A 142,864-nucleotide genomic window follows, 5' to 3' on the forward strand; every position below is an offset into this window, starting at 1 on the left:
GTAAATCAACCACACCCTGACAGGTAATCAAACACACCCCGACAGGTAAATCAACCACACCCTGACAGGTAATCAAACACACCCTGACAGGTAAATCCAGAACTGTCAGCTGTTCGTGGAGTTACCGGGTTCTCCGTGTTCCTCAGGTTTTGGCGTTTGCAGAAAAACACTCCAGAATCCAGATGAGTTTGTCGTTCCCCGACAGCCAGCTGGATGCCATCGGCTGCCTTCCCATGATCCTCCCCTTCATCCTGCTGTCGGCCTCGGCCAATGAGGAGCGAGCTGTGAGTGTTTTCTTTTTTTTTTTTTTTTTGGAGGCACATTTAACGTATGTCAGAGAGGACGCTGTGTTAACGCCTTTGACCCATCCGTCCTCAGGTCTCAGCAGCGGTGGAGTTTGTGAAGCTCACACACCCCCACCCCAAGGTGCCCGAGTACGTGTCCATCTACAGCCAAGCGCTGCACGCTGTGCTGGGCGGAGCCAGTGTCCAGCAGCAGGCTGAGCACGCTCTGAGGAAGCTGGGTGCCTGGGAAGCCTGTCAGAGCTACAGCCGCCGTGCTGCCAGGTAACAAACACTTCCTGTTTGTGGTCAGCAGGAAATCTATCCGCTCTGTACACCACCATCAGGACACTGTCTCTGCCTCTCAGGTTCCCTGTGTCCTCTGAAGAACGTCTGCGGGTCCATCAGAACGCCGTGAAGCACCTGGGTCTGGCCTGCTACACCAAAGGTTCACAGATCTGCGTCACAGGTCACATGATCACTAACGACCACGATCACATAACTGAATGTCTTCCTGTGTGTTTGTGTCGCATCAACAGGGGCTCTAAGCAGCATGTTTTACCTGGCCCACCAGTTTCATGATGACCCGTCAGGAGGAATCCAGACCAACACCAACTGTGGAGGTTCGTACATTAAACCCCTGGACCTGAAGTCAGATTTAAGTTTAAACAACAACTGTGGAGGTTCGTACGTTAAACCCCAGCTAAGCTGGAGTCAGATTTAAGTTTAAACACCAACTGTGGAGGTTCGTACATTAAACCCCAGCTGAGCTGAAGTCAGATTTAAGTTTAAACACCCTCACAGCTGATAAGGAAAAACTCCCCCAAAAAAACCCTTTAACGGGGGAAAAAAACGGTAGAAACCTCAGGAAGAGCAACTGAGGAGGGATCCCTCTTCCAGGACGGACAGACGTGCAATAGATGTCGTACAGAACAGATCAGCATGATAAATTAACAGTAATCCACATGACACAATGAGACAGAGAGAGAGAGAGAGAGAGAGAGAGAGAGAGAGATGCAGGTAATGACAGTAGCTTACAACAACATTATTGAAAGTAATAGTATTATAGTTATAGTTCTGGCTACTGTGGTTAATATCTGGCAGTATACATGTGTGACAATAGTCATATGTGTATAATAACAGTAGAAGTATGACTAATGACTAATGATGGCAGCAGCAGCAGCAGGAGGCATCTGGCAGGACCACGGCAGCAGCACAACCACACACGTCACGCTGTCCAGGCACCGCTGTGATATGAGTTAATCTGAGAGACAGTGGAGCACAAAGGCTCCGGAGAAGAAGCCGAGTTAGTGACATCCAGAATGGCCGAGTTAGCAAGATGCAGTAATAGAATACGAGAGAGAGAGAGAGAGAGAGAGAGAGAGAGAGAGAAGGGGCCCGGTGTATTATAGGGGGGTCCTCCGGCAGACTAGGCCTAAGTCAGCCTAACTAGGGGCTGGTACAGGGCAAGCCTGAGCCAGCCCTAACTATAAGCTTTATCAAAGAGGAAAGTCTTAAGTCTAGTCTTAAATGTGGAGACGGTGTCTGCCTCCCGGACCGTAACAGGAAGATGATTCCACAGGAGAGGAGCCTGATAGCTGAAGGCTCTGGCTCCTGATCTACTTTTGGAGACTTTAGGGACCACGAGTAACCCTGCGTTCTCAGAGCGCAGTGTTCTGGTGGGATAATATGGCACTATGAGCTCTCTAAGATATGACGGAGCTTGACCATTTAGAGCTTTATAAGTTAACAGTAGGATTTTAAATTCAATTCTGGATTTTACAGGGAGCCAGTGCAGAGAAGCTAAAACAGGAGAAATATGATCTCGTTTCTTAGTTCCTGTTAGTACACGTGCTGCTGCATTCTGAATTAGCTGGAGAGTTTTTAAGGACTTACTAGAGCTACCTGATAATAGAGAGTTACAGTAATCCAGCCTTGAGGTAACAAAAGCGTGGACCAATTTTTCTGCATCTTTTCGGGTCAGGATAGGCCTAATTTTCGCAATATTACACAGATGAAAAAATGCAGTCCGTGAGGTTTGTTTTAAATGAGAATTAAAAGACAAATCTTGATCAAATATTACTCCGAGGTTTCTTACGGTAGTGCTAGAGGCCAGAGCAATGCCATCTAGAGAAACTATTAAACCCCAGCTGAGCTGAAGTCAGATTTAACTTTAAACTCCACCTGTGGAGGTTCGTACGTTAAACCCCATCTGAGCTGGAGTCAGATTTAACTTTAAACACCAACTGTGGAGGTTCACACATTAAACCCCAGCTGAGCTGAAGTCAGATTTAACTTTAAACACCAACTGTGGAGGTTAAATCGTTAAACCCCTGCTGAGCTGAAGTCAGATTTAACTTTAAACACCAGCTGTGGAGGTTAAATGCGTTAAACCCCTGCTGAGCTGAAGTCAGATTTAACTTTAAACACCAGCTGTGGAGGTTAAATGCGTTAAACCCCTGCTGAGCTGAAGTCAGATTTAACTTTAAACACCAACTGTGGAGGTTACGTCGTTAAACCCCTGCTGAGCTGAAGTCAGATTTAACTTTAAACACCAACTGTGGAGGTTAAATGCGTTAAACCCCAGCTGAGCTGAAGTCAGATTTAACTTTAAGAAAGGTGGTATGAGTTTTGTCGTTAAACCCCATCTGCGCTTGAGTCATATTTAACTTTACACTCGTTCTGTGGAGGTTTGTAAGTTAAACCCCTGCTGAGCTGAAGTCAGATTTATCTTTAAACACCAACTGTGGAGGTTCGTACGTTAAACCCCAGCTGAGCTGAAGTCAGATTTAACTTTAAGAAAAGGTCGTGGAGTTTTGTGCGTTAAACCCCAGCTGAGCTGGAGTCAGATTTAACTAAACACCAACTGTGGAGGTTCGTAAGTTAAACCCTGCTGAGCTGAAGTCAGATTTAACTTTAAACACCAGCTGTGGAGGTTCGTAAGTTAAACCACAGCTGATCTGAAGTCAGATTTAACTTTAAACACCAACTGTGGAGGTTCGTCCGTTAAACCCCTGCTGATCTGAAGTCAGATTTAACTTTAAACACCAACTGTGGAGGTTCGTCCGTTAAACCCCTGCTGAGCTGAAGTCAGATTTAACTTTAAACACCAACTGTGGAGGTTCGTACGTTAAACCCCAGCTAAGCTGGAGTCAGATTTAAGTTTAAACACCAACTGTGGAGGTTCGTACATTAAACCCCAGCTGAGCTGAAGTCAGATTTAAGTTTAAACACCCTCACAGCTGATAAGGAAAAACTCCCCAAAAACCCTGGGGAAAAACGGTAGAAACCTCAGGAAGAGCAACTGAGGAGGGATCCCTCTTCCAGGACGGACAGACGTGCAATAGATGTCGTACAGAACAGATCAGCATGATAAATTAACAGTAATCCACATGACACAATGAGACAGAGAGAGAGAGACAGAGAGAGAGAGAGAGAGAGAGAGAGAGAGATGCAGGTAATGACAGTAGCTTACAACAACATTATTGAAAGTAATAGTATTATAGTTATAGTTCTGGCTACTGTGGTTAATATCTGGCAGTATACATGTGTGACAATAGTCATATGTGTATAATAACAGTAAAAGTATGACTAATGACTCATGATGGCAGCAGCAGCAGCAGGAGGCATCTGGCAGGACCACGGCAGCAGCACAACCACACCCGTCACGCTGTCCAGGCACCGCTGTGATATGAGTTAATCTGAGAGACAGTGGAGCACAAAGGCTCCGGAGAAGAAGCCGAGTTAGTGACATCCAGAATGGCCGAGTTAGCAAGATGCAGTAACAGGATACGAGAGAGAGAGAGAGAGAGAGAGAGAGAGAGAAGGGGCCCGGTGTATTATAGGGGGGTCCTCCGGCAGACTAGGCCTAAGTCAGCCTAACTAGGGGCTGGTACAGGGCAAGCCTGAGCCAGCCCTAACTATAAGCTTTATCAAAGAGGAAAGTCTTAAGTCTAGTCTTAAATGTGGAGACGGTGTCTGCCTCCCGGACCGTAACAGGAAGATGATTCCACAGGAGAGGAGCCTGATAGCTGAAGGCTCTGGCTCCTGATCTACTGGAGACTTTAGGGACCACGAGTAACCCTGCGTTCTCAGGCGCAGTGTTCTGAGTGGGATAATATGGCACTATGAGCTCTCTAAGATATGAGAGCTTGACCATTTAGAGCTTTATAAGTTAACAGTAGGATTTTAAATTCAATTCTGGATTTTACAGGAGCCAGTGCAGAGAAGCTAAAACAGGAGAAATATGATCTCGTTTCTTAGTTCCTGTTAGTACACGTGCTGCTGCATTCTGAATTAGCTGGAGAGTTTTTAAGGACTTACTAGAGCTACCTGATAATAGAGAGTTACAGTAATCCAGCCTTGAGGTAACAAAAGCGTGGACCAATTTTTCTGCATCTTTTGGGTCAGGATAGGCCTAATTTCAATATTACACAGATGAAAAATGCAGTCCGTGAGGTTTGTTTTAAATGAGAATTAAAGACAAATCTTGATCAAATATTACTCCGAGGTTTCTTACGGGTAGTGCTAGAGGCCAGAGCAATGCCATCTAGAGAAACTATTAAACCCCAGCTGAGCTGAAGTCAGATTTAACTTTAAACTCCACCTGTGGAGGTTCGTACGTTAAACCCCATCTGAGCTGGAGTCAGATTTAACTTTAAACACCAACTGTGGAGGTTCACACATTAAACCCCAGCTGAGCTGAAGTCAGATTTAACTTTAAACACCAACTGTGGAGGTTCGTACGTTAAACCCCTGCTGAGCTGAAGTCAGATTTAACTTTAAACACCAGCTGTGGAGGTTCGTACGTTAAACCCCTGCTGAGCTGAAGTCAGATTTAACTTTAAACACCAGCTGTGGAGGTTCGTACGTTAAACCCCTGCTGAGCTGAAGTCAGATTTAACTTTAAACACCAACTGTGGAGGTTCGTACGTTAAACCCTGCTGAGCTGAAGTCAGATTTAACTTTAAACACCAACTGTGGAGGTTCGTTAAACCCCAGCTGAGCTGAAGTCAGATTTAACTTTAAGAAAAGGTCGTGGAGTTTTGTGCGTTAAACCCCTGCTGAGCTGAAGTCAGATTTAACTTTAAACACCAACTGTGGAGGTTCGTAAGTTAAACCCCTGCTGAGCTGAAGTCAGATTTATCTTTAAACACCAACTGTGGAGGTTCGTACGTTAAACCCCAGCTGAGCTGAAGTCAGATTTAACTTTAAGAAAAGGTCGTGGAGTTTTGTACGTTAAACCCCAGCTGAGCTGGAGTCAGATTTAACTTTAAACACCAACTGTGGAGGTTCGTAAGTTAAACCCCTGCTGAGCTGAAGTCAGATTTAACTTTAAACACCAGCTGTGGAGGTTCGTAAGTTAAACCACAGCTGATCTGAAGTCAGATTTAACTTTAAACACCAACTGTGGAGGTTCGTCCGTTAAACCCCTGCTGATCTGAAGTCAGATTTAACTTTAAACACCAACTGTGGAGGTTCGTCCGTTAAACCCCTGCTGAGCTGAAGTCAGATTTAACTTTAAACACCAACTGTGGAGGTTCGTACGTTAAACCCCAGCTAAGCTGGAGTCAGATTTAAGTTTAAACACCAACTGTGGAGGTTCGTACATTAAACCCCAGCTGAGCTGAAGTCAGATTTAAGTTTAAACACCCTCACAGCTGATAAGGAAAAACTCCCCCAAAAAAACCCTTTAACGGGGGAAAAAAACGGTAGAAACCTCAGGAAGAGCAACTGAGGAGGGATCCCTCTTCTAGGACGGACAGACGTGCAATAGATGTCGTACAGAACAGATCAGCATGATAAATTAACAGTAATCCACATGACACAATGAGACAGAGAGAGAGAGAGAGAGAGAGAGAGAGAGAGAGAGAGAGAGATGCAGGTAATGACAGTAGCTTACAACAACATTATTGAAAGTAATAGTATTATAGTTATAGTTCTGGCTACTGTGGTTAATATCTGGCAGTATACATGTGTGACAATAGTCATATGTGTATAATAACAGTAGAAGTATGACTAATGACTAATGATGGCAGCAGCAGCAGCAGGAGGCATCTGGCAGGACCACGGCAGCAGCACAACCACACACGTCACGCTGTCCAGGCACCGCTGTGATATGAGTTAATCTGAGAGACAGTGGAGCACAAAGGCTCCGGAGAAGAAGCCGAGTTAGTGACATCCAGAATGGCCGAGTTAGCAAGATGCAGTAATAGAATACGAGAGAGAGAGAGAGAGAGAGAGAGAAGGAGAGAAGGGGCCCGGTGTATTATAGGGGGGTCCTCCGGCAGACTAGGCCTAAGTCAGCCTAACTAGGGGCTGGTACAGGGCAAGCCTGAGCCAGCCCTAACTATAAGCTTTATCAAAGAGGAAAGTCTTAAGTCTAGTCTTAAATGTGGAGAGTGTCTGCCTCCCGGACCGTAACAGGAAGATGATTCCACAGGAGAGGAGCCTGATAGCTGAAGGCTCTGGCTCCTGATCTACTTTGGAGACTTTAGGGACCAGAGTAACCCTGCGTTCTCAGAGCGCAGTGTTCTGGTGGGATAATATGGCACTATGAGCTCTCTAAGATATGACGGAGCTTGACCATTTAGAGCTTTATAAGTTAACAGTAGGATTTTAAATTCAATTCTGGATTTTACAGGGAGCCAGTGCAGAGAAGCTAAAACAGGAGAAATATGATCTTGTTTCTTAGTTCCTGTTAGTACACGTGCTGCTGCATTCTGAATTAGCTGGAGAGTTTTTAAGGACTTACTAGAGCTACCTGATAATAGAGAGTTACAGTAATCCAGCCTTGAGGTAACAAAAGCGTGGACCAATTTTTCTGCATCTTTTCGGGTCAGGATAGGCCTAATTTTCGCAATATTACACAGATGAAAAAATGCAGTCCGTGAGGTTTGTTTTAAATGAGAATTAAAAGACAAATCTTGATCAAATATTACTCCGAGGTTTCTTACGGTAGTGCTAGAGGCCAGAGCAATGCCATCTAGAGAAACTATTAAACCCCAGCTGAGCTGAAGTCAGATTTAACTTTAAACTCCACCTGTGGAGGTTCGTACGTTAAACCCCATCTGAGCTGGAGTCAGATTTAACTTTAAACACCAACTGTGGAGGTTCACACATTAAACCCCAGCTGAGCTGAAGTCAGATTTAACTTTAAACACCAACTGTGGAGGTTCGTACGTTAAACCCCTGCTGAGCTGAAGTCAGATTTAACTTTAAACACCAGCTGTGGAGGTTCGTACGTTAAACCCCTGCTGAGCTGAAGTCAGATTTAACTTTAAACACCAGCTGTGGAGGTTCGTACGTTAAACCCCTGCTGAGCTGAAGTCAGATTTAACTTTAAACACCAACTGTGGAGGTTCGTACGTTAAACCCCTGCTGAGCTGAAGTCAGATTTAACTTTAAACACCAACTGTGGAGGTTCGTACGTTAAACCCCAGCTGAGCTGAAGTCAGATTTAACTTTAAGAAAAGGTCGTGGAGTTTTGTACGTTAAACCCCAGCTGAGCTGGAGTCAGATTTAACTTTAAACACCAACTGTGGAGGTTCGTAAGTTAAACCCCTGCTGAGCTGAAGTCAGATTTATCTTTAAACACCAACTGTGGAGGTTCGTACGTTAAACCCCAGCTGAGCTGAAGTCAGATTTAACTTTAAGAAAAGGTCGTGGAGTTTTGTACGTTAAACCCCAGCTGAGCTGGAGTCAGATTTAACTTTAAACACCAACTGTGGAGGTTCGTAAGTTAAACCCCTGCTGAGCTGAAGTCAGATTTAACTTTAAACACCAGCTGTGGAGGTTCGTAAGTTAAACCACAGCTGATCTGAAGTCAGATTTAACTTTAAACACCAACTGTGGAGGTTCGTCCGTTAAACCCCTGCTGATCTGAAGTCAGATTTAACTTTAAACACCAACTGTGGAGGTTCGTCCGTTAAACCCCTGCTGAGCTGAAGTCAGATTTAACTTTAAACACCAACTGTGGAGGTTCGTACGTTAAACCCCTGCTGAGCTGAAGTCAGATTTAACTTTAAACACCAACTGTGGAGGTTCGTCCGTTAAACCCCTGCTGAGCTGAAGTCAGATTTAGCTGAAGTCAGATTTAACTTTAAACACCAACTGTGGAGGTTCGTACGTTAAACCCCTGCTGAGCTGGAGTCAGATTTAACTTTAAACAACAACTGTGGAGGTTCGTCCGTTAAACCCCACCTGAGCTGAAGTCAGATTTAACTTTAAGAAAAGGTCATGGAGTTTTGTACTTTAAACTCCAGCTGAGCTGGAGTCAGATTTAACTTTAAACACAGACTGTGGAGGTTCGTACGTTAAACCCCAGCTGACCTGGAGTCAGATTTAACTTTAAACACAGACTGTGGAGGTTCATACGTTAAACCCCTGCTGAGCTGAAGTCAGATTTAACTTTAAACACCAACTGTGGAGGTTCGTACGTTAAACCCCAGCTGAGCTGAAGTCAGATTTAACTTTAAGAAAAGGTCGTGGAGTTTTGTACGTTAAACCCCAGCTGAGCTGGAGTCAGATTTAACTTTAAACACCAACTGTGGAGGTTCGTAAGTTAAACCCCTGCTGAGCTGAAGTCAGATTTATCTTTAAACACCAACTGTGGAGGTTCGTACGTTAAACCCCAGCTGAGCTGAAGTCAGATTTAACTTTAAGAAAAGGTCGGAGTTTTACGTTAAACCCCAGCTGAGCTGGAGTCAGATTTAACTTTAAACACCAACTGTGGAGGTTCGTAAGTTAAACCCCTGCTGAGCTGAAGTCAGATTTAACTTTAAACACCAGCTGTGGAGGTTCGTAAGTTAAACCACAGCTGATCTGAAGTCAGATTTAACTTTAAACACCAACTGTGGAGGTTCGTCCGTTAAACCCCTGCTGATCTGAAGTCAGATTTAACTTTAAACACCAACTGTGGAGGTTCGTCCATTAAACCCCTGCTGAGCTGAAGTCAGATTTAGCTGGAGTCAGATTTAACTTTAAACAACAACTGTGGAGGTTCGTCCGTTAAACCCCAGCTGAGCTGAAGTCAGATTTAACTTTAAGAAAAGGTCGTGGAGTTTTGTACGTTAAACCCCAGCCGAGCTGAAGTCAGATTTAACTTTAAACACCAGCTGTGGAGGTTCGTAAGTTAAACCACAGCTGATCTGAAGTCAGATTTAACTTTAAACACCAACTGTGGAGGTTCGTCCGTTAAACCCCTGCTGATCTGAAGTCAGATTTAACTTTAAACACCAACTGTGGAGGTTCGTCCGTTAAACCCCTGCTGAGCTGAAGTCAGATTTAACTTTAAACACCAACTGTGGAGGTTCGTACGTTAAACCCCTGCAGAGCTGAGGTCAGATTTAACTTTAAACACCAACTGTGGAGGTTCGTCCGTTAAACCCCTGCTGATCTGAAGTCAGATTTAACTTTAAACACCAACTGTGGAGGTTCGTCCGTTAAACCCCAGCTGAGCTGAAGTCAGATTTAACTTTAAGAAAAGGTCGTGGAGTTTTGTACTTTAAACTCCAGCTGAGCTGGAGTCAGATTTAACTTTAAACACAGACTGTGGAGGTTCGTACGTTAAACCCCAGCTGACCTGGAGTCAGATTTAACTTTAAACACAGACTGTGGAGGTTCATACGTTAAACCCCAGCTGACCTGGAGTCAGATTTTAACTGTTGTGTCTGAATGATGTCCCAGGTGAGAACTGTAACCGCGGTGCCGCACTGGGGGCCCTGCTGGGGGCCGGAGGCTCCTACAGTGAAGCCACCATCCCTCAGGAGTGGAAAGACAAGCTGAGAGACGCTCAGGAGTTTATCCCCGACATCCTGAAGCATCTGCAGTGAGAACAGCACAACCCCCTGAATGAGTGGAGGGGAACTGTTTCTGTGTTTACTACACCTTCTATTTTTTATTTATTATTTGGTAATAAAAACCTGTTCCTTCATATCGTCTGTTTGTCGTCTGTTTGGAACTGTTTATGTGGAATATTAAAAACTACTGACATGTAAACTTTAAGTATGGGTTGGGGTTACACACACACACACACACACACACACAGAGTACACTATAAGCTTGGGAGAATAGAAAAGTTTTTTTTGAGTTTGGTTTTGAATGTGGACACAGTTGTGATGGACCTCAGGTCATCAGGCAGGTTGTTCCAGAGAACAGGTGATGGAGTACACTGTGGTATTTGTACTTTTACTTCAGTAACATTTTGACTTCAGGACCTGTACTTGTGATGGAGTATTTATACACTGTGGTATTTGTACTTTAACTGAAGTAAAGGATCTCAGGCAGTACATAGTACATTCTGTGTTTTTACAGTATTTTGTCATTTCAGTGTGTTTTCAGTACTGGACCACAATAAGAGGTGAGTTTAACCCCAATACCCAGAATACCCCCTAAGGCACCGATCACACAGGAAGTGTTTCAGCAGCTTGAGGTGCCATTTTGTTTATAATGAGAATGAAGCTTTTTGCCCGCTGTTTTTGCGTTGTTACACGCCTCGTGTGTCTGTGCGTTAGGCGCCTTGCGTTTTTGTCGGAGTGCTCTGAACTCCTCAAGTTGAAAAAACTTCAAATCAGAGCAGAAAAGTGCCTCATGTCATCTCTCCTTTATTCCCCATTGTCCAATTGGATGATTTGAGAGGCGGGCCTTCTGTGGTGGTCATGACAACAAGTTTACAGTTGGTAAACAATGGAGGAGAAACTGGTGGTAGTGGTTGCTGGATACCCAGAGCTATACAGCACGACGATAGACAGCAGGTTGCCAAACTGCCCCTGAGTCATCCTAAAATATGCCTGTAAACGTCCATGATGGAGGAGAAGCTCCTGGACCAACTGGTGGTACTCCCCATGATCCAGCCTCTTTTTTAGGGTGTCATGTACCCACACAGATCTCTGTTTATACCCTGTATACCTCTACCCAGAATACCCTGTAAACCCTGTATACCTCCACCTAGTATACCCTGTAAACCCTGTATACCTCACATACCCGGTATACCCTGTATACCCTGTATCTCATATACTCTGTATACCCTGTATACCTCACATACCCGGTATACCCTGTATACCCTTTTTACCTCATATACCCTGTAAACCCTGTTTACGTCATATACCCTGTATACCCTGTATCTCATATACTCTGTAAACTCTGTATACCCTGTATACCCTGTAAACCCCGTATCTCATATACTCTGTATCTCATATACTCTGTAAACCCTGTATACCCTGTTTACCTCATATACCCCGTATACCCTGTAAACTCTGTATCTCATATACTCTGTAAACCCTGTAAACCCTGTATACTCTGTATACTCTGTAAACCCTGGATACTCTGTAAACCCTGGATACCCTGTAAACTCTGTATCTCATATACTCTGTAAACCCTGTATACCCTGTAAACTCTGTATCTCATATACTCTGTAAACCCTGTATACCCTGTATACTCTGTAAACCCTGTATACCCTGTAAACTCTGTATCTCATATACTCTGTAAACCCTGTATACCCTGTATACTCTGTAAACCCTGGATACCCTGTATACCCTGTAAACTCTGTATCTCATATACTCTGTAAACCCTGTATACCCTGTATACTCTGTAAACCCTGGATACCCTGTATACCCTGTAAACTCTGTATCTCATATACTCTGTAAACCCTGTATACCCTGTATACCCTGTATACTCTGTAAACCCTGGATACCCTGTATACTCTGTAAACCCTGTAAACCCTGTATACCCTGTATACTCTGTAAACCCTGTAAACTCTGTATCTCATATACTCTGTAAACCCTGTATACCCTGTAAACCCTGTATACCCTGGATACCCTGTAAACCCTGTAAACCCTGTATACCCTGTATACCCTGTATACTCTGTAAACCCTGTATACCCTGTAAACTCTGTATACCCTGTATACCCTGTATACCCAGTATACCCTGTAAACCCTGTAAACCCTGTATACCCTGTATACCCTGTAAACCCTGTATACCCTGCAAACCGTGTAAACCCTGTATACCCTGTAAACCCTATAAACCCTGTATACCCTGTATACCCTGTAAACCCTGTAAACCGTGTATACCCTGTAAACTCTGTATCTCACATACTCTGTAAACCCTGGATACCCTGTAAACCCTGTATACCCTGTAAACTCTGTATCTCATATACCCTGTAAACCCTGTATACCCAGTATACCCTGTAAACCCTGTAAACCCTGTATACCCTGTATACCCTGTAAACCCTGTATACCCTGTAAACCGTGTAAACCCTGTATACCCTGTATACCCTATAAACCCTGTATACCCTGTAAACCGTGTATACCCTGTAAACTCTGTATCTCATATACTCTGTAAACCCTGTATACCCTGGATACCCTGTAAACCCTGTATACCCTGTAAACTCTGTATCTCATATACTCTGTAAACCCTGTAAACCGTGTATACCCTGTAAACTCTGTATCTCATATACTCTGTAAACCCTGTATACCCTGGATACCCTGTAAACCCTGTATACCCTGTAAACTCTGTATCTCATATACTCTGTAAACCCTGTATACCCTGTAAACTCTGTATCTCATATACTCTGTAAACCCTGTATACCCTGGATACCCTGTAAACCCTGTAAACCCCGTATACTTGGTTAACCCTGTATAGTCTGTAAACCCTCCACTACCCGACTGTTTGAATGTATCAGATGTCAAAAACATGAGAAATAACTCAAACATTGTGTTTGTGTCCACATGAAAGTTAGAAGAACACGAGAACATGATCAGAACATGAGAACATGATTAAAATTATAGGAACAGTGCTGTGGTCACTGTGGTCAGTGTGTTGATGTGTGTTCAAACAGAGGTGTGTGTGTGTGTGTGTGTGTGTGTGTGTGTGTTTCTGACCTTTGATCAGTTCAGAACAAACATGGCGTCTGTCAGCAGAGAAACGAGGCGACTCTTCTTCGTACGACTCCTCATCGCTTCTATCCCAGCATGCACTGGGCTTCCTGGAGGTCAGTCCTCTCCTTCGTCGTCTTCTTCATCATCTTCATCTTCTTCTTCAGGTTTCATCCATGTAGTAAAATCAGACATACGGTTGTTCTCTCCTCTGAGGGGGTCTCTGATCAGCCAGCCAAACGTTAGCATGCTAGAGTTACGTTAGCATGTTAGCTCTCATAAATTATTATGTATTTTGTGTTTCCTTTAAAAAAAAAAGGTCATATAAAACATACATTGTCATTGTTTTTGTTTAGCTTAAATGTCCTAGTATTAGCACTATTGTTAGCTCAGCATAAGTAAAGCTGAAACTCACTCGAAACTTATGAATCGCCGTCTACGTCTCACATTAACGTTAAATAATGAGAGAGAGCTTGCAGAAAATAGCTAGTTACCTAGCTACAGCTATTCAACAACAAAAAACTAACGATAATTTTCTCAATGAATCATTTGATTAATTAAATGTGAGAAACAATTTTAGATTTAAAACAGTCTAGTGTTGGAAAAACAGTTGAAGAATCAGAGCTCTGTTAGACGAAGCTAACTAGCTACGTAGCTACATCTGTATAAACATCTGAAAAAAAATAACAACTCACCTAACCAAAAGACTAATAATGGGCTTTCTCAGAAAATCATTTGGTTGATCAAACTTAAGAAACACTTTTAGATTAGCAGACATTAGCTCACTGCATCTATAAAGATCAGCAACAAAAACATGTAGCAGAAGTAAAAACAGGAACATCACCAGGCATAGCTAGTTTGCAATTGTGAAAAAGTGATTACTTTCACAATAATTCTTTGAATCATTTGATATACAAAATACAGTTGATCTGGTGTTGGAAATACACTCAAATAATTAGAGCTTTGTTACCAGAAGTAAAAATAGTAACATCTTAGCTAGCTATGTACATCTGTGAAAAAAGGTGATTATTTTCTCCATTAATCTGTTAATCATTGGGGTCGAGTAAACTTAAGACACAGCTCTAGATTTAATTCAGTTTAGTGTTGGAAAAAAAACTCATTAGTTAGCTAGCTATTAGCCCTTTTTTAACTTGTTCTGTAAGGGGACCTTGAGTGCCTTGAAAGGCGCCTTTAAATAAAATGTATTATTACTATTATTATTATTATTATTATTATTGTTATGAAAAGTAGCAACAACAACTAATGATCAAACTTCAGAAACATTTTTAGACTTCAATCAGTCTGGTGTCTGAAGAACTGTTAAATAATCAGAGCTCAATAAATTATTTCATTGATTAAACTTTTAAAACAATTTTAGATTAGCAGATGCTAGCTAAAATGAATGATTTTCTTAAATGTTAATTTGTTCTACAAAATATCAGAAACAGTTGTAGATTAAAATCAGTCTGTTGTTAGCAGAAGCTAGTTAACTAGCTACATCTATGAAAAAATGTCAAACAAAATCTAAAGATTTTCTCAATCATTTGGTCTACAAAATATCAGAAGTAAAAATGGGAACATTATTAGGCATACCTAGCCGACTAGCTAACAACATTGGTGAAAACAAAAAAAACTACCAATGATTTTCTAGATCGATAGTTTCATTATAAAACATCAGATTCCCCGTCGTAACATCCCAGAGGACAAAGTGACATCATCAGAGGTCGCGTGGAACATGAGTTCCCATGTTCAGAACCACCAAATGAAAAACGACTCACTGATGATTAAAATAATTCTTACAATAAACTAATCGTAAATAGATGGAGCTGACCTTGATTCAGATGCACAGTCTCTCTGGTGGCCACAACAGGTATCACAACCCACAGATCACATCACGCAGGTCAACGTACAAACTTTCTGAACCATCTGTGTTTGTGTATGAAGGAGACCTGTTTATGAGCAGACCTGAGGCCAGCAGCGTCCTGCATCGCACCCGTCGGGCCAACTTCCTGTTTGAGGAACTGAGGACAGGCGACCTGGAACGGGAGTGTCTGGAGGAGAAATGTTCTTACGAGGAGGCGAAGGAGATCTTCGCCATGCCTCAGCAGCTGGTCAGTGGAGACGCCGCCTGCTGCTTCTCACGCTGTCCTCACACTGTCCTCATGTTGTCCTCATATTGTCTTCAAGGTTGTCCTCACGCAGTCCTCATGTTGTCTTCAAGGTTGTCCTCATGCTGTTCTCATGCTATTCTCACGTTTTTCTCACGTTGTCTTCACGTTGTCCTCATGTTGTCTCTGTTGGTGTCTTTATATTGTCCTCACATTGTTCTCATGCTGTCCTGACGTTCAGTTCAGTTCAGTTTTATTTATAAAGCCCAATATCACAAATCACAGTTTGCCTCACAGGGCTTTATAGCATACGACATCCCTCTGTCCTTATGACCCTCACAGCTGATCAGGAAAAACTCCCAAAAAAACCCTTTCATGTTCACGTTGTCTTCATTACGTCCTCATGTTGACCTCACACAGTCTCTGTTGGTGTTGTCGATGTTAACTTGTGTTCTTGTTCTGTTGTCAGGAGGCGTTCTGGAAGATCTACACAGGTACTGCGCCTCCTATACCTGAAATCAAAGTCGTGACAGATTAGTGTCGGACTAAAACAAAAACAACATTAAACTATGACCTTAAAGTAACAGTTCACCCGAAAACAACATGATTTTCTAACCTCCTGAGGCCAAATCACCTCTGGTTCTTGAATTGGTTCTGTTCAGGATTCTTAGGATCTTGGAGCTATCTAGAAAAACAGCCGACACCTCCACTACTTTTGATCAGAACCATTACAATCAAGGACTTGTCATCAACGGAGTGTGTTGCACGATGCTCAACGGATGTCACGGACATAACGGTTCTGATCCAAACTACTTTTGTTCAAAATGTTCTGAACAGTTCAAACTCAGGTTTCATAACTGGAACACCAACACATGTTGGTGGAGAAGGGGTGCCATTTCTATCGAATGTCGTGTTCACACCAAGCGCGAATAAAATCATTTCTACGAGTGAATCACACGTCAAGTTAATATAAAGAAACGATTTGATGTGAATTCCTGCTAGGCTGCACGATGGACACGATATGAAAGACTGAAAATATGTCAATTAAGTGGCGTGAATGAAGCATGTAGTGCAATTTTATATCATATGCATATTGTTTATTGCCTGTCTGTTATTTATTGTGACGTGGGCTGCTGACCTCTTGGCCAAGTCCCCCTTGTAAAAGAGATCTCGATCTCAATGGGTCTTTTACCTGGTTAAATAAAGGTTAAATAAAATAAAATAAAAAATTCTTAAGAGTTGAAATATCTGAACTTCAGCAACCAATTCGTGCTGCGATAGCCAATCAGCACTGAGATCCTTCGGGGGCGTATGATGCTGAGGACGTGGCAGCAGAAGTTCATTTATTGATTCCGCGATTACATGCGTGTATAAACTGAGTCAATTCAAAATATTCTAGCATTCAAACAATCGCAAGTAATGCATTGCGAATATTCGTGGGGTTTTTGTGTGCAGTAAAGACATTTCTTTGGGAGAGGCTCGGTAATTTCTGTCTTTTCTACTTGTCGTCATCCTAAACAATATCAAATTAAATGTTAATTTCTTTGTGGCTGACGGCGCAGAACTCACCGCAACTTCATGAAACACAAGAAACTGAGCATAAGAAGAAATGCTTTCACTGGTTTAAAATAAATCTTGACTGAAATAAACATGCTAACCACAAATGTCTTTCCGAGAGATGCTGAAAACTGCTAACATGATAATATTTAGATGCAAAAATTCGTATCGTGTTTGGTATGAACACAACGTAGCAGTGTTAAGAACAGTGGAGCGCCTGGAAAATAAAGTTGAACTTATCAATGTGTCAACAAACGATTTTTGTTTAAAATTTTTGTTTCAAATTCCTTCATGGAAGAATAATCAGGAAATGTTTTGTGTTCAGATTTCCAAACTTTTTAATGCTTCCTCGAAGGTGACAGTTGTGGCCAGAGAGTTTGTGTGTTCTGGTTGTCCGTCCTGTTCGTGAGGTAATTTCCTCAAATTTGGCACAAATGTCCAAAAACGATTAAATTTTGGTAGCCAGAGGTAAAAGGTCACTGTGACTTCACAACATATGTTTTTGGCCTTAACTAAAAAATTCATACGCTCATTATGAACGTCTGACAGGATCAAATATGCGCCCCGCTCTCCATCACGCCACTCGATAGAAATCTTTCTCTGGTATCACTGAGAGCCTCGGGACATGAGCACTGTGGTCATTTTGTTTTTGGGTGAACTGTTCCTTTAAGGACACATCTAAAAGTCAAGGTTAACCATGACCCAACGTACCATTCATGCTGTTATTGGGTGAACTGTTCCTTTCTGGGACTTCCTGTTTGCAGCACCGGATCACTGCCAGTCGTCTCCCTGTAAGAACGGAGCCACCTGTACTCGCCTCATCGACACCTACGTCTGCAAATGTGCACCTGGTTTCCATGGATACAACTGTGACAAAGGTACACGTTTGTACAAATATTTGTGACTGTCGTCAAAGGAGTCCTGGCGAATAAAGTTTTTCTTCTCTACGCAGCCCGTTCCACCAACCATGGCTGTCGCTACAGAAATGGAGGATGTGAACATTTCTGCAGACAGTTTCCAAATCGTTCTCACGTGTGTTTCTGCGCTCGAGGATATCGTCTGGATCTGGACGCCAGCAGCTGCATGCCTCAAAGTTAGAGCACGTTAACACTTTTAACGATTGACTAGTTTGACACAGCTACACGTTAGCTAACAGCTACACATTAGCTTATAGCGATATGTTAGCTCCACTCTGAACAGACAGGAAACAAGTCTTCTTCAGTGATGTTGTAGTCTGAAACGTACAGTGTAGTCTGTGAATGTTTGTGGTCTCTCAGGTCCAGACGAGGTGGTCTGTGGACGACCTTTGATGTTTTTCACCCCCCGAGTCATTAACGGGAAGACGTGTCCCAAAGGACACTGTCCATGGCAGGTATGTCCTCACATTGTCTCTGGCAGAGTTAATACAGATTTATCAGTCTCTCTGGACAAGTAAATGGTTTAATGTAGGTTTGACATGTCCTCCTAAGAGACAAACGTCAACACACACAGACTGTAAGTTTATTACTCTACGTTATATTCAAGAACTCTAAACTGTGTGACGAAGTGTTTGAGATGTAGTACGAATGTTACTGAAAAACAAAATGGACTCCAGACTAATCTTTGATTACTTTGTTCCTAAAATACTCTTACGTTGTCTTTTCAGGCTCTTCTGACTGAACGTAACGTTTTCACATGCGGCGCCATCGTCCTGTCAGATCGATGGGTTTTAACTGCCGCCCACTGCGTTTGGGGAAAAGCTGCCACCGACTTCAACGTCACCGTCGGTAAGAATGCTGCTGCCATACAGCTCCGCCTCTTTTCATCTTTACATTCTCATCGATCAGTTTTAACAACTCTGCTTTCAACTCTTTAAAATCTGTCGTCAAGAGGGTTTGTTTTTTGTGCAATGATGATTTTTTGTTTTATGGCTCAATAATTTACGTCTTTTTTACTTGCTGTTTTTGACTTTTTCAAATTAAAGGTTAATTTTGTTTGTTGCTGAGAGCGCAGAACGCACTGCAACTCAATGAAACACAAGAAACTAAAAATAAAAAGGAACACGTTCACTCATTTAAAATAAAAAACGTGACAAAAAGAAACGTGCTCACCACAAATGTTTTTCTAACAGATTCTGAAAACTGCTAACATGATAGTATACAACATTTAAATTACGTATTGTTCACTAACTTTCGAATATGGTTGCAATTTTTTTTACCCATAAGTGCCATCGCAGTTGTTTATATAATAATTTATTTTGACATGCAGTGATGACATTAGCATTAAATGTGTTGGTCCTGGGTGACATCATGCTAACATGCTAATGATGATAACCACTGTGACATCAAACTAAAGTTAGGTTGTGATTAAGGGAATAAAATCAATAAATGACTTAGTGAGACATCTCTCTGCTAATAAAGATGAACGAATTAACATTCTGTCTCCATGAAGGCGAACACGACCTGAACGAGGAGGAGAAGTCCGAGCAGAAGCGTCGTGTGGTTAAAGTGCTGATTCACCAAGGTTACAATAAGTCGAGCTCTGACAGCGACCTGGCCATGTTGAAGCTTCACCGTCCCGTCAAACTGGGACGCTACGTGGTTCCCATCTGCCTCCCTGCCCGCAACAGCACCTTCACCCGAACAATGGCGACCATCCGCCACTCTACCGTGTCCGGCTGGGGCCGCCTGTCGCGGTTCGGTCCGGCCGCCGGAGTCCTTCAGCGGCTGGAGCTGCCGAGGGTTCCTCTGCAGGAGTGCCGCCTCCACACCAAGCTCAACATCACCAGGAACATGCTCTGCGCCGGGCTCAAGTCTGGCGGCCAGGATGCCTGTGAAGGCGACAGTGGCGGCCCGCTGGTGACGCGCTACAAGAAGACCTGGTTCCTGACAGGCGTTGTGAGCTGGGGGAAGGGCTGCGCCAACGAGAACATGTACGGAGTCTACACCAGAGTCAGCAACTTCCTGGACTGGATCGAAGACATCCTGTCCACCATCTGAGACCAAGTCCAAACCGAGACGGCGGACTCAGAGATCATCATATAAAGTCATCGTACAAGAACAAACATCAACAAGAGTGTTTTTAATGTGTACAAATAAATTTATTTTTTGTCTGCACAGATTCACAGTGAGAGTTACGACAGATTATTTTAATAATGTTGATGCTTCGTTTGTCGCTTTGCTCTTGTAAAACAAATAAAGACAAAGTCAAATTTTACGATAATGTGGTCATGTTTTCATTTGTTGGTTACCTAACCTACCTAACCTACGTAACTTCAGTTTCCTAAATCTAACCTACATAACTTTCAGGTTTGGAAAAGAAATGTTAAGTAGGTTCAGTTTAGGAGAGCAACGTAGGTAAGGTTTGGGAACGTGAAGTTGCGTAGGTTTATTTTTAGAAAGTAAAGTTACACAGGATAATTTATGAACGTAAAGTTACGTAAATTCAGTTTAGGAATGTAAAGTTATGTAGGATAATTTTTGGAAAGTGAAGTCATGTAGGTGAACTGTATGAATGTAAAGTTACGTAATTTAGGTGTCAGAAAAACACACCTGGATCAAGAAAGCAGGTAAAAAAAAACATTTTTAACGTTAAGGAGAAAAGGTTCTTTGTTTTGTTCCGAAGAGAGTTCTACAGAGAACGTCACACCAGGAACAGTTCTTGGTTTGATTCATTTCAGAGAAACAGATTCACCTTCAGTCAGACGGGTATTTCCACTGGGACCATGTGATTCAGGGTGGAGGGTGGAGGTGGGGACGGATCGGGGGAGGGTCGAGGGTGGATGGGGGAACTCCAGGTCCAAAGTCCGGTCCGACCAGCAGCAGCAGCAGAGCAGTGACTGTCTGCTGAACTCCAACGATGTGGCTAAGAGTCTTCTTCACCTTTGTCTTCATTTTCTCCAGCTGCCAGCCAGCGTCAGGTAAGTACGCAGAGTACTACAGTACTCCAGTATTTTTACTCTGACTGAAGAATTGAAGTACTCTGTGCTGACCCAGTCCGTCCTCTGGTTGGTAGTCTTCCTGGATCCACGTCGAGCACATGACATCCTGGTCCGGACTCGACGGTACAACTCAGGCTGGCTGGAGGAGCTGCAGATGGGAGACCTGAAGAGGGAGTGTCTGGAGGAGAAGTGCACGTACGAGGAGGCGCGAGAGGTGTTTGAACATACCGAGACCACGGTCAGACTCTGTCACCCCGCCACCCTGCGACCATCACCGAATGAATGTGTGATGTCTAATGTCTAATATCTAATGTCTGATGTCTGATGTTTCTGTCTCCTCAGGACGAGTTCTGGAAAACCTACAACCGTAAGAGTCCAATCATTTTATTCTGTATCTGACAGAATGCTAAGCTAACTATTAATGAAAGATAACTAATTTAATTTTATTTTAATTTAATTTAATTTTATAAACTTGAAAAAAATTGAAATTGAATTTCCCCTCAGGGGGATTAATAAAGCATATAAAATTAACGATGGTTCCACTGTTTATATCTGACAGAAGTATGATGATCAGACAGAATGCTAAGCTAACTGCTAATCAGGGCTAATTAAGGTTCCAGTGTTTATTTCTGACACCAGTATAATGATCGACAGAATGCTAAGCTAACTGCTAACCAGGGCTAACAATGGTTGTACTGTTTATGTCTGAGACTAGTATGATGATCTAACATAATGCTAAGCTAACTGCTAATCAGGGCTAACAATGGTTGTACTGTTTATATCTGTCATCAGAATAATGATCTGACAGAATGCTAAGCTAATTGCTAATCAGGGCTAATGATAGTTCCACTGTTTATATCTGTCATCAGAATAATGATCTGACAGAATGCTAAGCTAACTGCTAATCAGGGCTAATGATGGATCCACTGTTTATATCTGTCATCAGAATAATGATCTGACAGAATGCTAAACTAACTGCTAATCAGGGCTAATGATGGTTCCACTGTTTATATCTGACACAAGTATGATGATCAGACAGAATGCTAAGCTAACTGCTAATCAGGGCTAATGATGGTTCCACTGTTTATATCTGACACAAGTATGATGATCAGACAGAATGCTAAGCTAACTGCTAATCAGGGCTATCGAAGGTTCCATTGTTTATATAAGATGCCAGTATGATGATCTGACATAATGCTAAGCTAACTGCTGATGAAAGCTAACAATGGTTCCACTATTTAGATCCAACACAAGTATGATGATCCAACAGAATGCTGAGCTAACTGCTAATCAGGGCTAACAGTGGTTCCACTGTTTATATCTGACACCAGTATGATGATCGACATGCTAAGCTAACTGCTAATCAGGGCTAACAATGCCTCATCATGTATGTACAAAATGCTATGAGGCTGCTTTACCCATTCTGAAGACACGATGATGGCGCATTACACGGCCAGCTTCAGGAAGTTCACCAGTATCGTTGGCTTGTTAACAAATGCACGTGCAGAAAGATTTTTGCAACAGTTGCAACAGACAATACTGTTTTTGTCTGTTGGGGGAGCATGTGAGGTAAAAAGAGCAATCCTACTTTGTGTTGCTTTCAGGGAATTTTCTCAAATTTGGCACAAACATCCACTTTCAGTCAAGGATGAACTGACTGGAATCTGATGGTCGTTTGGTGGTCAAAATCAAGGTCACTGTGACCTGGTTCGCCTCATTCTTGTGAATGGGATAGCTCAAAAACACCTCAAGGGAGTTTCCTCAAACAAAATGAATTGATTAGATTCTGGTGGTCAAAGGTCAAAGGTCATGGCAATCTTGTGTCTGTCCCTCAGTCCCCAACGGTTGTGAGTCTGACCCCTGTGTGAATGGAGGCAGCTGCTCCACCCAGGGGTCGTCCTACACCTGCTTCTGTCTGCCGCAGTTCAGTGGACTCAACTGTGAGCTTGGTGAGCAACATTTACACGTTCACCCATCACCTGACTGTGATGTCAAAATTCACACATTCATCCATCATCTGACTGTGATGTCAAAATTCACACGTTCATCCATCATCTGACTGTGATGTCAAAATTCACACATTCATCCATCATCTGACTGTGATGAAAATATATTACTAATGTTTGGTATTATTAGTTCTATTATAATGTATTAGTATAATTATAATGTTATTAATATATTATGATATTATGCATATATAATTGGTGTGTGTGTGTGTGTGTGTGTGTGTGTGTGTACATGTATGTGTATTATTGTTGTTGTTATTGTTGTAAGTGTAGTTATGCTAGGAATGTATGACTGTATGTATTGATGTCTTGGATGTTATCATTTATGTTATATTTTATGTACTTTATGGACCCCATCCAATAAACAATAAAACCTGACTGTGATGTCAACATTCACACGTTCATCCATCATCTGACTGTGATGTCAAAATTCACACATTCATCCATCATCTGACTGTGATGTCAACATTCACACTTTCATCCATCATCTGACTGTGATGTCAAAATTCACACGTTCACCCATCACCTGACCGTGATGTCAAAATTCACACATTCATCCATCATCTGACTGTGATGTCAACATTCACACTTTCATCCATCACCTGACCATGAACGTGTGTGCCAAATTGATTGATTTATTTGTTTGTTTATTTTAAGCGTGTTGTTTTCAGAGTTCACAGTGGCGGCTGACACCTGCCTGCTGGAGAACGGAGGCTGCAGCCATTACTGTGATGAAGACGAGGGAGGACGAAGACTGAACTGCTCGTGTGCAGAAGGTTACTTCCTGGATGTTGACGGTCAGAGCTGTGTGGCAGACAGTGAGTCAGCTGATTTCACTCTGACTCTGATTAACCCTTTAAACTCATCCTGGACCCATAGTGGTGTTCCTGTGTATTGTGATGTCACTTCCTGGAGTTTCTTCAAACACTTCCTGTCTCTAAAGTCTGTGTGACCTGAGCTCAAAGATGGTGGAAGTCAATGAACCAGAATAAGTATTGAAATTAAGGCATGTAAAACGTTACCACACGACTATAGACAACAATGAAAATACTTTACAGAAAAACATTTACAAAACATTGAGAACAAAACTTTACGGAAAAACTTTTAAATACACACACACACACACACACACACACACATATATATGTGTGTGTGTGTGTATATATGGAACAACTTTTTAAAAATACTGAAAAAAAAACTTTATGGAAAAACTTCATCAGATTTCGTTAAGTAAAAAGACAAAACATATTAATGCAAAATAAAAAGATCAAAAGATTTTTAAATGAAGAAACATAAACAAAATATTTCTGAACATTGTAATTTATTTGAACTCTGTTTGTTATTTAGTTTTTTAATATGATCATTTTTATGAGCAGCGTGAAAAGATGTTTTTATTGATTCTTCCTTTATTCCTGTGGCAACACCGCATTTTTGTGTGTTTTTGCACCCCACTTAACGTAGCGTGGTGACGTCATTACGACCGTACAACATGATGACGTGGAAAACAGAAGTCTGAGCGTTCTGCTGCAGGAAGAATAAATGTTGAAGCTGTTTCTAGTTTTACAGTCATTTAAACAGGATCATGGAAAAACAAATTCATCTAATAAAACAAAACGTCTGGTCTGATGTCTGTCTGTCAGAAAGAGCTGACGGTGAATCCCCCTCTGTTTGTTGAACTGACCTTTAGACTGACCACAGATCTGTTTACTGTCAGTAAACTAAACCGACCTCACACTGACCTCAGCCATCGACTCACTGCGTCCAGAGACACACAATGGACAGATGGACGGACGGATAGCTCATTAGAAAATTAACATTAAAGACATCTCTCTTTGTTGTTTCAGAGACAATAGCGTGCGGCATGGTCCCCGTCCTGGACACAGGAAACAAAGCTGGTCAGCTCGACGCTCGAGCTCGAATCGTTGGAGGGACAGAGTGCCCCAAAGGTGAATGCCCCTGGCAGGTACGCTAACGTTAAAGGGACAGTTCACCCGTTTACTGTACAGCCTGTCAGCGCTTCTCAAAGTCAAGGACACTTCCTTGATAGGACGGGTCCTTCCAAAATGAGGTCCTACAGAGACTAGGCAAGACTCCTTCCTAATGTTCAGTGAGCACACATTGGAACAGGCCAGCAAGTGCCCAGGTGTTTGTCACTGAAGAAGCCACGCCTTCAATTCAGGCAAATTATTCACAGAGAATTGTGAGTACTCTGAAAGACAGACTCGGTCCTCTGTAGAATTGGAAGGATCCTTGATGTTGGAACAGTCTTTTGGGGGTTAACCCTCCCCAGAGTCAAGAAAAGATCCTTAAACATCTGAATTTCAAGGAGGCTACGTCATCCAATCCCCTCGAAGGACTGTTCCAATGTCAAAGATCCTACCGAGGACAGAGGCCTTCCTTCAGAGGTTTCCAAGGATGCATGTGTGTATCCTCAGCATGCATAATGTACCTACAATTCTTAACACACAATTTGCCTGAATTGAAGGCGGGGCCTCTTCAATGACCTGGGCACTCGCTAGCCTGTTCTAAGGAAGGAGTCTTTCCTTGCCTCTATAGGACCTGACTTGGAAGGACCTGTCCTACCAAGGAAGGATTCTTCCTCAACTTTGAGAAGCACCTTTTGTGTCTTTATGTTTTCCTCTGGTGGGTTGAGGTGATCATTGGTCATCAGGACGAATCATTGAGGCAAGTTCTGAAACTACATCTCTGGACTTCTGCCTGAACCAGATTCTGATAGAAAGGCTGACATTTCCAAGAGAAATAAGTCAGTTGTTTCTGTTTTAGATGAATTTGACATCAGAGTTTAGAGTGATGGAAACATGACTGGGTTAATAAAGCATGTCTGTATGTTTGGCGGCGCTGTCTTCATGGCTAAAATCTAACACGCGTTGCATGTTGTGTTTCAGGTGCTGCTGGTGTACAAAGGTAAAGGTTTCTGTGGAGGAGTCATCTATCAACCAACATGGATCATCACAGCTTCTCACTGCCTGGAGGACACTGACGCTCAGTTCCTGAAGGTGGTCGCAGGTACCAGCCTATAGAGACAGAGCGCAATGTGTCATAATCTGAAAGCCACGCCCCCAAAGGGCAAACAAGGCCCGTTTTCCCCTCCGCTTCATCGCTCATTTGCTGTCATTCTGCCTCCGCAGCCGCGCCTTCAAGTCTCCATTACTGAATTGCTAGCTAGCTAGCTAAAATTATTAACTATAGCTAGCTAAAAATTAGCTAATAATAAGATGGCAAAGGATTATTTTAGCACGCGATGCCTACCAGAGAGGTAACGGTATATTGATAAGCTTAATGTTGTCGGTCTACCTCAGTGTCCTTTCTCCTTACCTTGCTCTTCTTGGAAAAAAACATAATGTGGAGATTGTTTTTTTCAGAAGATGAACATTTGGGCATGCTCAGCCGTTAGCCTGCTCCTACTACCGGCACACGTTGTTTTGAGACATGCCTCTACATGCTGGTAGATTGATACATGGACTAGAGCGGACCACTGGAATGGACTGCTTGAATCGCAGAGTGCGGGGCACAGTTATAACAGAAGTTGCATTCATACTGTCAGTGCTTTAGCTTACATAACTGCAGTTAACTGTTATTCTAACAAATACATTTGGAGGGTTTGACAAAGCGTTTGCTGCTCACATAGACATACCGAGAGTCAGGATCCCACAATTTCTTCCCTGTTGAAGCCTCACATTTTATTGCCTGTATCCACTTTTGTCTTCTATAAGGTTCTGTTTTTCTGCCCGGGAGCTGATAAAAGCTAAGCTCTGGGTTTTAATTGGCTGTGCAGCCCACCACAGAGCAACTTTTCGGCATTTGGACTTAGGGAAAACTCAACAGGCTGGAATCGCAGGTGGAAAGTGTGAGGGGAAAGCAGGCCTCGTTTCCCCAAAGGGGATGGCTTTCAGATTATGACACGTTGCGCTCTGTCTCTATAGTGGTTAGACACTCCTCCTGTCTTTTAAAAAGTCATCTGACTCAACTTCCTGTTTGTCCGGCAGGGGAGCACAACACAGAGGTGAATGAAGGCACGGAGCAGCACCTCCAGGTTGCTGAGATCATCATGCATGAGAACTATGTCAAGAGGACCGCAGACAACGACATCGCCCTCCTCCGCCTGGTGTCACCCATCGTCTACACGACATATGCCGTCCCGGCCTGCCTGCCAACACGCCCGCTGGCTGAGCGTGAACTCTGGGCCATCAGCACACACACAGTGAGCGGCTGGGGAAGGCGGGGTGAGAACGGGCCCACCTCGCACATTCTGCGGAGGCTCCAGGTCCCACGGATCCGGACGCAGCAGTGCTTGGAGGAGAGTGGCGTGGTGCTTACCGAGAATATGTTCTGTGCCGGATACATTGAGGGCCGAGAGGACTCATGTAAAGGCGACAGCGGTGGCCCCCTGGTGACGAAGTACAAGAAGACGGCATTCCTGCTGGGGATTGTCAGCTGGGGGAAGGGCTGTGCCCGACCGGGCAACTACGGCATCTACACCCGGGTGTCCAACTACCTGGAATGGATCCACAACCAAACAGCAATGCCGCGACACCTGCCGACTCATGTGCCACTGCACCTGCCGCCGAACGCCACCGAGGCTTTGATACACAACCTGACGACCTGAGATTCATTCTGTGGTTTTAATATGCAGATCTTTTACTATAGTAGAAATACTTCACAGTACAAATAATAATCTGAAATAAAAGTACAACTACCACACCGTACAAATACTCTGCTACTGCAGTAAATAATATAATATTATATAAATAATATTGTTGATTATATTTTGTATCAATGATCTAAATCTGTAAAATAAACATGTTGCAGTAAAAAAGGATACAATAGTTGTAAATACTAGAGTATAAGTAACATGAAACCTGTACTCATGTACAGTACTTGAGTAAATGTAGTTGATAAGTATTGATCATTTATATTTTAATACCTGTGCATATCTGTGGATCAGTGACGGAGTATCAGCCTGTAAATGTAGAACTACAGTGGTCCCAGTGTTGATCCCTGTGGGACGCCATGAGGAAACTGTGACATCATGCACATCTTTACTCTGAATGTGACACTGTGGCTGCTGTGAGGCGTTCAGTGACCTTCATCTGAGCATCTTACAGTTACTGTGATTGTCTCCTAACATGAGCGTAATGGAACAATTTATTGACGTCATGTTCAGGTGTTTGCGAACATCAAACTCTCCAAACTATTGTTGAAATTATATTTTAATTATATGACGACATTACAAACGTTGTTTTCAGACCCTGAAATGTAAAAACTGTCCTGATTCTGTTTGATGACAATAAACTGAACGTTTATGTGTCTGAAATTCTGTTTCTGGTCAGCGGTGATGCGTTCACTGACCTGGGTAAAGGTCAGTAGTGGAGATGTGTTTACTGACCTGGTGGTTGAAGGGTGGGAGGCCTGGTGGGTGTGGCCTAACTCAGTTTAAAGCAGTGTTAGTGTTAGTTGAGTGGAGTCAGTGTGAAGTGGTGACATGTTGCTGAGGAGCGTCTGGATTCTGCTGTCAGGCTTCACTGCTGCTGCTGCTGCTGCTGCTGCAGGTCAGTTCACATCCAACACTGCGTCAGCTCCACCTTCTTCTTCTGTGGTAACAAAGAGACGTCCCCACAGTGTCTCAGGACAGGACAGATAAACATTGAGTCAGACCTTTAAACCTTCTGTTGAAGATAAATGATATCATTTGATGGTTTGTGTTGACAGTGTTTGTCCAGAAGCACGAGGCGAATGGCGTGCTGCAGAGATGGCGGCGAGCCAACAGTGGCTTCCTGGAGGAGCTGAAACAAGGAAACCTGGAGAGGGAATGTATCGAGGAGATATGTGACTATGAGGAGGCGCGAGAAGTTTTTGAAGATGACACCCAGACGGTCAGCCAGTCGCCATCTCAGTTACCGAAATTTAAATAGACGAAATGTCAACTTTTTAAAAACATCTTTAAACTTCAGATTTACAGATGCCTTTGTGTTGTCTCATCGCTAATTATCCTAATTTTATTTTACTACTACATTTAAAACAGTTTTAAGTCACTTCTATTGTTAGTCCTTATAAAGTAGACTAGATTCATGAAGTGGTTCCCTAAAATTGTAAAGTTGTTTTATAAGGATAGCTCTAAAAGCTGTTGTTGGTAAAGTTGTTCCCTAAAGTAGTGAAGTTAAAAAGTTGTTTCCTAAATTTGTTAAGTTTTGTAGTAAAGTCAGTCTTCAAAGTGGGTCCTTAGAATTGTTTTATAAAAAAGATCCCTAAAGTTGTAACGTTGTTCCCAAAAGTTTTAAAGTTCTTCCCTAAAGTTGTAAAGTTGTTAGTTAAAGTTCTTCCCTAAAGTTGTAAAGTTGTTCCCAAAAGTTTTAAAGTTCTTCCCTAAAGTTGTTAGCTAAAGTTGTTCCCTAAAGTTGTAAAGTTGTTAGGTGAAGTTGTTCCCTAAAGCTGTAAAGTTTTTAAGTAAAGTTGTTCCCTAAAGTTGTAACGTTGTTCCCTAAGGTTGTTAAGTTGTTCCCTAAAGTTGTAAACTTGTTAGGTTAAGTTGTTCCCTTAGGTTTTTTAGTTGTTTCTTGAAGTTGTAACATTGTTCCCTAAAATTGTAAAGCTGTTCCCATTGCTGTTTCAAAGATGCTCTAAAAGCATCTTTGGTTGTTTTAGTGTTAAGGTTTGCATTTGTGTTAGCTTTAGCTTTGTTTTTGGAATACATTGATGTTTACATGTTTTCAAAGACTTATTATTTTTTTCTTCGCAGAGGCAGTTCTGGCTGACGTACGACCGTGAGTAAAATCTTGGGCTGTTATTTATTATCTGTGGTGACTCTTGTTGCTGGTTTTTACTGTCTAACATCAGGATTGATAAAACGCTTCATGACAGTGAGGAACAAATGTGTTGGACATTAATGAACTTTACTTTTCTCCACATCACAACACAACTAAATCATGACTCCATTCTATATTTAAGATTTCACTTCACCAAGAATTCAAATGTTAACTTGTATCAATAATAATAAGATCATCTATATCAAATATGAATTCATAATAATAACATGTCTCTCTGTCTTTAGAAAAACTGTTCTTATGATTGATTCATTTATCAGGTCGCGACCCCTGCCTGATTAACCCGTGTCGTAACAACGGCTCATGTGTCCACATGGGGACGTCCTATGAATGTCACTGTCCCGAAGGGTTTGAAGGACAACACTGTCAAACGGGTAAAAACAAATCACTTCAATTTGTTCCCTTAAGTCGTTCAACACATGGGTTCCACATATGCAGCTGTTTGGTTAAGATTTTTTATAACGTTGTTCCCTTAAGTGGTAAAGTTGTTCTGATGTTTTATAACATTGTTCTGAAAAGTTGTTTTGTAAAGTTGTTCCCTAAAGTTCTTAAGCAAAGTTGTTCTTTAGTAAAGTTGTTTTATAAAGATGTTCCCTAAATTTGATCACATTGTCCCTTTAGGTTGTTTGTAAAGTTGTTCCCTCAAGTTGCTCACATGGTCCCTTAAAGTTGTTTTATATAGCTGTTCCCTGACGTTGTAAAGTTGTTTTAAGTGGTTCCTCAAATTTGTTTCATGAAGTTGTTCCCTAAAGTTTTTTTTGATAAAGTTGCTCCCTTTAGTTTGCTAGTGAAGTTGTTCCCTTTAGTTAAGTTGTAATTATTGCTTCAAATTGTAAAGTTGTTTTATAAAGTTGCTCCCTTTAGTTGTTTAGTAAAGCTGTTCCCTTAAGTTGTAAAGTTGTAGTTGTTGCTTCAAATTGTAAAGCTGTTTAATAAAGTTGCTCCCTAAATTGGTTTAGAAAATGGTTCCCTAAAGTGTCCGACACAACAGCAGACACTAATTTCTTTTTAAAATACACACACACACACACACACACACACACACACATATATATATATATATATATATATATATATATACAGTACAGGCCAAAAGTTTGGACACACCTTCTCATTCAATGCGTTTTCTTTATTTTCATGACTATTTACATTGTAGATTCTCACTGAAGGCATCAAAACTATGAATGAACACATATGGAGTTATGTACTTAACAAAAAAAGGTGAAATAACTGAAAACATGTTTTATATTCTAGTTTCTTCAAAATAGCCACCCTTTGCTCTGATTACTGCTTTGCACACTCTTGGCATTCTCTCCATGAGCTTCAAGAGGTAGTCACCTGAAATGGTTTCCACTTCACAGGTGTGCCTTATCAGGGTTAATTAGTGGAATTTCTTGCTTTATCAATGGGGTTGGGACCATCAGTTGAGTTGTGCAGAAGTCAGGTTAATACACAGCCGACAGCCCTATTGGACAACTGTTAAAATTCATATTATGGCAAGAACCAATCAGCTAACTAAAGAAAAACGAGTGGCCATCATTACTTTAAGAAACGAAGGTCAGTCAGTCCGGAAAATTGCAAAAACTTTAAATGTGTCCCCAAGTGGAGTCGCAAAAACCATCAAGCGCTACAACGAAACTGGCACACATGAGGACCGACCCAGGAAAGGAAGACCAAGAGTCACCTCTGCTTCTGAGGATAAGTTCATCCGAGTCACCAGCCTCAGAAATCGCAAGTTAACAGCAGCTCAGATCAGAGACCAGATGAATGCCACACAGAGTTCTAGCAGCAGACCCATCTCTAGAACAACTGTTAAGAGGAGACTATCAGGCCTTCATGGTCAAATAGCTGCTAGGAAACCACTGCTAAGGAGAGGCAACAAGCAGAAGAGATTTGTTTGGGCCAAGAAACACAAGGAATGGACATTAGACCAGTGGAAATCTGTGCTTTGGTCTGATGAGTCCAAATTTGAGATCTTTGGTTCCAACCGCCGTGTCTTTGTGAGACAGAAAAGGTGAACGGATGGATTCCACATGCCTGGTTCCCACTGTGAAGCATGGAGGAGGAGGTGTGATGGTGTGGGGGTGTTTTGCTGGTGACACTGTTGGGGATTTATTCAAAATTGAAGGCACACTGAACCAGCATGGCTGCCACAGCATCCTGCAGCGATATGCCATCCCATCCGGTTTGCGTTTAGTTGGACGATCATTTATTTTTCAACAGGACAATGACCCCAAACACACCTCCAGGCTGTGTAAGGGCTATTTGACCAAGAAGGAGAGTGATGGAGTGCTGCGGCAGACGACCTGGCCTCCACAGTCACCGGACCTGAACCCAATCGAGATGGTTTGGGGTGGGCTGGACCGCAGAGTGAAGGCAAAGGGGCCAACAAGTGCTAAACACCTCTGGGAACTCCTTCAAGACTGTTGGAAAACCATTTCAGGTGACTACCTCTTGAAGCTCATGGAGAGAATGCCAAGAGTGTGCAAAGCAGTAATCAGAGCAAAGGATGGCTATTTTGAAGAAACTAGAATATAAAACATCAGTTATTTCACCTTTTTTTGTTAAGTACATAACTCCACATGTGTTCATTCATAGTTTTGATGCCTTCAGTGAGAATCTACAATGTAAATAGTCATGAAAATAAAGAAAACGCATTGAATGAGAAGGTGTGTCCAAACTTTTGGCCTGTACTGTATATATATATATATATATATATATATACACACATACATATGAATCAAGTAAAAACAATAACAAGTACAAGACAGATGTACTACACACAGCTGTAAAACTTTAACTAAAGGTCCCACCTCTTTTACTGACCTCCACATTTTGACCAGTAAAAGGGATTTAAGCTAATAATAGTGTGGGCTGCTTACTGGAGTTTTACATACTGAAGTGTGTTTGTTATCTAACATTATATATATATAAATCCAAGTGTGTTAACCCATATCTTCCTGTAGTGATAGAAGACATCCTGAAGTGTCTCTACCAGAACGGACACTGTCAACATTTCTGTGACAGCTCAGGACAAAGACGGAAATGTTTCTGCGCTGACGGATACAAACTGGGAGAAGACGGGCGGCAGTGTGTTGCTCAGGGTACAAATACCACCTGAATACTACTTCCTCTTTGTGCTTAGAAACTGACTTTAATGATTTATGGATTATTAATGTACTGTCAAACAGCTGATTCTGATCTTAACATTGATCCAAACAAACTGAGATTTGTTAAAGAAAATATTTAGGTGTCGGCTCTGATCTGCCCCCTGGTGGACACATTTTTAATCCTCTGGTTACACATGAATAATAATCTGTTACTTTATCCTCCATTACATCTCAGAGAGAAGTACTTTAGGTACTTTTTTACTGAAATACTCGCTGGTACTCTGCAGTGAGTACTGTGATGGTTGTATGTGTGTGTTGCAGTGGAGTATCCGTGTGGTCAGCTGCCTCCACAAGAAACAGGCCTGAACCAGACTGTGGTGGATCAGACCAGACTGGTGGGGTCCAACCACTGTCCCAAAGGAGACTGTCCATGGCAGGTAACCTGAGTCCTGAAGGGGACGCTACAGGAAACATCACAGGGTCATCAGTGTTGGGACCTGACTTCATCTCCAGTTGAAGGATCAAAATGGCTACCAGGAATAATAGATATTTTGATAATAATTAATAATTATTAATAATAATTAATAATTTTGTTAAATACTTAGACTTAATTTACAAGAAGCAGGAACTTTGAGTCTCCTCTTTGGGTGTAGCTATTCTGAAAGCCAATTTGAGTCTATGTGTATGTGATATATGTTGCAAAAGGTGCCTGGGTTAGTACAAAGGATGTTTAGTTGCATGCTAACATCACTTAGCTTTGGTGAAGCCAACTAACCAATAACCTAACTGCAACAATCAATAAAAACAAACAAATCACAATAATAACTCTGTGAAAACATCACATCAACACATGTCACGCAGACACTCATAAAGGCTAACTGTTCTGCTCAGCTCATACTGCTGCACTAGCTTGTTATGTCCAGTTGTTACGTTACCAGTCCATGAATGGATGGAGGGGAAAAAAGATGCTGAGGAGTGTTGCTTTTGTTAGCAGGCAGTTGAAGGCTGGAAAGAGTTGTGGGTCCAGATTCAGTCTTTGCTGTGTCCTCGTTCCAAAGGAGCAGATCTGAGGAAGCTGGTCGATCAGGCTCCTTGCAGAGTTAGACGTTGGGATGCTAACTCAACTTAGTTCTCCTTGTTGCTGGAGAGTTAGTTGCAAACGTTGTGTTCGGCGCACTTTATCAGCGTCTGTGTTACATATGAGTTATTGTGATTGCTGCAGTTAGGTCATTGGTTAGTTGGCATCACCAAAGCTAAGTGATGTTAGTTTGCTAATGCTGTTCACAGACAGTGCAGAGTCTTGCATGCTACTAAACATCCTCTGGCCTAACCCAGACCCTTTGCAACACATATCACATTCACATAGACTCACTCACATATTGGCTTCAACAGAGCTGCACCCAAAGAAGAGACTCGCTTCATCTCCTTTGACTTTATCCTGACTGACCACACAGTCAGGAAAAACCACCCCTGGTCTGAATCTGATCTGTGATTTGGCCATCTTGTAGTTTCTGGTTGTCAGCCATTTTGTTTTTAGCCCAGACAGCCTTGGTTTCACACCCACACCCTTTGTATCTCTCTCACACACTGCTATTTAATGTAAATTAAGTCATTATTTTACATAATTAATATTTATTATTACTAATTATTAATTATTTCTGATTTTTCTCCATTTTGATAACTTGAACCACAAGTTCCTGATAACCGGAGATCTGTATCGAGGTCAGAACAGCAGTATGTCCTAGATTTTAATTTCTTAAGTTATGTTGTGGTGTATTTGGCTCTGGAGTGCTGGTTTGATATGCCCTTTTAAAGTCAGGTGAAATGTGGCCTGAAAGTGGTGCCACAAAGAAATACAAAGAAATGCAGGAACACATCGATTTTCTGCTCTGAACTGAACTGAACCTGAAGGGTAAATGTCATCCATCTGTCCATCTGTCTGTCAGGTTCTGGTTCGGTTAAAAGGAAACAGTCACTGTGGAGGAGCTCTGATCAGTCCAAACTGGGTCGTCAGTGCCGCCCACTGTATCCATGGCAACAACCCTCAAAGCCTCACTGTGGTGGCAGGTAACTCCTCTTCCTGTTCAGTTCACCTGCACGTCTATAAATCACTGTCACATTAGCACGCTAATGTTGTTCAATTAACTTTATTTAAAAGTTGTTCTGTAAAGTTGTTTCTTGACATTTTGGAAAAGTTATTTCATTATTTCAATGATTTGTAAAAATGTTTCTGTAAAGTTTTTTTTAAAAAATATTTTGTTAAAGATTTTCCCTAAAAAAGTATAGTTGTTTAATCTGTAAAGGTGTTTTAAAAAGTTATTCAGTAAAGTTGTTGTAAAAAAGTTGTTTATTAATTCGTTAAAGTTAAATTGTTTTTTTTTCTCATAAATGTCACATTTGTAATGTCTTATTTAACGGTGTCTTTTTCAGTTTCTGTGGCACATTGATGACACAACTTTGAAAATCGTTCCGTAAAGTTGTTTTCTGAAGTTGCTCAGTAAAGTTGACATTTGTACTTTGTCGCATTTGATGTTTTTTTCCCCTTGTTTCCAGGGGAACACAATTTGGACGTGGAAGAAGGCACCGAGCAGATCATACCTGTTTCCATGGCGATCTCCCATGACGGCTATGTACCGGCAACGGGTGACAGTGATGTCGCCTTGTTGCAGCTGAGTCGTCCCATCACTCTGAACCGCCACGCCATCCCTGTCTGCCTGCCCACCAGAGACTTCGCTCAGCAGGAGCTCCTCCCAGTCCGCTACCACACCGTGTCAGGCTGGGGCAAGAGGACCAGCGGGGGCAACGCTGACATCTCCGGGGCGACTCCCACTGTCCCGGTCTCCCCTGTCCTCCGTAGGATGTCCGTCCCCATCGTCCAGAACTCCCAGTGCTCCCAGAGAGCCCAGTTCAACTTCACTGACAACATGCTGTGTGCCGGATACCTGGAAGGTCGTCAGGAGAGCTGCCGCGGCGATGACGGGAGCCCGCTGGTCACACCCTACGGCTCCACACACTTCCTGATGGGCGTGGTCGGTTGGGGCCGGGGTTGTTCACACCCGGGGTATTATGGGGTGTATACCAACATGGCCAACTTTGTGGACTGGGTGGAGGGCATCATGAAAGACCCGCCCACGATGATGACGATGGAGAAAGCTTTGGAGATGCTGGAACAGAAACTGGTTTAAAAATTTGATTTAATTCTTCAAATCATCAAAAGTTTTATTTCCCCTAAAATCATTAATCCGTGATGTCGACATGCTGAATTCAACTTCACACAGAATAAACTCTGTTCATACATTACATTTTTTACAGCGTGTTCTTTGGAGTCAACATCTACATTTTTAACATTCAAAGAAAAAAATTTAAGTTGCACAACAACATTAATAAAAAAAATAAACCCACATTACTCACAAGGTATATTTTACCAAAGGTGCTAATATACAAAATAATACATTGTTTTGCACAATAATACAAAACACAATGTTTTTGTTTTGTTAAACAGTTCCATCATCTACTTAAAATACTAAAAAATATTAAAACTGTCTCAAGAGGAACACATGAAAAACATACGTTATCATGACAAGGCAAAGTAATTTATGGGACATGTGGTTTATAGGGACATGTAATTTATGGGACATGTAATAATAATAATAATAATACATTTTATTTGAAAGCGCCTTTCAGGACACCCAAGGTCACTGTACAGAAAATATAAAAACCAAGATAAAAATACAAGATAAAAAGACAACAAACAATAAAAGGGAGGGGGGACCGTGTGAAGCAGTTTAGAGAGAGTAAGCAAGTCTGAACAGATGAGTTTTGAGTTTAGATTTGAAGATGGGCAGGGTGGCAGAGTTACGAAGGTCAGGTGGCAGTGAGTTCCAGAGTTGGGGAGCAGAGCGGCTGAAAGCTCTGCTCCCCATAGAGCTAAGGCGGGCAGCGGGTACAGTGAGATGGAGGGAGGTGTGGGTGGTTTACAGGGACATGTAATTTATGGGGCATGTGGTTTACAAGGACATGTGGTTCATGAGGACATGTGGCTTACAGGGACACATGGTTTATGGGGGCATGTAGTTTATGGGGACATGCGGTTTACTGGGACATGTGGTTCATGAGGACATGCAGCTTACAGAGACACATGGTTTATGGGGGCATGTAGTTTATGGGGACATGCGGTTTACTGGGACATGTGGTTCATGAGGACATGCAGCTTACAGAGACACATGGTTTATGGGGACATGTAGTTTACTGGGACATGTGGTTTATGGGGACATGTGGACTTTTCAAAGACTGATTTTAGATATTCACACACTAGTTTACGGAGTCATGTGGTTTGCATGGACATGTGGTTAGGCTCTGTGGTATTTGTAGTTTTACTTAAGTATCTTCAGTCTGTCTGTTGCAGCGATGCACTCTGGGAGTTGTAGTTGTCTTTCTATCAGTGAAGCAGAATATGTTTAAGCTCTCCCTTCTCCTGCCCTGCCTCCTGCCCCTCCCCCTTCTCCTCTTCCTCCTGCCCCTCCTCCTTGCTCAGGTCACTGTCCTCCCTGTGGCCCCTCGCCCTCCGTCCCTCCTCCTCCCTCAGGTCACTGTCCTCCTTGTGGCCCCTCCCCCTCCGTCCCTCCGTCCCTCTGTCCCTCTGTCCACATTCAGACTGTGTTCCTTCATCTCATCACAGAATAATTCAAGCTCGCCGTCCACCCCAGGCCATGTTTTGGTTTCACCGCCTGTCCCTCGGCCTCCTGCTGCTGCACCTGGCCGCCACCGCCGCTCACGTAGGTATGTTGTCTACGATCTAAACTTAAATGTACAGGGAGCAAAGGATCAACAGAGTCATGACGTTGGGGGAGAGTCTCATCATGTTGACTGTGTGTTGTGATGGTGGCTGTGTTTAGGGGGTTGTTGATTGGCGGCTGACAGGTGACATTTGACCCCGCCAGTTTGTGTGTTGACCTTGTTCAGATTTCAGATTTTTTTTTAGATGACTAACAGCAACATGAAGCGTACTGACATCTGATTAGACAGAAAGAACACTCACTGAGATCTGATTGGTCCAAAGTGACGTCATGAAACTTAAACTTAAAAACAATACATTTTCAGAGGTTTCGGGAGCTACGACCAGATTTAGGAGATTATCTGGACACGTTCAAACACAACCTGATCAAAGTCAGTAAGGTTCATCCTCTGAGGATTATGAACCAGAGTTCATCATAATCTGTCCGACAACAGCTGTCAAAACATTTAACGTTATACTTTACATGTTAACGTAACGATGGTACTAAAGGAGAAAATCATTAGGGTACATCTTTAGGGAACCATGAACCAAATCATTCAAACAGTTATATACTATATATATATTTTCTCTGGGGAACATGAATATCTGAACCAAATTTCACCACATTCACCCGATAAATAAATTCAGCTTCACTTGATGAATTGGCAAAAATCATTCATGTTCCCAGAGGAAATATATCCTTACTTCTAGACTGATTTGGTTCATGGTTCCCTGAAGATGTATCCTGATGATTTTCTCCTTTGGCTCCTGGTTCAGACATTCACGTTCCCCAGAGGATGAATCCTAAAGAATTCAACTTTCATCTGGCGTCAAATATTCTAACTGTCAAAACATTTCAGTCAAAACTTTAAATGTTATCCTCATGAGAGCACTTGAGGTCATTACAATACATTTTCAGGGAACCAAAAATCTGAACCCAATCATTCAAGCAGTTATGGTATTATTCCTCTGGGGAACATAAATTTCCGTACAATTTTTGCCAATGGTGGTGTTAGAGGAAACAGTCTAAGGATCATTAATGTCTTTATGATCCATCCTCTGGGGAACATGAACTTCAGAACCTTTTTCGGCCAATTCATTGAGTAAATGTTGAGATATTTCAGGTAAAAACTTTGACACTCGATGACAAGGTGTGATAACCATTTATTTTTTAACTGATTCATCCTCTGAAGAACATGAATGTCTGAACTACACGTCATGACAATCTACCCAAAAGTTAAAGGAGAAAATCATCAGGATACATCTTCAGGGAACCATGTATATTTCCTCTGGGGAACATGAATTTCTTTATGATTTTTGCCAATTCATCAAGTGAATCTTGATTTATTCATTGGGGGAATGTTATGAAATTTGGTTCAGATGTTCATGTTCCCCAGAAGATGGATCCTAAAGAAATTTGTTATCCTCCAACTTTTCATTTAGCGCCACCAGTTCTCAAAGTTTTTACTTCAAATATCTCAAGATTTACTTTGTGAATACTGGCACAAAAGGTGTATGAATTCATGTTCCCCAGAGGGTGAATCCTAAAGAACCCAAAGTTAAAGCAGAAAATCATCAGGATACATCTTCAGGCAACCATCAACCTGAACCAAAACCATGTTTTTCCGAGAATTTATCCTCTGGTGAATATGAATGTCTGATCATCACAATCCATCCAATAGTTCCTGAAATGTTTCACTTAAAGTATTTTCGACGTCATGGTGGCACCAGAGGACAGTCAGTAGGATTCATCGTCTGAGGAACATGAATTCCTACATCTTTTTCGCCAATTCATCAGGTAACTCTTGAGAAATCTGAAGTAAAAAAAATCAACAACAGATAAAAATCAGAGGATGATCAGTTCTATTAGGATTCATCCTCTGAGGATCATCAATGAGTCGTGGTGGTGGCGAACATCAAACATCTGATCAGACCTTAATGACGACTTAACACTTTGTCTTTCAGTCTTTTTGGACAACGAGGCGGCCAATCAGGTTCTGACCCGCAGAAGACGAGCCAATAGCTTCTTGGAGGAGCTGAAACAAGGCAACATGGAGCGGGAGTGCGTGGAGGAGCGCTGTGACTGGGAGGAGGCGCAAGAGATCTTCGAGGACAAAGACAAAACTGTACTAACCATCGACTAAAACACCACCGTCGCACCACACACCGCCACAAGTCCTAAACCAACACCCAGACTTTAGGGAATTGTTTGTTAGCTTAGCTTAGCTTAAGCCATCTTAACACACAGCCAAATTGTAATCAGCTCATCCATGTATCAAAGATGACATTTGTGCCAAATCTGAGGACATTCCTTCAAACTGTTTTTAGTTCCACATTCACAGAAATGAGATGGACCAGGTCACAATGACCTTTGACCACCAAATTCTAGTCAACATCGAGTTCAAGATGACATTTGTGCCAAATTTGAGGGAATTCCTTCAAGGTGATATTACATTCACATCAATGAGACAGATGCAAGGTCACAATGACCACAAAATTCTAATCAGTTCAGTCATGAGTCCAAGTGGATGTTTGTGCCAAATTTGCAAAAACTCCCTCAAGGCCTTCTTTAGATATCACTGTCACATGAATGAGAGACACAAGGTCACAGTGACCTCGACCTTTGACAGCCAAATTGTAATCAATTCATCCACGAGTCAAAGATGACATTTGTGCCAAATTTGAGGACGTTCCCCTAAACTATTCTTACTTCCACATTCACAAAAATTAGAAAGATGGACCAGGTCACAGTGACCTTTGACCATCAAAATTTAATCAGTTCATCATTAATTCCAAGCCGATGTTTGGGCCAAATTTTAGTAAATTCCTTCAAGGAGTTCTTAAGATATCACATTTACATGAATCAGACAGACGTAAAGTCACACTGACCTTTGACAGCCAAATTTTAATCAATTTAGTCTTCAGTCCAAGTGGACATCTGTGCCAAATTTGAAAAAGTTTCCTTAAGGTGTTCTTGAGATATCACAAGAATGAATGTCCATCAGGGGCGGCACGGTGGTGTGGTGGTTAGCACTCTCACAGCAAGAGGGTTGCCGGTTCGAACCCGGGCATGGGAGCCCTTCTGTGGGGAGTTTGCATGCTCTCCCCGTGTCAGTGTGGGCTCTCTCCGGGCACTCCGGCTTCCTCCCACAGTCCAAAGACATGCAGATTGGGGACTAGGTTAATTGGTAACTCTAAATTGTCCGTAGGTGTGAATGTGAGTGTGAATGGTTGTCTGTCTCTATGTGTCAGTCCTGTGATAGTCTGGCGACCTGTCCAGGGTGAACCCTGCCTCTCACCCAGTGTCAGCTGGGATAGGCTCCAGCCCCCCGCGACCCTCAAGAGGGTCACATCACATCCACATAAATGAGATAGACACAAGTTCACAGGGACCTTGACCTATGACCACCAAAGTCTAATCAGTTCATTCTTCAGTCCAAGGGGACGTTTGTGCCAAGTTTGAAGAGTTCCCTTTAAGGCCTTCTTGAGATATATTGTTCACATGAATGAGACAGAAAGATATCCCGAAAACATGATGCCACCAACAACTAATGATACTGGCACAGAATGAGATGGAAGCAAGATCACAGTGACCTTTACCTTTGACCACCAAATTCTAATAAGTTTATCGTTGAGTCCAACTAGACATTTGTGCCAAATCTGAGGGAATTCCTTCAAGGCCAAGAGGGATGAGATAGACGATGTAAGAATAACCTTGACCTTTGACTACCACAGCCTTGTCGGTTCATCGTTTACTCAATGATGTTTGTGCCAAATTTATGTCTGGGCCGTGGCTGTCACAGTCGCTGAGGCTTAAACCCACATGAACTTTTCTGTTCTGAGACCAGCTTATGTGATTTTACATTCTTCTGAATTGACTGTGATTTTTTTTTTCTTCTGTTGCAGAATGAATTTTGGGCCAAATACGTTGGTAAGATGTTCATTCAGTTTCGTCAGTTACTGAACCAAAGGGCTAATTTAGAAACCCTGACAGTTCGTACAGTGAGGATGTGCTACATGGTGATTCAGGTGTCAGGGGTGATATCAGGTGCTGGAACCAAAGCAGGAAATGTACCTACAAGAAATTAAATTACAGGAAGTAACTGAACCCTGAACTGAGCTTCATAAAGTCCAAATATTACCAATGAAAGCGGGAACTGAAACGCTGCCTCCTATTGACTGGTCTACGGCTCTGACGTTCAAATCTATGTGTCAGACTTTGTCAACAATTGAGAGTTCTTGTCATCTGACCTCGGTCTGCTCTGTTTGTCCCTGCAGATGGCGACGCATGCGATTCCATGCCCTGCGCTCATCAAGGACTCTGCAAAGATGGGATCGGCAGCTACACCTGTTACTGCCAGCCCGGGTACCAGGGCTTCAACTGCGAAATTGGTACAGAACCACAGTCCCTCTGGAGGGTGGGGCTCAACCTTGACCCCACGTCTTTAAACCAGATCCTTACCCATCACAGAAACATGGAATCCTCCTGGATCACGTCTCCATTTCCTGTTTCTCTTGAATGAACCCTTTGTTCCTGTCAGGTTGTTGTGTTAATGTCAACACATCATCATGAACCTGTTCAGCTGGGTCGTCTAACAGCAGGGTATAGGTGGTACCTGGTGTGTGGTCCGAACTCCGGCCCTGGATGTGACTGTGTTTCCTTTGTCTTTGCAGTTATTCCTGAGCTCTGTGAGAATAAAAATGGAGGCTGCCAACACTTCTGCAACGTGGTGCGAGGAAACGTTGAGTGCTCCTGCGCCAACGGATACTTCCTGGGACCAGATTACAAATCCTGTGACTCCAATGGTGAAGCAGACTCCACGTGGTCTTGTTATATCAGTTAATCTCAATGTTTCTGGTTGGAGAGATAAAGAGTGCTGAGGCCTCGTTACGTGGTGACGAGTCCTAAAGGTTTCTCAAACATGCTGTTGCACTGCCGTCAGGACAGATAGAATTATCAGGCTCTACGTTCTACTTCCTGTCTGATCTCAACTTCACGTCATCTCTTACAGAACCCTTCAAATGTGGTGCCATCATCAGCGGAAAGACACGGACTGTTTTCAGGTATGACCGCCAGAACACCACAAAGGAGGACGCCACCGGGTCCAACCTGACGGACCTCAGCACCAACTCCACCCAGCACCAGTCCATGTCCAACACGTCCTCACTTCCTGGGAACACAAGCAACAATAGGGTCCTTCCAGAGTTTGCGATCTTTGAAGAGGAGATCTTGTCTGAGAACATGGGTACGACCCGCATTGTCAACGGAGAGGACTGTCCACCGGGACAATGTCCATGGCAGGTAGAAACACCTTCTCTTTTAGAATCAAAAGAAAAACTACTGATGTTGATGATGATGATAATGTCCTTAAATAAGAGAATAAGGAACAACATAGAGGAAAAGACGCCCATAGCAGAGGACACACCAGGGAGTGTGGACACCTGGCAGTCCATTATTGTCCAGGTGTCCATTAATGTCTCTACACGGACATCTGAATGTCCATATCAGCCCATTAATGTCTCCAGATGGACCCTTAGGAGTCCATATTTGACATGGGTCCATACCTGCAGATGTTGTGTATTGTTAACCCTTCTATTTCCCCCCGGTTCTCACAGGCTCTCCTCCTGAACGAGGAGGACCGAGGGTTCTGCGGAGGAACCATCCTCAACGAGTATATTATTCTGACCGCCGCCCACTGCATGAACCAGTCACGCTACATCTATGTCAAGCTGGGTAGGTCTGACGAACCAATGCGTTCAGGTGTTGACGTACAGAGCTTGAGTGTCTGAAACACTGTGTGTGTCCTCAGGTGAGTTTGACGTGGCGGTGGAGCATGGGAATGAAGCCACGCACCAGGTGGAGACCATCATCACCCACAACAAGTACAGACCAGACACCTACCACAACGATATCGCCCTCATCAAACTGGTCACACCCATCACCTTCACCAGATACATCCTGCCCGCCTGCATCCCAGAGGCCGACTTCGCTGAGAAGGTGAACCTTTGGTTGCTCTGTTCACAATAAACAACTTGCTGTTTTACTCAGTGATCACGTACCTGACTATTTCTTGTTGCCAGGCAACCAGTGTAGCTGTCAGGAAGTTACTGGTCCGTGCCGAGAGGTAGTCCGACACGTAATTCCTGAACGCTGAAACAGCTAACTGTTGTTTAGACATTTGATTTCTGTACAAATTAAACAACCAGATAACGAGTTCATTTTGGCTAGCTTTTTCCAGTCTTTATGCTAAGCTAAACTAGCTGTTTCTACCTGTTTACAGTCTTAATGCTAAGCTCAGATAGCTATTACCCTGTTTCAAGTCTTTAAGCTAAGCTAAACTAGCTGTTTACAGTCTATATGCAAATCTAAGCTAGCTGCTCCCGTTTCCAGTCTTTATGCTAAGCTAAACTAGCTGTTTCTACCTGTTTCCAGTCTGTATGCTAAGGTCAGATAGCTACTACCCTATTTCAAGTCTTTAAGCTAAGCTAAACTAGCTGTTTCCTCCAGTCTTTATGCAAATCTAAGCTAGCTGCTCCCGTTTCCAGTCTTTATACTAAGCTAAACTAGCTGTTTCCCTCTGTTTCTAGTTTTTATGCTAAGCTAAACTAGCTGTTTCCACCTGTTTCCTGTCTTTATGCTTAGCTAAGATAGCTGTTTCCTGTTTTAACACTAAGCTAAGCTAGCTGTTTTAATGCTAAGCTAACCAGCAGCTCACACATCCTGTACCAACATGAGAGTAACTCTGATAGTATTCTAACGCGCATCTCCTTCTTCCTGCGCAGGTGCTGATGCGGCAGTCGGTGGGCATCGTAAGCGGTTTCGGCCGTGTCGGCGAGGGGCGGCAGCCATCCCAGATCCTGCAGCGCCTTGCCCTACCCTATGTGGATCGACACACCTGCATCGAATCCACCCAGCTGCGAATCTCCTCCCGCATGTTCTGCGCAGGCTACGACACAATAGCCAAGGATGCCTGCCAAGGTGACAGCGGTGGGCCGCATGTCACAAGCTACGGCAACACCTACTTCATCACCGGCATTGTGAGCTGGGGTGAAGGCTGCGCACGCAAAGGCAAATATGGCATCTACACTCAGGTGTCCAAGTACATCCGCTGGATCAACGAAGGCATTGAAAAACTGGTGCCCAAAGAGCAGGGCGGCGGCACGGCAAGGAGGCGCCGTGGAGCCATCCAAAGGCTGGTTCTGTAAGACGCTGCCCGCTGGTTTTCATTGGTTGAGACCATCAAGCAGAGATCAGCCACACTTTGTGTGTCTCGTAATCATTGATGTTTCCACGTCACAAACTCTGAACAACTTTTATCATCTGACAACATTTAAAAAACCAACAGTCTTAAAACTGCAGTCATTACTATGTTTGGCCACTGGGGGGCAGCACAACATCCTGGCAATAACAATGCTCAACCTATGATTAGCTTCTAGTGGCTAACACGTTAACAAACAGCAGAGAACCATGATCACTGACAGGGTCCTTTATAACTGTAGGGGTTCCTCAGGGTTCTGTTCTCGGTCCCTTGATATTTGAGTTAACAAGGCTTTAATGAGGCAGCAGATCTGTAATCAGCTTGTAAAGCAGTCATTGCTAACACGTTAGCATACGTTAGCGTTCAGTCTTGTTAAAACATTTCAAATGTGTGTGTTTCCTGTGTTGTTTATCAGCCGCTGTCAGGAATGAACTTTTAAAAATAAAGAAATATAATAACATGACAACAGTCTGAAGTTTTGTGTCATTGAAATTAAAATATTCGAAATTTTATATTTAATTGTTCTCAGTTTCTTCATTGAAACTTAAAGCATTTTATCAGTCGTAAAAATGCAGAGATTTATATTGAAAACATAAATGCTTCCTTTCACCTTAAATCTGTTCAGTTATTTATAGTTTTTACATTTTATATTTTTATTCATACTTTCAAATTTGAGCCTAAACATCAGAGTTTATTGGAAATAAAATAACAATAATAATAACAATAATAATAATAATAATAATAATAATGATAATGATAATGATAAAAATAATAAACAAGGTCACAAAGTGCACGAAAGTAAAACAATAAAAATACATTCATTCATTAATTTTTCTCACACATAGAGACAGACATTCAAACTCACATTCACACCTACGGACAATTTAGAGTCACCAATTAACCTGCATGTCTTTGGACTGTGGGAGGAAGCTGGAGCACCTGGAGGAAACCCACGCTGACACGGGGAGAACATGTCAGAGCACCTGGAGGAAACCCACGCTGACACGGGGAGAACATGTCAGAGCACCTGGAGGAAACCCACGCTGACACGGGGAGAACATGTCAGAGCACCTGGAGGAAACCCACGCTGACACGGGGAGAACATGTCAGAGCACCTGGAGGAAACCCACGCTGACAGGGTGAAGATGTCTGAGCACCTGGAGGAAACCCACGCTGACACAGGGAGAACATGTCAGAGCACCTGGAGGAAACCCACGCTGACACGGGGAGAACATGTCAGAGCACCTGGAGGAAACCCACGCTGACACGGGGAGAACATGTCAGAGCACCTGGAGGAAACCCACGCTGACACGGGGAGAACATGTCAGAGCACCTGGAGGAAACCCACGCTGACACGGGGAGAACATGTCAGAGCACCTGGAGGAAACCCACGCTGACACGGGGAGAACATGTCAGAGCACCTGGAGGAAACCCACGCTGACACCGGGAGAACATGTCAGAGCACCTGGAGGAAACCCACGCTGACACGGGAAGAACATGTCAGAGCACCTGGAGGAAACCCACGCTGACACAGGGAGAACATGTCAGAGCACCTGGAGGAAACCCACGCTGACACGGGGAGAACATGTCAGAGCACCTGGAGGAAACCCACGCTGACACAGGGAGAACATGTCAGAGCACCTGGAGGAAACCCACGCTGACACAGGGAGAACATGTCAGAGCACCTGGAGGAAACCCACGCTGACACGGGGAGAACATGTCAGAGCACCTGGAGGAAACCCACGCTGACACAGGGAGAACATGTCAGAGCACCTGGAGGAAACCCACGCTGACACGGGAAGAACATGTCGGAGCACCTGGAGGAAACCCATGCTGACACGGGTTTCGACAAAAAAAAAATATAGTTAAGTAATTAAAACAATATCAAAGTTATTGATGAGTCAGACAATGACTCAGCAGCTGCTCTGATAATGAATCAATCAGACTGATCAGTAGAAGCTGTTTGAAGACGTCACTTTTGGAAGTGGAGACAGAAAATAAAGATTTAAATGTGTCGGTCTGGAGATATTTTTAAAAATACAGTGACCACCTCCACCTGTCCATCTCCGTGTTATGTCCTGGATCATGTGAAATGATTAATCTCTTGTTTGTCTCAAATAAACAAACCTCGGCTGTGCTGCTTGTTTTGTGAGGTTTCTCTGAGGAGAGGTCAGAGTCCACAGTGGGGACACGGCGTTTACTCTGTTAACTCTTTAGAGAAACTGATCCGACAGTAACTCACAACTTTCATCACATTCATTTACAGATAAACATAGAGAGGAGTCGTCTGTGAACGCAGTGACGTTTGGTCAGATTTATAATAAGTGACGTCTGGATATTTTTATTTTCAGTGTTTCTGACTCTTGAACGACAGATTCAGGATTTCAGGTCACAGATGTTTCATGAAGCAGCCGTGACTCATCGCTGTGTGTGTGTGTGTGTGTGTGTGTGTGTGTGTGTGTGCGTGCGTAGCGGAGTCAGTGTCATGGCGGCCAGCATCATGTCGGCTCATTGTCCAGCGTCTCTTCTGTGTCTCTACGTCTTCGCTTGTTTCCTTCAGGTTCTCATCCAAGGACAAGGTAAGACCTCTGACCTCTGATCTCTGGGGCCCTTTCCTCAGATTGCAGTTTGTCCGTTAAATAAAGATTTAAAGTCTTCAGTTTGACGTTAAACCAAACGAATCACATTAAAGTTCCAGCTCAAACTGGAAATGTACGGAGTCCATACGTACTCCAAAAACACGGCAGAGGTTTTTTGGTTTCTGTGTCGTAACGTGTAGTTAGCATGTTTTAACTTATATCAAAAAAGACAGTTGTGATGAGCACTGACTCAGTCTGATTTTATTTTAACTATCAGTATACTGTGAATTACAATAAGATTATTGATCGATATTAAATGTATAAATAAATATGTAAAAAGTGGATTGTTATATAAACTTTTATATAAAAAGTACAAACAAATGTAACTTTCTTTCTTATACTTAAAATGATGATGTCATGAGTATTTCTGTTCAACTGCATCATAATGATGGTATATTAATTATACTGTGAATTAAAATCTGTTCAAAGTGTTTCAGCTGCCTCGGAGGCAGGATGTGTTCCTGCGGTCCAGACGGGCCAACCTGTTTCTAGTGGAGGAGATCCTGCAGGGGAACCTGGAGCGCGAGTGTTACGAGGAGATGTGCAGCTGGGAAGAAGCACGTGAGTACTTCGAGGACACCAAGAAGACGGTACGACTCTCAGCTGACAAAAACACGTGTCACACACAGCAAGTGTCTGTAAACTGGTTCTAACTGGTTTGTTTCTCTGTAGATGGAATTCTGGACCGTTTACGTCGGTGAGTTTTTACGATACCTGGACACTGACGATACTATTTGTTATTGACTATTTATCGATATCTGTGGACTCTAACAACTATAGCCAGCCCGAAAACTGAAATGCTACAATAAAGTCATGATATTAAACTTTATGAGACTGACTTCATAGGAATCTATGAGACAGAAGAGTTGGAATATTATGATATTAAACTCATAAATTCGTGAGACATAAAAATCGGAATTTACAAAATTTTTTTTAAATTAAACGTATAAAATGTATCACAAGTTTAATCTCATGAATTTACAACTTTTCCTCGTAAATGTTACGACTTTATTTCCTCTAAATTAATTACTCTCGGAATATTGTGACGTCATTCTTAAAATCAACGCTAATATTTTTAATGTGGCCAAAATCCTCCGTCATTAAAACACAATGAAAACTTTATCAATGATTTTTAACTGTGTCTGACGCTGAGTTAAATCTGATCGGTGCGATTGATCTGTGATCAGATGGCGATCAGTGCGATTGATCTGTGATCAGATGGCGATCGGTGTGATTGATCTGTGATCAGATGGCGATCAGTGCGATTGATCTGTGATCAGATGGCGATCGGTGTGATTGATCTGTGATCAGATGCGGTCAGTGTGATTGATCTGTGATCAGATGGCGATCAGTGTGATTGATCTGTGATCAGATGGTGATCAGTGTGATTGATCTGTGATAAGATGGGATCAGCGTGATTGATCTGTGATCAGATGGTGATCAGTATGATTGATCTGTGACCAGATGGCGATCGGTATGATTGATCTGTGACCAGATGGCGATCGGTGTGATTGATCTGTGATCAAATGGCGATCAGTGTGACTGATCTTTGATCAGATGGCGATCAGTGTGATTGATCTGTGATCAGATGGTGATCAGTGTGATTGATCTGTGATAAGATGGGATCAGCGTGATTGATCTGTGATCAGATGGTGATCAGTATGATTGATCTGTGACCAGATGGCGATCGGTATGATTGATCTGTGACCAGATGGCGATCGGTGTGATTGATCTGTGATCAAATGGCGATCAGTGTGACTGATCTGTGATCAGATGGCGATCAGTGTGATTGATCTGTGATCAGATGGTGATCAGTGTGATTGATCTGTGATCAGATGGCGATCAGTGCGATCCCGACCCCTGCCTCCATGGAGGAAACTGCACCGACAGAGTGGGCGGGTTCAACTGCTCCTGCCCCGCCTCCCACTACGGCCCCGTCTGTGAACTGGAAGTTCTGGGAGACGGAGGACAGCCGCCCGTAGCGCCACAGTTCAGAGGTTTGGACCACGCCCACAATGACAGTTAGCTCCGCCTCCTTCAATATACATGTCTCATTGCCGTGTGTCTCAGAGTTCGCAGAGTGTCCGACCGACGGCCCAACGGCGTGTCACCAGCTGTGCACGGCATCCTACTACTCCTTCACCTGCTCCTGCATGCCGGGATTCAAACTGCAGATGGATGGGCGGAGCTGCCTTCCTGAGGGTCTGACACCACCGCCGCCATAAGCCTCAAACATTTCCTGAGCAGCTGTAACGGGTGAACTAACCTCGTCTTTGTGTCCGCAGTCACATTTCCCTGTGGGCAACTTCCTGACCAGGTCAACACGTCTGCGTCGGCGTGGCCCTGGCAGGTACAACCGTCTCAGCCAGTCACAGCCAGCTGTCAGTTCATTGGTTACTCTTCATCATGTGGTTGTTTTGCTCCTCCAGGTGTCCCTGCTGGACAGCAGAGGAGCGGAGCTTTGTGACGGTGTGGTGCTTGGTCGACGCTCTGTCCTGACCGCCGCCCGCTGCCTCGTCCAGGACTCGGCGTCCAACCTCCAACCCTCCAACTTCGCCGTGGTCGCCGGTACCGAGCACTGTTTCACTGCTGTAATACCAGGCCAAAATTATGTGGACAGGTGAGAGTTAAGGGATTCTTAGTCGGGGTTTAAGAGGTGTAGATTTCAGACACATAAAGTGTAACGTCCCTTAACTTAAGGGAAATAACTTTACCATTCACTTAAACATTTTCAGACTGCAAAACTTTGAGGGGCATTGTTCAGATTTAATGGATTATCTGCAGGTTAAGGGGTTCCTAAAGGGTTAAACCAATTCACACTTAAAGAGGACATGAAACAACGGAACAGACACCAGCATAGGAGATGTGTGCATTATTAAGACATACTGACGAAAGAAAAAGTCGGAAAGGTCAGCCTATTTTAGAGAAAATCCACTTTTTAAATGCATTTACGATAGGCTGACCAAACGTCCTCTTTTGCCCGGACATGTCCACTTTTCACGTCCCGTCCGGGGCGTCTGGGGCGTCCGGGGGGTCTTTTATAAACTGATGATAATGTCCGGTTTTCCGTGTGTTTGTGTGTGTGTGTGTTAGAGTGCGGCATGGGCTGCATATTTCTGTCCGAACCCGAACCGAGCCCGACATTATTTAATGACCAAAGCACTGAGTTTGTGTCACACAGTGGTTACAGGCTATTTAACAGGCCGGGCGTGCTCAGCGGAGAGGGAGACCTTCGTGTTTGAGACGGGAGCAGGAGGCGGGAGGTCCGACGCTTCCAGCGAGAGGAGAGGGAGAAATAAAACAAAATAAGATAAAATAGGAAAAACCTGTCTCCCTCTTTTATTTTATTTTCAGCGTTTAATCAAGGCGGAGGCGGGCGGCTGGAGGTCCGAGACTTCCAGCGAGGAGAGAGGTAGAAACAAACAGCCAGTGTGTGTCTGTGTGTGTTATGTTCAGGTGTTGTCACGTAAATAACAGTGCCCACACAATAAACAGGACAGACAATAGGATTTTATTTATTTTTACACTACATTTTCACTGAAAGCTGACCGAATCCGACCCGAGCCTGAATACAATTTATAGCTACATTTTTGACCAAACCCGGATACCTCGGGTACCATCGGGCTCGGATCACCACACTCTAGTGTGTGTATGTGTCCCGTATAAGGGCCTATCTGAATTTCTGTCTTTGAGAGATATTATTTTGTAATATAACTGAATTTTCTATCCATACATATAAATTTTAAATATATTCAAATTATAAGGCATCTTTGAGTAAAGTGCGAGTATCATTTAAGTAGGCTATGTCGTGGCCGGTCGAGTGTCCTCTTTTTTGGAAATCAAAATATGGTCACCCTAATTTACGATACGTTTTGGCATACACATATATACATAGACGCTGCATCGACTGCCTGAGCGCGTCCTCACCGGCCGCCATCTTGGATGGGTCTCGCTTCGCCTCCACAGTGCATTCACTTCTATTGAGGAAGGAGCTGTATGCACAAGTAAAATAGAATAACTCACTGAATTTTCAACTGATTTTCACGCAGTTTGGTTTGTTACAAACGGCACACATGTAGTTATGATACAGGATGCTTTCGTACATTAAAAATGCGGGATTTCATGCTTTAATACTTCCTACAGATAGCAACAGCATGTTATTTAGGTCACAACACAGTTATTTTATTCACCTCAACCCCAGAGTGGGATGGATATATATATATATATATATGTATAGCCTATATAGATAAATATAGATATATACACACACATATATATACACTGTATAAACACAATATACACAATACAAAACATAGTATAGCATATTAATAAATTTATTAATATATTTTAATAAAGAAAAAGCTCTATTGTTGATTGAGTTTAACAGCCATCAGACTTAATAATTCTTTGTTAAATAGATGATCTTACAGACTTCTTTGAAATTTTCTTTTCGGGATTAGTAAAGTTATTCTTATTACACTGACTGCTGTGATCCTCAAAAGTAGTAAAACATTTTCAGCATTTACATAAACACTGAAATTGATTTGGTATTATAACTATGAAAATGGGACTGTGGTCAAGATAATTTGAAAAAAGATACAGAAGGATGAGCAGCAGGGGATATTTGCAGCACAGCTGGTGGAAAAGTGAATATGTGCACAAAGGTGCGCTAGGCAAGGCAAGTTTATTTGTATAGCACAATTCAACACAAGGTAATTCAAAGTGCTTTACAGAGACATTAAAAGCAACAAGACACAATTTAAAATTATAACTATGAAAATGGGACTGTGGTCAAGATAATTTAAAAAAGATACAGAAGGATGAGCAGCAGGGGATATTTGCAGCACAGCTGGTGGAAAAGTGAATATGTGCACAAAGGTGCGCAGGCAAGGTAAGTTTATTTGTATAGCACAATTCAACACAAGGTAATTCAAAGTGCTTTACAGAGACATCTAAAAGCATACAAGACACAATTTAAAACAATAAAACAGTCTATTGATATATATATATATATATATATATATATATATGATATATATATATATATATATATACAGTAACATAAAAACAGGCTCAATACATTGAACAGTCAGGATAAGAAAAGAAGTAGAATAATAAAAGGCATAAATCAGCAGTGTGTAGTTAAAAAGTACGGGCAGTAGAATACAGCAGGTAAGTATTTAATCTAAGAGTAAGCTTCAGTGTTTTTAGCCCTAATTTAAAGGAGCTGACAGTTTGAGCAAACCTCAGATCTACATATTATGCTATACATAATATGCTGTACTGTGTTTTGTATTGTGTATATGGTGTTTATACAGTATGTTTATACAGTATATAAATACTATATATATATATATATATATATATATATATCCATCCCACTCTGGGGTTGAGGTGAATAAAATAACTGTGTTGTGACCTAAATAACATGCTGTTGCTATCTGCAGAAAGTATTAAAGCATGAAATCCCGCATTGTATATATGTCTATGGTCAAAGCATCCTGTATCATAACTACATGTGTGCCATTTGTAACAAACCAAACCGCGTGAAAATCAGTTGAAAATTCAGTGAGTTATTCTATTTTACTTGTGCATACAGATCCTTCCTCAATGCAGTGAATGCACTGTGGATGGTCAAAGCGAGACCCATCCAAGATATATGTCCGGTGAGGACGCTGGCTCCAATAGGCATGTCTATGGTCAATGTCAATGCGCATGTATATATGTCTATGGTCAATGCAGCGTCTATGTATATATGTCTATGGTCAATGCGGCGTCTATGTATATATGTGTATGGTCAATGCAGCGTCTATGTATATATGTCTATGGTCAATGCAGCGTCTATGTATATATGTCTATGGTCAATGCGGCGTCTATGTATATATGTCTATGGTCAATGCGGCGTCTATGTATATATGTCTATGGTCAATGCAGCGTCTATGTATATATGTCTATGGTCAATGCAGCGTCTATGTATATATGTCTATGGTCAATGCGGCGTCTATGTATATATGTCTATGGTCAATGCGGCGTCTATGTATATATGTGTATGGTCAATGCGGCGTCTATGTATATATGTGTATGGTCAATGCAGCGTCTATGTATATATGTGTATGGTCAATGCAGCGTCTATGTATATATGTCTATGGTCAATGCAGCGTCTATGTATATATGTCTATGGTCAATGCAGCGTCTATGTATATATGTGTATGGTCAATGCAGCGTCTATGTATATATGTGTATGGTCAATGCAGCGTCTATGTATATATGTCTATGGTCAATGCGGCGTCTATGTATATATGTGTATGGTCAATGCAGCGTCTATGTATATATGTCTATGGTCAATGCGGCGTCTATGTATATATGTCTATGGTCAATGCGACGTCTATGTATATATGTGTATGGTCAATGCAGCGTCTATGTATATATGTCTATGGTCAATGCTTCTATGTATATATGTCTATGGTCAATGCGTCTATGTATATATGTCTATGGTCAATGCGGCGTCTATGTATATATGTCTATGGTCAATGCGGCGTCTATGTATATATGTCTATGGTCAATGCAGCGTCTATGTATATATGTCTATGGTCAATGCAGCGTCTATGTATATATGTCTATGGTCAATGCGGCGTCTATGTATATATGTCTATGGTCAATGCGGCGTCGATGTATATATGTCTATGGTCAATGCAGCGTCTATGTATATATGTGTATGGTCAATGCAGCGTCTATGTATATATGTCTATGGTCAATGCGGCGTCTATGTATATATGTCTATGGTCAATGCGGCGTCTATGTATATATGTGTATGGTCAATGCAGCGTCTATGTATATATGTGTATGGTCAATGCAGCGTCTATGTATATATGTCTATGGTCAATGCAGCGTCTATGTATATATGTCTATGGTCAATGCAGCGTCTATGTATATATGTGTATGGTCAATGCAGCGTCTATGTATATATGTCTATGGTCAATGCGGCGTCTATGTATATATGTCTATGGTCAATGCGGCGTCTATGTATATATGTGTATGGTCAATGCAGCGTCTATGTATATATGTGTATGGTCAATGCAGCGTCTATGTATATATGTCTATGGTCAATGCAGCGTCTATGTATATATGTCTATGGTCAATGCGGCGTCTATGTATATATGTCTATGGTCAATGCGGCGTCTATGTATATATGTCTATGGTCACGCGCGTCTATGTATATATGTCTATGGTCAATGCGGCGTCTATGTATATATGTCTATGGTCAATGCAGCGTCTATGTATATATGTCTATGGTCAATGCGGCGTCGATGTATATATGTCTATGGTCAATGCGGCGTCGATGTATATATGTCTATGGTCAATGCGGCGTCTATGTATATATGTCTATGGTCAATGCGGCGTCTATGTATATATGTCTATGGTCAATGCGGCGTCTATGTATATATGTCTATGGTCAATGCAGCGTCTATGTATATATGTCTATGGTCAATGCAGCGTCTATGTATATATGTCTATGGTCAATGCGGCATCGATGTATATATGTCTATGTATATATGTCTGTGCGTTTTGGGCCGTGCTCAGCGCCATCTTTATTTTACGTCACTGCTACGTCATCGGAGTGGTTGGTTGGTTTCACGACACTGTGTCTGTAGACGGAGGAAGACGAGGCAGTAGTTCAGGAAATTTACCGAGTGAAAAGATGTCAGAGGACGAAGCTGAAAGATACATTGATCTATCATCAAACCCAGTGGCCTATGCTTTTGAGCCAGTGAAGAGGAGGAGGGAGGAAAGTCACCATTTTACGGAGGAGGAGGAGGAGGAGGCAGCTGCTCCGGACGAGGATGGCAGCCAGGAGAGGGTCGGCAGCACCGCATGGTGCATGTGCCAAAGTTACTGTCCGAAACTAGAAATGAACCACAACCCATATAAACATGCGGGCCTGAGAGTTTTCACCTAAAACTCATGTTATCCCACACCATGCAGTCAGCGGTCATCACAGCTGATGCACACCGCTAAACAGTGGCGGTTCTAGGCCAGTTTCAATGGGGGGGCCAAGCTAGGGCCAGTCCTTTTGATACAGGGGCACATACAAGTACGGTCAAATATCTAAGTCTGAACAATAAGATATATATATGTGTAAGGGGGTCTGGGGGCATGCTCCCCCGGGAGAAAATTTTGTATTTGATTTAAAGGCATCAATCTGGTGAATTCTGAGAGCCAAGTTATGATGGCAGAATATGCCTAGATTTCAACATCTTTGTGCTTTTTATGTGTGAAAAATGTTCCATTTTCACTGATAAAAACACTAGTGGTATGTTATGGTGAAGGGTCACACTTAAAATACGGCGAAGTATTAGTGGTTAAACATTTCAGTAATCAAAAGAAAAATGACTGACGTACTGATCTGCCTCTGGAGGGCTATTTTAATATTTAAAATCATGTGCAGACAAAATATTCTTTTAAAATTCTCACACTCACAAGTACAGTTCCAGATACGCAAAACAATACAAAATACGCAAAACGAAAGGAAAACAAAAGGTGAGATTCAAATAAATTACACACAAACAGGCACAAATTACTGCTTTCCTCCCTCCCTCTCGATTTGCAAGTACAGCACCCTGAATCAGAGCATTTCAAAAGCCCTCAGGTAGTTGAATGCCTCTGGGACAGGCCCATTTATAGCAACCCACTGGATCCGTGGCGTGCGCGATCCGGCCGAGGCGCGGGTGCCGGAGCTAATAGCAGCCATTCAAGAAGCTGCTCCACCAGCCGCGGCCTAGAAGCGGCTCGGCGCTCCGCTCCGCTAAAATTACGCGCCGGGTCTATTTCTGACGGCGCGTCAATTTGCACAGACCAAATGAGTCAAACAGGAAGTCAGGCGCAGAAAAGACGAGAGTATCCAGTTGATTTTCAAAATAAAAGACCCATGAAAACTCCGGATCGTATTTCACATCACTACATAAACATGATGTGACAGGCATGAGTCAAATGAAAAGGAAAAAGTTTTCAGAGCTTACCTCAATGGTGCTGTGTGTTGCTGTGCAGGCTCAGAGTTGTCTTAAATACAGCCACACAATTCTCTACTGATGTGTTCTGGGTGTTTTCAAGAATGCTCACGAAGTGGATGTCAGTATTCCTCAATATTCCGCTTAGAAATGCGGTCTGCTCTATCAACTCAGGCTCACATTAGCGCTAGGGGAGCGACGTCTGTGGTGAGGCCGGGGAGGGGGAGGGGGAGGGAGGGGGTAGCCGAAGAATTCCCAGTAGGAGCTCCAGCCGGTGCGCTACAGAGTGACGTTCATTTACCGGAGGCATTTTATATCTGGCCAGTTTTTGGAGACTGTGGCAGGGCAAATTAGTCAATGTATGGGAAACACTAAACACTAGAAAACTCAGGCCCTTTTCCTTCTTGTGTGGTGTATTCTGCATGATTCACTGGGTGCGCCTCTTTAAGTGCTCCGACCGGCAACCTGTTGAGACGATTTAGTTCCGCGTTCCCCCTCCGACTCCTCGGCGGGGGGCCACAGGGGGGGCCGGACTCGGAGTTACGGGGGCACTGGCCCCTGCTGGCCCCCGCCTAAAACCGCCATTGGCCACTAAAGAAACACTTACCGTGACTCCACGCTTTCCAAAGCAGTCAGTCAGGAATCCAAACGTAATAAAATCCCCATACATCAACTCCAGTCCCGTTATCTTCCTCACCGTCATCCTGGTTATTCCTCTTGCCATCTCTTGCCGTGCACTAAAGTTTTTTCTAGCTAGCTTTTGCTGCACATGGCTCGGCTGCCGGAAAGCCGTCACACGCGTCTGGTGGCAAATTAAAAAATAAATATACATGTGCATATATGTCGGAGCCATCACGACACATCGTAAGGCACAATAATTTACTTCTTCAACCTAAAGTGTTGACCCTCCGTCCAGCAACCCGCTTGAGGCCTCACTTGATGTTGTGTTTACCACCGGGCCGGAATTGGCTCACAACAAAATTAGCATTTTTGATGGGTCGATGTTAGCGCTAACCGCTCGCTACTGCTCATGTTTAGTCATGACCAACATTACCATAACAAGTCAACAAGAACAGTAGCGGTGGCAGGCCTAATAATATATTGATGCATTTGGCAGTTATTCAGCATTTCATTCTGGTCTAGCTTTTACCTTTTACTGAACATACATTGTAGATATTTATGCAAATAGCACTGGAACTTTGTATTGGTCCTGAACTGCAGTAACACACAACAGACACTTCATGACAGATACTGTCCGTCTCTAAAAACTAGTACTAGTAACTATTACCTACTACAGCACCTAGTAAAAACACATTGTACATTAGTGCAAATCAGGAGGACATTGCTAATGTAGTGAGGTGCATGATTCTCCATGGACATTAGAAATAACTGTACACTGATACTTTTGATAGTCACAAAAGAATAATAACTAGTAGAACTGTAGAAAATAAGATAAGTCAGTGAGGAAAAGAACTGGTGACATTATGACATATGATTCTGGCTGCTACACTCTGTACCCAGGCTCCTACAAGAAATGTGATATTAACATTATAATTTTGTTAATTTTGTTTAATGTCCTTCAGAAGCACAGCAAACATCCCCAGTGTTTACACACATTAATCTTATGATAATAAAACACCAAATAATTATATTGATTGACAAGCCTCTACAGCCAGAACTGGTATGGACATTTAACCAAAACCAATTACACCCAACCATCACTGAAACAAATCAGAGGATACATTGGATAGTTTTCTATGCATGGTTATCAAAAGAATAACAACACAACAAAAAGTGTTTAGGTATATGATTATTTAATAAATCAGTAGTCAGGATGTAAGTACAAAGTCTTTCATGTTAAGGCTGATAACATCATTTGCGTACCTAAAAAGTGTACATTTGTGTTAACAGGTTAGGCAGGCATGCATGCAACTGGTGTCCAGCAGCAAATTCCCAGAGGCTGACATCAGTGAGGAGATAGAGCAGGTGACAGGCAGTGTCGGCACCCAGACCAATCCATTTCAACAGGACACAGAAGAGGGAGACAATAAGCAGTACATTTGCACAGGCACTTTGACAGATGACATACTTACCAACCAGGTCATAAACAATGACCACTCATACTGTACATCTGTGGAAGGCCAGGCCACACAGACTGGAATCGGGACCCAGTTCTTCCTTCCCAAATGGCCCCTGGCCCAGAGGGTAAACTGTCTGTAGGCAGTCAACCTAAAGAGACTGATGGAAAAGAAATGTATTGGCTAGATTTGTCTCAATTTTTTAAGATCATAAACAAGTTGTTTGTTGTCAGGAAAGATATAACAGGGCATCTTTTTTCTTTTACATGTGTCCACTTGTTAGAGTGTGAGAGTGGAAATCCATTTGGTAATTTATGTTAACTTGAGCCTTGCTTCATATCCACTTCTATGTATTATTCTATATCACCTACAAAGTACAAAATATTGAATCATTCCTTTCAGATTCCAGAATATACGTCAACTGTGTATTGCTCATCCCACTCAAACGTTATTGAGGATGAACCCGTCTGAATGTCGGACATCAAACTGTCTGCGTCGCGGTGTTTTGACAGCGGTTTCCCAAACGTTGGTTTCATAACGTGCTGCACAACACGATGTAGACAAACTACGTATAGAAAGCATTCATGTGGCATTATATTGTTACGTCAGGCCTCTCAGACATGTTCCGCATCTACCTTAACCGCGGTTACAGCTAGCTTGACTTACCTGCTGGTGACGGGCGCTGCAGCGTCTCAGCTCTGACATCCCTCAGCAAAAGCATCGCGGGCATCAGCGTACAATAGCCACACTGACACCACGTAATGTTGCTGACACGCCTTCAATCACCGGCTCAATCACTTCTTCCTCCCGTACCACTGCTCGATTCCCACGCCTTATAGGCTCATAATCGTAGGCAATGGGGCTTGTCACAGACTCAACAGGCCTCTCCAGTTCGTCTTCCTCCATTGTCAAAAAGTGTGGCGCTCAACCCGGTTCAGAAATGTTCCACTGTCTTCACTTCACTGCGATCGCTAGCTTGACAACCACTCCGGTGACGTCACGTCCGGCGACACAACAGACATGGCAACTCCCTTTGTTTTAACAGCTGAACTTAAATGACAGGATTTTGAGATTCCTTTCATTTTCGGTGTTTAAACTAAAATTATCTTTTCAGGGTGAGAGACCCTCTTTAAATTATGATAACTATGTTTAGCGTTTCATGTTCTCTTTAAAGGAAAAATTAAGGTGTTTTATTTGGTCCTTAAATCATGAGGATAATCCTTAAAAGACTGATGACATCACTGTCTCAAACAGCTGTCCACTTACTTTTGGCCAACATATCCTTCAAAATAAAAGCCTGCTGGATGATATTAACGTCTCGTCTCCTAGGTGACGACAACAAGATGGTGGTCATCCCCGTGCAGGCGCTGTACATCCATGAACGTTTCCGTGCAGGTCACCACGACAACGACCTCGCCCTCCTTGAGCTGACCCGCCCCTTGCCCTTTAGTTCCACCCTCATCCACCTCTGCCTGCCCACCAAGGACTTCTGTGAAAACATCCTGATGCATTCTGGGACGAGGGGCGTGGCTGGGGGGCGGGGCGTCGGTCGGACTCAGGAGCTGGTCTACATGACGCTGGACGAGTGCCGCCGTCAGCTCAATGTGTCGCATCCGCTCAGCAACAAAATGTTCTGCATGAGGAGGCACGATGGAGCCGAGCCAGCCCAGGGGAGCCCGAATGGAGCTGCAGGGAAACAAAATGGCACCCGGGGGACGCCAGATGGAGCTGAAAACTACGACAGCAACAGGACAAAGGTTCAGAAGTCCTCAGAAGACCAGCTGAGGTCAGAGGTCAGCCGCTGTGGCGGCCTGTTGCCGGGGACTCCGGTTGCCACAGTCCAGCATGGGACGGCGTTTCTGACGGGGTTGCTGATGTCATGGTCCTCGGGCTGTGAGGACGGTGGTGGCAGCGGTCTGGTGTTTACCAAAGTGTCCCGTTACCTGGGCTGGATCAAACCAAGGCTAGAGGAGGCTGAGGATCACATGACCCCACAAGTCAACCAGTACCCTGAGATCCGCTGACCGCCGCCGCCGTTGTCATGGCCGCCATCTTTCAAACTGTTTCAAAGTCACTCAAAACCTGCTGGTGTCTGTGTCCATCTGTCCTTCTGTCACGTGGCTCTTCCTGTCTTATTTTAGTAAACATTTTTTTCTTCAATAAAATGAAAATGATCAGAAAGTTCAGCGTCCGTCCTCATCTGATGACATCACAGCCTCATGAGTCAGTCCTGCCGTCCTCGTTTGACGACACTTTCATGTAGTTTTTGTGTTTGCACATCAACATGAACAGATTTGTACTGAATGACACACCCATCATTTTTCAGACATTTAATTTATATTTGTTGGACTTTCTATAAATATTTTTCCCGACTATTTATCAATACTTGTTGGACACGTTATTAAAATTTTATAAATATTTCAGACATTTTATTTATATTTTTTGGTCAATTTATTAATATTAGTCGGTGTTACGGCCTCCGCACCAACAGTGACATAACCTGGCTCAGTGGGGCAGGAGGCTGCACCATATGAGAGAGGACGCCACACCGAAGGTAACAGTTGACCCTCCAGCTTTATTGTGTCATGCCAAGTCTTACACATTATCACCCTGTGTCCTCCCCACTGCCCAGCCTGAGGCACGCTGGCAGACACACATGGGTTGTTCGTATGTAGGAAATCTGACCAATATCGAGGCAGAATCAATTCACAGTGCTCTTGGGTACGATGGTTTTTAAAGGACTCAAACTTCAAACAAGTCATCAGCCATCTGTATGTGCTTAAAACAGCTGCTGAAATTAGCAAGGATGGCGGAGGCCATTTTGTCTTAAACTGACAGGACAGTTAAGCGTGAAAGAGGACAGAGACAGAGGGAGGGACATGCAGCCACAGGCCGGAGTCAAACCTGGGCCGCTGTGGCAAAAACCATATGGGACGCCTGCTCTATCCACTGATCCACCAGCATCCCCTCAAAGATGATTCTGCTTGATAATTTCCCATGATGCCTCTCTCTCTCCTCTCCAGCTTTAGTGCTGTTACTGTGGTTATGAACAAAAAACACAGAGGGGACACAGAGGGACACGGGGACACAGAGGGACATGGGGACACAGAGGGACACAGAGGGGACACAGAGGGACACAGAGGGGACACAGAGGGACACAGGGGGACACAGGGGATACAGAGGGACACAGGGGGATACAGGGGGACACAGAGGGGACACAGAGAGATACAGAGGGACACAGAGGGACACGGGGACACAGAGGGACACGGGGACACAGAGGGACATGGGGACACAGAGGGACACAGAGGGGACACAGAGGGACACAGAGGGGACACAGAGGGACACAGGGGGACACAGGATACAGAGGGACACAGGGGATACAGGGGACACAGAGGGACAGAGAGATACAGAGGACACAGAGGACACGGGGACACAGTGGGACACCGGGGGACACTGGGGATACAGAGGGACACGGGGACACAGGGGGACACAGGGGATACAGAGGGACACAGAGGGATACAGGGGGACACAGAGGGACACGGGGACACAGGGGGACACAGGGGATACAGGGGGACACAGAGGGATACAGGGGGACACAGGGGGACACAGAGGGATACAGGGGGACACAGAGGGACACAGAAGGATACAGAGGGACACAGAGGGATACAGGAGGACACAGAGGGATACAGGGGGACACAGAGGGATACAGGGGGACACAGAGGGACACAGAGGGACACAGAGGGACACAGAGGGATACAGGGGGACACAGAGGGACACAGAAGGATACAGGGGGACACAGAGGGACACAGAGGGACACAGAAGGATACAGGGGGACACAGAGGGACACAGAAGGATACAGGGGGACACAGAGGGATACAGGGGGACACAGAGGGACACAGAGGGATACAGGGGGACACAGAGGGATACAGGGGGACACAGAGGGACAAAGGGGGACAAAGAAGAAGAGACGTTGGACACGCTGTACGAACCAGTAGCTGTTTTATTGGACTTTTTGTTACACAACAAAATAAAAAACGACGTTGTGAAGAGTTTCCAGGAGCAGCAGCCATAGAGGATTGTGGGTAACGTAGAGCGCAGCAGCCAGAGGGGATTGTGAGTAACGTAGTCTAAGAGACTGAAGACAGAGGAGGGAACGGGTTCTGTTTACTGACCACGAGCTTCTGGTGCTGATGGGAGATGTAACCTTTGATGTGACCCTGACAGGAAGAAGACAAGAACAAGAGTTACTTCCTGTTTTCTGTCCCAGCTGTTTCCTGTGTAGTGTGTGTGTGTGTGTGTGTGTGTGTGTGTGCGTGCGCGCATCTGCGCACTGACCACGTAGATGAGGTTGGCGAGGATACACTGCACCTCGTCAATGTCCACGTCCTCCTGCTGCATCATCTTCAGAGACACCAGGAAGGCGTCCAGAGGAAGCTGGTGCGTCCTCAGCAGGAGGTACCTGAGGACGGACAGGGGGACAGAGGGACAGACAGAGGGACAGATGGACAGACAGACAGACAGAGGGGCAGAGACAGACAGAGGGACAGGCAGAGGGACAGACAGACAGAGGGACAGATGGACAGACAGACAGACAGAGGGGCAGAGACAGACAGAGAGACAGACAGAGGGACAGATAGACAGAGAGACAGACAGAGGGGCAGAGACAGACAGACAGACAGACAGAGGGGCAGAGACAGACAGAGAGACAGACAGAGGGACAGATAGACAGAGAGACAGACAGAGGGGCAGAGACAGACAGACAGACACAGGGACAGAGAGACGGACAGACGGACAGAGAGCAGCTTTATCGTGACATCATACATCATAATAACAACGACATGGAGCCAAAATCATCTGGTCAAAAATACGATCAGACAGACCAGGTCAGAGTGACCTTGACCTTCAACTACCGAAATCTAACCCCTGATCACTGAGTCCAATCTGACGTCTGTGCCAAATTTGAAGAAACTCCCTCAAGGTGATCTTGAGATATTGCATTGACAAGGGTGAGACAGACACAAGGTCACAGTGACCTTTGACCACCAAATTTTAAGCACGTCATTGTTGAGTCCATACGGACGTTTGTGCCACATTTGAGAAAATTCCTTCAAGGTGTTCTTAAAATGTTATGTTAATGCGAATGAGACTGACGTAACATCACAGTAACCTTGACATTTGACTACCAAATTCTAGGCATTTCATTATTGAGTCTAAGTGGATGTTTGTGCCAAATCTGAAGAAAATCCCTCATGGTGTTCTAAAGATATCACTTTCACAAGAATGAGATGGTTGCAAGGTCACAGTAACTTTGATATTTGACCACCAAATTCAAATTTGGTAATTCTTAAGACGAAGTAGACGTTTGTGCCAAATTTGAGTAAATTCCCTCAAACTGTTCTTAGTTCCATGATCACAAAAATGAGACAGACCAGGTCACAGTGACCTTTGACTTTTGACGACCAAAATCTAATCATTTCATTCTTGAGTCCAAGTGAACGTTGGTGCCAAACGTAAACACCACATTTATTCACTTTACATGGAGCTAAAACTGCATTATGTCAACAGTTTGCTGTATGTATTAGCCTCTGTCTGAGTGGTGGGAAAACTTATATCATCTTCAGCAGTAGATGTTCACTGAAAGCTAGCTCAGGCTTTATTGTATTGAACAATATGCTAACATAGCGACGTAAGCTAATTACTACCATGTTTGCTTTAAAAGGAAATCAACTGATGCTTTGAGACAACGGTCAGAAATGACAGGTGTGATCACATGATATGGTCTAAGGTGGATCTCAGACCATAGTGTGTTCAACATATTTTATTTCACAATCCGTCTAGAAAAGACGATTAGCATCCTGCTACCGTACTGTTCCGTTCCATTACAATGAAATAACACTGGTCCTGGTACTCTATCTGTGAATGCAGTACCTGGGGATCCACCAGAGGGAGCTGCAGTACCTGAGGATCCACCAGGGGGAGCTGCAGTACCTGAGGATCCACCAGGGGGAGCTGCAGTACCTGAGGATCCACCAGGGGGAGCTGCAGTACCTGAGGATCCACCAGGGGGAGCTGCAGTACCTGAGGATCCACTAGGGGGAGCTACAGTACCTGAGGATTTACGAGGGGGAGCTGCAGTACCTGACGGATCCACTAGGGGACGCGGCAGTACCTGAAGGATCCTCTAAGGGAGCTGCAGTACCTGAGGATCCACTAGTGGAGCTGCAGTACCTGAGGATCCACTAGGGGAGCTGCAGTACCTGAAGGATCCTCTAGGGGAGCTGCAGTACCTGAGGATCCACTAGGGGGAGCTGCAGTACCTGAGGATCCACTAGGGGAGCTACAGTACCTGAGGATTTACGAGGGGGAGCTGCAGTACCTGAGGATCCACTAGGGGGAGCTGCAGTACCTGAGGATCCTCTAGGGGAGCTGCAGTACCTGAGGATCCACTAGGGGGAGCTGCAGTACCTGAGGATCCACTAGGGGACATGGCAGTACCTGAGGATCCTCTAGGGGAGCTGCAGTACCTGAGGATCCACCAGGGGAGCTGAAGTACCTGAAGGATCCTCTAAGGGAGCTGCAGTACCTGAGGATCCACTAGGGGAAGCTGCAGTACTTGAGGATCTCCTAGTGGAGCTGCAGTACCTGAAGGATCCACTAGGGGGAGGTGCAGTACCTGAGGATCCTCTAGGGGAACTGCAGTACCTGAGGATCCACCAGGAGGGGCTGCAGTACTTGAGAATCCTCTAGGGGAGCTGCAGTACCTGAAGGATCCACTAGGGGGAGCTGCAGTACCTCAGGATCCTCTAGGGGAGCTGCAGTACCTGAGGATCCACCAGGAGGGGCTGCAGTACCTGAGGATCCACCAGGAGGGGCTGCAGTACCTGAGGATCCACCAGGAGGGGCTGCAGTACTTGAGAATCCTCTAGGGGAGCTGCAGTACCTGAGGATCCACCAGGAGGGGCTGCAGTACCTGAGGATCCTCTAGGGGTGCTGTAGTACCTGAGAATTCACCGGGAAGAGCTGCAGTACCTGAAGGATCCTCTAGGGGAGCTGCAGTATCTGAGGATCCACCAGGGGAGCTGCAGTACCTGAAGGATCCTCTAGGGGAGCTGCAGTACCTAAGGATCCACTAGTGGAGTTACAGTACCTGAAGGATCCACTAGGGGGAGCTGCAGTACCTGAGGATCCTCTAGGGGAGCTGCAGTACCTGAGGATCCACCAGAAGGAGCTGCAGTACTTGAGAATCCTCTAGGGGAGCTGCAGTACCTGAGGATCCACCAGGAGGTGCTGCAGTACCTGAGGATCCACCAGAAGGAGCTGCAGTACCTGAGGATCCTCTAGGGGCGCTCTAGTACCTGAGGATCCACCGGGAGGAGCTGCAGTACCTGAGGATCCACCAGGAGGGGCTGCAGTACCTGAGGATCCACCAGGAGGGGCTGCAGTACCTGAGGATCCACCAGAAGGAGCTGCAGTACCTGAGGATCCACCAGGGGGTGCTGCAGTAACTGAGGATCTACCAGAGGGGAGCTGCAGTACCTGAGGATTCACCAGGGGGCGCTGCAGTACCTGAGGATCCACCAGGGGGTGCTGCAGTACCTGAAGATCCACCAGGGGGAGCTGCAGTACCTCAGGATCCTCTAGGGGCGCTCTAGTACCTGAGGATCCACCAGGAGGAGCTGCAGTACCTGAGGATCCACCAGGAGGGGCTGCAGTACCTGAGGATCCACCAGGGGGTGCTGCAGTAACTGAGGATCCACCAGAGGGGAGCTGCAGTACCTGAGGATTCACCAGGGGACGCTGCACTACCTGAGGATCCACCAGGAGGAGCTGCAGTACCTGAAGATCCACCAGGAAGGGCTGCAGTACCTGAGGATCCACCAGGGGGAGCTGCAGTAACTGAGGATCCACCAGAGGGGAGGTGCAGCACCTGAGGATCCACCAGGGGGAGCTGCAGTACCTGAGGATCCACCAGGGGGAGCTGCAGCACCTGAGGATCCACCAGGGGGAGCTGCAGCACCTGAGGATCCACCAGGGGGAGCGGTAGTACTCACACTTTCTTGAAGAGGTTCCTGTAGGTGATGATGCGGAGCTTTTCAAGGATGAGGAAGATCCCACAGCGGATGAAGAAAGTCTCGTGTTTGGACAAAGCCTCGTTCAGCAGCAGCAGGTTCCCCTCACTGAAACACACACACACACACTCACCTGTCAGCTCACTTGACACCCTGATGATGTCACTGATGATGTCACCACTCCTCTGCTTACCTCACTGCTCTGGTGACATCAGCAAACTGTATGAGGTCGTACTTCTTCAGGAGCTGATGAGTTGGCATGTGACCCTGAAACCATATGCTGAGGTCAAACTTGGACCTGAACCAGGGTCTGTGCTGAGATTTGAATGTGCACCTGATCTGGGATCTGAACTGGGACCTGATCTGGGATCTGAACTGGGACCTGCACTGGGATCTGATCTGGGACGTGAACTGGGATCTGAACTGAGACCTGATCTGGGATCTGAACTGGGACCTGATCTGGGATCTGAACTGGGACCTGCACTGGGATCTGATCTGGGACGTGAACTGGGATCTGAACTGAGACCTGATCTGGGATCCAATATGGGACCTGACCTGAGATCTGAACTGGAACCTGTTCTAGGATATGAACTGGGATCTGATCTGATATCTGATCTGGGACCTGAACTGGGATCTGATCTGATATCTGATGTAGGATCTGAACTGGGACCTGAACTGGGACCTGATCTGGGATCTGAACTGGGACCTGACCTAGAATTTGAACTGGGACCTGGTCTGGGATCTGATCTCGGATCTGAATTGGGACCTGAATTTGGGATCCGGACTGGGATTTGAACTGGGACCTGGTCTCCTCACCAGCAGCATCTTGACAGGCAGCAGGTAGATGAGGATCATCCTCTTGTTCTTCTGACTGGATCGATGACAGTGATGGAAGGCGTAGGACAGGAACTCCTCCGCTGTGGATCGATCAGGTTACTGGTGATCAGTCAGGTTACAGGGGCCGTTTGCACCAACTGGTCTTTACTATACCTGGTCATAACTCCTAAGACGGTCTTTGTTAAGACCAGTCTTAGGAGTGTACTTAAGATGTTTGCACTGACAGGGCTTACGCCTGGTCTTAGCTACGCTGGTTTTAGCTGTGCGCGTCCATGTGAATGCCCCCGGAATGCCGCACCCGGCCTGCCTAGAGGAGCGTGGTGACGTCAAATGACGGGCCGCTGATTCACCCCGCGAGCTTGTTGACAGTTGACAGCCCATTTAATCTGTGTTGACAGTTCATTTAATTTGAATAAAACATAGACAGGCAGTAGATTTGTGGACACTGATCATGTCCCCGACGGTATTTTGGAAAGCTCCGTTTCCATAGAAACGGAGTGCAATCAGCAACTGTAAGGCCAGTGGCAGTGCTGCGTTACGGCCCGACACAAACCGTAAATCCGGTGACAGCTCTTCAATGAGTTCAAACAGATCTCTCCTACCGAATCAAAACCTCTCAATCAGCTCCTCGTCATTATAAATGTCCAATGGATTGCTTCTGCTCCTACCCTCTCCCGTCTAAATGCCCGCTCGTTGTACAGACGGTGGATGAGACGTGCCATTGTCAAGTTGTGCTCTAGAGCGCACGAGCGCTGCTTGATAATGACCTTACACCTGCTCTTGACTAGGCGTAAGATTTACACCCGGTCTTAGTGAGAAGAAGGCTTAAGCTTAGATGGTGCAACCGGCGTAACTATTAGGTCAGACCTAGAACACCAAGTTAAGACCGATTTAGCTTAAGACCAGGCGTAAGCCCTGTTGGTGCAACCGGCCCCTGGTGATTAATCAGGCTGCTGGTGATCATTCAGGTTACTGGTGATCGATCAGGTTACTAGTGATCAATCAGGTTACTGGTGAGGTTACTGGTGATCAATACCAGTACAGTTCCAGTGTTACCTGGCTTGAAGTCGCTGTCGAACATGGCCTTGCGGCCCACGTAGTATTTGTAGGTGACCTTCTGGGCGGGGCTGTAGTCGTTCTTCAGGTTGGAGCTGTCAATGGCCCTGATCAGAGGTTTACACAGGTGCAGCTTATTGATCTGAAATCAACCAATCATACGATCAGTAACCAGTCAGCTGGAACAGACGTGTTCATGTCAACATGTTTTGAACACAGAGTGATGTCACACCTTAAAGTAGATCTTAAACAGCTGGTTACTCAGAAACATCATCCCCCACTTCTTTGAGTCCTCAATCCCTGCTCGACTGGCACACACACACACACACACACACACACACACAGACACACACTTGAGTTACATACTGTCTTTAAACTCTGTGTGTGTGTGTGTGTGTGTGTGTGTCACTGACTTGTCGCTGGCACACACTCTGAAGCAGCTCATCAGCTGTTCCGCAGCCTTCTCCAACATCTCCCCCGGCTGACCTTTACCCTTCTTCTGCAGCTGCTGCTCCGCCTGCAGGGGGCACAGGTCAGAGATCAGAGGTCAGCACTGCAGCAGTAACAGCTGACCTCACATCAGTGTCTGTGTGTGAGCTTCTTACATTGTTGGCAAATATCCTGAGATCCAGAGTGACAGCGAACATCACCGGCAGAGCCCTGAGACCAAAGACACAACACTGAGGCTGCGTTCAGAGGCTGCGTGTTCATATCAGCTCCCAAACACAACAAAGCAGCAAGCTAGGCTAACAGTTTCCCTCTGCTTCCAGTCTTTATGCTAAGCTAGGCTAACAGTTTCTCCTGCTTCCAGTCTTTATGCTAAGCTAGGCTAACAGTTTCTCCTGCTTCCAGTCTTTATGCTAAGCTAGGCTAACAGTTTCCCTCTGCTTCCAGTCTTTGTGCTAAGCTAGGCTAACAGTTTCCCTCTGCTTCCAGTCTTTATGCTAAGCTAGGCTAACAGTTTCCCTCTGCTTCCAGTCTTTGTGCTAAGCTAGGCTAACAGTTTCCCTCTGTTTCCAGTCTTTATGCTAAGCTAGGCTAACACTTACCAGTTCTCTTCTTTGTGAGACTGGAAGGCTCTCAGGAAGGACGTCACGAGTCAAGGACTGATCAATTATTGGTCCATCTTGTGTGTGTGTGTGTGTGTGTGTGTGTGTGTGTGATGTCATCATGAAGGATATTGAACAACGAGAGTCTGGAACTTGTAGGCTTCAACAAAGTCGTGATTGGACACTGCATAGGTACACCTAGAACACACACACACACAGAGTGCTGTTGCTATGGTCACCTGCACTCTGACACACCTTCAGCTGTGACATAAAACAGAGAAGGCCTCTTATTGGCTGTCATACCTGAGGTGAGCGGCGACCATCTCATCGTATGGCGGCTCCAGGAGCTGCTGACACTTCTCCTCTGGACTAGCCAGCTGTCTCACACACACACACACACACACACACACACACACACACACACACAGGTGAGGTCGTATCCTAGCAGCAGAGGCTGTGTGTACCTGAGGGGGCGGGGCCTGACCTGGAGGCGTGGGTTGGCGACATGTGGGTGTTTGAAGGAGAGCAGCTCGGCACAGAATGAGCCCTCTCGGTTATCGATGGCCTCGTAAACCTGCAGGAAGTAAACACCAACGAAGAAGAACACATCTGTGTGGTCACATGGTACGACAGGTGACGACGATGATGATGATGAAGGTCAGAGGTCAGAGGTTACCTGTTGCAGGTACTGGTTGATGGTGATGTGAGCCATGACGGCCGCAGAGCTTCAACCTGAACACACAGACAGTTACTGACCTCACACTCTGTTTCCATGACAACATGATGATGTCAGCTCACTGACTCAAAGTTTAACAGAGAAATAAACACAGTCTGACATCTTTAGATTAAACCCACTGGGAGCACTGGGAGCACTGGGGGCACAAACTACTCTGCACACATTATTCATGTATCTATCACTCTGTGACATGATGAGGTCAAAGTTTACCTGGCTGACTAAACCTGAGACTTTGCTACCGACTAACCGACCCCGCAGTGCTCAGACATGTCTCTGACTAACATCCAGTCGATCGATTAATCGTCCCAGCTCACAGTTTGACTTTACAGACGAAATGTGTCCATTAAACTCCGGAGGAACAGCTAACGTTAGCTAGCATGCTAACCCGCTATTTTACGCACGTCACGGTTACAAAAAGTCGTGAAATAAATTCTCTCAGACTTCAGACTGTAAACAAACAGCGACGTCAACACAGCAAACAAAAACAAACAATGACGTACCTGTTAGAGCGAAGGTTTAAAGCAGAGAACAGCCCGCTGTGTCTCACTTCATTCAATGCTTACCGCGGCTCCAAACAACTTCCGGGTCAGCAAGGTCGGCTTCCGGTAGTATTTCACAATAAGAGGACACACCGGATACACGTATTACAAAAGATAGATTTTTTTTTTAGTTTTTATCTGCTGAAAAGTTTTATTTTACAGTTTAATATGGAATATAAACCTGTATGACGTCATTTGACAAGCAACATATTAAAATTTAAGTCTTTGCAGTGCCGGGTGCAGAGGGGGTCAACATGGATGTTTTCAAAAACAAATAAAATGTGACAACTATTATCTAATTACATCATCGGTTAAATTTTGTTCATGAAGCTGAGATGGATGGAACATAAACTATTTTATTGATAATTCTATTAATGTATTATTTCATGATTATTTATTATTCTATTTTGTTTTTATTTGTTGCCAGGCCCAAACAGAATCTGTGGATTATTATATTGTTTACAGTGCTATATTTTTTTTTAATTTTATCTTATATTTAAGATATTTCATATATTTATTTATTATCGATTTATCTATTAACAGGAAATCTGATTTCATATTCCAATGAATAAATACATTATCGAATTAATTAATACATAGATGAATAAACAGCAAACAGACTTTGTGATAAATATATGAAACTAATAAAATGAGTGGTTTTATTAATATTTTGTTTTTTAATTTTGGAGTCAACAGGAAGTTTAGAGACAAAACAAACAGCACTACACACACATACACATGCAGTGTGACAGCAGCCGCACATTAAAGTACTAATTACTATTATTATTTAAGATTTTTCCTGAACATCGTCAGTGCTGTGACGCTGTGTAACGTGGTGATGGAGGGGTTCATTTTCTTTACAATAAAACACATCCCAGACAGGCAAAGGGTCCTTTAAATCTTTATAGACACAGAGCAGGTTGACGATGTGTCTTCCATGTGATAAAGTTCATGCAGCAGAGAAAAAACATCGGATATACAACTCTTGTTATTGTTTTGTTTAGAGGAGACAAACAACAACAAACAAACAACATGCAGCAGCTGTAAACACCCACCAAACAGAAAGTGGCTTTGTTTTTTTATTTTATGAGATGAAACAGTGTAAACACAGCTGATGGTCTGAACAGCAGGGGGCGCCACAATACCAACATGTCACTATGTATACTGGGTCTGTACTGGAACCAGTTTAACACGTCACTGTTTATACTGGGTCTGTACTGGGACCAGTTTAACACGTCACTGTGTATACTGGGTCTGTACTGGGACCAGTTTAACACGTCACTGTTTATACTGGGTCTGTACTGGGACCAGTTTAACACGTCACTGTGTATACTGGGTCTGTACTGGGACCAGTTTAACACGTCACAGTAACGTAACGTGAACATATTTGCGTACTATACAACAGTAATCGTAAGTGCTATATCGTACGCAACTGGACTTGCTTGTGTTTCTTGAAGACGTTTCGCCTCATCCAAGAAGCTTCTTCAGTTCTAAATCGCTGGTACAAAGTTGCAGACTGTAAACTCTGTGTGGGTGGGAACCCTTGCAGAGTCGTAGGGGTCACGTGAGCTCTTAGTTTCAGAGTCGTTAAGGTCACAATGTGAGTCATTGACCCACCTGGCCACTATGTGAGTCGTTAGGGTCAGGTGGGCCAGGGATGAATGGGTGTGAAGTCGTCTGGGGAGGTGGGTCAAAGAGTCACACTGTGACCTTAATGACTCTGAAACTAAGACCTCACGTGACCCCTAGGACTCTGCAAGGGTTCCCACCCACACAGGGTTTACAGTCTGCAACTTTGTACCAGTCATTAAGAAGTGAAGAAGCTTCTTGGATGAGAGACGAAACATCTTCAAGAAATTCAAGCAAGTCCAGTTGCCTCCGATACAGCACTTAGGATTACCATGACCTGGATGACTGAGAATCTTCACCGACAAGTATACAACAGTACAACTTCAGTAGCCACCAAGAGAGACCAGTACCCACTGGTAGTTAACTGGGAATATTGCCAGTGGTCACCATTGGCTACTGTTAGCTACCAACAGAGACCTTTAACAATCAGTGATGGAGGATGAGCTATTTACAGGCATCACTGTCGGGACTGGGACTCTTCAGCTCTCACCAGTAGCCACCAGTAGCCACCAGTGGCCACCAGTGGTCACCAGTGGTCACCAGTAGCCACCAGCGGTGATCAGTGGTCACCAGTAGCCACCAGCGGTCACCAGTGACCACCAGTGGTCACCAGTAGCCACCAGTGGTCACCAGTAGCTACCAGTGGTCACCAGTAGCCACCAGCGGTCACCAGTGACCACCAGTGGTCACCAGTAGCCACCAGTGGTCACCAGTAGTCACCAGTGGTCACCAGTAGCCACCAGCGGTCACCAGTGGTCACCAGTACCTATCAGTGGTCACCAGTAGCCATCATAGGTCAGCAGAAGCCACCAGTGGTCACCAGTAGTCACCAGTAGCCTCAAGTGGTCACCAGTGGTACCCAGTGGTCACCAGTAGCTACCAGTGGCCACCAGTGACCACCAGTTGTTACCTGTGACCACCAGTGGTCATCAGTAGCCACCAGTAGTCACCAGTGGCCACCAGTGGTCACCAGTGGTCACCAGTAGTCACCAGTGGCCACCAGTGGTCACCAGTAGCCACCAGTGACCACCAGTGGTCACCAGTAGCCACCAGTAGTCACCAGTGGCTACCAGTGGCCACCAGTGGTCACCAGTAGCCACCAGTAGTCACCAGTGGCCACCAATAGCCACCAGTAGTCACCAGTGGTCACCAGTAGCCACCAGTGACCACCAGTGGTCACCAGTAGCCACCAGTGACCACCAGTGGTCACCAGTAGCCACCAGTAGTCACCAGTGGCCACCAGTGACCACCAGTGGTCACCAGTAGCCACCAGTAGTCACCAGTGGCCACCAATAGCCACCAGTAGTCACCAGTGGTCACCAGTAGCCACCAGTGACCACCAGTGGTCACCAGTAGCCACCAGTAGTCACCAGTGGCTACCAGTGGCCACCAGTGACCACCAGTAGCCAACAGTAGCCACCAGTGGTCACCAGTAGCCATCAGTGGTCCCCAGTAGCCACCAGTGGTCACCAGTGGTCACCAGCAGCCACCAGTAGCCACCAGTGGCCATCAGTGGTCACCAGTAGCCACCAGTGGTCACCAGTAGCCACCAGTAGCCACCAGTGGTCACCTGCAGCCACCAGTAGCCACCAGTGGTCACCAGTAGCCACCAGTGGTCACCTGCAGCCACCAGTAGCCACCAGTGGTCACCAGTAGCCACCAGTGGTCACCTGCGGCCACCAGTAGTCACCAGTGGCCACCAGTAGCCACCAGTAGTCACCAGTGGCCACCAGTAGCCTTCACCTCCATTCGACCAATCACATCCCTCCTCAGAAGGAGTGGGTGGGGCCAGGTGGCCATCCGGCACCGCCCACTCGACCGTGACTGGGCGGCTGCATCAGGCTGTCGCTGCTGATTGGTCCGTGGAGAGTGGTGCAGGGTGAGTGGGCGGGGCTTAGCTCAGTGCATCCGACGGTCCACAGACAGGGATACTGACTGAACACAAACATGTTCACATTTACATACAGGAAGTCATCAACCTTTAACCTTATATGGTGATGGGCGGGGCCTTACCTGGAGTTATGAGGAGGAGGAGGAGGCTGTGAGGAAGGAGCGCTGCTAGTCAAGGGGAGGGAGGGGGGAGAGGACAGGGAGGAAGAGGAGGAGGAGGAGGGGGGACGAGGGGAGGAGCTGCTCCATCCGTCTGATAACACTCCTTCAGACAGACACACTGACACAACATGTAAACATGTAAACAAATCTGCTGTTTATATAAAAGCTGAACTCCTTCAGACAGACACACTGACACAAACAGGTAAACATGTAAACAAATCTGTTGTTTATATACACACACTGTTTGTATATATACTTTAAATGTATATGTGTATAAATGCATGTTGATGTTTGTATATATACTCTAAATGTATATGTGTATAAATGCATGTTGATGTTAGTATATATACTCTAAATGTATATGTGTATAAATGCATGTTGATGTTTGTATATATACTCTAAATGTATATGTGTATAAATGCATGTTGATGTTAGTATATATACTCTAAATGTATATGTGTATAAATGCATGTTGATGTTAGTATATATACTCTAAATGTATATGTGTATAAATGCATGTTGATGTTTGTATATATACTCTAAATGTATATGTGTATAAATGCATGTTGATGTTAGTATATATACTCTAAATGTATATGTGTATAAATGTATGTTGATGTTAGTATATATACTTTAAATGTATATGTGTATAAATGCATGTTGATGTTTGTATATATACTCTAAATGTATATGTGTATAAATGCATGTTGATGTTAGTATATATACTCTAAATGTATATGTGTATAAATGCATGTTGATGTTTGTATATATACTCTAAATGTATATGTGTATAAATGTATGTTAATGTTTGTATTTACATTATGTATTTATGTGAATAAATGTTTTTATATAAAATATAAATAAATGCATGTGAGGGTTTGTTTAAATACTCTAAATGTATATAGATATATGTTAATGCTTGTATATGCAAATAAATAAATATATAAATATGTATATTTATAATTTAAATATAAATGTATGTTATATATATACATTATGTTACGTGTGTGTATATATAGTAAATGAAGCTGTAAAGTTTGTATAAAGATGCTTTTAAATGTCTGTTTAATTCATCTTATAGATAAATGTGCTTTGTTATATTTAATGTGAATACATGTATATAAAGTACAGTACACCCTCACACACACACACACACAGACACATGGAGTCACCTGAGGAGTGTGTGCGGTGCGGCAGGTAGGTGGTGGGGTAAGGTGTGTGTCGCCCGGGGTAACCGTGGTGTTTGTAACCGTGGTGATGATGGGATGTCAGAGGGAGGCTGCTGCCATAAGGAAAAGCTCCACCCCCTCCGGCCGAGCACAGAGACCAACCTGACACACACACACACACACACACACACGTATACATATATATATATATATATATATATATATATATATGTATATATATTAAATGCTGCCACAGAATAAATTCTAAATTATGTAACAATCAATATTTCCTATATATATATATATAATATCAATATAATTAATACACTTTAATTTCTAATTCTAACCTTAACAATTGACAGTCTACATATAAGAATTAGAAACTGAAATTAGTAATTTGTTCTCAAAAATGTCTTTTGAATATTAGAATAAAATTATATATATATATATATATATATATATATATATATTTAACATGATTAAAACATGAATACATAAAAAAACATTTGGAAACAAACACTTTAACATTTTACTACAGTTATATATTTCTAAATTAAAGTGTTAAAACAGAAACTGCAGTAAAGAAACGTGTTTTGTTTTTCTGGATTTTACCAGCACTCTGTTTATTGTGTATTTTTGTATCCATGAAATTATATTTTAAATATACTGTAATAATAATAAAGATATATATTCCTTACAAACCAATGTTCAATTTAATAACAACGACAAAATATTTAAAATCTTCAATCTAACAATTAGAAACATTTTTGGCAAGTTATATAATCAGTATAAAAACATATATATATATATATATATATATATATACACTTCTTTCTATTGTATATAAATGTAAAATATAAAAATACATATAATATAAACACTGACACTTTTGCATTGGTGGGTTCATCATGATACAATTATAATTAATTAAACACACTGTTTACAAACAAACAACAAACACAGACTGGATTTAAACTGTATAAATCGTTTTGTATATATTCTATATTATGTTTATATATTTTGTGTATACATAAAATTGTTAGTATCAGTATATGATTATTTATTTATATAAATAAATGAATTACTGTGCGAGAGGAATAAGAATAAGATAAACATGTTCAGACTCACAGGGCTGAATCCCGACACGACTCTCTGATGACTCTGCTAAGCTCCGCCCACCCGGGTTCCTGAGGTGGATAAATCAAACACCATATAACACAGTGTGTGTGTGTGTGCGTGTGTGTAAATGTGTGTATGTGTGTGTGTGTGTGTGTGTGTGTGTGAGTCACTTGACATGGTCTCTCCAAACAGTGACACCTGAGGCTAATAATGACGCTCTAATCACCTGCTAATGCTAACTTCACCTATTATCCTCGTGTAAAACGCTACGCGCTAAGTGTCACACTCTCCTCTCAAAGTATCAGCAGTAATCTGCACTGTTATTAGTTTATGGGTTTATCACATGTATCAATCCGCTGCTGAAAGTAGTCCCTGACAGTCTCACCTCTCTTTGGCGTCCAGGAAGGCCTTAGCGAACGGGTTGTATTTGATCTTCAGAGCCGTGATCTGCACAGAAAAACAATCACAGCCGACATGTCACTGATTCTTATCTGTAAATAAAAACATGCACCTGTTTCCTGTTATGACATGTTGATATTTATTTATAACTTTAAAACCTGAAGCTGTATAATGATAATGTTTACTGTCAGAGCTACATGTTGTTTACTACACAACACTGTGTATAAACAAACAGACCAGAATCACCGCCTCTGTGAACCCATCAAGTTTCAGTTACAGTTTGTGGATGTTTGTGCCAAATTATAAGACATTACCTCAAGGTATACTCAAGATATCAAGTTCAGAGTCACACTGACCTTCATCTTTGACAACCACCAAAATGTAGTCAGACCATCAGTGCCTCATTGTGGATGTTTGTGCCAAATTAAGAAAAAATCCCTCAAGATCCTCAACTATTACTTTCATGAGAATACGATGGATGCAAGGTCATGGTGACTTTTGACCTTTGACCACCAAATTCTGATCAGATCACTGATAAGTGAAACTGGACATTTGTGCCAAATGAGAAGAAATGTCCCCAAAGCATACTTTAGACATCACGTTCGCCAGTATGAGACAAATGGATAAACGTATAAGAGGGGCCTCCACAATGCCAGAGCAAACTATTACTCAGCATTAATAGAAGACAATAAGAACAACCCCAGGTTTCTTTTCAGCACTGTAGCCAGGCTGACTGAGAGTCAAAGCTCTATTGAGCCTTGTATTCCCTTAGCCCTTAGCAGTAATGATTTTATGAGCTTTTTTAATGACAAAATTCTAACTATTAGAGGCAAAATTCATGACCTCCTGCCCTCAGATAGTACCTATCTAACCTCAAACACAGCTGTAAAACCTAATATATATTTAGATTGCTTCTCCCCAATTTCTCTTCAAGAACTGACCGCAGTGATTTCTTCATCTAAATCATCAACGTGTCTCTTAGACCCCATCCCAACTAGGCTACTTAAGGAGGTCTTTCCTTTAGTTAACACTCATATATTAGATATGATCAATATATCCTTATTAACAGGCTATGTACCACAGTCTTTTAAGGTAGCTGTAATTAAACCTCTACTAAAAAAGCCCACCCTGGATCCAGAGGTGTTAGCCAACTATAGACCAATATCTAATCTTCCCTTTATGTCAAAGATCCTTGAGAAAGTAGTCGCAGACCAGCTGTGTGATTTTCTCCATGATAATAATTTATTTGAGGAATTTCAGTCAGGATTTAGAGTGCATCATAGCACTGAGACAGCTCTAGTTAAAATTACAAATGACCTTCTGATTGCTTCAGACAAAGGACTCGTCTCTGTACTTGTTTTATTAGATCTCATCGATCTCGTTCATGTTCACGATGAATCATCTCTATGTACTAAAGTTTGTTTTGGAGTTCCGCAAGGTTCTGTGCTCGGACCAATCCTATTTACTCTATATATGCTTCCTTTAGGTAACATCATTAGAAATCACTCTATAAATTTCCATTGTTATGCGGATGATACTCAGTTGTATTTATCGATGAAGCCAGAAGAAAGTAATCAATTCAAGCAGCTGTGCAGAACTTTTCGTTTTCGTTGATTATAGCGCCCCTTTGGTCGGTATGACACCCAGAGCCTGGTGTCGTAAAATTCTGACGGCAGCCGGCAATTACCGCATGCATTTGTTTTGGAGAGCGAGAGGATTAACTAACATCAGGTCAGTCCAAGTAATTAGTGGAAACAGCAAAATTACTCAGTAAATTCTCCTGTCGTCTTTCTGTCCTGATCTAATCTGTTGTGTATTTTGAGCAACTAAGGCTACCGTAGTAGTGTGAGCCTCAAGTTATTCTGGGTAATGTAGTAACCGTTGTTGTGCTACTGGAAACAATGAGAAGCAGCCGTGTACGCTCGGTGTAAGGAGGAATAAACAGTTAACAAGTCATCTGCTGAGTCCGCATTATTATGTGAAAAGAATACTCCGACGATTTGGGAGTTATGCCCTTTCTCTATCATTTTCATATTGAGGCAGCGGTTAGCATGGCACTCAGTACATCTTGCGCAGAGGGATACACCGGTGAGTAACAGCTGCAGCTGGCTCTGGGACAGGTACGCTAGGTCACTCGGTAAAAGCAAACAAAGAGACGACACTGACGATATTACTCACCCGACTGAAAGCTGTCCATCAGCTCCTGCAGGCCTGGGGCGTTTTTTCTAGTTCATCTTAGGAACGTAAAAAGTTTCAATCACGCCAGGATTAGTGATTGCTGCAAAGTTTTCATTCCTTGTGATGCACTCTCTGCGGCGCTTTTCCTCCTGATGATATATCTCCCCAGCGATGGTAGCACCGAGTCCCATTCTGTGCAGCAAAATGGGAGCGGAGGATTCAGCCTCTTTTCTCGCCTGCTCAGCATGCAACACATGGAGTTCCTCATCTGTGTACTCCGGCTCAAACAGGTATGGCTCTGGGTCTGTGTCCACTACAAGAAACTCTTCAAAATCGTGTTCAAAGTCGTCCATTGCAGCTACTATAGTCCGGAGAAATCGCTAGGCTAAATAAACAGCTGAGTTTTGTTTACAAGCTAGGTCTGTGCCTGCTCACCGGTGTATCCCTCCGCAGATCACAGCGCAGGACGTACCGACCCCCTTTAAGCGCAAGGCTAACCGCTGAGACCCAGCCACTGGACGTACAGACACAAAAAAGATATCGATCATGTTGTCTCAATATGAAAATGATAGAGAAAGGGCATAACTCCCAAATCATCTGAGTATTCCTTTATGTGAAGATACACAGTGAAGAAATAACATAAACCTAACACAGCAAAGCTGTTACCTGCAGCCTTTGCTTGCAAAGCTAACGTTACTAACATTAGGTCAGTCCAAGTAATTAGTGGAAACATGCTAACATGCTAACATTACACACAAATTAGTAGTAAAGTAAGACCTGTTCATAATGTTCTGGTGTAGCTCTGAATTTCTTATAAACTGAGGACAACTGCCTGCTGTATATTTGTGTTCATGGTCACAGTCACAGATCATTTTAGATGACGCTCCTTTGTTATCCGCCACGACATCAAAAGTACAACCAAGTCCTCATAGATACATCTCTGATAAAACTGTTAGGTGTAATGTGTTCAGCGTTGCGTACTGGTTACTCAAAGAACACTGTAAACACGGCTCCTTCTTCTTCTGTGGTTTAATCGCTGCAGGCCGCTGTGGGCGAGCATAATCACTTCCGCCACGGGTGCCATATTCTAGTTTGCTGACTTCCGCTGTGTGTCCAACCCAAGCGAGGCTACGCTAAATAGCCATATAGAGAAAGGCTTTTTTGTCGCTGTTGGGTTCAAATAAATATGTGGATCTTCAAGGAGGGGTGATATGAACTAGGGACAGTTTTATTAATGGCAAAAAGCTCCGCACAGCTGCTTTAACTAAACTCCATAATTGCCTTAAAGACATAAAAACTTGGATGAGCACCAATTTCCTGATGTTAAATTCAGACAAAACTGAAGTTATTGTTCTTGGCCCCAAACAACTCAGAGACTCTTTATCTGATGACATAGTTTCTCTAGATGGCATTGCTCTGGCCTCTAGCACTACCGTAAGAAACCTCGGAGTAACTTTTGATCAAGATTTTTAATGAAATTGAATGAAATTTAACTCCACCAAATTCTGATCAGTTAATCCTTGAAGAATTTAGTATATACTTGTACATGTGTGTACTTGTACGTGTGTATGTACAGTATGTGTGTGAGTACCTCTTCGTTCTGGTAGGCGGTGACGGCAATGAACTGCGTCTCCTTGAAGGACACGTTGGAGACGAGACGATGACGTGAGCCGACACACACGATGTGGAGCTGTGGCTCGTACTTATGGAGAGAGTTCAACATGATCTGAGGACACACGGAGACAGAGACATGTGTTCGTACACCGTTGTACTGACGCCAAGGTTTTACCATAACCATCAGTTATCAATAATCTAGTTTAAAAAGGGGCGGGGCCAGACTGAGAGGAATTCATGGACTCCATGAATCAGCAAGAAAGGAGTTGTAGCACCTTGCCCAGAAACCAGTAGGGGAGCTAACCAGTGAGTGTCTGGTGGTCAGGCCTGAACCAACGGGGCTCTGCTGGATACAGCACAAACACTCTACACAGAACCACCACCCTCTGGACCCACCTCTGGAAGGCATGGGTACTGAGGTCGGGTAAAGTTTACAGACGTGGTACATCACCTCTCTGGTGGGGAAGGAACAGAAGCTGGTGTGGGAGGTGGAGTAGTACCAACAAGCTATAGCTGGGCTCACCTATATGTACAGTGGTGGTTCTTTAACCAAAGTCCTGGAGAGGTGCTGGACTCTCACCTTTTCCAGAGTTGCCTATGACAAGGGGCAGGTGTGGGGATACCCACAAGCTCCTGGCTGAGCACCGCTGTGTTACCAAGTTGCTGAGAGGAGATCTCCGACTGATGTCCTTGCACCAAACAGCAGTTCAGAGTACCCGGTCTTCTCAGAGTCTTTGGGTGGTGTCCTAGAAGGGGTGCCAACCAGGGACTCTGTAGTTCTTCTAAGGGGCTTCAATGTTTACGTGGGCAATAAGTCATGGATTAGCCAAAAAGACCACCATGTTCAAGCACAGGGAGGCTGATAAGTGTACCTGGTACAAGAACAGCCATGGCCAAAGATCAGTGATTGATTTTCATGGTCATATCATCAGATCAGCAGACGTTTGTCTCAGACGCTCAGATGAAGAGAGCAGCAGAGCTGTCAACTGATCACCACCTGGTGGTGAATTGGATCAGATGGCGGGGAGGCTGCTGGACAGACCAGGTAAACCCAAACGTGTAGTGAGGGTGAACAGGGAACATCTGGCTGAGGCCCCTGTCCGTCAGCATGTTACACGGCCAGTCACCATTATTTTTAAACTGCATCCAGCAGTGTTTTAAGGAAATGCGGCAGGACAACAATGAAAGTTAAGGCGGCGAAAGTCAAAGCAGGGGTGGGAGGGGTGGTGGATGGGTCCAAAAACCACCGACTTTCAAGGGGGGAAAATTGACATTGCATGTAACAGGGTGAAGTTGACACGGCTTCCCAGAACATCAACAACCAACACACCCAGGGTACCCTGGATGTCATATGTGGACATGGAAAGTCCATGACCAAATGTGGACATGTGACGAGGTCGCAGTGAGAATGTGTTGACAGACCGGAGTGGTGGTTCCTATTTTTAAAAAAGGGGACCGGGGGGTGTGCTCCAGTTATCGGGGTATCATACTGCTCAGCTTCCTCAAGAAAGTCTTTTTCAGGGTGCTAAACATTAGGCTCAGACCAATTGTTGAACAAGTGATGTGGAACAGTGGACCAGGCGTCTCATTTAAAAACACTGTGTATGGATGGCTCTTGTTCGTATGTTTGGATCTTGTCCGTACGTTTGGCTCTTGTCCGAACGTTTGGCTCTTGTTCGTACATATGGCTCTTGTCTGTATGTTTGGCTCTTGTTCGTACGTTTGGCTTTTATTCGTACATATGGCTCTTGTCCGAACGTTTGGCTTTTGTCAGTATGTTTGGCTCTTGTTTGTACGTTTGGCTTTTATTCGTACATATGGCTCTTGTCTGTATGTTTGGCTCTTGTCCGTACGTTTGGCTTTTATTCGTACATATAGCTCTTGTCTGTATGTTTGGCTCTTGCTGCTGCTGGACCACGGTGCTTGGAGTCCGTGACTGGCTCAGTGGGAGTTGTAAATGGTTTCATGAATTTCTCCATGCTTTCTCTCAGAGCCTCTCTGACACCCTCTTGAGGAGTGAAAGGTCCTCCCAGCTCAGGATATTGTGTGAGCTCCATGTCCAATATAGTAACTGTTGAGCGGCCACAGGATATAAGGGAACCTCCACTGTTCCTTTGTCCTTCCCATTAGCAGCCATTTTGTGTGTGCATTTTTTTTTAAGCAGTTCCAGAAATAAAGATGATTCCTTTCTCACAACATGCCTGGGTTTATCTTCTTTGCGGTTCAATGTTTATTTCCTTCAGGTCCCATCTGGGGTGCCATTATTTTATGTGACGGTTTGACTTGAGAGACTGGTTTTTAAGGGGTGCCGGTGTTTTTGTTTGTTTGTTTCAGTCAAACACACACACCAGGACACACACTCAAAATATGCACCCTCAGCATTGAATAAATAAATAAATAAATAACCCAGCATGAAACAAGAACACATTATGATCATAGGAAACACACAAACACAATATTTCATTGCACATCCAGTGTATTTGGAAGTTCTCCACTGTTGTGGAGTATTCAGAGTTCATGCAGGACTAATTCACTTTTCATATCCAGTGCCCAAAAAACAAAATAGAAGAAAAAAAAGAATACTCCAGTTCAGGTTTTCCTGAAGACCTCAGCACTCCAGGGGTAAACCTGGTGCCTATAGGAAACACAACCAAACAACCTCAGTTTGGAGGGCCATTTGAGCAATACGCCAACATAGTGTGAAAAACACATTTTAACAAGATACACAGTACAAAACAAAAGCATTACTTTTAAGTCAACACAAAATCATTCACTCACGGTCATCAGTCACATCAGTCAGTACGGAATCCGTTCCGGATTTTCCTTCTGCTGGTGCCTTTAGACTGACTCCACAGATGGTGACGTCAGCTGACAGCCGGAGCGATACGGTGCTAGAGGTAGTGAGTCAATATTAAGTAGTGAGCAGCCTGATCATAGGATGATGGTTTGTCAGATGGTTTGTCAGACATAACCAGTAAGAAAAAGTCTCACCATGGGTTTCTTCCTCCTCCTGCGTGGTTCAGTCTCCTGCTGCGTGCTGCTGCAGTGACTCCTCTCACAGACTGCCAGGACTGAACACGGAAACAGATTACTTTGAATGAAGCCGCGAACCACGGACAAATCAGTGAGTAGTGGGTGTGTAAATAGGTGTGTCCAGGGGTTACGTCAGGCACCTGGCTCACAGGCTGTCACAGTTTGGCTTTTGTCTTTACGTTTGGCCCTTGTCCGAAAATGTGGCTTTAGTTCGTACATATGGCTCTTGTCCGTATGTTTGGCTCTTGTCTGTATGTTTGGCTCTTGTCCGTACATTTGGCTCTTGTCCAAACATTTGGCTCTTGTCCGTACATTTGTCTCTCGTCCAAACGTTTGGCCCTTGTCCGTACATTTGGCTCTTGTCCAAACATTTGGCTCTTGTCCGTACATTTGTCTCTCGTCCAAACGTTTGGCCCTTGTCCGAACATTTGGCTTTTGTTCGTACATATGGCTCTTGTCCAAACGTTTGGCTCTTGTCAGTACATTTGGCTCTTGTCCGAATGTTTGGCTTTTGTCAGTATGTTTGGCTCTTGTCCAAACGTTTGGCTCTTGTCCGTATGTTTGGATCTTGTTCGAACGTTTGGCTCTTGTCCGTCTGTTTGGCTTTTGTCCGTACATTTGTCTCTCGTCCAAACGTTTGGCCCTTGTCCGAACATTTGGCTTTTGTTCGTACAGTTGTCTCTCGTCCAAACCTTTGGCCCTTGTCCGTACATTTGTCTCTCGTCCAAACGTTTGGCTTTTGTCCGTACATTAGTCTCTCGTCCAAACGTTTGGCCCTTGTCCGAACATTTGGCTTTTGTTCGTACATATGGCTCTTGTCCAAATGTTTGGCTCTTGTCAGTACATTTGTCTCTCGTCCAAACGTTTGGCTCTTGTCCGTACATTAGTCTCTCGTCCAAACGTTTGGCCCTTGTCCGAACATTTGGCTTTTGTTCGTACATTTGTCTCTCGTCCAAACCTTTGGCCCTTGTCCGTACATTTGTCTCTCGTCCAAACATTTGGCTCTTGTCCGTACATTAGTCTCTCGTCCAAACATTTGGCCCTTGTCCGAACATTTGGCTTTTGTTCGTACATTTGTCTCTCGTCCAAACGTTTGGCTCTTGTCCATACATTAGTCTCTCGTCCAAACATTTGGCCCTTGTCCGAACATTTAGCTTTTGTTCGTACATATGGCTCTTGTCCAAATGTTTGGCTCTTGTCAGTACATTCGGCTCTTGTCCGAATGTTTGGCTTTTGTTCGTACATATGGCTCTTCTCCGAACATTTGGCTCTTGTCCAAACGTTTGGCTCTTGTCCGTATGTTTGGCCTTTGTCCGAACATTTGGCTTCTGTTCATATATATGGCTCTTGTCGGTATGTCTGACTCTTGTCCGAACGTTTGGCTCTTGTCCCGTATGTTTGGCTCTTGTCCAAACGTTTTTCTCTCGTCCGAACATTTGGCTCTTGTCCAAACGTTTGGTTCATGTCCGAACGTTTGGCTTTTGTTGATACATATGGCTCTTGTCTGTACATTTGGCTCTTGTCCGTATATTTGGCTGTTGTCCGAACATTTGGCTCTTGTCCGTATGTTTGGCTCTTGTCCGTATATTTGGCTCTTGTCCGAACATTTGGCTCTTGTCCGTATGTTTGGCTCTTGTCCGTATATTTGGCTCTTGCCCGTACATTTTTAGTATGGATCTTATGCAGTGTTTTATTAATGAATAATTTTAGGAGACTGAGCTGCTAGGACAGTAGTTACTGTTCTATTTATTTTCTTTTATCGTAAGTTTTTTATTTATTCTGTGCAATACAGTCACAGTCAGTGCAATTATCTGTGTTTGAGGACTTATACACTTTTAGTGGGACGGTGCAATATATGTTATGTAGAGTGTCCTGTAATGTTATTGTACAATTGTACGATTACTTTGTTGCATTGTGATACATAAGAGTGATGAACTGTAGTTGCAGCTGTGGCACTGTTGTCCAAGACAAATTTCCCTCCGGGGACAATAAAGTCTAACCTTATCCTTATCCGTAAAATGAGATCACCGGTGTTTTCCCTCATAGGGCTGCTGGCAGGGGCATGGGAGTTTGTCCATCCAGTCTACATGTGTTTTGTGGAGTTGAAGAAACCTTCTGACTGCGTCTCTCTGGGGTCTTGTCGGGGGTACTGCGAGATATGGGATACCAGGGCTGCTGCTATGACCCATCCAGTCCCTGTATGACCAAAGTGAGAGCTGCATTCGTACACTTGGCAGAAAATCAAACTAAGTGGGTGTTCTTCCTCTGCCAGAGTTGTCACCAATCCTGTTTGTGATTTTCATGGACAGGATCTCGAGGTGCAGTTGGGGGGAGGAAGGGGTCTAGTTCAGCAACCTCAGGATTATGTCTCTGCTGTTTGCAGATGACCTGGTTCTGTTGGCTTCATCACACCGTGACCTCCAGCATGACCTGGGGCAGTTTGCAGAGTCAGCTCCTCCCAGTCTGAGGTCATGGTTCTCTGCTGGAGAACAGTGGATTGTTCCCTCTGGGTTGGGAGAGAGTTTATTTTTTATTTTTTTATTTAAGTATACATTGTCACTCTCCACTTTCAGTCTGTGCTTTGAACTGCTCGGGGTCTTGTTCACACTGAGGGTAGAATGGAGCGTGAGATGGATCAGTGGTTTGGTGCAGTGTCTGCAGTGGTGATGGCGCTGCACCAAATCGTCATGTTTCAGAGGGAGCTGAGCCGCAAGGTGAAGTGTTCGATTTCCTGGTCCAACTCCGTCCCAACCCTCACCTATGGTCATGAGCTCTGGGTAGTGACTGAAAGAATGAGGTCACAGATACAAGCGTCTGAAATGAGTTTCCTCTGTAGGGTGTCTGGGCTCAGCCTTAGAGATAGGGGGAGGAGTCAGACATCTGGAGGGAGCTCGGAGTAGAGCCGCTGCTCCTTCATGTTGAGGTGGTTCAACATCTGATCAGGATCCTCCTGGTCCAGCTGGTAGGAGGCCCCGGGGCAGACCCAGAACACACTGGAGGGATTATAGATCTCATCTGGTCTGGGAACACCTCGGGGTCCTCCAGGAGGAGCTGGAGAGTGTTGCTGAGCAGAGGGACGTCTGCTGCCACCAAGACCCGGAGGAGAGGATGGATGTACTCTGTCTCTGTAAGACGTCGTAGAGTGAAAATATAATGTAGCATAAACAGGAAATTCTCGAGTACAAGTACTTCACAGTCATATGTGTGTATCAGTGTGTAGTATTTGTGTGTATTTATCTGTGTACACAAACACACATACACAGAGCAGAGTAAAGTTTTGGGAGCTCCTGTGACTGAATGAAAAACACAGAGTGATCCAGCTGTAGAGTTTATGGAGCTGAGCCATCTTTGTCTTTTGGCCCAAACCCCTCTTTTATCCATCTGTCTTTTCTCTCCATCAACGCCCCCCCCCCCCCCCCTCTCCTCCTCCTCCCCCTCACTAACGAGGTCCAATTAACCAATCCCAGCTCTCCAGGCCAACACACAAAAACAAACTGTTTTCTATTCAGATTGAGAGGCTGGCTGACCCCACCACTCTGTGTGTGTGTGTGTGTGTGTGTGTATGTGTATAGTTTACCTCTCCCTCTCCGTCGTCCATCTGAAGCATGATGGGTAAATTAATTTCCCAGTAAAAAACATAATTACCATAATGTACAAATAAGCTGAGCAATTATTTCATTATGTCCGAGCTGCTGCCGCGGCGGCCGCTGTCGTGTTCCAGCACGGTGTGTGCGTGTGTGTGTTATCGTGTGTGTGTGTGTGTGTGTGTGTGTGATAATGGGGTAAATATAAACAATGTTATTGCCAATTTTCTAGTGTGTGTGTGTGTGTGTGTGTGTGTGTGTGTGAAGGCCTCTCGACAGGAAGTGCATTAAACTGCCGCCGGCCAATTAAGAGCTGTTTATCCGGTTCCCGTGGTTACGAGGGGGCGAGCAGGTGAAGTAGAGCGAGGAGAGCGACTGAAGTGCTTAATTACAGGCAGTAGTCTCTCGCCCACTCCATACAGAGAGAGAGAGAGAGAGAGAGAGAGAGAGAGAGGAAGAGGAGGCAGAGGAAGAAGAGGAGGAGGAAGAGACGCTCTTGACATGAAGAGACGGATCATACACCACGGAAGAAAAGTCAGAGGGAAAAGAGAGGAAGAAGAAAAAGATGATGAACTACAGACAGAGAGGAAGAGGAAGAACATCAGGGATGATGAAGATGACGAAGGAGATGAAGACAATGACGAAGAACAAGAAGAAGACGAAGATTAAGAGGAAGAAGAAAGAGATGAAGATGGAGAAGGAGAAGACGAAGACAAAGAAAAAGTAGAACATGACGATGTTGATTCATCAGACGGAGAAGAGTAAAGAGCACACGCCACAACACAAGCGCTGGAGACAGCATTCTCATTGCGTCGCTGCTACACGTGACATAGGCCTGCTTGTTGGCCACGGCGACTTGCATGAGGTGGTGTCCCATTTCTTAGGGAAAGATCTCTTCCCTAATATTTCTCACTTCCCTCATCAAGGGTTATCTCACAAACGAGGGCACTCAGTACCAAGAGGAAGATTTAAGGGTCAGAAATGGGACAGGCCCAAACACAGGAAGAAGAAAGAGATGAAGATGAAGAGGAAAAGATGATAAAGAAGAAGATAAAGAAGAAGAAGATGAAGACAAAGATGAAGAAGACAAGGATGACGAAGACGAAGATGAACACAAAAATGAATAAGAAAAAGACGAAGACAAGGAAAAAGCAAAAGAACATTGCGACAAAGACAATGATGATGAAGGAGAAGAAGAAGAAGAATACAGTGACAATGATTAAGAAGAGGAAGACGAAGATGATGAAGAAAAAGACAAAGACGAAGAAGAGGAAGAACACGAAAACAAAGATGAACATTCGATGAAGACGAAGAAAAAGTGAAACAACGATGATGAAGATGAAGAAGATGAAGAACTACAAACAGAGAAGAAGAAAAGGCACTGTTGACATGGACATCTTGATAATGAAGAGGAGGAAGAGGCAGAGGAAGAGGAAGAGGAAGAGGAAGAGGGGGATGAGGAGCACAGTGAGGAAGAAAAGAAAGAGGAACAGACAGTGTTCAGATGTCCTCACCTGTCCTCCTCCGTTGACCTTGTTAGTGAGTTTGACCTTGTTGAAGGTCACGGCCGCCTTCATCCAGTGAGCTCCGAAGTTTGGCGAGTCGGGGTGGATGTAGATGCCGCCATGTCCCCGACCCTCGCTGCGGCCCTCCGCCCGCCCCGCCGCCACCCACTCTCCATTCACAAACTTCCAGCGGCAGCCATCGGCCGGCACAAAGTCCAACAGGAAGGAGTACATGGAGCTGGGGTCCAGACCGGAGACGCTGACCTTCAGGACCGGGAACATCCGCCTGGACACACACAGAGACATGGCGTTAGCGTACTACAGGAAGTACTGACAGTTTATCAATTCAGTTCAATCAATTTTATTTATAAAGCCCAATATCACAAATCACAATTTGCCTCACAGGGCTTTACAGCATACGACATCCCTCTGTCCTTATGACCCTCACAGCTGATCAGGAAAAACTCCCCAAAAAACCCTTTAACGGGGAAAAAACGGTAGAAACCTCAGGAAGAGCAACTGAGGAGGGATCCCTCTTCCAGGACGGACAGACGTGCAATAGATGTCGTACAGAACAGATCAGCATGATAAATTAACAGTAATCCACATGACACAATGAGACAGAGAGAGACAGAGAGAGAGAGAGAGAGAGAGAGATGCAGGTAATGACAGTAGCTTACAACAACATTAATGAAAGTAATAATATTATAGTTATAATTACGGCTATTGTGGTACAATATGTTTACAGGAACTACTAATACTACAGGAAGTACTGAAAGTTTACAAAAAGTACTGATACTACAGGACGTGCTGAGAGTTCACAGGAAGTACTGACACTTTACAGGAAGTACTGCAGTGCGAGTAAAAGTGAAATATATTCTGGTTTTATTTAGCTAATTTTAGTAAACGTTAGAATGCTTGCTGATGCAGGCAAATTGCTAGCTAGCTAGCGTAGCAAAATACTGTTTTAAGTGATTAATGTCATTTAATTCATCCCGACTCCAGGGTTAATTTGGCTGCTAAATTAGCAGCCTTGACATTTGCAGATTAATTTATCAGCTAATGTTACAAAGCAACCAACAGCAGATCTGTACAACAGAGCCTAGTTACAGCTAGCAGGCTAACCTTAGCTTGTTTTCTCGCTCACATTACAAAGCAACCGACAGCAGATCAACACAGCGTTATGTTACATGTCATAATGTTACTTACTGTGACTATTTTATAACTACTCATTCACTACAATTATTAAATGTATTACTAATACATTATGATCATTATCAATCAATCAATCAATCAATCAAACTATTATTAACATAATTACTAATACAATTATGATATCAACTATTATTGTTAATCATACATTAAAACTGTGAACATTTATTTTTACAATACTCATATTGAAATTACTACTTTACTGGTACTATTACTACTAAAACAGAAAAAGTATTATTACTAATTATTACGTTACTACTGATACATTAAAGTTATTAATGTTATTACTAATGTGTTACAACTACTAAGACTATTTCTAATACATAACAATTATTATTAATTATATATTTAAATGTTGAACATTAATTTTACATTTCTTTCTAAATTACTACTTTACTACTATTACTACTAATACAGCACAGTTATTAACATTATTACAAAAAAACACAAAAATGATCAAAAGTGCTACTAAAACATGACAATTATTAAAATGATTACTAATACACATAATTGTTATTAAATATAACAATTATTGACAGAATTACTAAAATGCTACAATTATTACAATAATTTACATGACTATTATTAAAATTACAAATTACAAGATGGCTACTACTCCTTTTGCTACTTATTCAGCAGTTACTGACATTGTCACTGATACATTATAATTATATACATGATCACTGATACATTAAAATTATTAACATTATTACTGATACTTCCTAATTATCAACATTATCACTGATACATTATAATTATTAACATTATTACTGATACTTTCTAATTATCAACATTATCACTGATACATTATAATTATATACATGATCACTGATACATTATAATTATCAACATTATCACTGATACATTATCATTATAAACATTATCACTGATACATTAGAATTATTAACATTATCACTGATACATTAGAATTATAAACTTTATCACTGTTACATTAGAATTATTAACAATATCACTGATACATTAGAATTATAAACTTTATCACTGATACATTAGAATTATTAACAATATCACTGATACTTCATAATTATTATCAATCATCTTTTAAAATTATGGAACATTAATGTTACATTGCTACAATTAAAATAACTACTGTTTCTACTAGTATAGTGCAATTATTAACATTATTACTAATACATCATGGTTACATTATTACTAATATATTTCAATTATTATTATTTATACATCAAAATGATGAATGTTATCACATATACATTACTATTATAAAAATAACTACGACTACTATTTTTATCTATATATCACAATTATCGTGTTATGCAACAATCCTGTTGCATAAATGTTGTTTGCTATGCAAACACAATTATTATCTGTATTTCTCGTCTGCACCTTAAGAGTAGCCCCCGCAATTCCGCTGTATAGGTAGCATCCTTGTTAATATGCAATGACAATTAAGGCTTTCTGTTTCTATTAACATTATGACTGATACATCACAATTATTATAACTTAAACGAGAAAATTATTAACTCAATACCTAATACTAATACATTATGATTTTTTAACATTAAGATTATTATGACTTATACATTAAAATAATAAAGATTACTTATTAAAATCACTGCTTACAAATGACAATTATTAAAAATACTGCCTATACACTACAATTATTCACATTATTACTTATACGTTAGAATTATTATTAATTATATGTTAAAAGTATGGACATTATTACTTATACATTACTAACACATTTACAAAAATGACTAATTTACTACTGCTATTACTACTAGTACATTCTTACTAATACACAACACAAAATTACTACTTATATATTATACATTTTAAAAAATAATTACTTATGCAATATAATTAACATAATTGCTAAAACGATACAATTATTAACTTCAGCACTTACACATTACGATTATTATAACATTACAATAACAAACATAAATTTTTCACACTACAGTTATAAACAGTATAACAAACACATTACAGTTATTAACATTATTCAAAGGGAGAGTTTGTGCAGGTGAATCATGAAATGTTCTTATCATAAAACTGAATAAATAAAGTTTGTTTGTTTGTTTTTGTTGTTGTTTGTTCTGTGTGTAAAACCTTGTGAGGTAACTGAGGCTGTCAGATGAATGTAGCGCAGTAAAAGTACAGAGCAGAATAAAAAGGAAGTCCTCACATAAAGTACGGGTGCTTGATTGAAGTGATTTAATAAATAAACTCTGGCTGCGTGTGAATGTTCATCTGTGACCACCTACTAACAGCCTGCTCTCCATCACTAACAGCCGCTCAAGTGGCGTTCTGCAGGTGTGAATGGAGTGTTTTCCCAGCGTGGGGCATGACCGGTCAACACGCCTCGGCTACACAAAAAAACACACACACAGGCAACGTTAACAGTCGCTATCGAGACTAATGAATAACCCCGATTAATAGGATCACTGATCCGGAGTCAGCTTCAAACACAGACACACCGAGAGGCGACCACGTTCTCCTGGTGGTTCTGTTTCATCTGGAAAATATTCAGAGAACAAACATTCATGTGGAACCACTGTGCGTTAGGAACAGGTTTACAGAAAGTGTTTCTAAAATAATACCAACTAACTTGTCGAATCTTCAGGGGTTTTATAAAATAAACCATTTACTGATCTGATTGTTGAGTTTTCTGATTCCCTCATGATGTTGTGAATATTTTATTTGAGTCTCTGTCAGATCCAGGTGACAGTTTATCAGAACCGTTGTCACATTTTGAAGCCCAGTTTTAACCTGAAAACGATTTTAGTTTTTCCACAGTTAAAAACGTAAATTTCCTTATTCTTTTTTTAGTTGACAATCTGCATCGCAGCCAACAACCATCTTTGAGCACTTTGAGATTCCTTGGAATGTAAAGTGCACAATAATTAAAATGTATTAATATTATTGTTATGATTACTAATATCTTTTATTTTCACATTCAACAAGAACAGAGAAAGTGCATTGTGCCCCAGATGGGTTTCAGGAAACTCAGTCGTCTTCTGTTGAAGATCCCGCTGAAGTTTTCAACTCTGGAGATGTTTTGTAAAAGCACTGACCATTTGATTTAGCCAGCTTAGTGTGGACACACTCTGAGATTCCTGAAGATGCGTCACCTCTGAATGAAAAGCTGAATGAACAAAATGGGGCGGGGGGGTATCCTGATCAGCTGTGAGGGTCATAAGGACAGAGGGATGTCGTATGCTGTAAAGCCCTGTGAGGCAAATTGTTATTTGTGATATTGGGCTCACTGATGAATGAAATCTGGTGACATCACAGTGTTTCACCATAGCTCGGTGAAACATCAACCTGAGCAGGTGGAAGAACATGCCGCCAGCAACCAGCAACCCACAGGTGAACTGGTGACCAACAAATGGATAATTGACCTTCATGTGGACGGATGAGCCTTAGGTGAACAATCGACCTTAAGGTGGACAAACAACCTTCAGGTAGAGGAACAACCTTCAGGTGGACAAACAACCCTCAGGGGGACCAAAGACCCTCAGGTAGATTAACAACCTTCAGGTGGACGAATGACCTTCAGGCAGACAAAACGACTTTCAGGTAGATGAATGACCTTCAGGTGGACGAACAACCCTTAGGTGGATGAACAACTGTCAGGTGGACACACTACCTTGGGGTAGACAAACAATGTTCAGGCGGACGAACGATCTTCAGGTCGACGAACAACATCCAGGTAGACGAACACACTTAAGGTGGATGAATAACTCTCAGGTGGGCGAAGAACCTTCAGGTGAATGAATAACCTTCAAGTGGACGCACAACATTTGTGTGGACGAACAATGTTAAGGTGGACAAACGACCTTCAGGTGGACAAATGACCCACAGGCGGATGAATAACCTTCAGGTGAACGAACTACCTTCAGGTGGGCATACTACCCTCAGGTGGACGAATAACCTTCAAGTGGATGCACATCCTTCATGTGGACAAACAATATTCAGGTGGACGAACAACCCACAGGTGGAAAAACGACCTTCATGTGGAGGAGCAGCTCTCAGGTGGACAAATGACCCTCAGTTGGAGGAATAACCTTCAGATGGACAAATGACCTTCACGTGGATGAATAACCTTCAGGTGGACGAATAATCTTCAGGTGGACGATGACCTTCAGGTGAGTGAATGACCCTTAGGTGAAGACGATCCACAGGTGTACCCTCAACAAGCAGTTTTAAGGAAGCAGATTTAGTTGCCTCCATGGAACCAAAGTGTAACCTCAAGGTGACGGAGCAGGAAACCCTCAGACGGATTGTTTTGAAGTTTCATGAGGGGGATGGATGACTCGTTGTCTCAATGTGAAAACAACAATCACACAACAGACACAAACAACCTCAGACAGTCATCATGGTTACCGTCCGTTCTTGGTGACGATCATCTCGTTGGTGATGTGCTGAAACTTCCTCCACAGCTCGGCATCCTCCAGCACCACCCTCAGTTCGCGCTCCGTGGGATCACCCTTCTCCCTGCCGGCCTGCAGCTCGCTCTCCACCGCGCTCAGCAGCCGTGACATGCAGCGTTCAGCCGAGCCGGGGCTGCACAGAGCCCCACCCATACGGACTGCACCTGCAGCAGCGGCGGCAGCGTCAGTGGTGGTCCGGTCTGCTGAAGACATGGACTCCTCGTCCTCCTGCAAGCCCTCCACCTTCATCTGGAAACACAAAGATCAGAGGTGTTGACACATTCGGAGGCTGAAGATCGAAGAATTCAACAGCTGTGTTGTTAACTTTGGAGAAACATCACTTCGTCTTGGAGTCGTCAGTGTTTTTTAAAATACTCTTAAAATTCTTAAACTTCTATGAGGAACTTAAGTTTTAACCATCGTCATCATCAGGTGGTGGTTTGGAAGGTGGCAGGTCGCTGCGTGTGACGCTCATTAGTTCAGTTTGAACTAATTGAAAATTAGAGAACTGGAAGTTAAAATTTTTCACCTGTGGAATGTTGGACAGAAAACGTAAAACTGAAAAACTGAAATTTGAGTTTCTACTTGTGTTTGTGTGTCGGGCTGCGTCAGAGGACTAGCTTGATACTCTTCAGCCAACTTACCTCTGATTGGTAGGCCGGGGTCGTACGTGTCGCCTATTGTCACGTCTGTATATTTTAATGGTTTTCTATCCAACATTTCACAAAAAGATGATTTCAAAAACTAAAATGGATTAATTTTTCAACATTCACTGCACATTTTAGTGTGGACGGAGAAGAGAAAGAACACTTGTGGCACATTTTAAGAGTGGACAAGGTAAAAATTAAAGTTTCAAAAACTACAGTGGATTAATCTTAAAACACTCGTGGCAGCTTTTACTGTAGACAAGGTAAAAAGGGAGAATTCTCGAACACTTGCGGCACATTTTAGTGTGGACAAGAGTAAAGGTAAAAAAGTAAAGTGGATGAATCTTAAAACACTTGCATGACTTTTTAGTGTGGACCAGGAAAACAAGGTTTCAAAAACTAAAGTGGATGAATTTTTCAACAGTCGTGGCACGTTTTCATGGTGACAAAGAGGACAGAGATTTCAAAAACTGAACTATTTTTATGTTTTTCTATCCAACATTCCACAAGCAGGAAAAAGGATGATTTCAAAAAATAAAATTAATCAAACATGCAGAACATTTCAGTTTGTACAAAGAAGAGAAGGATTTCAACATTTCCAGCACATTTTCACTGTGGATGAAGAAAAAAGGAAGATTTAAAAAACTAAAGTGGAGGAATCTTTAAACATATGCAGCGCATGTTAGTGTGGCTGAGGAAAAATGGTTTCAAAAATGAAAGTGAATGAATTTTAGGAGACCTGTGGCTGGCTGAAGAAAGAAAATGATTTCACAAACTTAAGTGGATGAATCTTAAGACAATAGTGGCGCGTTTTACCGTAGAAGAGGTAAAAAGTGTAAAATAGTGTGGACGAAGAAGAAAATAAATGTCAACACTGTGGCACATTTTAACTGATTTCAAAAACTAACGTGAATGAATCTTTGAATACTTGCGATATGTTTAAGTGTGGACAAAGAGGAAAAGATTTCAAAAACTAAACTGGATGAATACTCGCAGCACCTTTTAGCGTGGACGAAGAATAAAAAAGATTTCAACGCTTCTGACACATTATAAAGTGTGGATGAGAAAAAATAGAGATTTGTAAAAAACTGAAATGAATTAATTTTTCAACAACTACGGCACACATTAGTGTGGATGAAGAAAGAGGAAGATTTTAAAAAACTAAAGTGGACGAATCTTAAAACACTTGCAGAATGTGTGTGTGGACGAGGAAAAAGAGGTTTCCAAATCTTTATCAGCTGCTCCAACAGTCCACAAATAAAAAATAGAAACACAGCTTTAAAATCTGGATTATGTAAACTGATCTGAAAAATAAAAAGTAGTTTTAGAAAACTGAATTCAGTTTTCCAGTTCATTGATTTTCAATTTTTTTTTTTACATGAAAATTGAAACTGCTGAGCGTCAGCGTGGAGCCACATCAGACTGTCATCTGACTTTACACTGAGTGGATGTTTTCCCAGTGGTTTTTAGTTATTTATTTATTTGTCGGAGTGATTCCTCTCCGTGTTGATGTGTTGACTGATTTTGTCACAGTGATGTGAAACATGAGTTTGAAGGAGCACCTGAACACATCATCAGACTGTCAGAGGACAAAAAGGAAAAGTGAATCGTCCTTGAAGATTTGTCTTTGTCTTCCATTGCTGCGTCCTGATGATATGCATTTTGTTTCTGTTTAAACTTGGAGTGTTTTTCTGATTGCATCAGTTCAGGATTTAGACGAACGTGTGCGGTCTCAGGCTGTTTCTCAGACTTTAATATTCTGCGTCATTCTTTCAACATCTCTGAGGTGGATTTTTAGAAACTTTATGATTTAAAGAGAATTTAAATCTCTGATTTAACAAATATAAAGTCTGTAAATGTGAAGTCTCCGTCGGTTGGTCTGACGGGTCACATTTTGTCTCAGAGGACAATAACTTTGTACTTTATATGATGGATGTGTTTAAAGGCATTTAACTGATGGTGTTTTATGAACGTCTATATGAAGAGGTGACGCAGCAGCTTCCTCTAGTTTACATTATAATATTATTTCATGTTTACAGCTCAGATGTCCTGTTTTTAACCTCAATGATTCAACACTCATTTTATTCTCAGCAGAATTTATTATTTAATCTTATTTCTATTAATTTTATTTTATCATTTTTTTATTTGATTTATTTTACACACATGTTGTGATATTTATTCCATTTTCTGTATTTTATCTTTGAACAGGTTTAATGACTCATTAAAATACAAACACAATGTACATTTGGATTTATTGTTAAAGTCTGAATGTGAACATTTTAGTTAGTGTCAAAAACAAAACAAATGGAATAAGACAAACAACAGTTTTATCATCTGTATCATTAATTTTATTAATTTATATTCTGAAATATAAAGTTTTTATGCACCATTTATTTAAAATTATTAATTAAATAATTAATCTATTTGATCTTTACCATTATTAATTAATCTATTTTTATCTTTATTATTATTTTATTTATTTATTTTTATCTTTATTATTATTATGATATTCATTTATTTATTTTTATCTTTATTATTATCATATTTATTTATTTATTTATTGTACATCTCTGTCTTCTTTTATAAAAGGTCTCCTGACACATGCACATGTTCTCACTCATTCTGCCATCAACACATTACACAACTAAAAATAAATAAATACATAAAATCAAAGAGATAAAAATTTGGTTTTCAAATTTTGGTTAATTTAAAGTTTATTATAAAACATGTAAAAATAAATAAATGATATTATTTGGGAAGTAGGTGTTGGCACTGTGTTTAAACTTTACTGTCATTTAAAACATTTTTCATTTTAATATTCTTTGAATATTCTTAAATTAAACTTGTCAGATATATAATCTGTAATATATAAGAGTGTGTGTGTTAGTAAATGACACGCAGTGTTAAATGTGTTTGTGTTTTAATGAGATAATGAGTTAATTATGATCTGAGCTGGAGGAAGTGCTGACTTCCTTTCTGTGACGAGTTCACAGGATGAAAAGAGGAAATAAACACATTTAATAAAAACAGAAAGAGAATCATCACATTTATATGTTTTCATATTTTATCATAAATTAAATAATAAACACAAACTGACCTGATCCAGAGGAGCCTCTGAGAGGAGCAGGAATAATCCAAACTGAGAATTAAAGAAGAAATGATAATGATGATGACGATGATGATGATGTGAAGGCACTCAGCGTCCGACTGAAACAATCAGACACATCAGTCTGACTGACCCTCCATCCGACCGTCCGTCAGACTGATGCTCCGACTCTCAGATTTCACTCAGCCTCTGATGGGCTGCAATTATCACACACACACACACACACACACACACACACACACACACACACACACACTTAGAGTTAAATCATGACATCACACAGACAACAAACAGAAATTTGACTTATTACAGATCCAAAATTGACATCAAAGGATTTAAGATCTGTGTGTGTGTGTGTGTGTTTGTGTGTGTGTATATATCTCATACACTGCTAAAAACAGCAAGGGGAACTTTTAAATGACAGGTCATGGACTTTCCACTTCCATGTATGACGCACAAGGTGTGTTGGTTGTTGACGTTCTGGGACGCACGGTCTTACTGATCTAGTTTGTCTAACAGTGTGATCAGAAACATGCACACCAGTAGCCTGCTGGAGGTCATTTTGAAGGGCTCTGGCAGTGCTCCTCCTGTTCCCCCTCACACAAAGGAGTGGTCCTGCTGCTGGGTTAATGCCCTTCTTCGGCCCTGTCCAGCTCTCCTGGTGTAACAGTCGGTCTCCTGGTATCTGGTATCAACCTGATTGGGCTGCAGGTCCCGCCTCATGCTACCAGTAGCAACAAGGACACTAGCAGAAGACCGAACTAGAGAAGAATCAGTCAGAAAGGATAAGGAGAGAGCAACTGTCTGTGGACACCACATGTAAAACCGTTTCCTGTTTGGTCCTGGAACCTGAGTACCTTTAGGAGGTACAAAGATTCCTTTAGGTGGTTCAAGGAACCCTTTAGGAGGCACAAAGGTTCGTTTAGGTGGTTGAAGAAGTCCTTTAGGAGGCACTAAGATTCCTTTAGGTGGTTGAAGAAGTCCTTCAGGAGGTACTAAGGTTCCTTCGGGTGGTTGAAGAAGTCCTTCAGGAGGTACAAAGGTTCCTTTAGGTGGTTCAAGAAGTTCTTCAGGAGGTACTAAGGTTCCTTTGGGTGGTTTAAGAAGTCCTTCAGGAGGTACAAAGGTTCCTTTAGGTGGTTCAAGAAGTCCTTCAGGAGGTACAAAGGCTCCTTTAGGTGGTTCAAGAAGTCCTTCAGGAGGTACAAAGGCTCCTTTAGGTGGTTCAAGAAGTTCTTCAGGAGGTACTAACGTTCCTTTAGGTGGTTCAATAAGTCCTTCAGGACGTACAAAAGTTCCTTTAACTGGTTCAAGAAGTCCTTCAGAAGGTACTAACGTTCCTTTAGGTGGTTGGAGAAGTCCTTTAGGAGGCACAAAGGTTCGTTTAGGTGGTTGAAGAAGTCCTGTAGGAGGCACAAAGGTTCCTTTAGGTGGTTGAAGAAGTCCTTTAGGAGGCACTAAGATTCCTTTAGGTGGTTCAAGAAGTCCTTCAGGACGTACTAAGGTTCCTTTGGGTGGTTTAAGAAGTCCTTCAGGAGGTACAAAGGCTCCTTTAGGTGGTTCAAGAAGTTCTTCAGGAGGTACTAACGTTCCTTTAGGTGGTTCAAGAAGTCCTTCAGGAGGTACTAAGGTTCCTTTGGGTGGTTTAAGAAGTCCTTCAGGAGGTACAAAGGCTCCTTTAGGTGGTTGAAGAAGTTCTTCAGGAGGTACTAACGTTCCTTTAGGTGGTTCAATAAGTCCTTCAGGAGGTACAAAGGCTCCTTTAGGTGGTTGAAGAAGTTCTTCAGGAGGTACTAACGTTCCTTTAGGTGGTTCAAGAAGTCCTTCAGGAGGTACTAAGGTTCCCTTGGGTGGTTTAAGAAGTCCTTCAGGAGGTACTAACGTTCCTTTAGGTGGTTCAAGAAGTTCTTCAGGAGGTACTAACGTTCCTTTAGGTGGTTCAATAAGTCCTTCAGGACGTACAAAAGTTCCTTTAACTGGTTCAAGAAGTCCTTCAGAAGGTACTTAGGTTCTTTTAGGTGGTTCAAGAGGTCCGTTGGGTGGTTCAAGAGGTCCTTTAGGAGGTACTAAGGTTCCTTTAGATGGTTCAAGAAGTCCTTTAGGTGGTACTAAGGTTCCTTTGGGTGGTTCAAGAGGTCCTTTAGGTGGTACTTAGGTTCCTTTAGGTGGTTCAAGAAGTCCTTCAGAAGGTACGTAGGTTCCTTTAGGTAGTTCAAGACGTCCTTTAGGTGGTTGAAGAAGTCCTTCAGGAGGTACTTAGGTTCCTTTAGGTGGTTCAAGAAGTCCTTTAGGAGGTACAAAGGTTCCTTTAGATGGTTCAAGAGGTCCTTTAGGTGGTACTTAGGTTCCTTTGGGTGGTTCAAGAGGTCCTTTAGGTGGTACTTAGGTTCCTTTAGGTGGTTCAAGAAGTCCTTCAGAAGGTACGTAGGTTCCTTTAGGTAGTTCAAGACGTCCTTTAGGTGGTTGAAGAAGTCCTTCAGGGGGTACTTAGGTTCCTTTAGATGGTTCAAGAGGTCCTTTAGGTGGTACTTAGGTTCCTTTGGGTGGTTCAAGAGGTCCTTTAGGTGGTACTTAGGTTCCTTTAGGTGGTTCAAGAAGTCCTTCAGAAGGTACGTAGGTTCCTTTAGGTAGTTCACGACGTCCTTTAGGTGGTTGAAGAAGTCCTTCAGGGGGTACTTAGGTTCCTTTAGGTGGTTGAAGAAGTCTTTCAGGAGGTACTAAGGTTCCTTTAGGTGGTTGAAGAAGTCCTTCAGAAGGTACTTAGGTTCCTTTAGGTGGTTCAACAAGTCCTTCAGGAGGTACAAAGGTTCCTTTAGGTGGTTGAAGAAGTCCTTCAGGAGGTACAAAGGTTCCTTTAGGTGGTTGAAGAAGTCTTTCAGGAGGTACTAAGGTTCCTTTAGGTGGTTGAAGAAGTCCTTCAGAAGGTACTTAGGCTCCTTTAGGTGGTTCAACAAGTCCTTCAGGAGGTACAAATGTTCCTTTAGCGGCTTCAAGGGCTTCTTAAAGTTTGGTTTAGATGAAGAAAGCTCACCTCAATCTTTATTGTGATGGACATCATCTAACTATTTTGAAAAAGGTCTTCAGGGCGGAAATTCTGGACGTCCTTGAATTTTAGTGTGGATGAGGAAAACATGTTTTAGGATGAAGAAAACTGAGCTTTTACAAACATGATCTATGAGACGGATAACATCTGTAAATGTGGTCCTGAGATTTAGACAAGTGCAGATGAAGATTTGAAAGTGGGTTTTTCTTGTAAACTCAGAGTTCAGTAGCGTTACTGTGGACGGAGAAGTCACCTCAGTGGATCAATTGGAAAACAAACAACAAACAACAGTCATGTTTTTCCATGTTAGTGTGGACAAGGAAAATTAGTGATGAACAAAATAAAATAAAAATCTTCCTTTTAGTTTCTTAGTGTGAATCTTTTTGAAATTGCTGTGAACTGAAACAAAAACACAGCCTTTAATAAAAAGCGATCTCCAGAGTGGATCATCTCTGTTGATTAGAAAACTTCTTAGAAAACTGTTTTTATCTTCTCGTTCAGGTGTTTCAGCGCAGGTGAAGATCTGAAAGTGTTTTCTCTCGTAAACTCAGAGTTAAGCAGTGTTAGTATGGACCAGATGATGACATCATCTTTTATAAACCAATCAGTGGATAGTTGATCATTCAGAGGAGTGGAGGAAAACAGGTCAGGTTCGTCCTGGAGGTTTAAATGTCAGCTGACAAACACCTGAGTCTGTTCAGATCAGCATGTAATGGAGGATAGGTCAACATCTGGAAACACACAGCGACACATGACATCCCCCTGTGTGTGTGTGTGTGTGTGTGTGTGTGTGTGTGTGTGTGTGTGTGTGTTTTAATCAGCGGGTGGAGATTACAGGCTTTACAGACTTAACAGGCATAAAGACAGCGTTGACCGGGGCGGCAGGTACACATCAGAACAACAGGTAACACACACACACACACACACACACACACACACACACACACACACACACACACACACACACACACACACACACACACACATCTCTGATCTGTTCAGGACATTAAATGTTAAACACACACATGCACACACACGCACACACACACACACACACACACTTCAAGGGTTAAACTCTGGTTTATCTCCGTGTATTTAAAAAAGTGAATTTCATATTCAGCAGGAAGTTTTTATATTTAAAGACGTCAAACAGATTGTTTCTACTGTTTTTATTAAAATAATAAAATCGTTTTAGAAACAAACACAAACCATGAAACCAGCAGCTGAACTGGATCTTACTGGTTTAACCACAGTCTCCCAGTCTGAGGCGTTCAGGTGGTGTAGGAATTTTTAAAACTCTGTTGTGAATAGCAACCACGGCTGACAGTGTCTGGAATATTCAGGGTGGAAACATGTAAATAAGAAGGTCACCATCATCATCATCACCATCATCATCACTTTAAACCGGGAAAAAAGAAAACTAAACTTCAACTGAATAAGTTGATTAACTTAACATCAGATTGAACATTTAATAAACAACAACAACAACAACACCCCCCCCCCCCCCCCCCCCCCCACTCCTGGCTAATAACAGGTACATTTTTATGGTAAAATTTTAAGAACTATATATTTCTTAAACAACACTCCTGAGCTCAACTTCCCTGGAATATTTAGCAGACATTTACCAACAATGTCCTCGCCATACAGAAAATGTACTTGACATTTAGCTGATATTGACTTCAAATTTCCCGGAAATTTACTGGAAATTTACTAGAAATGTACAAGAAATTCAGTGAAAATGTACATGACATTTACTGATAATTTACCACAATGTTACTGGACATGTTTTGGAAATATACTGGACACCCACTGAGAACATACTGGACATTTACTCAACATTTACTGGAAATTTAGTGGACGTTGACTTGAAATTTACCAGATATTTACTGGAAATACACTATACCTGATATTTTTCATGAAAATATATGGACCTACACTGGACATCTGATTTACTGAGAAATTACTGGACATTTACTGAAAATTGACCAGATATTTACTGGAAACTACATGGACATTTACTGGAAATTTAGCTGACATTTACAAAAACTTAGCGGGCATTTACTAAAATTTTACCAGACATTTTTGGGAAGTTTACTGACCCTTCACAAACATACATACTTTTAACCTGATGTATCATCAGACTTAGTCTTGCTTTCTAATGTGCATTTTCCAACAAAATGAGTTTACATTTCACAGGTACATTTTTTTAAACTACGAAAAAATAAAGAAAATATGTAACAAACTCCTGAGCTTTACTTCCCGAATAAATTTTACACAAAATTTACTGAAAACATCCCAGAAATTTTCTAATCCTGTGACAGGCGAACTGATAAAGACATGAGTGAAATGTTTGTACTGAAATGATTCTAACCATAAAACAAGAAGACGACCTGAAGAAAACTGAAACTACAGTCCTCCTGTCTGAGACATTCAAGGTGCGTAGGAATTCTTAAACCTCAGATTAAACATGAAACATTAAAATCAACATTCAGGTTTTCTGTTTGTATTTTCTGAAATCAAATCTGTAACTCTGACTCTTCGTTTTTTATCTTCTGTTTTTGTCGTTATATACATCCTGTTTTTTTGGGGGGGGTTTTTGTCTTGTTGTTTAAAGGTGCCGTAAAAATAAACTTTGGTATGTTTTACTTCCTGTTGAAGACAAAATAAAAGCCTGATATGCTGTCCGTGTTTGTGTCTGCACTTTAAAAGTTTCTGTATAAATAAATATAATTACTGTCGCCGTAAAATACTTTGTGCTTTTTTCTGTTTGTCATTTTAACGTTACGATAAAGTTTTCTCTGTGAGCAGCAAACAGGAAGTCATCACTCTCCCTGCCATCACATCAGATTCAGATTCAGATTTATCTGATGTTTTAATTTGAAATCTGCAGAATTTAAGTTTTTTTTCTGTTAGTCTGTTATTGAATTTAAAACTTTACAGTTATGAAAATCATCTACATAATAAAATAAAATCTGTTTGATATTTTGTTCTTCATCTTTTAGTCTCGTCTCTGAAAACACAAAAAGTGACGACGATTTATAACATACAAACATATTAATATCACATCTGACAGCTAAGATGCTAACAGCTAACATGCTGACAGCTAACATGCTGACAGCTAAGAGTTAACAAGCAACAATTAAAAGTTAACAGTTACCGTGCTAATGGTTGACTGTTATCACCTGGCTGTTAGCATGTGAACAGGTAATGGTTAACGGTTACCAATTAACAGGCTAACAGCTAACATGCTAAAAGCTACCAGTTAACATACTAAAAGCTAACAGGTAAGAATTAACAGTTACCATGCTGAAAGCTTACAGATAACAGCTAACAGTTATCATGGCAACAGTTACAATGCTAACAATAAACAATTAACATGCTAACAGTTAACAGCTAACAACTAACAGTAAAAAGTTAACATTTAACGTGCTAACAATTAAAATGCGTGAGTTGACAGTGAACATGCTAACAGCTAATGATTAATAGTTAACAGCCAACAGTTAAATGTTAACAGTTAAAAGTTAACATGCTAACAGCTAACATGCTACCTGCGAACAGGCAAATGTTAACAGTTACCATGCTAACAGCTAATATGTACAGTTAAACAGGTAACAATTGAAAGTTACGGTTAAAGGATAACAGTTACCATGCCATAAGCTAACAGTTACCATGCTAACAGCTAAAATGTACAGTTAAAATGTTAACGGGTAACAATTGAAAGTTAGAGTTAAAATGCTAATGAGTAACAATTGAAAGTTACAGTTAAAAGATAACAGTTACCATGTTAACAGCTAACAGCTAAAAGATAACAATTAACAATTAACTTGCTAACAGTTAACAGGCTAACATGCTAACAGCTAACAGTGGTTAACACAAGGTAACCTGTCTCCAGGGAAACCGACACCTGAGTTTGTAAATTTTGGAGGTTGAAATGTTTAAAGGCCTTCGATCAGCTGCCGATTGATACACCCCTCGCAGCATCCTGACTGGTCAGACAGACAGAGGGGCGGGACTTCAGAGACACATCGAACATAATTTGATGATTCCATCTCTGAAAGAGAGAGAGAAAAAAAAATCAAATGTAATATACATAACAAATTACATGTTGCATAACATGTAAATATTATATTACAAATGACAAAATAATTATAATATTAAATATGTGTAAAATATAACATGTATAAACATTAAATTAATTTTATTTTAATTTATTAAAGGAGCAAAAAGCGAAATCGTTTCACCGCTAGGTTTGATGTTGTGCACTGCCTGTAGACCAAAACAAAGTGTGTCATGAGCCACTCCTCCCTCCTCCTACCCCTGTTCTCCACCCCCCCACCCCCCACTCGCCTCGTCTAGCAGGTAGCGATGTCTCGGTCTCTGCTGTGTTTAGCTATTCCACTGCCTACTTCAATGATGATGGTCCCTGTAATAAATGTAATATATTTGCTGAGATGGAGGCGAGGCTCAGTGAGTAGAGGAGCTGGTAGATGTGCTCCATAGCTGCAAGTTACTCCAGTAGCCGGTGGCAGCCGACTCGGCTAGTGCTAACACCGGGAGCTAACACTAACATTTCTCCTCTTCTCCGTGAGTGAGAGCGATGTTTTAGCCTAGCGGGCATCTGGCTCGCAGGCTGCCCGCTAGGCTAAAACATTGCTTCAGGTTAAAGTGGGAAGAAGCAGCGGGTTTATCAGGCAGCTGAGTGAAGCTGGGTGAAGTGGAGGCTGCGGAGGAAACACCGGGATGGGTTAATGTCCGGAGCTTGAGCAGCCTGCCAGGCTGCCCGCCAGGCTCGTGGGCTGCCTGCTAGGCTACAACATCACTCTCACTCACGGAGGAGGAATGTTAGCGTTAGCTCCCGGTGTTAGCACTAGCCGAGTTGGCTGCCACCGGCTACTGGAGTAACTTACAGCTATGGAGCGCTTCTATCAGCTCTTCTAGTCACTGAGCCTTGCCTCCATCTCAGCAAATATATTACACAAATGTAGCCTTGCGGGGAGGCTACATTTTACAATGCTAATTGAAAATGTTAGCTGGGTTGCTGTGCTAACTTACTCACTTAACACAACCGTAACGTCTGACCCATTGCAGGGACCGAGCCGCTAATAACTCAAGCTCCAGGCATTAACCCATCCCGGTGTTTCCTCCGCAGCCTCCACTTCACTCAGCTGCCCGATAAACCCGCTGCTTCTTCCCACTTTAACCTAAATAACAAACCAGGGCTCGGTGCTCCGGTTGGATCCAAACGGAGAGCCGGGGCTAGCTCAGAGACTAGCGGAGGCTAACTGGCTGTGCTATCAAACATGTATAAATATAAAATTAAATATGTGATCAAATTTAACATATATAAATATTAAATCAAATATGTGATAAAATATAACATATATAACTATAAAATTAAATATGTGATCAAATATAACATATATAAATATAAAATTAAATATGTGATCAAATATATATATTTTAAATTTGATCACATATTAAATCAAATATGTGATCAAATATATATATTTTAAATTTGATCACATATTAAATCAAATATGTGATCAAATTTAACATAGATAAATATTAAATCAAATATGTGATCAACATATATGATTAAATATTGGTATACAGTATGAAATATATAACATACAGTACAGGCCAAAAGTTTGGACACACCTTCTCATTCAATGCGTTTTCTTTATTTTCATGACTATTTACATTGTAGATTCTCACTGAAGGCATCAAAACTATGAATGAACACATGTGGAGTTATGTACTTAACAAAAAAAGGTGAAATAACTGAAAACATGTTTTATATTCTAGTTTCTTCAAAATAGCCACCCTTTGCTCTGATTACTGCTTTGCACACTCTTGGCATTCTCTCCATGAGCTTCAAGAGGTAGTCACCTGAAATGGTTTTCCAACAGTCTTGAAGGAGTTCCCAGAGGTGTTTAGCACTTGTTGGCCCCTTTGCCTTCACTCTGCGGTCCAGCTCACCCCAAACCATCTCCATTGGGTTCAGGTCCGGTGACTGTGGAGGCCAGGTCATCTGCCGCAGCACTCCATCACTCTCCTTCTTGGTCAAATAGCCCTTACACAGCCTGGAGGTGTGTTTGGGGTCATTGTCCTGTTGAAAAATAAATGATCGTCCAGCTAAACGCAAACCGGATGGGATGGCATGTCGCTGCAGGATGCTGTGGTAGCCATGCTGGTTCAGTGTGCCTTCAATTTTGAATAAATCCCCAACAGTGTCACCAGCAAAACACCCCCACACCATCACACCTCCTCCTCCATGCTTCACAGTGGGAACCAGGCATGTGGAATCCATCCGTTCACCTTTTCTGCGCCTCACAAAGACACGGCGGTTGGAACCAAAGATCTCAAATTTGGACTCATCAGACCAAAGCACAGATTTCCACTGGTCTAATGTCCATTCCTTGTGTTTCTTGGCCCAAACAAATCTCTTCTGCTTGTTGCCTCTCCTTAGCAGTGGTTTCCTAGCAGCTATTTGACCATGAAGGCCTGATTCGCACAGTCTCCTCTTAACAGTTGTTCTAGAGATGGGTCTGCTGCTAGAACTCTGTGTGGCATTCATCTGGTCTCTGATCTGAGCTGCTGTTAACTTGCGATTTCTGAGGCTGGTGACTCGGATGAACTTATCCTCAGAAGCAGAGGTGACTCTTGGTCTTCCTTTCCTGGGTCGGTCCTCATGTGTGCCAGTTTCGTTGTAGCGCTTGATGGTTTTTGCGACTCCACTTGGGGACACATTTAAAGTTTTGGCAATTTTCCGGACTGACTGACCTTCATTTCTTAAAGTAATGATGGCCACTCGTTTTTCTTTAGTTAGCTGATTGGTTCTTGCCATAATATGAATTTTAACAGTTGTCCAATAGGGCTGTCGGCTGTGTATTAACCTGACTTCTGCACAACACAACTGATGGTCCCAACCCCATTGATAAAGCAAGAAATTCCACTAATTAACCCTGATAAGGCACACCTGTGAAGTGGAAACCATTTCAGGTGACTACCTCTTGAAGCTCATGGAGAGAATGCCAAGAGTGTGCAAAGCAGTAATCAGAGCAAAGGGTGGCTATTTTGAAGAAACTAGAATATAAAACATGTTTTCAGTTATTTCACCTTTTGTTTGTTAAGTACATAACTCCACATGTGTTCATTCATAGTTTTGATGCCTTCAGTGAGAATCTACAATGTAAATAGTCATGAAAATAAAGAAAACGCATTGAATGAGAAGGTGTGTCCAAACTTTTGGCCTGTACTGTATATGAAACACATAATGGTAAAGTAAAGAGTAGGAGAGTGTTACCTGGCGAAGGGGATGTATGACAGTCCGTACCTGTGAAGACCAACAGCAGCAGTCAGACAGACAGATGGACAGATGGACAGAAGGACAGATGGACAAATGGACAGACGGACAGACAGATGGACGGATGGACAGACAGACAGGTATACATATGTTTATATGTATATAAATGTGTGTGTGTTGTTATTACCAGGTGAAGGCCAGAAACTGAAGGACACAGAAGAGGAGAGCCAGACCGTTGTTCTTCCACTGGACAGGTACACACATACAGGCACACGCACACACACACACACACACACACACACACACACACACACACACACAGGTACAGCAGTGAGTGTGAGTCCTCCACACACACACACACACACACACACACACACACACACACAGGTACAGCAGTGAGTGTGAGTCCTCCACACACACACACACACACAGGTACAGCAGTGAGTGTGAGTCCTCCACACACACACACACACACAGGTACAGCAGTGAGTGTGAGTCCTCCAGACACACACACACACACACACACACACACACACACACACGATGATAGTGAGTGATAGAAGCTGAGAGTTGGTTTGTCTCACCCAGAACGCAGAACACAGAGTCAGGACCAGACACACCTGGAGACACACATAGGTACACACTTTAGACTACACACTCTATGCTACACACAGTACAAACTAAACTGCATACTACACACTGCACACTATAAACAATACATTGTATACTACACACTGTACACTACACACTGTACACTGCACTCTATGCTACACACTGTGCACCGCACACAGTAAACTACACACTGTACACTGTATACAACAAACTGGACACTATACTACATTGTACACTGTACACTGCACACAGTAAACTGCATACTACACACTGTACACTATACTACATTGTACACTGTATACTGTACACTGTATACTACACACTGCACACTGTATACTACACACTACACACTGTACATTGTACACTGTACACTGTATACAACACACTGTACACTGCACACAGTAAACGGCATACCACACACTGTATACTGCATACTACACACTGTACACTATACTACACTGCACACTGTATACTGCACATTGCACACCGTATATTGCAAACTGCATACTGTATACTGCAAACTGCCCACTGTGTACTACACATTGTACACTGTACACTGCACACTGTATACTACACACTGTAGCCTATACTACACTGTACACTGTATACTGCACATCATACGCTGTACACTGCACACTGTATACTACACACTGCACACTGTATACTACACACTGTAGCCTATACTACACTGTACACTGTATACTGCACATCATACGCTGTACACTGCACACTGCACACTGTTTACTACACACTGCACACTGTATACTACACACTGTAGCCTATACTACACTGTACACTGTATACTGCACATTATACGCTGTACACTGCACACTGTATACTACACACTGTACACTGTATACTACACACTGTAGCCTATACTACACTGTACACTGTATACTGCACATTATACGCTGTACACTGCACACTGTATACTACACACTGTACACTGTATACTACACACTGTAGCCTATACTACACTGTACACTGTATACTGCACATCATACGCTGTACACTGCACACTGTATACTACACACTGTACACTACACACTGTATACTACACACTGTATACTACACACTGCACACTGTACACTACACACTGTATACTACACACTACACACTGTACATTGTACACTGCACACTATACACTGTACACTGTACACTGCGCACCGTGCACTGCACACTGAATACTGCACGTGTGACCTCACCAGCATGATGGCGGTGGCAAAGGCTCTCTCTTTAGCACACATGGTCTTCAGCTGTCGACACGGACCAATCAGAAACAAGGTGCTGAAACACACACAGGATGACATGTGACATCATCAACCAAAGGGAACCACTGAGAGCAGTCCTGAGGGATGATGGGTAATAGAGTTCATGACACTGAGAGAAGCTCTGAGGGATGATGGGTAATAGAGTTCATGACACTGAAAGTACACCTCAGGGATGACGTGGTCGTTACCTGGCCAGAGCGCAGATGTTTCCCACACTGTAGAGGACAGCGAACACAGCAAGACCAACAACTGGGACCCACAGCAGACAGCTGCCCTGTTACCATGGAGACACACAGACAGGAGGTTACAATGGATACACACAGACAGACAGGAGGTTACCATGGATACAGACAATAAGACAAGACACACAATTTTGTTATGGCAGCAGAGGAAAACAGAGACCGACAGACTGTTACCATGGAGACAGACAGACTGTTACCATCTAGACACAGACAGACAGGGGGTTACCGTGGATACACACAGACAGAATGTTACCTTGGATACAGCCAGGAAGACAAAAGAGGCTGTTACCACGGAAACAGAGAAAAAATACAGACAGATAAACTGGTTACCATGGAAACACACAGGAAAAATAAGACAAGCTCTTACAATAGGAAGTGACAGACGGACAAACAGATCGTTACCACGGATACAGACAAGCGGAAAGACAGACTGACAGGTTACCATGGAAACAATAGACAAAAAAAGCTGTTACCATGGAAACAGATGCAAACAACAAGACAAGATGTTACATTAAAAAGTGACAGACAGACACACAGACAATCTGTTACCATGGATACATGCAGAATAATCAGACAGGATGTTACCATGGAGACAGACAGACAGACAGACAGACAGTGGACTGTCACCATGGAGACCCTCACCAGGATGGAGCAGAAGACGCCCAGCACGAAGCAGACGATGAAGCCCTTCACCCTCGTCCCCCAGGCCAGCGTGGACGCCTCACTGGCTCTCTGCAGAGGTGACGTTGTCATCAGTGACATCATCATGTTTAGGTTTCATCACACAGTAAACACAACAGTGAACACGTGATCTGATACATCAGTCTGAGTCTGAGAGGTATCAATAATCAATAATATGATACAATAAGCTCTGACAGCTGATCGGCTTATCGATAATCAATAATGCCATTATACAGTAAGCTCTGACAGCTGATCAGCTTATCGATAATCAATAATACTGTAACTGCAAAGTGATGATAAAACAGGACTGTTACTGCTGTAAAAGAGTACTTTACAGTAACAGAGTGCTGTTAGAATATCATTACTTAAGTAACTGAGGGCAGTAGGTGTGACCGAGTACTGTTAGAGTATCATTACTTCAGTAACAGAGGGCAGTAGGTGTGACCGAGTACTGTTAGAGTATCATTACTTCAGTAACTGAGGGCAGTAGGTGTGACCGAGTGCTGTTAGAGTATCATTACTTCAGTAACTGAGGGCAGTAGGTGTGACCGAGTGCTGTTAGAGTATCATTACTTCAGTAACTGAGGGCAGTAGGTGTGACCGAGTACTGTTAGAGTATCATTACTTCAGTAACTGAGGGCAGTAGGTGTGACCGAGTACTGTTAGAGTATCATTACTTCAGTAACTGAGGGCACTAGGTGTGACCGAGTACTGTTAGAGTATCATTACTTCAGTAACTGAGGGCAGTAGGTGTGACCGAGTACTGTTAGAGTATCATTACTTCAGTAACTGAGGGCAGTAGGTGTGACCGAGTGCTGTTAGAGTATCATTACTTCAGTAACAGAGGGCAGTAGGTGTGACCGAGTGCTGTTAGAGTATCATTACTTCAGTAACAGAGGGCAGTAGGTGTGACCGAGTGCTGTTAGAGTATCATTACTTCAGTAACAGAGGGCAGTAGGTGTGACCGAGTGCTGTTAGAGTATCATTACTTCAGTAACAGAGGGCAGTAGGTGTGACCGAGTGCTGTTAGAGTATCTGTGAGTTACTCTTTAACTGGAGCTGTTTCCGGTAAAGAGCAGCTAAGATGCTAACATGCTAACAGTAACAGCAGCAATAGGATGGTGGTGATGATGACGATGATGATGCTAACCTGTTAGCTTCATCTTACCTCTATGATTCCGGTCCCGTCGGTGTTTCCGTCATCGTTTCCACTCAGAACCTTCTTCAGTTTGTCCATCCGGTCCGGCTCTGCTATCTGACTGTCTCAACACGGTTCGCAGGTGGGTTTCTACAGGTATGTTTCGTTCAGGTGTGTATCTACAGGTGTGTGTTCTCCGCAGGTTCCGTCTTCCCAAACAAAAGTCAACAGGTGCAGCACTTCCTTCTGCAGTACCGCCTCCGGCCACACTGGGTTGAGAGGGGGGCGCTGTTTCCTCTACACGCAGTCATTTTTGACATGTAATTACAGCAATTGCTTCTTCTTCTTCTTCTCTGAAAACTAATATGTGCTCACATGACGTCATCATCAAACTAACATATTAGAGTCATCCCCTGAGGCTGTTGGCAGAATATATACTACATTATCATGGTGTTTACACTGAGAGAAGAGAAGAAGAGGGAGACGAAAAAGATGAAGAAGAAAAGGGTGGTGAAGAAGAAGAAGAAGAAGAAGAAGACCTATTCTGATCTGTTACTGCAGTAAAAATTACAAACACTGCTAATATTTCTATATAAGAAATAAATATATATATATATATATATATATATATATATATATATATATATATATATATAAATCTACTGATTAAAATATTCTTATCTCAAAATACTATTATATGAAATATTAGATAAAAATACTGCTATATAGAAAATTATTCTATAAAAATACTACTATACAAAAACAGTATTCTACAGTACCACCAGTATTAATAATAAATTCATCAGTGACATCATCAGTGACATCATCAGTGATTATTGATTATATGTAGTATCAGTACTGTCAGGTAAATATTTATAATAATAAAGGAGCAGAAAATAAAAATACAAGTTCTTTAAATTCCACTGCAGTAATTTTTTACACTTTATTAGGCTTTGAATAAACATAAACAAAACACAAATATCTAAGCACATAAACAACAACAAAACAAACAATAAATATATTCCAATGAGATCCATTTTAAAAAAGAAGAGAAATAATCAGTACAGTAATAAAACCAGAGTTAAGGTGACATCGCACAGGTGACATTTAATATACTGTTGTTTTTATTTTATTTATACAGGTGAGGTCTCAGGTCTCAGGTTACAAGTGAGGTCTCAGGTCTCAGGTTACAGGTGAGGTCTCAGGTCTCAGGTTACAGGTGAGGTCTCAGGGTACAGGTGAGGTCTCAGGTCTCAGGGTACAGGTGAAGTCTCAGGTCTCAGGTTACAGGTGAGGTCTCAGGTCTCAGGGTACAGGTGAAGTCTCAGGTCTCAGGTTACAGGTGAAGTCTCAGGTCTCAGGTTACAGGTGAAGTCTCAGGTCTCAGGTTACAGGTGAGGTCTCAGGTCTCAGGTTACAGGTGAAGTCTCAGGTTACAGGTGAGGTCTCAGGTCTCAGGGTACAGGTGAAGTCTCAGGTCTCAGGGTACAGGTGAGGTCTCAGGTCTCAGGATACAGGTGAAGTCTCAGGTCTCAGGTTACAGGTGAAGTCTCAGGTCTCAGGTTACAGGTGAGGTCTCAGGTCTCAGGTTACAGGCGAGGTCTCAGGTTACAGGTGAGGTCTCAGGTCTCAGGTTACAGGTGAGGTCTCAGGTTACAGGCGAGGTCTCAGGTTACAGGCGAGGTCTCAGGTCTCAGGTTACAGGTGAGGTCTCAGGGTACAGGTGAGGTCTCAGGTCTCAGGGTACAGGTGAAGTCTCAGGTCTCAGGTTACAGGTGAGGTCTCAGGTCTCAGGGTACAGGTGAGGTCTCAGGTTACAGGTGAGGTCTCAGGTTACAGGCGAGGTCTCAGGTTACAGGTGAGGTCTCAGGTCTCAGGTTACAGGCGAGGTCTCAGGTTACAGGTGAAGTCTCAGGTCTCAGGTTACAGGCGAGGTCTCAGGTTACAGGTGAGGTCTCAGGTCTCAGGTTACAGGTGAAGTCTCAGGTCTCAGGTTACAGGCGAGGTCTCAGGTTACAGGTGAAGTCTCAGGTTACAGGTGAAGTCTCAGGTCTCAGGTTACAGGTGAGGTCTCAGGTCTCAGGGTACAGGTGAAGTCTCAGGTTACAGGTGAAGTCTCAGGTCTCAGGTTACAGGTGAGGTCTCAGGTCTCAGGGTACAGGTGAGGTTACTGTGGTTGTATGTTGGCGCGAGTTTTGATTGGCCATTTCATCTATGTTTCATCCATCTGATGTTGCTGCTGCGTTCAGGGGACTTTAACCCGGGCGGAGCTCCAGTGGACGGACTGAGAGTCAGACACCTGAACGTGACACGTAGGACACGACTGTTTCCTCCACAGCCACTCCTCTATACACTGCGACACAGAGACAGGGACAGACAGAGACAGACGGACATACACAGGAACAGACAGAGGCAGAGACAGACAAAGACAGAGAGAGAGACAGATGGACAGGGACAGAGACAGACAGAGACAGGAACATACAGAGACAGGGACAGAGGGACAGGGACAGACAGCGACAGAGAGAGAGGCATGAATAGACAGGGACAGGGACAGACAGAGACAGACAAAGACAGGGACAGAGACAGATGGACAGGGACAGACAGAGACAGTTGGACAGGGACAGAGACAGGGACAGACGCAGACAGGAACAGAGGGACAGGCAGAGACAGAAACAGAAAGAGACAGGGACAGACAGAACCATGGACAGAGGGACAGGGACAGGCAGAAACAGAAACAGACAGACAGGGACAGAGAGAGAGAGAGACAGGGACAGGGACAGAGACAGACAGAGACAGGAACATACAGAGACAGGGACAGAGGGACAGGGACAGACAGCGACAGAGAGAGAGGCATGAATAGACAGGGACAGGGACAGACAGAGAGACAGAGAGAGACAGAGACAGAGACAGAGACAGGGACAGACAGAGACAGGGACAGAGACGGAAGGACAGGGCAAGACAGAGACAGGGACAAGGACAGAGAGACAGAGACAGGGACAGAGACAGAGACAGAGACAGGGACAAGGACAGAGAGACAGAGAGAGACAGGGACAGAGACAGAGACAGAGACAGGGACAGACAGAGACAGGGACAGAGACGGAAGGACAGGGCAAGACAGAGACAGGGACAAGGACAGAGAGACAGAGACAGGGACAGAGACAGAGACAGAGACAGGGACAAGGACAGAGACAGGGACAAGGACAGAGAGACAGAGACAGGGACAGAGACAGAGACAGAGACAGGGACAAGGACAGAGAGACAGAGACAGGGACAGAGACAGAGACAGAGACAGGGACAGACAGAGACAGGGACAGGAATGAGGACAGGGACAGAGAGACACACAGAGACAGGGATAAGGACAGGGACAGAGACACACAAGCTAACATCACAGGGAAATGAAATATTTGTTTTGCTATCGATGCTAACCTTAGTGAATGCACTAACTAGCTAACATTATGGGAAATCCGATATTTGTTGTGCTGTCAAAGCTAACTTTAGCTTATGTGCTAAAAAGCTAACATTATGGGAGAACTATTTGTTTTGCTGTCGAAGCTAACATTAGCTTATGTACTAAAAAGGTAACATTATGGGAGAACTAATATTTGTTTTGTTGTTGAAGCCAATGCTAGCTTGTGTGCTGAAAAGCTAACATTATGAGAGATCCAATATTTGCTGTGCTGTCAAAGCTAGTTTAGCTTATGTGCTAAAAAGCTAACATTGTTGGAGATCTGATATTTGTTGTGCTGTTGAAGCCAACGCTAGCTTATGTGCTAAAAAGCTAACATTATGTGAGAACTAATATTTGTTTTGCTGTCGAAGCTAACTTTAGCTTATGTGCTAAAAAGATAACATTATGTGAGAACTAATATTTGTTTTGCTGTCGAAGCTAACTTTAGCTTATGTGCTAAAAAGATAACATTATGGGAGAACTAATATTTGTTTTACTGTTGAAGCTAATGCCAGCTTGTGTGCTGAAAAGCTAACATTATCGGAGATCCAATATTTGTTGTGCTGTCAAAGCTAGTTTAGCTTATTTGCTAAAAAGCTAACATTATGGGAGAACTACTATTTGTTTTGCTGTCGAAGATAACTTTAGCTTATGTACTAAAAAGCTAACATTATGGGAGATCCAATATTTGTTGTGCTGTCAAAGCTAACTTTAGCTTATGTGCTAAAAAGCTAACATTATGGGAGAACTAATATTTGTTTTGCTGTTGAAGCTAACTTTAGCTTATGTGCTAAAAAGCTAACATTATGGGAGAACTAATATTTGTTTTGCTGTCGAAGCTAACTTTATCTTATGTGCTAAAAAGCCAACTATGGGAGAACTAATATTTGTTTTGCTGTCGAAGCTAACTTTAGCTTATGTGCTAAAAAGGTAACATTATGGGAGAACTAATATTTGTTTTGCTGTCGAAGCTAACTTTATCTTATGTGCTAAAAAGCTAACTATGGGAGAACTAATATTTGTTTTGCTGTCGAAGCTAACTTTAGCTTATGTGCTAAAAAGGTAACATTATGGGAGAACTGATATTTGTTTTGCTGTCGAAGGTTCAATTCAATTCAATTCAATTTTATTTATAAAGCCCAATATCACAAATCACAGTTTGCCTCACAGGGCTTTACAGCATACGACATCCCTCTGTCCTTATGACCCTCACAGCTGATCAGGAAAAACTCCCCAAAAAACCCTTTAACGGGGAAAAAAAACGGTAGAAACCTCAGGAAGAGCAACTGAGGAGGGATCCCTCTTCCAGGACGGACAGACGTGCAATAGATGTCGTACAGAACAGATCAGCATAATAAATTATCAGTAATCCGCATGACACAATGAGACAGAGAGAGAGAGAGAGACAGATGCAGGTAATGACAGTAGCTTACAACAACATTATTGAAAGTAATAATATTATAGTTATAGTTCTGGCTACTGCGGTACAATATGTTGAAAGTATGTAACGCTAGCTTGTGTGCTAAAGAGCTAACTTTATGGGAGATCCAATAGTTGTTGTGCTGTCAAAGCTAACGTTAGCTAATGCTGTTGATAACAAACTGACATCATTGTGACATTAAAGGGTCTGTAAGCACATATAAGTTACCTCTTTGTGGAAGGTGTGTGAACACTGCAGCTCTCTGGTTCCTCCACTCAGCTCATTGTGACAGATCAGACACACACTGTACGCATCACTCTGTAACACACACACATCATCATCATCATTATCATTACTGAGATGAAACTGAGTACTCTAAAGTACCACTACGAGGTACTTTGACTTTACTGGAGTCCATTTCATAGCATAGCATAAAGACGTTGAGGTGTTGGTAGTGAAGGTTCTGACATGACAATGACATGTCTCAAAGATGTGTACCCCCTGTATGTTACCCACCAGAGACATGACGTTGCGTCTCCTGAACTGGCCCCGCCTCTCGGGCGCTATGACTTCAGGGATTGTGGGTATGAGGGAAGGTCTTCTCTCGGAGCTGGCAGGGGCGGCGATGTCCTGTGGTGACGGCAGGAGGCGGCGTGAGGAGGTGCGCTGCAGCAGGACCCTCGCTGTCACCGGAGCCTGGGTGGACGAGTGGAGACGAGACAGCTGCATGGCCGACAGAGTCGCCTGGACAGAGACAGAGACAGATGGTTAACCCCTGGTCCAACTGGGTCTACAGGTTTAACCATCCATCCAGTCAGCAGGTCTGGTGATCGGTTCTTGACAGCAGATTAACACACTGAGTCAAACATCACATTCTGCCCGTCAGTAATTACCCAGACTTCACGTCCCTGATCCTCATCAGTGACTTGATGCTCCGCCCACTGGACCAAAGTGTTCTGAGCCACCTCAGCTGCAGAACGTCTCGTTCTAATGCAGCTAAATATAGACGAGAGCAGAAAACAGCACACGGGGAACCGCACTGTTCTTTAGAATTAGGAGCTGTGAGAGCCTGGAGACACAACTTCAGTAAACTGGACTCAACTGGTCAGACTGGTTCTACTGTTACCCCTAAAGGAACAGAGGTTCTACCGAGAGTCATTCCTTTCAGTCCACCACTGCACTGACTCAGTGAACTTTAGTGGCACATCTCAAAGCACTGTCCATTCAGAGAAGGTGATATTTTAACATAGCCAGCCTTGGTTGGGTTGGAGCTGATGTTAGCTAGCTGGCAGCACCGCACAGTTGGTGATTACTGCTAGTGATGCTGTTCTGACCCATAAGCGTTGCTCTGCAAACATCATACCCACCCTTTAGGCTCTGTCCAGGACGCCCAGGTGAGTGTGGCTTCATTTTGAGCTGCTAAAACCTCGTTTAGCATTGTTGACTATGTTAGCATCGTTAGCAGTGCTGAGCTTGCTAACGGTGCTAACAAAGCTAATGAGGCCTCCTGTGGACAGGTATTGTAAATTAGCATTTGGCTACATCTGGTTCTTGTGCATAAACATTTATTACACATAATTAACAAACAAAAACAACGCTTAGGGGGTTTTAGGGCTTTAAATACGCTGCTTAGTCACTGGGGTAATGTGGGAGGAGACCGGAGGGTGGGCACAATGTTTCCACAGCAACACTGTTGGGTCAGGATGGCGTTATTAGCAGTAATGGCTGAATTAGCAGTGTTGCTAGCTAGCTAGCTGTTAGCAGACGCAGTACAGAGTATAATCACTAGTTTGAAGCTCCTCAGTTTCAGCATCCATCACTGACTGTTCTGGAGGTTTTGATCGTGTCACATGACCTCAGACGTTCACATTTCTCCATTTGTGTTTATTTATCTGATGACTTTAACATCCAAACGTTCTACGATCAGAACGTCCACAACAAACGGACCATGGGGTTGGACTGCTGATCCTGCTAGCTTCTGATTTGACACCATGTCAACTTTTAACGTCGTTGTTCCGAACAGGCAGCTGAACTTTAGTCAAAGGACGTCAACAGGTGACTGTTAACTGTCAAAAATGACTAATTGAAAGATTACATGTTCGGCTACACATTAATTTTGCTACTGCACTGTACACCACAAAGGTCTAGTTGGAGCTAGCTAGCTAGCGCCGCTGCTCATTTGCTAGTTACAGCTGGTAACGGCATCCTGGCCCAACACCATTGCTGTGTGAACATTGTGCCCACTCTACGGTCTCCTCCGCAAGCTCCTTTTAGCATTGTTTACTATGTTAGCACTATTAGCATCATTAGCATTATCAACACAGCTAATACAGTTAACAATGCAAAAAGGGGTTTGTGGGTCAAAATGAAGCAACTTACTGCGACCTGGGCAGAGACCAAACGGTGGGCATAATGTTTCCATGGCAATGTGGTCCACCACCAGGAAGGCGTTACCAGCAGTAATCACCAAATGAGCTGCTAGCTAGCTAATGTTAGTTCCCACCTGACCTGGGTAGTGCGCAGTGTAGCACAGCCAAGAATAATGTTAGCAAACCAGTGGAGACCAAAGAACAGTGGGCACTATATTTAGCATGTTGATGTTGCTAGCCAGCTGTGTGTCGCTAACAGGACATAAAATAAAAGACAACACGAGTCGTTCATGACTGAACTTGACTTTATCAGTTTAGTTTTTAATCGTAGAATCAGCTTTGAGTTAAGTGTAACAGTTTTGGGTTCTCTTACCGGACATGGCAGCGAGGCTCGGCGGTCGGCCCTCATGCGGACTGGAGGCTCTAAACTGCTCCTACTCCCAGGTCTTCGTCCCTCTGCCTCCTCTTCCTTCCCGTCCTCTTCTCCAATATTATTCTGCTGTTGCCCTGCTCCGTACCGCTGCATCCAGGCATTGAAGATCCTAGCATCCTCCTCCTCCTCCTCATCCTCTTCCTTCTCCCCTTCCTCCTCCTCCTCTAGCTCCTCCTCATCCTCCTCCTCCTGTGCACTCAGAGGTCTCGGGTTTTCAGCGTCCGAAAACACTTCAACTTCGTCTTTGTCTGGATCCATCGTGAGGACGTTTGTTTGTGGCACTAGCTAATTATACTTAAGTTACAAACAATTATAATACGCTGAGTCACAACCAGGCTAATTCAGGCTAAAACAGCTAAGCTAATCACTACCAAAATAAATATCAACTGAGCCGAGTTTCATCAAGGTGACGTCAAACCAGGCTAAGTTACAGTTACACTAAGCTAGGTTGAATTACAACTATGCTACTTTACAGCCACGCAATATTAGCGCTAATAAAAATTACAGCTAGCTAGATTATAACAACGCTGAGTCATCAAGGCTACTTTTTTTTAGGCTAAATTATAACTGATTAACTAATTATAACTAGCTAATTAATCTTAGGCTTTATTAGAGCTAGGCTGTGCTAATTATAACCAAATATAGCTGGCTAACTTATAACCAGGCTGGGCCGCAACAAGGCTAACACATTAATTATGCTAAAGTATACTTAGACTTTTTTACAGCCAAGCTAACTCGCTATATAGCTACATAAAGCTACATCAGGCTAAGTCAGTGCTAGGCTAGCTGGACTAATTTCCAACCAAATTGCAGTCAAGCTAGGTTTCATCCAGGTTAGTTATTAATAACTGAAGACATGCTAAATTTCAGCGAGCGTAAGCTAACAGCTACATAAAGCTACAGCCAGGCTACAATAGAGCTAGGCTAATTTATATCCAGCTGGATTATAGCAAGGCTAAATAGCAATGCTAATTTGCAGAATCATCCAGGCTAAGTATTTCAGGCTAAAGTACAGCCAAGCTAATTTACTTTGAGGCTTAATTATAGCCACTTAGCTCAGTTTACAGTTAGTTATTTATAGCCTGGCTTTAACAGAGCTAGGCTATGCTAATTATAGCCATACACCTTGCAAGCTTGTAACCAGGCTGAGCCAAGATTTTATTTAGCCTGATATACACTTTGGCTTCATTAATGATAGGTTTCTTCCAGGTTAGCTAAAATTATAACCATGCTAAATTGTAACAAAATAAAATTAATTCACAGTCAAGCTAACTGAACAGCTACAAAAAGCTACAGCCAAGCTACATTGGAGCTAGGCTAATTTATAGTCAGGCTGAATAACAATGCTAATTTGCAGCTATGCTAAAGAAAGTCAAAGCCAGCTAGATTATAACCACACTGGGTCATTAGTGCTAAGTTTTTATTTAGGCTAAATACAGCCAAGCTAATTTATTCTGTGGCTAAAGTATAGCCACTTGGCTCTGTTTACAGTGAGAGTTATTTATAGCCAGGCCTTAACAGAGCTAGGCTATGCTAATTATAGCCAAAAAAATAGCCAGCTAACTTGTAACCAGGTTGAGCCACAACAAGGCCAAGATTTTATTTAGCCTGATGAATACCTTAGCTTTGTTATAGCTAAGCTAACATGCTAGATAGAGCTATGTTCAAGCTAGGCTAGCCCAGCTAATTTACAGCCAAGATTGGTTTCATCCTGGTTAGTTAACAAACTTGAAGGCAAGCTAAATTACAGCCAAGCTAACAGCTAAATAAAACTAGAGCCAGGCTACATTAGAGCTAGGCTAATTTATATTCGGCTGGATTATTGCCAGGCTAAATAGCAACCAGGCTAATTTATTTCCAACAAAATTGAAATACAGCCAAGCTCGGTTCATCCAGGCTAATTTACAACTGTTAGCACGGCTGTATTTAATAACCAGACTGTCTCACAGTCACAGGCTATGATAAATAAACTAACAATGGGCTGAACGGTGTTGATGCTATTTTAAAGCTAGCTCAGCATTAGTTAGCATTTAGCAGCTGGGGGCACAAGGAGCGATCGGTGGGTCAGGTCCTAACTGTCCATCTCTGTCAGGTCCACACAGATAAAACATGTCCTCCAGGTTGTCCACACGTCCACGTCCCCTGTGTGTGTCCTTGTCCCCTGCGTGTGTCTTCGTCCCCTGTGTGTGTCCTTGTCCCCTGCGTGTGTCTTCGTCCCCTGCGTGTGTCCTCGTCCCCTCTGTGTGTGTCTTGGTATGGTGGTGGTTTGTCTCTGTGTGTCATCTGATAATCCAGTCAGAGAGGCAACAGGTGGGAGCAGCAGATTACACCTGGATTATACTGAACCCTGTCACAGCCCACAGGTGAGCACACTCTCTGCTGCTGCTCGCATTCACATCACCATCATCATCATCACCATCATCATCATCATTATTGTTATTGTTATTATTATTTTAATAATGATAATTGTTATTACGAGTCTGCTGTCAGAGGCAGGTGGGGATGTTACAGCCAATCAGAGTGTGGCAGGAGTGTGTGACATCACAGTTCTGTGTTTGTGATACAGAACATTAATATTGATTATCTTCTGATAAGTTATTATTTTATCATTATTATTATTATTATTATTATTATTATTACTGCACCAGGACACAAATACAGATTATGTCTCTGCTCCTCTGTCCTCGACACCTGAGTTGTTTTTGGAAAATAGAAATAAATAAAAATAAAATGAGATAAAATAAATGAGAATTAAAAACATTGTGGTAAATTGAGTTGAATTGTTTAATTTCATCTGTCCTCAACAAATATGTGATTTTTGTAAACAATAAATAAAGAAAAATACATCAAAATAAATAATTAATTAAAAAAGAAGTTAAAAATAAAAATGTAGTGTTAAATAAGTAGATATTTTGATGTCCTCTGCTCTTCTGTGATTTTTTTTGTAAACAATAAATAAATAGATTAATAAGATTAAATTTTTAAAAAGAAGAGAAATATGACATTTACTGGTCAATAAATTGTTTATTTATTTCTGCTCTTCTGTTTTTTATTTTTGTAAAAAAAAAAAAAAAACAATAGAGTGGTAAATTTAGTGGTAAATAAATAAAGTTAAATTATTTGATGTCCTCTGTCTTCAACAATAAATAAAATTAAAACATTTTCAAGAGACAGTAAAATTAAAAATCTGGTGGTAAATAAATGGTTAAATATTTTGATTTCCTCTGCTCTTCATCTGCAGCAAATACCAGTGATTTTTGTCAAATCAATAAATTAATGAATAAATAGTTAAATATTTTGATTTTCATCCTCAACAAATGAGAGTGATGTTTGCAAAATAAATAAATAAACTAATAATTTGTGAAAAAACAAACAAATGAAAGCTTTATTTTCTGAGTGTTTACAGGTGAAGATGATTATACAGAATTTAACCTGATGTCAGATTGTTATTTTATTTATTATTTGTCTGACATCATTGGTGAGCTGTTTCCTGTCTGAGGAGTAACTCCGCCCCCTGCTGGCTCCTCATCAACATCACAGGTGACACGTTCTCATCACACTGATGTTAACACCTGTAAATGTACCTGATGACATCACAGTGTCACAGACAGTCGGGAGACGTCTCACATCAACACGTTTATTTCATGTTATTATTATTAATATAATTATTATCCATGTCTTCCTCTCCTGATCCTCCACAGGATGTCACACACAACATCACACACAACATCACTCTGACAAACATCAGAACCAGAGCTCAAATAAATACGTCAGTAGCGTCAGACAGGTTTCCATGGTAACAGGTATCGTCGTCTCTTTTCTGTAACAGAAGGAAAATACGGAGTTGAAATGTGTTATGGACACTAATGTGTGTGTGTGTGTGTGTGTGTGTGTGTGCGTGCGGTACCTGTCACACCATCTCGTACTGGTTGGCGTTGATGAGACGAGACAGACAGCAAGACAGAGACACCCCGATCAGCTGAGACAGGAGACATGTTACATCAGTGATGATGTCATTAACAGACGTAACCCTATCATCAACATGCCTCAGTGTGGCGCTGGCGTCAGTCACGTGACTCATCCTCAGTTTTATTATCCTGACTTTATCCAGACCCAGGGGCGTAGCACCAAATTCTGGGCCCTGTACACTCTCAATATCAGTGGGCCCCTATCCATGCCAGTGCACGAGGCGCGTGAGCAAAAAAAAAAGAAAAAAGAAAATAAAGGGGTATTTATTTAAAATAAAAAAGCATAAATAGGGTTTTAAGCTACATCCTTCCTTGCCTTCAGCATCTGATGCAGAACTCTCTACATCCAGAAGAATAAAGAATTGGTATTAGCCTCTTAACATACAAATAAACCAACCTACTTTTTAAAGCAAGCTCACTTTGTATTTCAAGAGCCATCTCAGTGCAAGATAAACTGCTAAAAATAATGAAACATACAGCCAAGCATTGCTTATTATGTTGACAGATTGTCTTTTAAATGGGGCTCATTTTTGTGTTGCTATGGGCTGAGCTCTAAGGCTGTCAACCAAACAGTTATAACTGGTAAGTATCCACAAGAGGGCGCTTGACAGCGCTTGACATCTACCATTTAGAACAAGTACAAAGATAATGTGAAAGGTTGTAAATATGTTCATTAAAAGTCAAACGGGAAGTAAACATCAGATATGCTTTCCTACAATAGATGCTTAGACTAGCCTAATTATTTGCTATAACACAGTATTCATCATGGTCAGCAAACTGCAGAGGCAAAAATGTTTTAAGCCATTTTTCAGCCAGACTGAGACGAATAGCTAATTGTTTTTCTATGTTCTTCTCACCACCTACACCTCTCTCTCTCTCTCTCTCTCTCTCTATAGCAAAAATGTATGGCAAAAATCATAATCACAATTATTTTTGATTGATATTGAGGGTTAGGGTTATTTAACATGATTATTCATTGGCTTTGGTAACATCATGAATTTACTGAGCATTGACAATAGCTTTTAAGCACTGCACTGCAATGCTAAGGCTTTTTACCAGACAAAAATATTAAATTGCTTTATTGCTCAATTAATATATTACTAGTGTGCACTTGAGCCTACAGTGATATTGGTAGGCTATTTACATGTTGATATATGCAGCAGAAATATTGCTAGGTGGATTATTTATTAAGTCTCAGCACGGAGTTTCACTTTCAGCTCTGCTGTGTTAGTAGACAGTAGGCTATAGCACACGCACTGAACCAAAAGGCTAACTCACTTTAAACTTAAGGTAAACAACTCGCATTTAGGCAGCAATTCTACCAGTCAGCAGCTCTCTCTCTCTCTGTCTCTCTCTCTCTCTGTCTCTCTCTCTCTCTCTTTCTCTTTCCCTCGCAAACCAACATACCAACGTAAGGGGGGGTCGGAGGGGGGAGCTCGCCCTTGAATACTTGAACAACGATCTCACCTTGTCTTTGCTCATCTCTAATCTCAGCCTCATCTTCAGAAGAGCCGCCAGGACTGGCCACTGCTGCTCCAGCTGCTCCAGCTGCTGCGGCTGCGCCAGCGCCACTGTTTGTTTCTGAAACTGGTTAATGTTGACAACTAACCTTAGCTGGCCCATAATTGTCTTTATACTTACAGCCGCAAGCAGCCTGATTGGCAACTAGCTAAGCTGAAGACTTCATGTGAGCATACAAACATCAGCAGCAGCTGTCTGGAGTGGACTACATTAACTTTAACTGGACTTTGCATAACAAGCAAACTCGGTTCACCTTTGGGAAAGAAAGCTGTCAACAGCTGCCTCCCCTCATTCTGCCTTCTTTTTTCTTTCCTCTCTTTCTTCTTTTGATACCCCGATTTATGCTTTTTGGGCAGCATGATGTCTAGCCCCCAGGTCATTCAATCTGGGGTCACTGATGTTACACTTGTCGCCGGTTGCTGTCGGGCGGACTAAACCATTTCGCGCCTCCAAGAGGGGGCCCCCAGAATGTCCAATATGTGGGAGGACTGTGACATAAAGTTCATTCTCTCAGTTGATGTTATCAATATATTTGAAATAAATTATGACACCAATTAATTGGAGGGCCCAATTCATTCGAAATAAAAACATCACAAAAAAAAAAAAAAAAAAAATCAGGATTTTCATGGGCCCCTCTCCCTACTTGGACCCTGGGTAGTCTCCTCTGAGAACCGTCACCTTATCGTGGTGGAGGAGTTTGAGTGCCCTAATGACCCTAGGAGCTATGCTGTCGGGGGCATTTTGCCCCTGGTAGGGTTTCCCATGGCAGATTGGTTCTGGGCGAAGGGTCAGACGAAGAACGGTTCAAAAGACCCTTCATGATGGTTATGATCAAGGACAAGTGTACCCGGCCCGGAGGGTTACCGGGGCCCCGCCCTGGAGCCAGGCCTGGGGTTGGGGTCCGTGGGCGAGCGCCTGGTGGTCGGGCCTTCGCCCATGGGGTCCGGCCGGGCCCAGCCCGAACCGGCTACATGGGTTCGTCCCCCTGCAGGCCCACCACCCGTAGAGGGATCCAGAAGGGTTCGTTGCAATGTGGATTGGGCAGCAGACCAAGGCGGGGGCCTTGGCGGTCCGATCCTTGGTTACAGAAGTTGGCTCTTGGGACATGGAATGTCACCTCTCTGGCGGGAAAGGAGCCGGAGCTTGTGGAAGAGGCTGAGCGTTACCGGCTAGATATAGTCGGCCTCACCTCGACGCATAGTTCCTTCGCTGGAGTTGCTCCGGGTGAGAGGCGGAGGACCGGGGTGGGCTTTCTGATAGCCCCCAGACTCTCTGCCTGTACGTTGGGGTTTACCCCAGTAGACGAAAGGGTTGCTTCCCTGCGCCTTCGGGTCGGGGAACGGGTCCTGACTGTTGTCTGTGCTTATGCACCGAACAACAGTTCAGAGTACCCACCCTTTTTGGAGTCCCTGGGACAGGTGCTGGACAGTGCCCCAACCGGGGACTCCATTGTTCTGCTGGGGGACTTGTGGGCAATGACAGCGGGACCTGGAGGGGCGTGATTGGGAGGAACGGCCTGCCCGATCTGAACTCGAGTGGTGTTCAGTTATTGGACTTCTGTGCAGGTCGCAGTTTGGCCATAACTAACACCATGTTCAAACATAAGGATGTCCATCGGTGCACGTGGCACCAGGACAGCCTAGGTCGCAGGTCAATGATCGACTTTGTAGTCGTATCATTTGACCTGCGGCCATATGTTCTGGACACTCGGGTGAAGAGAGGAGCAGAGCTGTCAACTGATCACCACCTGGTGGTGAGTTGGATCAGATGGTGGGGGAAGGCGCCGCAGACCTGGCAGGCCCAAACGAACAGTGAGGGTCTGCTGGGAACGCCTGGCGGAAGAACCTGTCCAGATGATCTTCAACTCCCACCTCCGGGAGAGCTTCAACCGCGTCCCGAGGGCAGAGGGGGACACTGAGTCCGAATGGGCCTTGTTCCGCTCTGCCATTGTTGAGGAGGCGGTTGCGAGCTGTGGCCGCAAGACCGCTGGTGCCAGTCGCGGCGGTAATCCCCAAACCCGCTGGTGGACACCAAAGGTGAGGGGAGTCGTCAGGCTGAAGAAGGAGGCCTACAGGGCATGGTTGGTCTGTGGGTCTCCGGAAGCAGCTGACGGGTACCGGCGGGCCAAGCGGAGCGCGGCGGCAGTCGTGGAGGCAAAAACTCGGGCGTGGGAGGAGTTCGGTGAGGCCATGGAGGAAGACTATCGATCGGCTCCAAAGAGGTTCTGGCAAACCGTCCGGCGCCTCAGGGGGGGAAGGCGGCAACTTGCTCACACTGTTTACAGTGGAGGCGGGGAGCTGCTGACGTCAACTGGGGACATTGTCGGGCGGTGGAAGGAATACTTTGAGGAGCTCCTCAAACCCACCAACACGTATTCCAGTGAGGAAACAGAGACGGGGGTCTCAGGGGCGGGTCGTCCAATTTCTGGGGCAGAAGTCGCCGAGGTGGTGAAACAACTCCGAGGCGGCGGAGCCCCGGGGGTGGATGAGATTAGTCCCGGATATCTCAAGGCTCTGGATGTTGTAGGGCTGTCTTGGCTGACACGCCTCTGCAACATTGCGTGGACATCGGGAGCAGTGCCCCTGGAGTGGCAGACCGGGGTGGTGGTCCCCATTTTCAAGAAAGGGGACCAGAGGGTGTGTTCCAACTACAGGGGGATCACAATCCTCAGCCTACCCGGTAAGGTCTACTCCAGGGTGCTGGAGAAGAGGGTCCGGTCGATAGTTGAACCTCGGATCGAGGAGGAGCAATGTGGTTTTCGTCCTGGACGCGGAACCATGGAGCAGCTCTTTACCCTCGCCAGGGTGCTGGAGGGGGCATGGGAGTTCGCCCAACCAGTCCACATGTGTTTTGTGGATTTGGAGAAGGCTTACGACCGTGTCCCCAGGGGCATCCTGTGGGGGTGCTCCGGGAGTATGGGGTGGGTGGCCCCTTGCTAAGGGCCATCCAGTCCCTGTACCGAAGGAGCATGAGTCTGGTTCGCGTGGCTGGCAGTAAGTCGGACCTGTTCCCGGTGAGGGTTGGACTCTGCCCTTTGTCACCGGTTCTGTTCATAACTTTTATGGACAGAATTTCTAGGCGCAGCCGAGTGGTGGAGGGTGTCAGGTTTGGTGATGGGAGAATCTCGTCCCTGCTTTTTGCGGATGACGTGGTCCTCCTAGCTCCATCGAACAGTGACCTCCAGCTCTCACTGGGATTCGCAGCAGAGTGTGAAGCAGCTGGGATGAGAATCAGCACCTCCAAGTCCGAGGCCATGGTCCTCAGCCGGAAAAGGGTGGATTGCCCACTCCAGGTCAGGGGGGAGGTCCTTCCTCAGGTGGAGGAGTTTAAGTATCTCGGGATCTTGTTCACGAGTGAGGGTAGGATGGAGCAGGAGATTGACAGGCGGATTGGGGCAGCGTCAGCAGTGATGCGGGCGCTTAACCGGTCCGTTGTGGTGAAAAGGGAGCTTGGCCAGGAAGCGAAGCTCTCGATTTACCGGTCAATCTTCGTTCCAACCCTCACCTATGGTCACGAGCTCTGGGTAGTGACCAAAAGAATGAGATCGTGAATACAAGCGGCCGAAATGAGTTTCCTCCGCAGGGTGGCTGGGCTCAGCCTTAGGGATAGGGTGAGGAGCTCAGACATTCGGGAGGGACTCGGAGTAGAGCCGCTGCTCCTCCACATCGAGAGGAGCCAGTTGAGGTGGTTCGGGCATCTGGTAAGGATGCCTTCCGGACGCCTCCCTTGGGAGGTGTTTCGGGCATGTCCAACCGGGAGGAGACCTCGGGGCCGCCCCAGGACACGCTGGAGGGACTACATCACCTGGCTGGCCTGGGAACACCTCGGGGTTCCCGCGGAAGAGCTGATGGAAGTGGCTGGGGAGAGGACTGTCTGGGCTTCCTTGCTGAGGCTGCTGCCCCCGCGACCTGGACCCGGATAAGCGGAGGACGACGACGACGACGACGAAAAAAAAAAATCAGGATTTTCATGGGCCCCTCTCCCTACTCGGGCCCTGGGTAGTCAGGTCCACTTTTCCCCCCACTACCACGCCCATGTCCAGACCTCCACAGCTCAGAGTCTTTTCTGCTGCACAGCTCTGTCAGATAATCATCTTCACTACTGAGCAGACTCAGACAGGAGTGATGTCACCACCACGCCACTGAGAATGTTGTTAGATTTGTAACGCTCTGCTGCCTAACACTGATGATGTCTGACAGCGTGAGAAACAGCGGAGCAGCGTGAGTGCGTGTGAAATCAGTGAATGCTCTGACTTAAATAAAGTTATCTAATGTCTGATCATTAATCACCAAGCTGCAGGCGCTGGCGTATATAAGAGCCAAAAGCAACTTGTTTCTTTTTAAGGTTGCTGCACAAATTGTCATCTATATTGTTGCTGTTGTCGCCACTTCAGTGCGGCCCTGTGTGGTAAACATACTCAGGCCGTGTTTACATGTTTCTCATTTTCATTTTGAAAAAACATGCCAGGCCAGTAGATGGTGGTGTGATTTTGTATTGAAACAACATGCGTCACAGAGCGGTGATGTAGAAACAAACAAAATGGCAACCGCACAAACCTTTATCTGGACGAACGATGAGGTGTTGCTACAGTAAATCTACACTTTGCAGCACAAACAGAGCGAGGGACTCCGCCATGTTGTTGTGATGGTCGACTTCCTCACACATGCCTAGTGAAAAGTCTCTGAGGAACTGCAGATTGAAAGTTTACATGACAACAGAGACGCTGCTGTTTACAAAAAATCGCACTCTGGAACCCTTCTTCAAAATGTTGCATTTTCAGGCACCCAAAACACAGCTGTCATGTAAACGATCAGTCAAAATGCCGTTTTTGGTTGAAATCGTTGTTGTATAAATGGGACCTCTGTCGGAATCAGTACATTGGGATTGAAAACACCTGTCCCAAACAGCTAATGCCAAAAACACCTGTCCCAAACAGCTAACGTTGAAAACACCTGTCCCAAACAGCTAATGCCAAAAACATCTGTCCCAAACAACTAACGCTGAAAACACCTGTCCCAAACAGCTAATGCCAAAAACATCTGTCCCAAACAGCTAACGCTGAAAACACCTGTCCCAAACAGCTAATGCCAAAAACACCTGTCCCAAACAGCTAACGCTGGAAACACCTGTCCAAAACAGCTAACGCTGAAAACATCTGTCCAAAACAGCTAATGCCAAAAACATCTGTCCCAAATAGACAGATGTTCAGTGTCCTCAATCAATTCAATCAATCAATTTTATTTATAAAGCTGAATATCCTAACTGCACTCTGCCTCATTAATCTTATTAAAGCCTTTGACAGCATTGATCACAATATCCTTATTGCTAAACTACAGAAATATGGTTTTCATGATGTTGCTGTTAATTGGTTGGTTGATTAATAATTTAAAGGATAGGGAACAATATGTATCTGTAAATACAAAACATTCAAATAGAGCTGAGCTTCTTTGTGGAGTTCTTCAGGGTACCATCCTTGGACCTCTCTTGTTTCTGATACATACGAACGATTTACCCAGCGTCTGCCTCTTTTATTGGCTGATGACACCTGTCTTATTGCTTCACATGAACATGTTAGCAAACTGATTCGAGCTATCATCAATCTCTCAATTGTTTCAGATGAACAAACTCTCTGTCAATATGAAAGTCTCATTTAATAAAATTCTGTAACAAAAATAAAAACTATACTAGAGAAGAAGCTAAATTATTCACAGACGATATTAGAGTCACTCAGGTTCCTCATATTACATTTCTAGGAGTCACAGTAGACAAATGACAAATTGAATTTGTTGTTTGATATTATTTGTCTAATTTTTATGAGCTCAGCTCTTCATGTGTTTTATTGTTGGTAAAAATGACTCCTCGTGCAGCGCTAGCTAACGTCTGGCGTTTTTTCAGAGAGAGTACTACCTGTGATGATTTTGCTCTTTGACTGCAGATAAAATAAAGCTGAGCTCTGAGAGCAGCTCTGAGACGCCACACATGTTTATGTGCTTTGTTTTGTGCTCTTGGGTGTGTGCGTGTGTCTGTGTGTTTTGTTCCATGCTGTGCTTCATGTTGTAATTGTGTGTAGGACATTCCTAATGTTTTAGATTATATGGTTATTGTGTTATTAATACTGCTAATGTCTTGTGTGCCTTATTATGTGCTTCGTCTTTGGTTATACGTTGGCTCTGTGCTGTCTGTTTATATCTGTTTATATCTGTTTGTTTATGTCTGATTATATTTGTGTTTCCATGTTTCTGTTATTTAATGTCATTTTCTTATAAACACTTCAATCATCAGCCTACTGGGACTGCAGATGAAAACGAGTCTGTGTGGTTAAATCTGGCACATGTACATGACTTCAGTGATGTTCATTAATGTGCGCTGTCCCTTTCTAAATACACATAAATATAAACATGTTCCATAACTTGTGATCACTTGAAAGACGTGTGTGTTCAAACAGAAGCTTGTGTGTTGTGAGTTCTTGAACACATTATGATGTAAACACCAGGAAATAAAACTGGAATTTCCGAACCCTGCTCTCATGATAGTCCTCTGATCTGAAACATAAATGTCTCCAGTGCAGGACATGACCCTGTGTGACAGTGCTGCCCCCTATTGGACAGAACCAGGACCTGCAGCTGCTGTAAATGTGATGTACTGTTCTTTTCATCCTACTTTACTCTGGTGATCACATCAGATCTTTAAGAGTTAATAATTTAACCTTCAGCCAATCACAGCTGATAATGATCAATAATCAATAATGACATCAAATCTGCCCCTCCCCCCCCCCACAGAGGGTCCTAACCTGAGAGAAGGCGACACCGAAAGTGACTGCAGCGATGATTCCCAGGTTCCCCTCCATGAAGGACGTCACCAACTCATAACAACCCTGGGGACATACACTGTAGTCATTCACTCATTCATTCACTCATTCGTTGATCAAATTAAATTTTTAAGATCTGGAAAAAGTCAAATTTTAACATTCTGATTCAAACTATACGGAGCTCCAACTGATGGATCAGATTCTGTCCAATCAGGGGACGTTCTCCCCGTCACGTGACCCAGGAGTTGAATATGTTTGTGTGTCGTGTGTTTCCCACCTGTTTGTGGACTTTGCGTGCAGCCACGGTGGCGTTCTTCAGGTCAGCGGTGCTGCAGTCAGAGAAGTTAATACAGCAGCTGGCGGGAATCCCACCGACGGGGAAATATACGCTGCTGATCCAGCTGGTGTAGTTAAACACGCCACAACAGTGTAGCTGCAGACACAGAGACAGGAAGTGACTCGTCTGATAACTGATCCAGCTGGTGTGTGACTCGTCTGTGATCATGTTTATATAAAGGTTAGTTTGTATCATCATTGAATTAACACGTGTGTACCAAAGGATGACACCATCAGGAGAACATAAAGACAGACACTGACTCTGCGCTGGACGCCGTCCACAGCCAGACTCCTGTCGTCTCGACCGTCGTACCTCATCACTGCGTCACTGTACGTGGTTAGGAAGGTCCCTTTGATCTGAACACACACACACACACACACACACACACACACACACACACACAGGATGATGTCAGAATGATGTCATCATGAACAGCGGCATTTGTAATATGAAATCTATATTTTAATATTTCTGACCTCGTGGCGAAAGACGAACCCAGAGATTCCAGCGATGAGTTCAGTCATGAAGACCAGAGATAGAAAAACGGCGTACTGTGGAGAGGACAGAGTACGTTTACTCAAGTAGTACTGCACTCAAGTACTGATGTCATTGTCACTTTACTCGAGTACTTCTACTCACTGCACTACATTACTCTGACAGCTACAGTTACTTTAAAGGTTGAAACATATAAAGAACTTTGACTGTAAAAACACATCCAGGGGCGCACTCTGCAGGTGGTGTCAGTACTACATACAGCCCAGCTGTAACATCCAGGGGCGCCCCCTGCAGGTGGTGTCAGTACTACATACAGAACAGCTGTAACATCCAGGGGCGCCCCCTGCAGGTGGTGTCAGTACTACATACAGAACAGCTGTAACATCCAGGGGCGCCCCCTGCAGGTGGTGTCAGTACTACATACAGACCAGCTGTAACATCCAGGGGCGCCCCCTGCAGGTGGTGTCAGTACTACATACAGACCAGCTGTAACATCCAGGGGCGCCCCCTGCAGGTGGTGTCAGTACTACATACAGACCAGCTGTAACATCCAGGGGCGCCCCCTGCAGGTAGCGAAGCAGCCGAACAGTCCGAACAGCACGATGGCGGCTCCGGTGGCGGTGAGGACGTAGGAGCCGTTGGAGGGGCCACTGGAGATGAGCAGCGTGTAGGGGCCCAACATAAACTTCCACCATAAGCCAACTGACAGCAGGACCACACCTGTCACCTGAGGGGGAGGAGCTACAGGTTAGCCAATGAGGACAATCCTTACCTTCAGTTCTGTCACCAAAATAACACACCAACAGATATGTGTGTGTGTGTGTGTGTGTGTGTGTGTGTGTGTGTGTGTGTGAGTCAGTCAGTGTCACATGACCGTGTCATGAGTTCCGACAGCAGAGTGACAAACTGACAGAAGGACGTGAAGAAGAGACGAGGCACATCCTCTCACACACACACACACACACACACACACACACACACACACACACACAGTGTTTGACTCACAGCAGTCACCAGGTGACCTCTGACCTCATCACATCATCACGTGTCCTGATATCTGAGGTCACCTGTTATTATTAGTATTATCAATAAAAAGTAAACGTGTCATCAGAAAGAACAGAAAATCAAACTGTGAATAAATAAATAAATAAATAAATAAATAAGTGTGTGTCACCCAGAAGATGAGGCAGTAGACCAGCAGCAGCGTCTTCAGACACAAGATCACTGGTTTGGTTTCCATCCGCCTGGGAGACATGATCACACCCACCAGGACTCTGTCTGTCTGTCTGTCCTCTGTCTGTCTGTCTGTCTGTGTCTGTCTGTCCTCTGTCTGTCTGTCTGTCTGTCTGTCTGTCTGTCTGTGTCTGTCTGTCCTCTGTCTCTGTCTGTCTGTCTGTCCTCTGTCTCTGTCTGTCTCTGCCTGTCCTCTGTCTCTGTCTGTCTATCTGTCTGTCTGTCTGTCCTCTGTCTCTGTCTGTCTATCTGTCTGTCCTCTGTCTCTGTCTGTCTGTCCTCTGTCTATTTTAGTCTCTGTCTTTAGTCTCTCAGAAGGTCACAACAACTCCGTCAACCTGAAACAATCAAACATGAACATGAACTGTCACAAACATGAAGACAAACAAACAAAAGGGACACGGCACTAAATCTCAACAAAAAAAAAGACCTGAAAATGTCACAGAAATCAAACATCGTCACAAATAATGTGACAGCATGAAACAAAAATGTCCTGAATATGTTACAGTATTAACACAGTCATAATGGCAATGTCTTTGACAAAAGTAAAAACAAAAATAAAATGCACAGAAAAGAAACAACTATCCAATCCATTCCACTTTATTTATGTAGTGGGCCGAAATGTACGTAGGCGCCAGTCCATTCAAAGATTCAAAAACAAACAATAAAATTTTAAAATGAATCCTGAAATGAACAGGAAGCCAGTGTAGCGAGGCCTGAATGAAGGTTATGTGCTTGTGTTTCTTGCTTCCTGTGAAAAGATGAGCCGCAGAGTTCTGGACTAACTGTAAACGTACCAGGGCATTTTGATTAATTCCTGCATAAAGAGCATTACAGTAGTCTAAACGTAACGCGAAAAAAGCATGCATCACACGCTCAAACTCATTAAACAATAGAACAGATTTAACTTTTGCTAAAAGCCGAAGATGATAAAAACTGGTTTTGATGACAGCATTTATTTGTTTGTCGAGTTTAAAATCTGTATTCATTTTGACGCCAAAGTTGGTGACTGTTGTTCTAAGACAGTGACTGAGGGAGCCCAGAGCTAAGGAAGGGTCAACAGAAGCTCCACTGGGTCCAAACACGATTACCTCAGTTTTGCTTTTATTTAAATTTAAAAAATTCAGGCACTCGAGCAGGGGTGTGAGGAAGGAGGTATAAAGAAAAAAGAATGGGCTCGATAATTGATCCCTGGGGAACTCCACAAAGTAAAGGGGCAATGGATGAGGTGGAGTCGCCCAGTTTAACAGAGAAGCATCTCTCAGACAGGTATGACTTAAACCATTCTAAGGCTGTACCCCTGGCTGTACCCCTGACACCCACCCACCATTAAAAAAATTAATTTAAATTTTAAAGAAAGCACCAAAATGGCACCAGTTAAAACAGGAGCATATTTTAAAAGTGGCCAAATTTGGGGAAAGAAATTTCCCCACATAATGGTATGTATATTACATAAAATAAATACAAAAAGCACACAATTATGACACAAAAGCAAGACAAAGTTGGAAAAACTGCGGCACCAAAATGTAAAAATTTGCGTTTTGGTAACTAAGTTAGGAATATGTGACATATTCCTAACTTAGTTGTTGCCAAAAATGGTGCAAATGTTAAATAAATTTAACAATAAAACCTTGTAATAATTGGTACAAAAATTGTACCCAAAAATTAAACACGCAAAATCACACAACTATGTGCCAAAACCGACAAAATCAGAAAAAAAAACAAAAGCACCAAAATGTAACAATTTGCAGACAAATTGGCTAAGAAAAAATAAACAAATTGTGACATTTAGGTAAGTAAATGGTATGGGTGACAAAAAAATAACACACAAGCTGCTGGCACAAATAAATATATAAATAAATAAATGACCTGAACAAAGATAAAATACATAACAATCTAAAAATCCCCCCAAATTCAAACAGAGTCCACAATAATGGCACACAATAGCCCAAATATTGCCACAAATGGTGTAAATATTAAACAAAAAATGCTCCAAAATTGGAAGAATTGGGCTAAAAATTTCCACTCAGAAATGGTAGATATGTCTCAAACAATTAAACATAAAAATCACAAAATTTTGGCAAAAAAAAAAAAAAAACAGGAAAAAATGGGCAAAACAACAGCACCAAAAAGTCACAAAAATTGCAACAACAAAGAAAATAGCATAGTGACAAAAATGCATAAAATTAACTTTGATATATAAAAAAAGCACAATTATGGGACAAAAACAAGACAAAACTGGCAAAAAAATGAAACCAAAATAAAACACAAAATAATCTAAAAAATACCCAAAATTTGAGTAAAAACAATGCACCAGGTAATACTATTTACGTCACAAAAATAAAGTACAGAAATTACATCTAACAGCCCACAATGGTGCAAATATTAACCAAAAAAACAACAACAATAACAAAGAAAGAAAAAAAAACTAGCACAAAAATTGCACGGATTTGTCACAAAAACGAAAGATAAAAACCCCCACACCAAAACAGGACAAATCTGGAAAAAGAACGACACCAAAACACTTTGCAGACGCACATCTCATCTGATGAGAAAAAATAAATGTATCCCACATGTGTCCCACAGGACACGGAGGACAGGTGACATCTTACCATGAAGCTGAGCAGCAGATATGTTTCAGATGATAAAAGATCTCATCTCATCAAACAACGCAGAGACACAAAGGCTTCACTGTCCTCAGACTCTTTAGCAGTGTGGACATGACGTGCAGGATGGCGAGTGGTCTCTGGGACAAACATGTGACCGTCATACTTCACACTCCAAGCCACGCAATTAACACGGAGGTGATCCTTGCAGAGGCTGACCTGCTCTGACTCCTCCAGCCACCATCCCTCTATCCCTCTGACTCCTCCACCCTCTGTCCTCCACCCAGCAGACCTGACTCTTCTGCAGGGAGCTTCTCTGAACTCCACCTGCTTGACCTGCTCAGTTCTGTCACTTTATCATCAAACTCCATCACTGTCCATCCACTAAAGAGTTTATTTCTGACACAGAGCTTATCAGGTTGTTTTGATAAGTGCCATAGGTGTCTCTGTATCATCACCTTCATCCAATCTGTCCGTTATTCTCTTGTAAAGTCTCAATCTGAATCATCAATGGATGTCTCTGACAACAGTTGACAAAAGAAGAAAGAGTAAACATGTGAGATGGGGAAAGAGGAAATTAATGAGAGGAGTCCCGATTCAGTGGTCAAGATTTCAGTCATGTGTCTCAGGCCAATACATTTGCAGAAATTGACAGGAAGTTATTTCATAAAAACAATGAAAAAAGGTCATAGTATAGTATGTGGTCCAAAATCATGAAAAAAAGTCATAGTATAGTATGTGGTCCAAAATCATGAAAAAAAGTCATAGTATAGCATGTCGTCCAAAATCATGAAAAAAAGTCATAGTATAGTATGTGGTCCAAAATCATGAAAAAAAGTCATAGTATAGCATGTGGTCCAAAATCATGAAAAAAAGTCATAGTATAGCATGTCGTCCAAAATCATGAAAAAAAGTCATAGTATAGCATGTCGTCCAAAATCATGAAAAAAAGTCATAGTATAGTATGTGGTCCACAATCATGAAAAAGTAGTCATACTATAGCATGTCGTCCAAAATCATGAAAAAAAGTCATAGTATAGCATGTCGTCCAAAATCATGAAAAAAAGTCATAGTATAGTATGTGGTCCACAATCATGAAAAAGTAGTCATACTATAGCATGTGGTCCAAAATCATGAAAAAGTAGTCATACTATAGCATGTCGTCCAAAATCATGAAAAAAGTCATAGTATAGTATGATGTCAAAAAACATGAAAAAAAAGTCATAGTATAGTATGTGGTCCAAAATCATGAAAAAAAGTCATAGTATAGTATGTCGTCCAAAATCATGAAAAAAAGTCATAGTATAGTATGTGGTCCAAAACCATGAAAATGAGGTCACAGTATAGCATGTCGTCCAAAACCATGAAAAAAAGTCATAGTATAGCATGTCGTCCAAAACCATGAAAATGAGGTCACAGTATAGCATGTCGTCCAAAACCATGAAAAAAAGTCATAGTATAGCATGTCGTCCAAAACCATGAAAAAAAGTCATAGTATAGTATGTGGTCCAAAACCATGAAAAAAAGTCATAGTATAGTATGTGGTCCAAAATCATGAAAAAAAGTCATAGTATAGCATGTGGTCCAAAATCATGAAAAAAAGTCATAGTATAGCATGTCGTCGAAAATCATGAAAAAAAGTCATAGTATAGTATGTGGTCCAAAATCATGAAAAAAGTAGTCATAGTATAGTATGTTGTCCAAGATCATGAAAAAAAAGTCATAGCATAGCATGTCGTCCAAAATAATGAAAAAAGTAGTCATAGTATAGCATGTCGTCCAAAATCATGAAAAAAAGTCATAGTATAGTATGTGGTCCAAAATCATGAAAAAAAGTCATAGTATAGCATGTCGTCCAAAACCATGAAAAAAAGTCATAATATAGCATGTCGTCCAAAATCATGAAAAAAGTCATAGTATAGTATGTCGTCCAAAATCATGAAAAAAAGTCATAGTATAGCATGTGGTCCAAAATAACGAAAAAAAGTCAAAGTATAGCATGTCGTCCAAAATCATGAAAAAAGTCATAGTATAGTATGTGGTCCAAAATAATGAAAAAAAGTCATAGTATAGTATGTCGTCCAAAATCATGAAAAAAGTCATAGTATAGTATGTGGTCCAAAATAATGAAAAAAAGTCATAGTATAGTATGTTGTCAAAAAACATGAAAAAAAGAGTCATAGTATAACATGTGGTCCAAAATAATGAAAAAGTAGTCATAGTATAGTATGTTGTCAAAAAACATGAAAAAAAGTCATAATATAGCATGTCGTCCAAAATCATGAAAAAAGTCATAGTATAGTATGTGGTCCAAAATCATGAAAAAAAGTCATAGTATAGCATGTGGTCCAAAATAACGAAAAAAAGTCAAAGTATAGCATGTCGTCCAAAATCATGAAAAAAGTCATAGTATAGTATGTGGTCCAAAATAATGAAAAAAAGTCATAGTATAGTATGTCGTCCAAAATCATGAAAAAAAGTCATAGTACAGCATGTCGTCCAAAATCATGAAAAAAAGTCATAGTATAGTATGTGGTCCAAAATCATGAAAAAAAGTCATAGTATAGCATGTCGTCCAAAATCATGAAAAAAAGTCATAGTATAGCATGTGGTCCAAAATCATGAAAAAAAGTCATAGTATCGTATGTGGTCCAAAATCATGAAAAAAAGTCATAGTATAGCATGTCGTCCAAAATCATGAAAAAAAGTCATAGTATAGCATGTCGTCCAAAATCATGAAAAAAGTCATAGTATAGTATGTGGTCCAAAATCTATGAAAAAAGTCATAGTATAGTATGTGGTCCAAAATCTATGAAAAAAGTCGTAGTATAGTATGTCGTCCAAAATCATGAAAAAAGTCATAGTATAGTATGTCGTCCAAAATCATGAAAAAAAGTCATAGTATAGTATGTGGTCCACAATCATGAAAAAGTAGTCATACTATAGCATGTCGTCCAAAATCATGAAAAAAAGTCATACTATAGCATGTCGTCCAAAATCATGAAAAAAAGTCATAGTATAGTATGTGGTCCACAATCATGAAAAAGTAGTCATACTATAGCATGTGGTCCAAAATCATGAAAAAGTAGTCATACTATAGCATGTCGTCCAAAATCATGAAAAAAGTCATAGTATAGTATGATGTCAAAAAACATGAAAAAAAAGTCATAGTATAGTATGTCGTCCAAAATCATGAAAAAGTAGTCATACTATAGCATGTCGTCCAAAATCATGAAAAAAAGTCATACTATAGCATGTCGTCCAAAATCATGAAAAAAAGTCATAGTATAGTATGTGGTCCAAAATCATGAAAAAGTAGTCATACTATAGCATGTCGTCCAAAATCATGAAAAAAGTCATAGTATAGTATGATGTCAAAAAACATGAAAAAAAAGTCATAGTATAGCATGTCGTCCAAAATCATGAAAAAGTAGTCATACTATAGCATGTCGTCCAAAATCATGAAAAAAAAGTCATACTATAGCATGTCGTCCAAAATCATGAAAAAAAGTCATAGTATAGTATGTGGTCCAAAATCATGAAAAAGTAGTCATACTATAGCATGTCGTCCAAAATCATGAAAAAAAGTCATACTATAGCATGTCGTCCAAAATCATGAAAAAAAGTCATAGTATAGTATGTGGTCCACAATCATGAAAAAGTAGTCATACTATAGCATGTGGTCCAAAATCATGAAAAAGTAGTCATACTATAGCATGTCGTCCAAAATCATGAAAAAAGTCATAGTATAGTATGATGTCAAAAAACATGAAAAAAAAGTCATAGTATAGTATGTGGTCCAAAATCATGAAAAAAAGTCATAGTATAGCATGTCGTCCAAAACCATGAAAAAAAGTCATAGTATAGTATGTGGTCCAAAATCATGAAAAAAAGTCATAGTATAGTATGTGGTCCAAAATCATGAAAAAAAGTCATAGTATAGCATGTCGTCCAAAACCATGAAAAAAAGTCATAGTATAGCATGTCGTCCAAAACCATGAAAAAAAGTCACAGTATAGTATGTGGTCCAAAATCATGAAAAAAAGTCATAGTTTAGTATGTGGTCCAAAATCATGAAAAAAAGTCATAGTATAGCATGTGGTCCAAAATCATGAAAAAAAGTCATAGTATAGTATGTCGTCCAAAATCATGAAAAAAAGTCATAGTATAGCATGTCGTCCAAAATCATGAAAAAAAGTCATAGTATAGTATGTGGTCCAAAATCATGAAAAAAAGTCATAGTATAGTATGTGGTCCAAAATCATGAAAAAAAGTCATAGTATAGCATGTCGTCCAAAATCATGAAAAAAAGTCATAGTATAGCATGTGGTCCAAAATCATGAAAAAAAGTCATAGTATAGTATGTGGTCCAAAATCATGAAAAAAAGTCATAGTATAGCATGTCGCCCAAAACCATGAAAAAAAGGTCAGAGTATAGCATGTCGTCCAAAACCATGAAAAAAAAGTCATAGTATAGCATGTCGCCCAAATCCATGAAAAAAAGTCATAGTATAGCATGTCGCCCAAAACCATGAAAAAAAGGTCAGAGTATAGCATGTCGTCCAAAACCATGAAAAAAAAGTCATAGTTTAGCATGTCGTCCAAAACCATGAAAAAAAAGTCATAGTATAGCATGTCGTCCAAAACCATGAAAAAAAGTCATAGTATAGCATGTGGTCCAAAACCATGAAAAAAAGTCATAGTATAGCATGTGGTCCAAAACCATGAAAAAAAGTCATAGTATAGCATGTCGTCCAAAACCATGAAAAAAAAGTCATAGTATAGCATGTGGTCCAAAACCATGGAAAAAAAGTCATAGTATAGCATGTCGCCCAAAACCATGAAAAAAAGTTCATAGTATAGCATGTCGCCCAAATCCATGAAAGAAAGTCATAGTATAGCATGTCGCCCAAATCCATGAAAAAAAGTCATAGTATAGCATGTCGTCCAAAAAAATGAAAAAAAGTCATAGTATAGCATGTCGTCCAAAATCATGAAAAAAAGTCATAGTACAGCATGTCGTCCAAAACCATGAAAAAAACTCATAGTATAGTATGTGGTCCAAAATGATGAAAAAGTAGTCATAGTATAGTATGTGGTCCAAAATCATGAAAAAAAGTCATAGTATAGTATGTGGTTCAAAATCATGAAAAAAAGTCATATTATAGCATGTCGTCCAAAATCATGAAAAAAAGTCATAGTATAGTATGTGGTCCAAAATGATGAAAAAGTAGTCATAGTATAGTATGTGGTCCAAAATCATGAAAAAAAGTCATAGTATAGTATGTGGTTCAAAATCATGAAAAAAAGTCATAGTATAGCATGTGGTCCAAAATCATGAAAAAAAGTCATAGTATAGTATGTGGTCCAAAATCATGAAAAAAAGTCATAGTATAGCATGTGGTCCAAAATCATGAAAAAAGTCATAGTATAGCATGTGGTCCAAAATCATGAAAAAAGTCATAGTATAGCATGTGGTCCAAAATCATGAAAAAAGTCATAGTATAGCATGTGGTCCAAAATCATGAAAAA

At 42.7% G+C, this 142,864-nt stretch overlaps 9 protein-coding genes and 1 long non-coding RNA gene across 11 annotated transcripts; 4 read left to right on the top strand and 6 right to left on the bottom strand.

Annotated features, from left to right (window-relative positions):
• The first annotated feature begins 13,165 nt into the window (after positions 1-13,165).
• Positions 13,166-20,013, top strand: f7l (coagulation factor VII, like). The gene is made up of 8 exons (XM_049570494.1): positions 13,166-13,269; positions 15,098-15,264; positions 15,731-15,755; positions 17,583-17,696; positions 17,771-17,911; positions 18,096-18,190; positions 18,464-18,584; positions 19,249-20,013. Exons 1-8 carry the CDS (start codon positions 13,182-13,184, stop codon positions 19,794-19,796), a joined length of 1,299 nt encoding a protein of 432 aa, XP_049426451.1. The 5' UTR covers positions 13,166-13,181; the 3' UTR covers positions 19,797-20,013.
• Positions 20,014-20,586: 573 nt separating this feature from the next.
• f7 (coagulation factor VII) lies at positions 20,587-28,052 on the top strand. Its single transcript, XM_049570492.1, has 8 exons — positions 20,587-20,716; positions 20,812-20,975; positions 21,080-21,104; positions 22,573-22,686; positions 23,415-23,561; positions 24,588-24,706; positions 25,650-25,770; positions 26,751-28,052. Exons 1-8 carry the CDS (start codon positions 20,656-20,658, stop codon positions 27,368-27,370), a joined length of 1,371 nt encoding a protein of 456 aa, XP_049426449.1. The 5' UTR covers positions 20,587-20,655; the 3' UTR covers positions 27,371-28,052.
• A 155-nt stretch (positions 28,053-28,207) lies between these two features.
• f10 (coagulation factor X) lies at positions 28,208-45,194 on the top strand. The gene is made up of 17 exons (XM_049570799.1): positions 28,208-28,313; positions 28,474-28,637; positions 29,501-29,525; positions 29,846-29,959; positions 32,552-32,689; positions 33,017-33,132; positions 34,642-34,762; positions 35,249-35,879; positions 37,143-37,474; positions 39,435-39,595; positions 41,376-41,400; positions 41,748-41,861; positions 42,144-42,275; positions 42,482-42,771; positions 43,086-43,203; positions 43,280-43,467; positions 44,253-45,194. Exons 1-17 carry the CDS (start codon positions 28,247-28,249, stop codon positions 44,673-44,675), a joined length of 3,159 nt encoding a protein of 1,052 aa, XP_049426756.1. The 5' UTR covers positions 28,208-28,246; the 3' UTR covers positions 44,676-45,194.
• A 429-nt stretch (positions 45,195-45,623) lies between these two features.
• Positions 45,624-57,070, bottom strand: LOC125885076 (uncharacterized). The gene is made up of 3 exons (XR_007448803.1): positions 56,385-57,070; positions 46,238-46,561; positions 45,624-45,711 (listed from the first exon to the last, which is right to left on the bottom strand). It is a non-coding gene; the product is annotated as an uncharacterized LOC125885076 (long non-coding RNA).
• Positions 46,873-60,631, top strand: prozb (protein Z, vitamin K-dependent plasma glycoprotein b). The gene is made up of 8 exons (XM_049570491.1): positions 46,873-47,307; positions 47,797-47,957; positions 48,040-48,064; positions 49,203-49,364; positions 49,438-49,569; positions 49,653-49,717; positions 49,797-49,935; positions 59,780-60,631. Exons 1-8 carry the CDS (start codon positions 47,124-47,126, stop codon positions 60,472-60,474), a joined length of 1,563 nt encoding a protein of 520 aa, XP_049426448.1. The 5' UTR covers positions 46,873-47,123; the 3' UTR covers positions 60,475-60,631.
• A 1,801-nt stretch (positions 60,632-62,432) lies between these two features.
• pcid2 (PCI domain containing 2) lies at positions 62,433-70,797 on the bottom strand. 2 transcript variants are annotated; one of them, XR_007448802.1, is made up of 17 exons: positions 70,698-70,797; positions 70,138-70,193; positions 69,946-70,035; positions 69,765-69,838; positions 69,594-69,659; positions 69,462-69,503; positions 69,018-69,072; positions 68,826-68,929; positions 68,645-68,720; positions 68,413-68,554; positions 67,336-67,436; positions 66,713-66,786; positions 66,438-66,627; positions 65,926-66,407; positions 64,886-65,152; positions 62,786-64,737; positions 62,642-62,667 (listed from the first exon to the last, which is right to left on the bottom strand). XR_007448802.1 is itself a non-coding variant. In XM_049570495.1 (15 exons), the coding sequence occupies exons 2-15, from the start codon at positions 70,171-70,173 to the stop codon at positions 62,578-62,580; spliced, it is 1,200 nt and encodes a 399-aa protein (XP_049426452.1). In that variant the 5' UTR covers positions 70,174-70,193; positions 70,698-70,797; the 3' UTR covers positions 62,433-62,577. The 2 variants fall into 2 exon arrangements, 1 of the variants encoding a protein (XP_049426452.1); XM_049570495.1 differs by lacking the exons at positions 64,886-65,152; positions 65,926-66,407 and having other exon boundaries at positions 62,433-62,667; positions 62,786-62,909; positions 66,502-66,627.
• A 3,337-nt stretch (positions 70,798-74,134) lies between these two features.
• Positions 74,135-98,511, bottom strand: LOC125885069 (T-box transcription factor TBX19-like). Its single transcript, XM_049570493.1, has 9 exons — positions 98,393-98,511; positions 94,602-94,897; positions 89,028-89,304; positions 80,874-81,008; positions 77,091-77,152; positions 76,715-76,773; positions 75,590-75,748; positions 74,379-74,535; positions 74,135-74,300 (listed from the first exon to the last, which is right to left on the bottom strand). Exons 2-9 carry the CDS (start codon positions 94,895-94,897, stop codon positions 74,135-74,137), a joined length of 1,311 nt encoding a protein of 436 aa, XP_049426450.1. The 5' UTR covers positions 98,393-98,511.
• Positions 98,512-102,962: 4,451 nt separating this feature from the next.
• LOC125885075 (vesicle transport protein SFT2B-like) lies at positions 102,963-112,924 on the bottom strand. Its single transcript, XM_049570501.1, has 8 exons — positions 112,725-112,924; positions 111,518-111,607; positions 110,822-110,907; positions 110,568-110,649; positions 109,335-109,370; positions 108,938-108,996; positions 108,751-108,780; positions 102,963-105,495 (listed from the first exon to the last, which is right to left on the bottom strand). The coding sequence occupies exons 1-8, from the start codon at positions 112,791-112,793 to the stop codon at positions 105,459-105,461; spliced, it is 489 nt and encodes a 162-aa protein (XP_049426458.1). The 5' UTR covers positions 112,794-112,924; the 3' UTR covers positions 102,963-105,458.
• A 2,015-nt stretch (positions 112,925-114,939) lies between these two features.
• Positions 114,940-120,493, bottom strand: si:ch211-207l14.1 (uncharacterized). Its single transcript, XM_049570800.1, has 4 exons — positions 120,305-120,493; positions 118,079-118,306; positions 117,791-117,880; positions 114,940-115,047 (listed from the first exon to the last, which is right to left on the bottom strand). Exons 1-4 carry the CDS (start codon positions 120,455-120,457, stop codon positions 114,940-114,942), a joined length of 579 nt encoding a protein of 192 aa, XP_049426757.1. The 5' UTR covers positions 120,458-120,493.
• Positions 120,494-124,068: 3,575 nt separating this feature from the next.
• LOC125885073 (tetraspanin-7-like) lies at positions 124,069-137,387 on the bottom strand. The gene is made up of 9 exons (XM_049570496.1): positions 137,339-137,387; positions 134,668-135,064; positions 134,032-134,220; positions 133,475-133,549; positions 133,259-133,354; positions 132,939-133,094; positions 132,644-132,727; positions 124,272-124,343; positions 124,069-124,184 (listed from the first exon to the last, which is right to left on the bottom strand). Exons 2-8 carry the CDS (start codon positions 134,746-134,748, stop codon positions 124,275-124,277), a joined length of 750 nt encoding a protein of 249 aa, XP_049426453.1. The 5' UTR covers positions 134,749-135,064; positions 137,339-137,387; the 3' UTR covers positions 124,069-124,184; positions 124,272-124,274.
• Between the last annotated feature and the right edge of the window lie 5,477 nt (positions 137,388-142,864).

The sequence above is a fragment of the Epinephelus fuscoguttatus genome, linkage group LG24 (assembly GCF_011397635.1).
Source record: "Epinephelus fuscoguttatus linkage group LG24, E.fuscoguttatus.final_Chr_v1".
NCBI classification, from domain to species: Eukaryota; Metazoa; Chordata; class Actinopteri; order Perciformes; family Serranidae; genus Epinephelus; species Epinephelus fuscoguttatus.

What these genes read in the sequence shown, in the direction of transcription:
- LOC125885073 (XM_049570496.1), bottom strand. Translation starts at nt 134,748, where the DNA reads ATGTCTCCCAGGCGGATGGAAACCAAACCAGTGATCTTGTGTCTGAAG. An exon ending in GGTTCGTCTTTCGCCACGAG is followed by an intron (nt 133,355 to 133,474) that starts GTCAGAAATATT and finishes GTGTGTGTTCAG; the next exon opens with ATCAAAGGGACCTTCCTAAC. An exon ending in CACGCAAAGTCCACAAACAG is followed by an intron (nt 132,728 to 132,938) that starts GTGGGAAACACA and finishes GTATGTCCCCAG; the next exon opens with GGTTGTTATGAGTTGGTGAC.
- LOC125885075 (XM_049570501.1), bottom strand. Translation starts at nt 112,793, where the DNA reads ATGGACAAACTGAAGAAGGTTCTGAGTGGAAACGATGACGGAAACACC. An exon ending in ACGGGACCGGAATCATAGAG is followed by an intron (nt 111,608 to 112,724) that starts GTAAGATGAAGC and finishes TCACCTCTGCAG; the next exon opens with AGAGCCAGTGAGGCGTCCAC. An exon ending in AACATCTGCGCTCTGGCCAG is followed by an intron (nt 110,650 to 110,821) that starts GTAACGACCACG and finishes TGTGTGTTTCAG; the next exon opens with CACCTTGTTTCTGATTGGTC.
- prozb (XM_049570491.1), top strand. Translation starts at nt 47,124, where the DNA reads ATGTTTCATGAAGCAGCCGTGACTCATCGCTGTGTGTGTGTGTGTGTG. An exon ending in ATTCTGGACCGTTTACGTCG is followed by an intron (nt 48,065 to 49,202) that starts GTGAGTTTTTAC and finishes ATCTGTGATCAG; the next exon opens with ATGGCGATCAGTGCGATCCC. An exon ending in GCGGAGCTGCCTTCCTGAGG is followed by an intron (nt 49,570 to 49,652) that starts GTCTGACACCAC and finishes TTGTGTCCGCAG; the next exon opens with TCACATTTCCCTGTGGGCAA.
- pcid2 (XM_049570495.1), bottom strand. Translation starts at nt 70,173, where the DNA reads ATGGCTCACATCACCATCAACCAGTACCTGCAACAG. An exon ending in TCGCCAACCCACGCCTCCAG is followed by an intron (nt 69,839 to 69,945) that starts GTCAGGCCCCGC and finishes TGTGTGAGACAG; the next exon opens with CTGGCTAGTCCAGAGGAGAA. An exon ending in TGTTTAAGATCTACTTTAAG is followed by an intron (nt 68,555 to 68,644) that starts GTGTGACATCAC and finishes GGTTGATTTCAG; the next exon opens with ATCAATAAGCTGCACCTGTG.
- si:ch211-207l14.1 (XM_049570800.1), bottom strand. Translation starts at nt 120,457, where the DNA reads ATGCAGCGGTACGGAGCAGGGCAACAGCAGAATAATATTGGAGAAGAG. An exon ending in GACGCAACGTCATGTCTCTG is followed by an intron (nt 117,881 to 118,078) that starts GTGGGTAACATA and finishes TGTGTGTTACAG; the next exon opens with AGTGATGCGTACAGTGTGTG. An exon ending in CACACACCTTCCACAAAGAG is followed by an intron (nt 115,048 to 117,790) that starts GTAACTTATATG and finishes TCTGTGTCGCAG; the next exon opens with TGTATAGAGGAGTGGCTGTG.
- f7 (XM_049570492.1), top strand. Translation starts at nt 20,656, where the DNA reads ATGTGGCTAAGAGTCTTCTTCACCTTTGTCTTCATTTTCTCCAGCTGC. An exon ending in CAGCTGCCAGCCAGCGTCAG is followed by an intron (nt 20,717 to 20,811) that starts GTAAGTACGCAG and finishes TCTGGTTGGTAG; the next exon opens with TCTTCCTGGATCCACGTCGA. An exon ending in AAGGTGAATGCCCCTGGCAG is followed by an intron (nt 24,707 to 25,649) that starts GTACGCTAACGT and finishes GTTGTGTTTCAG; the next exon opens with GTGCTGCTGGTGTACAAAGG.
- f10 (XM_049570799.1), top strand. Translation starts at nt 28,247, where the DNA reads ATGTTGCTGAGGAGCGTCTGGATTCTGCTGTCAGGCTTCACTGCTGCT. An exon ending in GCGGCAGTGTGTTGCTCAGG is followed by an intron (nt 32,690 to 33,016) that starts GTACAAATACCA and finishes TGTGTGTTGCAG; the next exon opens with TGGAGTATCCGTGTGGTCAG. An exon ending in AAGGAGACTGTCCATGGCAG is followed by an intron (nt 33,133 to 34,641) that starts GTAACCTGAGTC and finishes TCTGTCTGTCAG; the next exon opens with GTTCTGGTTCGGTTAAAAGG.
- LOC125885069 (XM_049570493.1), bottom strand. Translation starts at nt 94,897, where the DNA reads ATGAAGGTGGAGGGCTTGCAGGAGGACGAGGAGTCCATGTCTTCAGCA. An exon ending in ATCGTCACCAAGAACGGACG is followed by an intron (nt 89,305 to 94,601) that starts GTAACCATGATG and finishes GTGTGTGTCCAG; the next exon opens with GCGGATGTTCCCGGTCCTGA. An exon ending in CCGCCTACCAGAACGAAGAG is followed by an intron (nt 77,153 to 80,873) that starts GTACTCACACAC and finishes TTTTCTGTGCAG; the next exon opens with ATCACGGCTCTGAAGATCAA.
- f7l (XM_049570494.1), top strand. Translation starts at nt 13,182, where the DNA reads ATGGCGTCTGTCAGCAGAGAAACGAGGCGACTCTTCTTCGTACGACTC. An exon ending in TCGCCATGCCTCAGCAGCTG is followed by an intron (nt 15,265 to 15,730) that starts GTCAGTGGAGAC and finishes TTCTGTTGTCAG; the next exon opens with GAGGCGTTCTGGAAGATCTA. An exon ending in CGACTTCAACGTCACCGTCG is followed by an intron (nt 18,585 to 19,248) that starts GTAAGAATGCTG and finishes GTCTCCATGAAG; the next exon opens with GCGAACACGACCTGAACGAG.